At 34.5% G+C, this 144,179-nt stretch overlaps 6 protein-coding genes and 3 pseudogenes across 6 annotated transcripts; all 9 read right to left on the bottom strand.

Annotated features, from left to right (window-relative positions):
• Positions 1-5,191: 5,191 nt before the first annotated feature.
• On the bottom strand, positions 5,192-7,550 carry LOC120139284 (annotated as a pseudogene).
• A 21,876-nt stretch (positions 7,551-29,426) lies between these two features.
• Positions 29,427-35,683, bottom strand: LOC120139235. The gene is made up of 5 exons (XM_039154540.1): positions 35,612-35,683; positions 35,173-35,293; positions 34,331-34,713; positions 32,980-33,046; positions 29,427-29,701 (listed from the first exon to the last, which is right to left on the bottom strand). The coding sequence occupies exons 1-5, from the start codon at positions 35,681-35,683 to the stop codon at positions 29,427-29,429; spliced, it is 918 nt and encodes a 305-aa protein (XP_039010471.1).
• A 13,361-nt stretch (positions 35,684-49,044) lies between these two features.
• LOC120139234 (aspartyl protease family protein 1-like) lies at positions 49,045-50,291 on the bottom strand. Its single transcript, XM_039154539.1, has 5 exons — positions 50,277-50,291; positions 50,046-50,125; positions 49,859-49,958; positions 49,724-49,781; positions 49,045-49,486 (listed from the first exon to the last, which is right to left on the bottom strand). The coding sequence occupies exons 1-5, from the start codon at positions 50,289-50,291 to the stop codon at positions 49,407-49,409; spliced, it is 333 nt and encodes a 110-aa protein (XP_039010470.1). The 3' UTR covers positions 49,045-49,406.
• A 71-nt stretch (positions 50,292-50,362) lies between these two features.
• Positions 50,363-56,754, bottom strand: LOC120139233 (annotated as a pseudogene).
• Positions 56,755-62,170: 5,416 nt separating this feature from the next.
• On the bottom strand, positions 62,171-64,135 carry LOC120139232 (aspartyl protease family protein 1-like). Its single transcript, XM_039154537.1, has 6 exons — positions 64,131-64,135; positions 63,103-63,238; positions 62,958-63,031; positions 62,770-62,869; positions 62,619-62,676; positions 62,171-62,496 (listed from the first exon to the last, which is right to left on the bottom strand). Exons 1-6 carry the CDS (start codon positions 64,133-64,135, stop codon positions 62,417-62,419), a joined length of 453 nt encoding a protein of 150 aa, XP_039010468.1. The 3' UTR covers positions 62,171-62,416.
• A 19,197-nt stretch (positions 64,136-83,332) lies between these two features.
• On the bottom strand, positions 83,333-84,711 carry LOC120139231 (aspartyl protease family protein 1-like). The gene is made up of 4 exons (XM_039154536.1): positions 84,425-84,711; positions 84,201-84,336; positions 83,674-83,909; positions 83,333-83,561 (listed from the first exon to the last, which is right to left on the bottom strand). Exons 1-4 carry the CDS (start codon positions 84,709-84,711, stop codon positions 83,333-83,335), a joined length of 888 nt encoding a protein of 295 aa, XP_039010467.1.
• A 514-nt stretch (positions 84,712-85,225) lies between these two features.
• Positions 85,226-86,595, bottom strand: LOC120139300. Its single transcript, XM_039154575.1, has 3 exons — positions 85,945-86,595; positions 85,543-85,594; positions 85,226-85,445 (listed from the first exon to the last, which is right to left on the bottom strand). Exons 1-3 carry the CDS (start codon positions 86,109-86,111, stop codon positions 85,266-85,268), a joined length of 399 nt encoding a protein of 132 aa, XP_039010506.1. The 5' UTR covers positions 86,112-86,595; the 3' UTR covers positions 85,226-85,265.
• Positions 86,596-87,092: 497 nt separating this feature from the next.
• On the bottom strand, positions 87,093-89,625 carry LOC120139301 (annotated as a pseudogene).
• Positions 89,626-95,406: 5,781 nt separating this feature from the next.
• Positions 95,407-97,180, bottom strand: LOC120139224 (NEP1-interacting protein 1-like). The gene is made up of 5 exons (XM_039154533.1): positions 96,804-97,180; positions 96,197-96,375; positions 96,002-96,085; positions 95,742-95,909; positions 95,407-95,656 (listed from the first exon to the last, which is right to left on the bottom strand). Exons 1-5 carry the CDS (start codon positions 96,955-96,957, stop codon positions 95,534-95,536), a joined length of 708 nt encoding a protein of 235 aa, XP_039010464.1. The 5' UTR covers positions 96,958-97,180; the 3' UTR covers positions 95,407-95,533.
• Positions 97,181-144,179: the final 46,999 nt, after the last annotated feature.

Genomic DNA, 144,179 nt, shown 5'->3' with positions numbered 1-144,179 from the left:
AGATGGTCCCCATGTAGACTATTCGATCCAGGGTTCAGTTCCTCGAGATCTCAACTTTGAATTTTGTATTCTCTGTGTCGATGACAATTGAAAATATTTCTTTGAGATTCCTGGCAGTTAGTTTCAACCATACTATTGGAATTATAAAGCTGTTTTTCACAATAGTTTTCGCTTAATCGATGACATTGGAAAGGGAGACTCGACTCACTTATATTACGGTTATTCCCGTTGTTACTGGAGTTATCATTGCCAGCCAGGCTGAACTGAATTTTATCTATTTTGGGTTTTATCATGAGCGTTTCATCCCCAGCAGCAAGAATTCCATGGATATCTTTCTGTACATGGATCATATAGCTGAAGTATTTCTACTTTCTACAATGCTCATTATAGAAGAAAACGTGATCAGTATTACACTTGCCCTTGCCCAATATGATATCAAGATCAATTAGTGTCTCCTATTCAATTCGACACCAGCACATTTTGTGAATTTGACCAACTTTTTGGTCATACAAGTATTTCACTTGTATTCCCATTGAGTTTTGCTCTCAAGTGGTCTTGTGACATCATACAAAAACTTTGAACACCATGCAAAGAGCTTCATTGACCAATAATTCGAGTAGAAACCACAGGAAATGATGAATGTGTTGTCAAATATTTTACGAACCAGTTATTTCGATGCTAAACCAATGTTGTTATTATATGGTTTTCCTTTATTGATACAAGATGAAGTTTGTCTTCTTCAACCCCAAGATTAGAAATGAGATATAATGAAGATTTCTTTCCACAAAAGGAGAGCTAAAATTTTAAACAAAAAACTAGTGGAGCCAACTAAGGTTGAACTACAGGTTGTTGTTAAACATCTCGACATGATATGGTCCAAGTTGCCTTATTCGAGATCTGATTATATGTGGAGACATGAAAGAAATTGGAATAAATCTTCCTTGTGATGTGTTTCAAGAGTTAAATTAGAACAGACTCTACTCTCCTAATTAATCCCTGCTGAGTCAGGCATATCTACATCTACACTCTTCAAAGATGATAGATTCTCTTTTCAAAGATGAAAGCTTTATTGGATTTCTACACAAGTCCAGACAAAGAAAGCCGGTGTTACCAAAGACAAAATAGGGCATCAAAATCCTAGTTCTAATTACAGCAAGAGTTCCACAAATGAAACATTTCTTCTGAAACTTAAATGAAGAAAAGAAGGCACCAAGATACAAGTTGATCAAATGATTCTGCAGAAATGCAAGCTTGATAGCATGAATTTCTACACTGATATCCAGAGGTAACCCTGGCAATAAATGATGAAGTGAAAGAAGACCAAGTTCACCACTTTGAAGTCAAATGAAGATTGCATCAACATTCATGCATTCATAAGAATATCATTTACACAATAGACAATGCATTACATTGATACATCTGAGTGCATTCAAACATGAAGTTTTACAGATCTTTAGAAGAACAAGAAGATTCATGGAAAAAATACCTTACACGAAGAAGGTATTCAAAACCATAAATACAGGAATCACGCAAACATCTGAAGAAGAGATGGATGCAATCCACAAAAATGAACATTATCTTGAGATTGGGGCATGTTACCTAATCGACATGTTATTTCGAAAAATAATGAGAAAACGATTTCCATAGTTTCTCATTTTATCTTTTCTAAAATGAAATTGTTGAAAAGTAAGAAAACGATTTTCTTAGTTTTTTACTTAGTAAACTATTTCCAACAGCCTTATCTTGAGATTGGGGCATGTTACCCAATCAACATGTTATTTTGAAAAATAATGAGAAAACGATTTCCATAGTTTCTCATTCAATCTTTTCTAAAAATGAAATTGTTGAAAAGTAAGAAAACGATTTCCTTAGTTTTTTTACTTATTAAACTATTTCCTACATCTGTAAATCATGCAGTGCATGATGTTTCCAAAAAGCCTTCGGGAGCTTTTTGATGTTTTCAAAGCCTTAGGGTCATCTGTAAGTCCTGCAGTGCATGATGTTTCCAAAAAGCCTTAGGGAGCTTTTTGATGTTTTCAAAGCCTTAGGGTCATCTGTAAGTCCTGCAGTGCATGATGTTTCCAAAAAGCCTTCGGAAGCTTTTTGATGTTTTCAAAGCCTTAGGGTCATCTGTAAGTCCTACAGTGCATGATGTTTCCAAAAAGCCTTCGGGAGCTTTTTGATGTTGTTATTTTGAAAAATAATGAGAAAACGATTTCCATAGTTTCTCATTTTATCTTTTCTAAAATGAAATTGTTAAAAAGTAAGAAAACGATTTCCTTAGTTTTTTACTTAGTAAACTATTTCCTACATCTGTAAGTCCTACAGAGCATGATGTTTCCAAAAAGCCTTCGGGAGCTTTTTGATGTTTTCAAAGCCTTAGGGTCATCTGTAAGTCCTGCAGAGCATGATGTTTCCAAAAAGCCTTCGGGAGCTTTTTGATGTTTTCAAAGCCTTAGGGTCATCTGTAAGTCCTGCAGTGCATGATGTTTCCAAAAAGCCTTCGGGAGCTTTTTGATGTTCTCAAAGCCTTAGGGTCATCTGTAAGTCCTACAGTGCATGATGTTTCAAAAAAAAAGCCTTCGGGAGCTTTTTGATGTTTTCAAAGCCTTAGGGTCATCTGTAAGTCCTGTAGTGCATGATGTTTCCAAAAAGCCTTCGGGAGCTTTTTGATGTTTTCAAAGCCTTAGGGTCATATGTAAGTCCTACAGTGCATGATGTTTCGAAAAAGCCTTCGGGAGCTTTTTGATAATTTCAAAACCTTCGAGTCACCTGTAAGCCCTTCAGTGCATGATGTTTTCAACATTTCAAGAAGCCAAATGAAAAATTATTGTCTTTTTTCGTCTTTGCTTTATTCTTGTTAACACAAGAATGAGCAAAGAGGGGCAGCTGTAGACACTAATTTTTCAGTTTACTTTATTTTATTATTTAATTATTATTATTATAATATTATTATTATTGTTATATATTATTAATAAATAAATTAAAAATACACCAGAAGCCCATAACCCTAAACCCATTTACAAGGCCCATTTATAGTTGGCCCAAACTAGAGGGAAACCCTAAAACATTTAGGGTTTCAGCTAGGGTTTTCAAACCCTAGCTCTCAGCCGCTGCTTCCAGTGAGCCCCAGCTGCCTCCAAGATTCCAGAAGGCCAGCCGCCGCCTCTGCTCAGCCGCCACCTCCACGTTGACGCTTCAGCTGCTGCCACACCGCCGTCAGTACCACGCCACCCCATCGAAGCCTCCAGAAACGCCTCATCATCACCCCACGTCGAGCTCTATGGTGAGTCACCACCATAGCTATGGTGACTCACCGAGAAATCCTTCTGTGACCGGTCCGAGGAGTGTTTCGTCGAGGCTATAAAAGCCTCGACTCACCTGCAAAATAAAAAAAAGGAGGAAGAACAGGAGATAAAAGAAACAAGAGCAAGAGGACGGAGACAGCAACCAACAGACCAGAGAGAGCAACGAAGAGATATCGAATAGATAACAGAAAACAGAGAAAAAAATAACAACCCTCAGCAGCAAACAAAACAGAAAGAAAGAAAGGAGAAAGAACTTACCGAGGAAACCACGCGGTGACCGGAGACGCTATGTGCCGACGAAACATTCGAAATACCCGAAGGTATTTCTCTAGATCTGCTCCAATCAAGAGTTTTTTAGGGCAAACCAAGGCCAGATTTGGCCTTGGGAGGTTATAGGCTTTATTTTGGGGTCTTTATGTAAAATCCGACCACCGTATATGGTAGCCGGCGGTGGTGGTTACCACCGGAGCACGGTGGTCAGCATCTCTGAATTTCCCTCAGGCAAGGGAAGCCGGAGAGAAACGAGAGAGATGATATATCTCTCTCCAGAAGAGAGAGAAGAAGAAAAGAGAGAATGAGAGGCTTGGAGCCCTTCTCAGCCGATTTAGGGGTATATAAATCCCTCCCCAAACGACGCCGTTTTGGGGGAGGGACCCCTGTGTAATTTCTCACGTAGGTAAACCATGCCCGCTAACCTCCAAGTTTTGTAAACTTTCATTTTGGTCATTAAACTTAATTTTTATACGTTTTAATTATATATTTGAATTTTAGTTTATTGTAAATTAGTCAATGATATGTGTATTTATATATTTAGGATAAATAATGCATTTAGTCCCTAATAATTTTAATATTTCTATTTTAATCACCGATTAAATAATTAATGGCTAATTACACTACTAGCATTTATATTTTATGATAATTCTAACTATGTCTCTTAATTATTTATATTTTATAATTTGATCATTAAATTTTATATAATCTTAATTTTAACCATAAATTTTATTATTTTTACATTTTAAGTTAATATATTTATGAATACGATCCTATAGATTTTAATATTATTACTTTTAATTTCTTTCATTTTAATTATTATTATTTTATTTTATTATTACTTTTGATATATGTTTAAATTATTATTTTCATGATTATTTTATATATATAATATTTATTTATTTATTCTATTTGTTTATTAAATAAAAATCTTATTTATAAAATTAATTTTATATAAATTACTTTTAAGGAAAATAATCATATTTTGATATTTATTTATTTTTCAATATTAAGAAAGGGCAGTCTTAAAACAACTAGAAGTCATTTTCTGATATTTTTAAATAAATAAATATCCTATTTTTTTAATTATATATTATTATTATTATTAGAAAAATGTTTTAATTATTTATTTATTTTTTAATATCAAAGAAAAGAGCTGTCTTAAGGCACCTGGAAATCATTTTCTGATATTTCTAAATAAATAAATATTTTATTAATATATTTTTTCATTATTATAATTTTGAAATAATAGGATTATAAATTAAATATATTTTGAATTTTTAAATTTCTAATAATAGAGACAATTTATAATTAAAAAGTACCAATTTTGGGCGTTGTAGGGGTGCTAATCATTCCCTAAACGTAACCGACCACGAATCCCTTTTTATTTCTAAAAAAAATAAATTTTTGGTTAAACGCAGATCAGTTTATCTTTTAACTGATGTTTTCTTAAAAACTCTTTTAAAAGATAATTTTTTAGGTATTCGACCTACCTGACCCAAAAGGCCGATGGCGACTCCCAAATTATTTTAAAAACCATTTATTCACATCACGTTTTCCGCCAAGTAAAAAATTCGTGCCCGGACGAAAACCGGTTATGACACCATGCTTTCATAACATCCAAATAGCAATTACTTCATTCAAAAGCCCCACTGATTCTCCCGGCGAACTTCCTCCTCCTCGGGGGTGAAGTCATTCTTGATGTTAAATGTCTTCCTGATCTATTCAGGGGTCTTTCCCTCTATCATGTCAGCAAGCCTTTGATGTTCAAATAGTTTACCGCCTTCCAAAAAAAACTTACAAAAAGAGGATGTTTTCGACAACCTAATGAAAAAGGGATAAATATTGTTCAACTACAACCAGGGCCGGCCCTGAGCCCAGGCGAGGAGGGCGACCGCCTAGGGCCCAGGCGAGAAGGGGGCCCATTTTTTTCAAACATTTTTAACTTCAAGCACAAAATCACGTTAAAATATATATCCAGAAAAAACAGGGCCCATTTTTCTCACTTTCTATCTTGTTTTTCATTTTCTAACCCCAAATTAGAAACTTTCAATCCCTAACGGCTAACACACCACGACTCTCAATCTCAAGTCACGAGTCACCATTCACGCACAGTCTCGTCGGACCTCAGGCGACCAGTCAGGCGATCATTATTCACTGGTTCGGTGCTTCCATCTCATCCTCATCGTCCCTCACCATAACTCATCAAGAAGGCATTAACGAGACCTAAACCGGTATAAATCATTTTTCTTTTTAATTTCTGTAAATATTACATCCTGCTCGTCGGCAACTCCTGCCTTTCTTTTCTTTTTTCTCAACCAAAAGTTGTGCCTTTCGTATCTGCTTAGTGCTTACAATTTCATTGGAATTTGAAAACTACCATATTTGAAGGAGTAAGGTTTGGACAAAAATTACTTGCACAACAGCTTAATTAATGCGTGCACCAAATAATTGAGCTATTTTTTTCTTTTCTTTTCCCTTTCTATTGCTATTCGATAAGACGATAGTCGATAAGACAATGACTTAGGTTGATTTGGTTGTGGTGGGACAATGGGAATGGACGAATGGTGTGTGTGTATTTTACTACTGAAATAAGCAAAAGGGGTCAGGGTGGTTGGGATATAAAGTGGATGTTTGCACACTCTTTGTATTTGTGACAAATTAATATCATTCGAGTGAAATAGATAGAATGAATATATTCAGTTACTGCTCCCAGCAAGCTTTAACTTCTAGCCTTCTAGGGCTTCCTAATGACACCCATAACCATGAAAATAAATAATTGGTCGAATATTGTTGCTTAAATTATGGAACGATAGGATATGGCTTCCATCACAATGGGTTAGTCCATGTTATTAAATTCGAGTGCTCGCTGTGGCCCAATTAAAAAGTTGATGCTTTCAATTGCATAGTGATCAAAACCTATGTTATTTGGTAAAAGTTTGATGTATTCCTCAATTCTTTCAAAATATAAGATTTAATTTATTAATTTTTTTACTTTTATCAGAATTTAAAGGGTGAGACACCTGCTGGTTATCATTATGATAAGGAGATTTTATGTATCTGCTCACTTGCTCTCTTTTTGATGTTTTTATTTTGGTGTCCATGTTATAATTATTAATATTTATGTCAACAGTGTCAATTATCAAATTGGGAATTTGAGATTTTATCTTACTCCAAAGGAGTAAATTGAGTGAAAAATTGTGATGTCTCTTTATATATTTGGTAAAATAATGTTGGTTAATATAATAAAATCTACTCGTATAATTTTTAATGAAAAAATTTGTTTGGCGTCTACCGAAATTTATTCTTGAATTTTAAGTTATTTTTTTAAGGGCCCTTATCTCTTCTTTTGCCTAGGGCCCTTCAAATGTCAGGACCGGCCCTGACTACAACATTAATTCCACTAAGCAACAAGCAGGCCTTACCCAAACTGCTACTTGCACCGCAATGGCTTCTTCAAATTTATGAAAACTCTACGACATGTACACGATTAAAGATTCATCCAAGTATACTCCTTTCATTAGCCTTCAAAACTAAAACACCTATAGATCATTAAAGGCAAACGATTTAAACACAATAAAGAAAATGCCCAATTACGCGAAAACCCGATTCGCATCACATTTATCATATACCCAAAAACAGCTAAAAATTCAAATAGTATTTTTTGTTTCTCCTATATCCTCAATTCCAAAACCCTATCCTAGCCACCGATAAAAAAATTGAAATATCACCAAATAGAGAGAGACTAACCAGAATGAGATCGATGAGAGTAGCTTGATCGACCTTGACGAAGTCAGCGTCCCAAGTCTTAAGGTCTTCATCGGCTAATCGATCGTCGATCTTAGGCGCATCAACGTGCTTTTAGCAGTACTCAATGACCTCGGCGAGGATCTTACTGGTGACATTGGGCAAGGGGATTCCGTTATCAGCGCAGACGTCTTCGATCATATGTTTGACGGTCTGAGATTCCAAAGCCACCGATTAATTGCTGACGTGTGTTGTTGCGGATGGGAAGCATAATCAAACTTAAACTTGGGATTCCTTATTAGAACGAAAGGCCTCCGTTCCCAAATTTTTTTATATAAAAAAACCCCTTAAAAAAGTTGGTCTTATTAGTTACATTAGAAGCAATATTCTACGAATAAATCAAATCAAAAAAACAAAGAATGTTGTTAAATTATATTTTGATATAATAATTAAGTCAAATTATTTTTGGATTTGAATTGAATTTATTCAAAGTTTTTAAAAATAATTCAAAATCCATTTTACTTGGAATTGAGCACAAAATATTTTTTTGGACAAGAATTATTGATATTGTTCTTACAGTATCGATACATCATGAATAGTACTAATATTGTTCATATGATACCGATACCAAAGGTAAGAAAAATATCGATACTCACTAGGTAGTATCGATACTACCAGCTTTGCTCAAATTCTAGAATGCAAAAATAATATTGATACCAAAGGGATACTGATACTACTTTGTATAGTAGTATCGATACCATCAGACCCCAACGACTAGTTAATTTAAAAATAACAAAGGTATTACCGATACTCCCTTTAGGAGTACCGATACCTCTATATTGGGCAGTATTATTTTGTAGAGTTTTTCATCCCCAAACAGCTAAAAATCATCCCCAACGACTAGAAACGACCACAATTTTACTCCAACATATAAATACAAGTTCAAGACACTTGAAGAAGGGTTAGAACACCTATCCTAGCATTCAAACACAAGAGAAGAGTTTTTCAATCTTATTTTATCTCTCTTGTAAATATTTGTTCTTGCCTTTGATAGGTTTATTTGTTTACTTCTTTTTACCTTTTGTAAAAGGGATTGGTTTTATCTTAGCCAAGTAAAAAGATAGGGAGTGTAAAGGTTATCTCTTTATCATTGAAAAAGAAAGAAAAAATTAATGAATTTGTTATAAAATCCTAAGTGAGGAGCTTAGGTAGTGGAGATATACTTGGTTGATAAGTCGAGCCACTATAAATCCTTGTGCCAAATTTTCTCTATCTTTTACTCTCCTTACTCCCTAAAAAATTTATTATCAATTCACCCCCTTGCAACACTTTTGGTTGTTCAATTGAGCCTCTTCGATCCTAACAATTGGTATCAGAGCTTGACTCGTTAGAAGGTTTCACATCCTTGAGGCGATCCTCGAAGAAGCTCTACCGATTACTGACACAACCGATAAAGATGTGGCTTCAACCTCCGGTGCCTATTACATTGAAGATCTTGAAGGTTTCGCTGGTTCGAATGTCTGCCTACATGGTGGCACAGTGATTGGAAGCTATTTTTGGCGTAGGTTTAGCGAAGTTTGTCATGAAACACTGCTACAATACACTAGGCGGCGCTGTGAACATCGTGGCTCCCAGGAACTCGATGTGTGCCGTTTTGGGAGTGAAGATAATCGGCACCTTTAAACTTATCTACATTGTTTTCTCTGCCATCGATCCCAAAAGAAAGGCACGCGATTCCCATGTCCCTGTGAGTATCATATTAGTAGCATATATGCAAAGTTATTATTAGTTCAATCTTGTATATAATTGAAGTGTTTGGTGAGGGTTTAGGTGTTGGCTCTATTGCCAATATGATTTGTGTTGTGTGGTCCACCTTGCCATCATTCCGATCACCAGCACTGGCATTAACCTGACTAGGAGCCTCGGTGCTGCTGTGATGTATAACAGTGGAAAAGCGTGGGATGATCAGGTAAATTTCGTTTTTCAGCATGGTAGATTAATTTATTATGCACTTTATGGATTGAATACTAACTTAAAATTTGTGAAAATAATGTATATTTTCGGTTGGTCCTTTCATTGGAGCGGTGATCGCAACAGAATATCACGAGTACGCACTAAGATCTACGACCATCAAAGCCTTGAAATCCTTTCGCAACAGCTCTTCTAGTTAAAGGCATGCCCCTGTTGTCTCTACGCATGTTTCTTTTGGAAATTTATGCTCTTTTAGTCTAGTTTGTGTTATGTCTCGCTAATACATCAATTGTGAGTTATAATACTATGTTGTACTTAATAAAATAAGATGTTATTTTTCTTAAAATAATTGATTTTGAATAATTATATATACCAGACAAATAGGTTAAAAAATCTGGACAAATAATACATTATAATCAACTTCATATTATTGGAAAAAATTCTACTTAAAAAGTAATAATAATGAATATCAGTTGGATGCTTATGTAATTACAATGCAAGGGTGAACATTAAATTGTCATAAAACGTTTGCATGCAAAAATGTACTTTGGGTATATGGATCGAACGATCTCAGTAGTAAAAGAATTATTTTTATTTTTGAGGTCTCAAGTTCAAGCATCAATAATGTTAGAGATGTGAGCGTTCGATATTAAATGTTTGGAAATTATCTTCTTTTTTTGGTAAACAAAAGAGGACGAGCCTATCTGTTGTTGCCAAGCAAAATCAGCATGAAAATGGTGGGAGCTATGTAGAAGCACCTCCATGCTAAATGATCCTTCAGAACTAACTTTTTCGTATATTCAACAAGCTTGTTCGCTTCACATCTCACCTGGGAAAAAGAGATAGACTAATCTCTATTCAACAATTCATAAATATGAACTAGGGTAGCCGGAGATTTCCCCTTTCGAAACGGATTACGCAACACCTTGAAGACCTCTTCGTTATCAGTTTCAACAATTAAGGATCTAGTTCCAAGCATGCTTCAAGCCCCCAAAAACTCCCTAGGGTTTTGCTTCGAAGCTAGAACAAATCCCAACAGCTTTAGCCAATCCGAATTGGCACTCTCCCCTATTATCACGGATTACACCCCCACTCGAAGCATTTTCATACTTATCTCTGACCCTATCCACGTTTAGCTTCAGCCAATTTATCGAAGGAGCTGCCCATGTGTTTCTAAGAGTATTAGCCGACACCACCCAACAAAGACTATTAGTAGATTCCATAGCTCTCAAACTTTCTTCGTAAAGGCGAAAGCTTTGGTCCACGGCTGACATGTATCCCAACTTCTATCTGTCAAATACATAAAGGTTTCGATGCTTCCATAAATTCCATACAATCACCCCCAAACAACAAAATCCACTCTTTAAATCCCCTGCAAACTGATATGGGTTCGACAAATTAGCTTGCTTCCAAGAACAATAATCCATTGATAGAAACTTACTCAGCTTCGTGGGATGTATCATACGTTTCAACACCTCCAACACTGCCGGGAAAGTGCAGAACAAATGATCAATGGTTTTGAAGATACTAATTTTTTTTATCCATATTATTATTATTATTATTATTTTTATTATTATTATTATTATTTTTACTATTATTATTATTTTATTATTATTATTATTATTATTATTATTATCATTATTATTATTATTAATATATATTAAATAAATAATAAATTACAGACCAATTACAACTGGACCGGCCCAGTTACAAACCAACCAGAACCGGTCCAAATCCAACCAGAAACCCTAAATATTTGGGTTTCCAGTTAGGGTTTCCTAACCCTAATATGATCAGCCGCCTCAGCTCACAGCCGTTGGATCTGATAAGATCCAACGGTCCAGATGGTGCCAGAGGGAAACCCTAGGGTCTGATACCCTAGGGACACGCGGCCGCCGTTGGTATCTCGCCGCCTCCGCCGCTGCCACGTCCCCAACCGAAGACTCCAGAAGATCATATACCAGCCGTCCACGCCATGGCCACTCGGTGAGTCACCACTGGTAGTCCGTGACTCACCGAGAGCCCTTCTTCGGACCGGTCCGACAGCTACAACGGTGGTGGCTATAAAAGCCACCACCCCACCTGCGAAGAAAGAGACAGAGACAGAGACAGAACCGGAGAGAAAAAAAAAACAGAGAAAAGAAAAAAAAACACTAATACCAACGATCTCAGCAGCAAAGAACCAGAAGAGAAAAAAAAAAGAAAAAGGAAGAAGAGACTTACCGAGGAAGCTCCGACTACCAGATCTCACCGGAACCTTCGAAACAACGAAGGTACTTTTGTAGATTTGCTCCGATTGGGATCCTTTTAGGAAGAAATAACACCGGAACCGTCCTTAGGACGGTCCGATCTATATATTAGTGTAAAAATCTTTTTTTTCGGCCACCGGATGCGGTGGCCGGCGGTGATGGTCACGGCGGCAGACGGTTGCCGTCCGTGACCGGCTTCCCTCCGATGAGGGAAGCTAGAGAGAAGGCAGAGAGAAATTTGTTCTCTCTCAGTTAGAGAGAGAACAGAAATGATGAAATGAAATGGTTGGCCCTTCGGGCCAGCCGGTTTGGACCATTTATAGTCCTTCCCGAACGACGTCGTTTCGGGAAGGACTATGCGCGTAATTATGAAATAGTTAACCCCGTCCGCAGTCCTCCGAATTTGTAAAATTTACATTTTAGTCACTAAATTGAATTTATAATAATTTTAATTCAGTCTTTGAATTTTAATTTTATTCATTTTAGTCCTTTTTATTAAAATAATATATTTAGGATAAATAGCAGATTTAATCCCTTAATTTTAATAAATAAATTTTTTATCCCTAGTTCATATTTTTAATTATTTTATTATAAATTCGAATTTTAGATAATTTCATTTTGGTCACTAAATTATTAAATTAAAAAATAAAATATTTAATCCCTATAATTTCAATTAATTAGGAATTAGATTTAATTTTTTTTTATATAATTTAGTTATTTATTTATATGTTTTAATTTAACTGCTTAAATACATTGTTTTAGTGATATTTTTGTATTATATGGTTAAATATTTTATATATTCATAAATAATAATAATAATTGTTAAATATTTTTTTTAATATCGAAGAAAAAGACAGTCTTAATACAACTGGATGTCCTATTCTGATATTTAAAATTAAAAAGTAAACAATATTATTTAAATTAATATTTATCAATATCAAAGAAAAGAGTTGTCTTAAGGCACCTAGAAGTTCTTTTCGGATATTTTTAAATAAATATAATTTTGAAAATAATAGAATTATAAATTAAATATATTTTTGAATTTTTTAAAATTTTAATAATAGAGACAATTTATAATTGAAAAGTACCAATTTTGGGCGTTGTAGGGGTGCTAATCCTTCCCTAAACGTAACCGACCACGAATCCCTTTTTATTACTAAAAAAGAACGAATTTTTGGTTATAAACGCAGATCAGTTTAATTTTTTAATTGATGTTTTCTTTAAACTCTTTTAAAAGATATTTTTTAGGTATTCGACCTACCTGACCCAAAAGGTCGATGGCGACTCTCAAATTATTTGCAAAATTATTTATTCACATCAATTTCCCCGCCAAAATTTAATATTTCGTGCCCGGACGAAAACCGGTTACGACAGCTTGGCGACTCCGCTGGGGACTGGTCAAACTTTTAAAAATCAATTATAAATTGTCTCTATTAATTATTAATTAAAATTTATATATTTAATTTTTAATTCTCTCTTTTCAAATTTTTATTTATTATTTTTATAATATTTATATGTTTTATTTGCAAGTATTTTATTTCAGTATTTATTTTTATGTCAAAGGTTTGAACATTTCTCCTCACACACAACACTTGCATTGCATTACATAAAGCTTTATAATTGAGTTGTCCCTTTTAAGTGGGAGTGAAAGCGATGTCTTCGTGAGAATTTATTCTCCGTGTCAGACCTAGCAATTAACTTCCGGGGTTCATATGCTCTATGTCTTCGTGAGAATTTATTCTCCGTGTCAGGCATAGAGAAATGTATCCCCTCGAATTGAACTCAATCCACTTTAGTCTATGATGGACTAGGATTGAGGGTTAGCAGCCTAAGGGGGCACTAACATGGACAATTCGAGTACCTTTACTCCTAGATCTGAAACCCTGCATATAAAAAACCTTAGAAACTCTTCCAATCTGAAGTCATGCCGAAATTTTGTCCAAAATAGGTGTACACACAGGAGAAATGAATTTTGTCTTTTCTGTTAATTTATTTATTGTTTAAGTTACATGTTTATTTAAATTATTTAAAAGCATGTTTAAATAAAGAATATTTATGTAAATATTATTATTAACTTTCTTTATTATGTAAACTAATTGATTTTCTTTTTGTGTGTTCTTTATTTTCTGTTTGCATTGCATCATACAGGATAAAAGACATTTGATCCTGTGTTAATAGTCTCATTGGAAAGCCTTCATCTATGGATAAAAAGTGTTCAAGTCAAGTAATTTTAAACTCAGAAGTAAGGCAGTGGGCTGAAGACTTACAAAGACAAGAAGGAGACAGCCTGCAGGATGATTATGTATCTGACTTGGCCAGTTATGCTTCAGTTTCACTAAAAAGAAATGATATGCAAGATTTGCGAAGCATTTGGGAAAGTTGGGATTCAAACAAAAAATTGCAGTTTTATCAGACTTACGGAGACATCCCATATCTGCTCTATGTGGAAGTTGATGATGAATTACTCCGAGCCCTAATTCAATTCTGGAATCCAGGGTACAATTGCTTCACTCTCAATAAAGAGGATTTGGTCCCTACTATTGAAGAATACACAACTTTGCTACATATAGATGGGGCTTTGGAGAATCGAATATATTCAAAGTCAATTAAAACTCAACCCTTTCGAGTTAAATTAGCAAAGATTGCTGGGGTACGAGAAGAATGGGTAGCATCCCGTACAAACAAAAAGGCGAAAGCGAAGGCATTGCTTGGACCAACATCAGAGAGCTTATTCAGAGTCATCCAGATGCTAAAGTACGATTCGATCTATTTGCTCTGGGTATATACGGTATGGTTATCTTCCCAAAAGTATTGGGATATGTTGAAGCTGCAGTGGTAGACTTGTTTGAACAGTTACCGAAGAAGATTAATCCTGTTTCTGCAATCCTAGCAGAGACCTTCAGATCGTTAAATGCTTGCAGAAGGCTAGGAGGTGGACGATTCTCAGGGTGTACCCAGTTGTTATATGTTTGGATCCGTAGTCATTTCTGGAGAACAGAAAAGGTTTCATACCGACGCTTCAATACGGATTATTCACCATTAAAAGAATTTCTAGAGCAGGAATGGCCGAAAGAAATTAAGAAAGATATGTGGATTAATGCCTTTCGAAATCTGCAAAGCAATGACGTTGTTTGGCGCGCCCCATGGCAAATCCAAAGGGAATTCTTTTACAGGTGTGGTGATTACAACTGGATAATGCTGCTCGGATTATGGGGAGGAATTGGATATGCACCACTTCTGGTCATAAGACAGTATGAAGGTCGTCAATTTGTACCTGTCACTGCTGGATTACAGTCATCTGAGTTCGCATTCCACAGCAAAAATTATAAAAGAAACATCATGGAAGCCGTTACAGCTTGGAAAACAACTTTTTGCATCCGAGCTAAAGCAGCAAAAGAAATGTTAACTCCTGATTATGAAGAATGGAGATCTGTCAGGAAAAACGAAAATATTCCTCTACCAGATCAAAATGAGGATATTTCTATGGATGATCACATTAAGGTGGTTCCATCAGAGATTGAAATCTTGAGAGCCGAGTTTGAAGCAGAAAGAGAAGGCTGGTCAAAAGAGTTAGAGCAAATGAGACAAGATAAAGCTATGTTAGGGGTTGACATTGACTTTCATTCATCACAATGTGCAATGTTGAGAAAAGATAAAGAAAAAGGTGAGGAAGAGTACAGAGCCTTACAGAAAAATTACCAGGAGTTATATAAATCCCGAAAAGCATCAGGACCCAGCCAATCAACGGTACAGATAACCAGAGAATTGAACATTGAGAAAAGACGAGTTGAAGACCTTAAAGGAAAGAATAGCCGTCTACTCAAAAGCCTGGAAAAAGGAAAGCAAAAAATGGAAGATTTTGAGGTCGACAGACGAGAGCGAATTATAAAGCACAAGGCTGAGCATCGCGAGATCATGAATGAAATGCAAAGAGAAAGAGATCGAGCCAAAGATTTAGAAGAAATGAAGAATGATGTCGTTGATAAATTTGAAGGTGAGAAAAATAGCATGTTCAAGGGATTTGAATCTGAAATGAACCAGTTGATTGCTGAACTTGAAGTCAGAGGCCAAAAGATAGAAGAATCCAATGTTGAAAAGGAAAAATGGGAGCTGGAAAGGAAAAATTTCAACACCAGACTTGAGGTAGAGCAAGAAATGGCTAGCAATTGGATGCAAAGATGCAGAAACAAAGATGTTCAGATCCAGAAGCTTAATCAAAGAACGCAAGAAGCACGAACAAAACTGGAAGAAGATCTGGATCAGTCTAGAAACAAAAATTCAGAGTTTAATGTTTACATTTTGCAACTTGAGGAATCATTGTTTCAAGAAAAGGTTCGTCTAGGACCTAATGACCTCAAAGAAAGTAATGAAGAAAATGCTTCACTGCGAAGACGCATTAGAGATCTTGAAAAAATTCTGCACAATTGTCAAGTCAGGATCACTGAGTTAGAGCAGACTCTTGAAGGAACAAATGAACAATGGCAAAAGTCAACTGAGTTTTATGTTGAAAGAAGTGAAGAAAGAAGTAATATGGTGTTCGAGGCCATGGTACAAATGAGCGAAGTTGCCAGATATGTTGGGGAACTAGCTGTTGAAGCCAAAATAATTGAGCATCAAGTTGATCCAGTTTCTAGATGTGGAAAGAAGGTGTCATGGTTAATGAAGGAAATTATAGAGCTTAATAGGAAAGCTATGCCTTATCTGTAGTTATGAACTATTATAAAGAAACTTTTGTATGCCGATGAAAGTTGTTCTATGACAGTTAACTTTTTGGGATCAATGTGTTTTCATACATGCATTTTGCATACATTCATCATTCATTTCATAATTTTCGCTATGATTATTTTATTAAGTTAAAATTCATCAATTAAAATTTGAAAAAATAATATTAAAAGATTTTTCAATCGCAGTTACTCTGGCCAAAAGAGAAATACTACATCACTACGGTACTAGACAAGCCACTAAGAGAATTATGGAGGATAAAATACAGCGTATTGAGGAACAGCATCATAAAGAACAAGAAGAAATGAGAATGAAGCTGGAAAAAATTGAAGCCAGTATTGCAAATTCACAAGACAGTATGATGAAGAAAATAGAGGATATGTTTAAAAGGCAGGCTATTATTGGAAAAATGCCTGAAAATCCTGTATCTTTTGACCAAGAACCCATATATCCTCTAGGTTTTCCACCAGAATCAATTTATCTTTCTGGTACTACACCCATACAAATCAATGCTCGTACATCTGCATTACAAGAAGTCAAATCACATGAAGTTCAACAAGTGGATCCTGCATCTTCAAGCAAAAATCCGCTTATATCCGATGTGAAATTAGGGGATCTTAATACTGAGCATTTGATCCCAGATTTGAATGAGCTGAATGAGAAAGAAAAAGTAAATGAAGAACTGACCAGACAGATCAAGAGCTTAGAAGAACGAATGAAATCTGTGGAAATAACGGAATCGTTCTATGGATTTGATGCTAGTGAGTTGAGTTTGGTTCCAGACCTAATCCTCCCTATCAAGTTTAAAGCTCCCGAATTTGATAAATATAACGGTACTACATGCCCTTCATCCCACATTACTATGTTTTGTCGAAGAATGGCAGGATATGTGAAAGACGAGAAATTGTTAATTCACTGCTTCCAGGATAGTTTGACAGGACCGGCTTTAAAATGGTATACTCAATTGACCAAAGCCAACATTAGATCCTGGAAAGATTTGGCTAAAGCATTTTTAGAGCAGTATCGCCATGTGACAGACATGGTCCCTGATAGATGGACTCTCCAAAACTTGGAGAAAAAGAATAATGAAACATTCAGACAGTATGCCCAGAGATGGCGTGACACTGCGGCTCAAGTTCAACCACCTTTGTCAGAAAAAGAGGCCACAGTAATGTTTGTCCATACATTGAAGGCTCCTTATCTAAACCATCTAATGGGGAATGCAACCAGAAATTTTGCGGATTTGGTCATTTCTGGAGAATTAATTGAAAATGTCTTGAAAAGTGGCAAGATTGAATCGAATGATGGATCTAGTTCCAAAAGACCTACATACCGGAAAAAGGAGAATGAGGTCAACAATGCCAATTCTTACAGCAAAGATTCATCGAAAAGTGTTACAATAACCCAGCCAAGGGTTAAGAAAGAGGAAACAAACACTAATCGAGCAGAGTCCAGAGGATCTCGAAAGGAAAATGAAAGGTTGTCTTTTACACCTTTACCAGTACCATATGCAGAGATCTATGATTCGCTGTTAAAAGCAGATGTTATAAGGCCCTATCCTTTGGTTCCCATGCAACCACCATTCCCTCCTTGGTATGATACAAAGGCACACTGTGTTTACCATGAAGGAATTACAGGACATTCTATTGAAAACTGTCTAGCATTCAAAAGGGTGGTTCAAAATTTGATCAACACTGGGAAGTTGGAATTCAATACACCATCCACATCAAGTCATCCATTGCCAAATCATGGAGATAAAAACGTGAATGCAATTCAGGAAGAGAACAGAAAGAAAGCAAAGACTGACATTTCTGAAATTAAATCTCCGTTTGTTTGGGTATTCCAACAATTCTCTTTAGCCGGTATAATTCCACAACAATTCAGGCCAAAGCAAAATGAAGGCAAGAATTATTGTGAATATCATCAGGAGAAAGGGCATATAATTCAACTATGTCCTGAGTTTAAGGATTTGGTGCAGAAATTGATGAACAATAGAGAAATAGAATTCTTTGAAGAAGAACCAGGGAAAAAAGAAGATGATGTTTGTTCATCAGAGGATTCTAAACCAAGTCAAAGAATAAATGATCCTGTGGTCATTAATGTGAAATCATCCACGGTGATTCCTGCACCAATAAAGCCAAAAGTAGTTATTACCACTCCTCTACCATTTCCATACAAAGATACCCGCAGGGTACCTTGGAATTATACTACCAATGTTTCAATGGTAGGAGGACCTGTTTCTTTAGAAAAAACAGAAGAAAAAATACAGAGTTTGAGTACTACATTGACGTCTGAAGCAGTAAGCGAGGTCGGTTTCTTTACAAGAAGTGGGAGATGTTACTCTCCTGAAACATCCAATGCTTCAGAACAAGTGAAAGCAAAAGGAAAAGCTGTGGCAATACCTCAGAAGGTATTTGAAGATGAATCCCTTCCAGCATTCAATGAACCTGTGACAGAAAAGCAAGCTCAAGAATTTTTGAAATTCTTGAAACATAGTGAGTATAGTGTGGTTGAACAACTACACAAACAACAGGCGAGAATTTCTATTCTTGATCTTTTGATGAATTCAGAAGCGCATAGGAATGCTTTGATGAAAATCCTCAATCAGACATTTATCCCCGAAGATATATCCCTCAATAAACTTGACAGAATTGTGGGACATATAGCCGCTGACAATTACATAACGTTCACAGATGATGAAATACCGGAAGGCGGAATGGGGTCAGTAAAAGCTTTGAACATCACGACACATTGTCATGGTCATGTGTTGCCAGGAGTATTGATTGACAATGGGTCTGCTCTCAATTTGATGCCTCTAGTTACACTTCAAAGAATGCCTTTGGATCAATCACACATGAAGAGTTATCAGAATGTGGTACGAGCATTTGATGGTACTCAAAAAGAAGTGCTTGGGAAAATGGAAATACCGTTGTTAATCGGCCCAGTCGTGTACAATATTGACTTTGTGGTGATGGACATCCACCCCACATATAATTGTCTATTAGGGAGGCCATGGATTCATTCAGCAGGAGCCGTTCCTTCTTCATTACATCAGAAATTGAAATTTGTTGTTGATGGACAACTAATATGCGTCAGTGCTGAAGAAGAAATCATTGCGTCTGTAACAAGTGATGTTCCATATATCGACACCAATGATGAGGCTCTTGAATGCTCTTTTCGAGCTCTTGAATTTGTAAATGCAACCTATATTGCAGAAGGAAGCAAAATTCCATATCCCAGATTGTCTGATTGCACCAAGATGACGGTACAGCAAACTTTAGGCATCGGAGTTAAAGCTGGGAGAGGTCTAGGAAAGAATCTTCAAGGGATTTCAGTTCCTATCAGTATAAAGATGAAAAAAGACCGTTTTGGGCTGGGATTTAAGCCCAATCTTCAGCAGAAGAACAAAGAGATGAAAAAAAGATGTGAAGACAGAAAGGCAAAATTGAAAGGAGGAGAAATCCTTTGGAAACACATGTCTTTCCCACAGTTGAAAACCATATTCAGATCAGGGGGAACAATTAATGTGGAACAGCAGCTTGTTGAAGCCTTTAAAGAAGAGAAGTTGACGAAAGATCAAGACATAGTTGAAGAAGCTATGAATGGATTATTTATCAACATGATCATGAATGACAACAAGACTGGCAAGTACTTGGATAGGATTCGACCATGTCTTCCTGGAGAAACACTCACCAACTGGACCGCTGAAGATCTTCCTATAGTTTTTAATATTAACGCAGAGTAATATTCAGAACTAATCTTTATGTTTAGCTCAAAAATATGAAAAACTTTTTGTTATTTTGTAAAGGAAATTATGTTAAATATAAGAAATTTTCTTTAAAATTTCATTATGGCAATCATTCTTTACATTTTCTTACATTTTTACATTTATTTATTTTCATAAATTTACTATATTCTTTCGGAAATGTTCCGACTTAAATTTGCAGGTGTCACCGTGTTAATAGCATGTTTATTCCTAGATTTAATCCAGTGATAAATTTAGAGCAGCCTATATGTCTGGAAGAAATCAATGGTTGTGAAGATGAACTGGAATGTGATATTCCTACTGAACTATTAAGATTGGTAGAAAAAGAGGACAAACAAATTCTACCACACAAAGAAGAGGTTGAGACTGTGAATTTGGGAACAGATGAAGACAGAAAAGAGGTGAAAATTGGTACCACTCTGACAGTCCAGATAAAACAAGAATTGATAAATCTCCTTCAAGAGTTCAAAGATATCTTTGCATGGTCTTATCAAGATATGCCTGGTTTGAGCACAGATATAGTGATACATAAGCTTCCAATCAATCCAGAATATAAACCAGTCCAACAAAAGCTCAGAAGAATGAGGCCAGAAATGTTGTTGCAAATCAAAGAAGAAGTGATGAAACAGATCAATGCAGGTTTTCTACAGGCAGCTAAATACCCAGAATGGGTAGCCAACATTGTTCCCGTACCAAAGAAAAATGGAAAAGTTCGAATGTGTGTGGATTACAGAGATCTCAACAAAGCTAGCCCGAAAGATAGCTTTCCCTTACCCCACATAGACACATTGGTGGACAATACTGCAGGGCACGCATGGTTTTCATTTATGGATGGCTTTTCAGGATATAATCAGATAAAAATGAATCCTGAAGACATGGAGAAAACAACATTTATAACCATGTGGGGCACATTCTGTTATAAAGTGATGCCATTTGGATTGAAAAATGCAGGGGCAACATATCAAAGAGCCATGGTAACTTTGTTTCATGACATGATGCACAAGAGATTGAAGTATATGTAGATGACATGATTGCCAAATCCAGAACGGAAGAAGAACATATTCAAAATCTGAGGAAGCTTTTCCAGAGATTGAGGAAGTATCAATTAAAGCTTAACCCTGCTAAATGCACTTTTGGGGTAACTTCCGGGAAGCTTTTGGGATTTGTAGTCAGCAAAAAAGGAATCGAGATTGATCCAGATAAAGTCAAAGCAATTCAAGATCTTCCACCACCCAATACAAAAAAAGAAGTTCGAGGCTTTTTGGGGAGATTAAATTATATATCTCGGTTCATTTCTCAATTAACTGACAAATGTGATCCAGTGTTCAAATTACTTCGAAAGAACAATCCTGAAGTCTGGAATGAAGAATGTCAAGAAACTTTGGATATTATTAAGAAATATTTATCCAATGCCCCAATTTTAGTATCACCAATGCCTGATAGACCATTAATTCTCTACTTGACGGTCTTCGAAAATTCGATGGGATGTGTACTAAGACAACATGATGAATCAGGAAGGAAAGAAAAAGCTATTTATTATCTGAGCAAGAAATTTACTGATTGTGAAGTTCGATATCCACCAATACAAAAATTATGTTGTGCTTTGGTGTGGGCTACTCGAAGACTCAGACAATATATGTTATACCATACTACTTGGTTGATATCCAAACTTGATCCTTTAAAGTTCTTAATGGAATCACCAGCCTTGACAGGCAGAATGGCTAGATGGAAGATGTTATTATCTGAGTTTGACATTATATATGTCAACCAAAAAGCAATAAAAGGAAGTGTAATAGCTGATTTTCTGGCCAGTCGTGTATCAAATGATTATCAGCCTTTGAACTTTAATTTTCCCGATGAAGATCTGTTGTGCATATCCATGAATGAAGAAGTCAGAACAAATGATGAATTTGCAACTTGGAAGCTTTATTTTGATGGAGCATCTAATGCTTTGGGACGAGGAATCGGGGCAGTGTTAATTTCTCCTGAAAATGTTTATTATCCCTTTACAAGCAGACTGGAGTTCTTTTGTACCAATAATATGGCGGAATATGAAGCTTGTGTCATGGGGTTGAAAGCAGCTATAGAAAGAAAAATCAAATTTCTCAAGATATATGGAGATTCATCGTTAGTGGTGTATCAATTGCGAGGAGAATGGGAAACGAAAGATCCCAAATTATTGGAATACCGAAATTTTACACTCGAATTATTAAAAGAATTTGAGAGAGTTACCTTCAATTATCTCCCTCGAGAAGAAAATCAAATGGCAGATGCTTTGGCTACATTAGCTGCTATGTTTCAGGCAACTCAGAAGGTTGATATGATGCCAATCAAAATGCAAGTATATGAAATTCCTGCACATTGTTATAGTGTGGAAGAAGAGGTAGATGGTAAACCATGGTATCATGATATTCTGCAATATATCAAAAATCAAAGTTATCCACCAAATGCATCAGAAATTGATAAAAGAACTTTGAGAAGAATGGCTGCTGGATATTTTCTTGATGGAGAGATTATGTATAGAAGAAGCAGTGATCAAATGCTATTGAGATGTTTAAATACCAGCGAAGCTCGAAACGTCATTGAAGAAGTACACAGTGGAATATGTGGAACGCATGCAAATGGTCTTTCCATGGCCAGAAAAATAATGAGATATGGATACTATTGGGCTACTATGTACACAGACTGCATTGATTATGCAAGGAAATGTCATAAGTGCCAGATATATGCAGACAAGATTCATGTACCCCCATCTCCTTTACATGTAATGACAGCACCCTGGCCATTTTCTATGTGGGGAATAGATTTCATTGGAGCAATTACACCAAAAGCATCGAATGGACATTGCTTCATCCTTGTGGCAATTGATTATTTTACCAAATGGGTTGAAGCTGCTTCATATACCAATATTAAGAGGTCCACAGTCTGCAAATTCATAAAGAATGAGATAGTTTGCCGGTATGGCCTACCAGAAAGGATCATTACAGATAATGCTCTGAACCTGAACAACAAAATGATGACCGAACTTTATGCACAGTTCAAGATCAAACATGCAAACTCAGTGGCATATCGTCCAAAGATGAATGGGGCAGTTGAAGCAGCAAATAAGAACATCAAGAGAATCATTACAAAGACTACTGAAAATTACAAAGATTGGCACGAGAAGTTATCTTTTGCTCTATATGCATACCGAACTACTGTTCGAACATCTACTGGGGCAACGCCATTTTCTCTAGTCTACGAAATGGAAGCAGTCTTACCAATTGAAGTTGAGATTCTATCGCTCCGAATATTTAGAGAAATAAAATTGGATGAATCTGAATGGATCCAAGCTAGAGTTGATCAATTGAACCTTATTGAGGAGAAAAGATTGAAAGCTATTTGCCATGGACAGATGTATCAGAAACGGATGATGAAGTCTCATGATAAAAAAGTACATCCAAGAGAATTCCAAGAGGGTGATCTAGTACTAAAAAAGATCTTGCCTATACATAAAGACTTCCGTGGGAAATGGATGCCTAATTGGGAAGGGCCATACGTTGTGAAAAAGGCCTTTTCCGGAGGAGCATTGATCTTGGCAGAAATGGATGGAAAAATTCTGAGAAATCCAATAAACTCGGATTCTGTCAAGAAATATTATGCTTGAAGAAAAAAAGAGAAAAAAGAAAAAAATAATAATAATAGAAAATGAAAAAAGAGAAGAAAAAGAAAGGGGGTCAAGGTGAAAACCCGCAAAGGGCATCTTGTAACCAAAGGAAGGATTTGAGTTGAAAACCTGAAAAGGCGGCTCAAATACAGGTTGATATTAGGCATCCGGCAATTGAATTCTCTTAAGATTTTGATAGTTTGGAAGAAACTTCACATCTACAAGCATTTCAACAACGTTTGAGATCTTCCAGACAAAAGCTTACATCATTACTCTAAATTGTGTCAACTTGATTAATTTAGAAATACTTATGCTTATAATTTGTTGAGACATTTGAATTTTTGTTATTCTTATGCTTGCCATAACTTTGAATACAATTATATCTATTTCAAGTTCAATTTATTTGAGATTCAATTTATTTTTGGAAATTCAATTTATTCTTCTATGAATTAACATAATTTTGAAATGAGTTAAAGATTTCTGAATATCACTTTATGTTAATACTTTTAAATACATGGAATACAAAGTAAGCAAATCATCACCATCTTAAAGCCATGAACAATAAGGTTGTTATGCTGGATATAACCGACAACAAGGTCGAATCCGCCGAATCTACTCATCAATTGCTCCAACCGATCACCATTCAGTTCTTGCACATCTGTTTTCAAAGATATACTAAAACAGTAGAAGATGATCTTTGCAGTACTGATTCCAGCAAAAAGAAACAAGACATTGATATCACTGGGAAATATGTCTCTATACAGATCCTTGTGTATGGTCTTTAAGGAAATCTAGAAGCATTTCCACCTCATCAGGTTCAAGTGGAGCAACTTTATTCTTTCCAACCCATACTAGATTCCATTGTCAGCACTCATCAAGAACATACTTTTGGACACTCGATAGCATCTTCTGGAAGTGTTCTTTGAGTTATCTGATCTGGTTGGACAGAATCAATCATTGAATTTGGAAGATGAATTTGTTAATAGCATCTTCTGGAAGTGTTCTTTGAGTTATCTGATCTGGTTGGACAGAATCAATCATTGAATTTGGAGGATGCTCAATAGCATCTTCTGGAAGTGTTCTTTGAGTTATCTGATCTGGTTGGACAGAATCAATCATTGAATTTGGAGGATGCTCAATAGCATCTTCTGGAAGTGTTCTTTGAGTCATCTGATCTGGTTGGACAGAACCAATTATTGAATTTGGAAGATGAATGTGTTCATAGCATCTTCTGGAAGTGTTCTTTGAGTTATCTGATCTGGTTTGGCAGAACCAATCATTGAATTTGGAAGATAAATTTGTTCATAGCATCTTCTGGAAGTGTTCTTTGAGTATCTGATCTGGTTTGGCAGAACCAATCATTGAATTTGGAAGATAAATTTGTTCATAGCATCTTCTGGAAGTGTTCTTTGAGTTATCTGATCTGGTTTGGCAGAACCAATCATTGAATTTGGAAGATAAATTTGTTCATAGCATCTTCTGGAAGTGTTCTTTGAGTTATCTGATCTGGTTTGGCAGAACCAATCATTGAATTTGGAAGATAAATTTGTTCATAGCATCTTCTGGAAGTGTTCTTTGAGTTATCTGATCTGGTTTGGCAGAACCAATCATTGAATTTGGAAGATAAATTTGTTCATAGCATCTTCTGGAAGTGTTCTTTGAGTTATCTGATCTGGTTTGGCAGAACCAATCATTGAATTTGGAAGATAAATTTGTCAATAGCATCTTCTGGAAGTGTTCTTTGAGTTATCTGATCTGGTTTGACAGAACCAATCATTGAATTTAGAAGATGAATTTGTTAATAGCATCTTCTGGAAGTGTTCTTTGAGTTATCTGATCTGGTTTGGTAAGAACTACAGAACCAATCATTAGAATTAAAAGATGAACTGCATGATCGTCTTCATTAAGAAGTTTCTTTTCAAGCTTCTTTTGCTTATTCCTTTCCCAAAAATCATAGCACAAGTTTCGCCTTTGCTTGTAACTGGGATCATCACGTAATGGCTTCCCATCTTTTACCGGAAGAAAGCTATTTGAAGTTTCAGCCTCTGAGAATCACATTTTTTGTCAAGTATAACAGTTTATTCTCTTCATCAGAATCAGAAGTCAAGATTTCTCGGTATTAGAAGAACTATCGATATCTGTGAAATCATCTTGAAAGGTCACTTCATAATCAGATGAATTGTTATCAGAATCAACATGTTGCCTGAATACAAGCTTTTCAAGAGCCTATACTATTGAGTTTTATTCTCAAGAGGTTGTGTGACATTATATCTACATCTACATTTGTCAAAAATGATAGATTCTTTGTTTTGAAGAAGAAAGATATATTGGGTTTTTTACAATTGAAGAAATACTCAATTCACCAGTCTGAAATCAAACAACTTAATATTCATGCATCATATTTAGGCATTTGCAAAAATAGATGCATTTTCATTTATTTTTATTCTTGTTGAATTTCTAACAGGAATTTCAAAGATTTTAGCAAAGATTTGAATCCATCATTTGATGGAACAGCTTTTCCAGATAGAGTTCATAATGAGAAGAACTCGTCATCTGAAGAAGGAAGAAGAAATTCATAATGAGAAGAATTTGTTCAACCTTTTACTTGAATCCGTCATTGGATGGATCATCTTTTCCAGTTCGAGTTCATAATGAGAAGAACTCATCTGAAGAAGGAAGAAGAAGTTCATAATGAGAAGAACTTGTTCAACTTTTTGTTTAAATTCATCATTTGATGGATAAACATTGCCAGGTAGAGTTCATAATGAGAAGAACTCGTCATCTGAAGAAGGAAGAAGAAATTCATAATGAGAAGAATTTGTTCAACCTTTTACCTGAATTCATCACTTGATGGATTATTTCTGCCAGGTAGAGTTCATAATGAGAAGAACTCGTCATCTGAAGAAGGAAGAAGAAATTCATAATGAGAAGAATTTGTTCAACCTTATACCTGAATTCATCACTTGATGGATTATTTCTGCCAGATAGAGTTCATAATGAGAAGAGCTCGTCATCTGAAGAAGGAAGAAGAAATTCATAATAAGAAGAATTTGTTCAACCTTTTACCTGAATCCATCATTTGGTGGATCATCTTTTCCAGTTCGAGTTCATAATGAGAAGAACTCATCTGAAGAAGGAAGAAGAAGTTCATAATGAGAAGAATTTGTTCAACCTTTTATATGAATCCATCATTTAATGGATCAGCTTTTCCAGAGAAAGAACCATAATGAGAAGAACTCATCTGAAGAAGGAAGAAGAAGTTCATAATGAGAAGAACTCATCAAGAGTTTATTCAACCTTTTGAATGACTCTATCACAGAAATGAGGTCATCATTATCCCCAGCAGAAAGTTCATAATAAGAAGAACTTATTTGGAGAGAAAGAAGAATTTATTCAATATCTCCATTATGATCAAAGCAAAGTCAAATGGATAAAAAATTTTATTATCTTTTCATCTTTGCCCTATTCTTGTTAACACAAGAATGAGCAAAGAGGGGCAGCTGAAGATACTAATTTTTTTATCCATATTATTATTATTATTATTATTATTTTTATTATTATTATTATTATTATTTTTACTATTATTATTATTATTATTATTATTATTATTATTATTATTATTATTATTATCATTATTATTATTATTAAATATATATTAAATAAATAATAAATTACAGACCAATTACAACTGGACCGGCCCAGTTACAAACCAACCAGAACCGGTCCAAATCCAACCAGAAACCCTAAATATTTGGGTTTCCAGTTAGGGTTTCCTAACCCTAATATGATCAGCCGCCTCAGCTCACAGCCGTTGGATCTGATAAGATCCAACGGTCCAGATGGTGCCAGAGGGAAACCCTAGGGTCTGATACCCTAGGGACACGCGGCCGCCGTTGCTATCTCGCCGCCTCCGCCGCTGCCACGTCCCAACCGAAGACTCCAGAAGATCATATACCAGCCGTCCACGCCATGGCCACTCGGTGAGTCACCACTGGTAGTCCGGTGACTCACCGAGAGCCCTTCTTCGGACTGGTCCGACAGCTACAACGGTGGTGGCTATAAAAGCCACCACCCCACCTGCGAAAGAAGAGACAGAGACAGAGACAGAACCGGAGAGAAAAAAAAACAGAGAAAAGAAAAAAAAAACACTAATACCAACGATCTCAGCAGCAAAGAACCAGAAGAGAAAAAAAAAAAAAAAGGAAGAAGAGACTTACCGAGGAAGCTCCGACTACCAGATCTCACCGGAACCTTCGAAACAACGAAGGTACTTTTGTAGATTTGCTCCGATTGGGAGCCTTTTAGGAAGAAATAACACCGGAACCGTCCTTAGGACGGTCCGATCTATATATTAGTGTAAAAATCTTTTTTTCCGGCCACCGGATGCGGTGGCCGGCGGTGATGGTCACGGCGGCAGACGGTTGCCGTCCGGTGACCGGCTTCCCTCCGATGAGGGAAGCTAGAGAGAAGGCAGAGAGAAATTTGTTCTCTCTCAGTTAGAGAGAGAACAGAAATGATGAAATGAAATGGTTGGCCCTTCGGGCCAGCCGGTTTGGACCATTTATAGTCCTTCCCGAACGACGTCGTTTCGGGAAGGACTATGCGCGTAATTATGAAATAGTTAAACCCCGTCCGCAGTCCTCCGAATTTGTAAAATTTACATTTTAGTCACTAAATTGAATTTATAATAATTTTAATTCAGTCTTTGAATTTTAATTTTATTCATTTTAGTCCTTTTTATTAAAATAATATATTTAGGATAAATAGCAGATTTAATCCCTTAATTTTAATAAATAAATTTTTTATCCCTAGTTCATATTTTTAATTAATTTTATTATAAAATTCGAATTTTAGATAATTTCATTTTGGTCACTAAATTATTAAATTAGAAAAATAAAATATTTAATCCCTATAATTTCAATTAATTAGGAATTAGATTTAATTTTATTTTTATTATAATTTAGTTATTTATTTTATATGTTTTAATTTAACTGCTTAAAATACATTGTTTTAGTGATATTTTTTTATTATATGGTTAAATATTTTTATATATTCATAAATATATAATAAATAATAATTTTTAAATATTTATTTTTAATATCGAAGAAAAAGACAGTCTTAATACAACTGGATGTCCTATTCTGATATTTTAAAATTAAAAAGTAAACAATATTATTTAAATTAATATTTATCAATATCAAAGAAAAGAGCTGTCTTAAGGCACCTAGAAGTTCTTTTCGGATATTTTTAAATAAATATAATTTTGAAAATAATAGAATTATAAATTAAATATATTTTTGAATTTTTTAAAATTTTAATAATAGAGACAATTTATAATTGAAAAGTACCAATTTTGGGCGTTGTAGGGGTGCTAATCCTTCCCTAAACGTAACCGACCACGAATCCCTTTTTATTACTAAAAAAGAACGAATTTTTGGTTATAAACGCAGATCAGTTTAATTTTTTAATTGATGTTTTCTTTAAACTCTTTTAAAAGATATTTTTTAGGTATTCGACCTACCTGACCCAAAAGGTCGATGGCGACTCTCAAATTATTTGCAAAATTATTTATTCACATCAATTTCCCCGCCAAAATTTAATATTTCGTGCCCGGACGAAAACCGGTTACGACAGGTTTCATCCGAAGAATCACAGACCCCGTAACTTAAAGAGGGTTCTCATATATCGACAAACCCTCTTAGAGTTCGTGAGCAGTTTATCACAAGCCATCAGCCAAATAAATATTCTCACTCTTGGCAACCCTTTAAAATTAGCAATGTTATTCCAAATATTATATACTGAAACATGTTTCGGATACGCAGCTCATACGCCAACTTCATGGTGAATATCCGGTTCGATTTCCACTTCCACCCAAAACCATCGATCACATGAACTCTAGGCAGAGTCATAAGGGCCATCAATCTGTGAATAATTTCCTCAGAAAGAATATTATAAACCTTAGGCCAATCCCACTCTCCATGTTCGTCGATCATGTTCGCAACCATGGTTTCCGATAAAGCCGCTGTCACATTTAGAGCAAATATATAATCACGCAGTGGACCAACATCTCCTAACTTCGGATGTCATACCACCAACTCGTACCCGACCCGAATACAAGTATGAGGTGTCACATTGATTTTTTAAACTTTGACTCTTGACGAAAATCAAGGAAATTTTAAACTTTCATTAAAATAAAAGTTGTTACTTTACAGAAGTTGACCAAAACAATACAAAATCGATCCGAGCATTCGTAACTAACACATTTTTTACATGCCAACACGCTATACACAACAAAATACATACTTTATCAGTTACTTCTTATATGACCTTCTAGTAGTGACGATGTCCTTGCCACTCCTATTTCTGCTCTTCTTGATCCTTGGTACCTACGTGTAAATCACTTACACGCTAAGTCATAGACTTAGTGAGGCATAATAATAAACACATAACAATAATATCTTGAACATGTACTACTATCAATTCATTATGACATTGCAATGCACATGTAGATACTGCATTATGACATATATAAATATGATATGCATGAATGAATATTTATGTCTCATAAGAGTTTTCCTTTAATTTATCTTTGGATGCCCATATACATTATTGAGAACAGAAGGTACGTGAGTACACTGAGGTTGTGCACAATGTTGTCACCATAGCTCAAATAAAATCCCACTAGGGGCACTGAATATTTGTCCCGAAGGACCACTGATAATCCCTCGACTCTTGGCATGCCAATTATACATACAACTCTTATATTAAATAACATGAGCTTAAATATGAATACACTTCTCATTTTCATGTCTATTTTATCACTTTTCATATAAACACATAATTCACTTCATATGCACTCTTATGATCACTTTCATTATTTCACATACCTGGATTGATTCTCTTATCATGGTATTCATTTATACAATATCTTATTAAAGCATGGATGAATTATGCATGAAATCACTAACCGTAATATACATATATATGTATGTACATGAATATAAAATCATAAATTTAACTATAAGAGATAGACTTATCGCAAGTCTTATCTCCATACAATTCTACCTAGGGTATGCACTCACCTTAGCCTTGTTTGATTTGACTCGATCCTAATCCTTAGATTGTTCCGGAATAGGATTACATTCAATATCTACATAATGATATATGGATACATATCAGTATTCTAATTGGCATACTTTAATCTTTCATTTCTTATGCTAAAGGAAAGGTAATTTCATTTCTTATTTAAAGTAGGTATCGGTACCCTCTATAGGGTATCGATACATCCCTCAACTGAGGTATCGATACCCCTTATGTATCGATACCCTAATTGCATTATATAAAATTTTTGCTCAAAAATGGTATCGATACCTTCCTTAAAGTATCGGTACCCCTAGGTATCAATATTGTTCTTCAAGGTATCGGTACCCTTTGAATTCCTTCTTAAATTTTACTTTTGAGGTATCGATACCTGTTGAATGGGTACCGATACCCCTAGCCCAGAAATCACATTTTCAACACGAAAATTACTTCATTTCAGCTCAATTACTTCATATACCTTCCCCTTTAATATTCTTAACTAACATATACATGCTTAGCCTCATTAATATTCATTTATCCCATCTTTAACCTCAATATCCTCTCATCTTTATGAAATTCAAGAATCATACTCAAATTTCAACATGTTCTAAATTCAATTCTAGCACTTCTTATGTCTTAACTAGATTGATGACAAGTCAAATTTAACTTCCAATTTGAATTATGAACTCCATTCCATAATTCCATTTATGAACTCCTAATCTTTAATCCTTCCTACACCCTTAATCTTGTTGTTTTAAAACAAATTAAGCTTTCCTTAAGCTTAATTTCCATCTAATGATCATAAACCAACCTTAATTTCAGCTAAAAAAACTAATAAGAATCTTACCTTTGGCTTGGTTATCACGTAAGAAGGAAGATGAAGAAGAGGAGAACTCTGGAAACTTGTGTGTGTTTCCCTCTTCACTCCACGTGGGTTAATATAATCCATAACCAAATTTAATTATTTCCTTGTAAATGACCATTTTGTCCTTCAATTCTTCATTCTTTATAATTTGATCCTATACAACATTTCCCCATATAAGTCCTTAACTATTCAATTATTATACTTTAATCACCAAATTCTAAAACTTTGCAATTTAGTCACTAACCCGGTATTGAGGATGTTACACATCTCCCCCTTAAGAAAATTTGTCCTCGAATTTTCATTGTGCAAAGAGATGGGGGTATTGATTCTTCATGTCTTATTCACGCTCCCATGTTGCTTCCTCTACTTTGTGATTCCTCCATAAGACTTTAACCAATGGAATAGTCTTGTTCCTTAATTGTTTAACCTCGTGAGCTAAGATTTGAATCAGTTCTTCCTCATAAGTCAAATCCGGTTGAACCTCAATCTCTTCTATTGATACGATATGGGAGGGATGATATCGATACTTCTGAAGCATTGAAACATGAAAGACATCGTGAATCTTCTCCATTTTAGGTGGCAAAGCCAGTTGATATGACATTGGTCCAACTCTTTTAATGATCTCTTAAGGTCCAATGAATCTAGGACTATATTTTCCCTTACGTGCAAACCTCAAAACTTTTTTCCAATGAGATACTTTTAAAAACACTTTGTCTCCAACTTGATATTCTATCTCCTTCCTCTTTAAATCCGCATGTGATTTCTATCTATCAGATGTTGCTTTGAGGTTATTATGTATCACTTGGACCTTTTCTTCCACTTCCAGGATCAACTCAGGACCAAGAACTTATTTGTCTTTAAGCTCAAACCAATTCAGGGGCGTACGACATCTTCTTCTATAAAGAGCTTCATAAGGTGCCATTTTGATACTTGATTGATAACTATTATTGTATGCAAACTCGGCAAGTGGCAAATACCTTTCCCACGATCCCTTGAATTCTATTACACAGGCTCTTAGCATATCTTCCAGAATTTGGATAGTTCGCTCATACTGTCCATCTGTCTGAGGATGGAATATTGTATTGAAGTTCAGTCGAGTGCCTAATGCTCCATGCAAGGTCTTCCAGAATCTCGAAGTAAATCGAGGGTCCCAATCAGAAACTATGGAAACAGGCACTCCATGCAATCTAATGATCTCTCTAATATATAACTCAGCGTATTTATCCACTGAGAAATCAATCCGCACTGAAATGAATGAGCTGACTTAGTCAATCTATCTACGATCACCTAGATTGAATCTCTTTTGTTTGGAGTTAAAGGTAACCCCACTACAAAATCCATCGTTACATTCTCACATTTCCATTGAGGAATAGATATTGGTTGCAACAGTCCCGACGGAACCTGATGCTCAGCTTTGACTTGCTGACAAATCAAACACTTAGATAAATCAAACACTTAGATACATATTGCGTAATGTCCCTCTTCATTCCAGGCCACCAATATTGACTCTTGAGATACATATACATTTTTTTCCCTCCAGGATGCATAGTCAATGGACTACAATGAGCTTCCGTTAATAATTATTTCTTCAATTCATCGTTATCCGGAATTACCAATCTCCCTCGATAATACAAGTTCCCATCAAACTTGATCTCATAGTCTTTATCTCCTCATTCTTCACTTGTTGCAGCTTCTTCAAACACATTTCATCTTTACTTTGTAATTTCTTAATTCGATCTAGCTATGATGGCTTAAGAGTTAATTCTGCACAGATTGCACCATCTCCACTTAACGATAGTCTGGCATCCATAGCTCGTAAGGATGAGAACGTCTTTCGAATTAAGGCATCTGCTACCACATTTTCTTTCCCCGGATGGAAATCAATTACCACATCGTAATCCTTAAGAAATTCCACGCATCTTCTCTATCGTAAATTCAACTCCTTCTGAATCATTAAGTATTTCAAACTCTTATGATCTGTATACAAGTAGCATCTTTCACCATACAAATAGTGATGTTAGATCTTAAGAGCGAACACTACTGCATCCATTTGCAGATCATGCGTTGGATAGTTCATCTCATGCAGTTTTAATTGTCTCGACGCATAAGCTACCATTTTGCCCTCTTGCATCAATACACATCACAAACCATTATGGGCCATATCACTATACACTACAAAGTTCTTGCCAAATTCAGGTTGGACTAACACTGAAGATTTTGTCAAAATCTTCTTTAACTTTTCAAAACTTTCCTGGCATTCCAGAGTCCGAGCAAATTTAACGAACCTTCGGTAATAACCAACTAACCCCATAAAACTTTGAACTTGTGACACATTCTTTGGAACTTCCCACTCTAAAATGGCTTTAATTTTTTGAGGATCTACTCAAATTCCTGCTGCAGAAATTACATGTCCAAGGAACGTCACTTCATTCAACCAGAATTTACATTTAGATAGCTTCGCATAAAGCTTATTTTCTCGTAATACACTAGAATATCGTCAATGAACACCACTACGAATTGATCCAAATAGGGTTGGAATATTCTGTTCATGAGATCCATGAAAGCACCTGGTATATTCGTAACTCCGAATGGCATCACGATAAACTCATTGTGACCATATCTCGTTCTGAATGCCGTCTTTGGAATATTTTTATCTTGAATATTCAATTGATGATAACCAGAACGTAAATCAATCTTTGAGAACACTGAAGCTCCTTTTAATTGATCGAACAAATCATTAATTCGGCGAAGGGGATACTTGTTCTTGATGGTCACTTTATTGAGCTGCCTATATTCAATGTAAAGACGCATAGATCCATTATTCTTTTTGACGAACAAAACTGGAGCTCCCCATGGCGAGAAACTCGGTCTTATAAATCCTTTATCCAACAGCTCCTGTAATTGTATCTTTAACTCTTGCAACTCCTTTCGAGCCATTATGTATGGTGCCATTACAATGGGCGTTGTTCCTGGCATTATTTCGATCTGGAATTTTACTTCTCTATCCGGAGGCAAACCTGGTAACTCTGCAGGATATACATCGGGAAACACTCTAACTATGGGAATTTCCTCAATCCCCTTCTCTTTGGCTTTAACATCCAACACATTAGCAATAAACCCCTGACATCCTTGTAGTAGTAATTTTTTGCCGATATCACTGAGATTAAATTTGCCAATGGATTCTACCCTACACTAAATATCACGATTTCTACCCCTTCCGGACTTCTCAATGTTACTCTTTTTACTCTACAGTTGACATTAGCGTAATAAAAATATAACCAATCCCTTCCCAGTATTACCTCAAATTCATTGAAGAGTAATTACATCATATTAGCAGGGAATTCAATTCCCTAAATCCGTATGGGACACCCTCGACACACCCTATTGACCCGAGCACTGTGCTCTAAAAGGATTAGTCACTATCACTTCACTACTAGTAGCTTCTAACTGAATATTCAATTCTCTCACTAACTTATTATAAATGTAAGAATATATAGACCCTGAATCAATCACTACAAAAACATTCTTGTCATACAACTGAAAAATACCTGTTATAATCTCTGGGTCAACTCGATCCTCACTAGTTTTGAGATTATACACCCGAGCTGTAGAGCGTATCTCTTGTGGAGTCGAGGACTCTGACTGACCTTTTCCTCTACCTCTTCCCCTCTGAGTAGCAGAAATAGACCTCTCTGGCTGTGCAGATGCACTAGCTATCATAGGACAATCTCGAACAAAATGTCACGTGTCTCCACATTAAAAGCAGGCTCCAGAAATCATCATGTATATCCCCGAGTGATTCTTTCCACAATGTGGACATTGTCTGACTTGACTCGGGTTAGATCTCCCAGCTCCAGATCCCACTGACTTGTCTGTCATCCCCTCATCGGATTTGTTCCTCTCACGAAGGCCACTGACTCCGATCTAGCTGGAGGTCGAGAACCAATATCTCGACCCTTTTTTATGGTGCAAAACTCGAGGACGCACCTGTCCTTTTAGACATCTGAGCTCTTGAATCTCCAAGCCTCTCATTTTAAGCCCTTTCCAGAGCTTTGGCATGGTTCATTACTTCTTGAAACGAAGACAAATTCAATACAATCAACATTTCTTTCAATCTTGAATGCAGACCTTCTATGAACCACTCACAACCATCTTTCTCAGTTGGAACAAGCTTGGCAGTAAAGCGGCTCAACTTATTGAATTCAAACTCGTATTCATATACAGTGCGATTTCATTGCTTTAGATTCATAAAATCTTGCTTTATTTGTTGGATGAATTGATCTCCGATGTATTTATCCTTGAATTCTTCTAAAAATAATAACCAATTTAATTGCTCACCAAATATTCTCAATGTAACGTTAGTCCACCAAATCCTTGCTTGCCCTCTCAACAAGGAAACCACTCCATCGAGCTTCTCAGCATCAGAACAATAAAGTCCCTAAAGCATGATTTTCACGTCATTAAGCCAAAGGTCCGCAACAACAGGACCTTCTTCGACTTCACCTCTAAACTCTGGTTCTCCTAAACCCTTCAACTCCTTTGCAACATTCATTCTCAGAGTTGAAGTAACATAAGGTTGGAAGCGCGCCAATACCGCATCTAACGTCCTAAAGAACACACCATAGTCAGCTACAGGCACTCCAGAAGATGCATGTTCTTCACCTTACCTGGCCAGGACAGGTAAATTACTGCTCTCAGTGAGACTATCGTCTCCCGCTTCACTTCTAGAACTATCATGTCTGGACATCTATAAAAACATAACCATATCGATCTATTAGCAACATATCATACTTATTATTATATCAGATAAGAAGTTTTCACTATATTGTTAGCATGTATATATTTTAAGACACTCTAGATTTCGGTTTATGCCGAGAATCGATTAAACTGTAGCTCTGATACCATTAAATGTCACACCCCCAACCCATACCCGACCCGGATAGTAGTATGAGGTGTTACATTGACTTTTCAAACTTTGACTCTTGACGAAAATCAAGGAAATTTTAAACTTTCATTAAAATAAAAGTTGTTACTTTACAGAAGTTGACCAAAACAATACAAAATCGATCAGAGCATTCGTAACTAACACATTTCTTACATGCCAACACGCTATACACAACAAAATACATACTTTATCAGTTACTTCTTCTCTGATCTTCTAGTAGTAATGTTGTCCTTGCCACTCATATTTCTGCTCTTCTTGTTCCTTGGTACCTACGTGTAAATCACTTACACGCTAAGTCATAGACTTAGTGAGACATAATAATAAACAAATAACAATAATATCATGAACATGTACTACTATCAATTCATTATGACATTGCAATGCACATGTATATACTACATTATGACATATATAAATATGATATGCATAAATGAACATTTATGTCTCATAAGAGTTTTTCTTTAATTTATCTTTGGATGCCCATGTACATTATTGAGAACAGAAGGTACGTGAGTACACTGAGGTTGTGCACAATATTGTCACCACAGCTCGAATAAAATCCCACTAGGGGTACTGAATATTTGTCCCGAAGGACCACTATGTCCCGAAGGACCAATATGTCCCGAAGGACCACTGATAATCCATCGACTCTTGGCATGCCAATTATACCTACAACTCTCATATTAAATAACATGGGTTTAAATATGAATACACTTCTCATTTTCATGTCTATTTTATCACTTTTCATATAAACACATAATTCACTTCACATGCACTCTTATGATCACTTCCATTATTTCACATACCTGAATTGATTCTCTTATCATGGCATTCATTTATACAATATCTTATTAAAGCATGGATTAATTATGCATGAAATCACTATAACCGTAAATATATATATATATATATATATATATATATGCATGTACATGAATATAAAATCATAAATTTAACTATAAGAGATAGACTTATCACAAGTCTTATCTGCATACAATTCTACCTAGAGTATGCACTCACCTTAGCCTTGTTTGATTTGACTTGATCTTAATCCTTAGATTATTCCGAAACAGGATTACGTTCTATATCTATATAATAATAATACATGGATACATATCAGTATTCTAATTGGCATACTTTAATCTTTCATTTCTTATGCTAAAGGAAAGGTAATTTCATTGTTGATTTAAAGTAGGTATCGGTGCCCTCTATAGGGTATCGATACATCCCTCAACTGAGGTATGGTATTCTCTAGGTATCGATACCCTAATTACATTCTGCAAAATTTTCGCAAAAGATGGTATCGATACCTTCCTTCAGGTATTGGTACCCCTGGTTATCGATACTGTTCTTCAAGGTATCAGTACCCTTTGAATTCCTTCTTAAATTTTACTTTTGAGGTATCGGTACCTGTTGAATGGGTATCGATACCCCTAGCCCAGAAATCACATTTTCAGCACGAAAATTACTTCATTTCAGCTGAATTACTTCATATACCTTCCCTTTCATATTCTTAACTAACATACACATGCTTAGCCTCATTAATATTCATTTATCCAATCGCTAACCTCAATATCCTCTCCTCTTTATGAAATTCAAGAATCATACTCAAATTTCAACATGTTCTAAACTCAATTCTAGCACTTGTTATGTCTTAACTAGATTGATGACAAGTCAAATTTAACTTCCAATTCGAATTATGAACTCCATTCTAAAATTCTATTTTTGAACTTCTAATCTTTAATTCTTCCTACACCCTTAATCTTGTAGTTTTAAAACAAATTAAACTTTCCTTAAGCTTAATTTTCATCTAATGATCATAAATCAACCTTAATTTCAGCTAAAAAGCAACTAATATGAATTCTTACCTTTGGCTTGGTTATCACGTAGGAAGAAAGATGAAGAAGAGTAGAACTCTGGAAACTTGTGTGTGTTTCCCTCTTCACTCCATGTGGGTTAATATAATCCATAACCAAATTTAATTATTTCCTTGAAAATAACCATTTTGTCCTTCAATTCCTCATTCTTTATAATTTGATACTATACAACATTTCCCATATAAGTCCTTAACTATTCAATTATTATACTTTAATCACCAAATTTTGAAATTTTACAATTTAGTCACTAACCCGGTATTGAGGATATTACATGGGATCTCTCCAAAAGTCAATATGTAACCCATCTCCAACCGTCCATACAAGGCTTGACCGAACATCTTGCATACTAACCTCACTCCCTTCTAGAGACGGGAACAATTTCTCCGATTAATGTCAATAGGCCCCATTCCTTCCCACCTATACTTCGAATATAAAACTTGTGTCCATAACTGATTTGGTTTGGACACAATAATGAACGCAATTTTCACGATAAATTCATCATTTTGTTTCTCTAAGTGCTTGAAGCAAATACCACCCTCGAAAATAGGAGTGCAGACAGTATTCCAATTAACCAAGTTAATCCTATTGCCTAATTCAAACCTTCCCCAAATGAAGCCTATAATAATCTTTTCAATCTCTCCACAAACATCTTTCGGAATTGTAGCGGTTTGCATCGAATAGTAAGAAATTGCCATCAATACCAACTTTGCCAAGGTAATTATCCCAGCAATCGATAATTTTTTTGCCACCTAACCAGCAAGGCGATCCCGAACCTTTGGAACTAATATTGGTAAGTAGCTTTTGTGACCCGACCATAGATCCAAGATACTTTCCAAAATCATCTACTTCCAAGAAGTTACAATTTGATTTTACCTGCGCTCTGCAATGATGCTCCACGTTCTTGGAAAACAAAATGCTAGTTTTTGCAATAATTACTTTTTGACTCGATGCATCGCAAAACTCATCCAAAATCTTCATAATGTTCATAAATTGATCCTCTGACGCTTCGACAAATATCAGAAAAGATGTGGGATTTCTGGGCCTTTGCGAACAAGCTGAATTGGTTTCTGCTCGCCACTCACTACACTCTTTTGAATTGCTTGACCTAGTTTCTCAATACACAACACAAAGAGATATGGAGAAAGCGGGTCTCCCTGTCGGATGCCTCTTGTTGATTTAAAAGGTACTGACGCTACCCCATTCCAAAGATCCTGTGTGGATACAGTTGAAACACAACGCATAATCAAGCTACGTAAGGAATCCGGTAAACTAATGTCCTTGAGCGTGTCATCAATAAACCCCCATTCAAGCTGATCATAGGCTTTCTCTAAATCAATCTTGATCACCATAAAGCCTTTCTTCCCCTTTTTAGTTCGCATGGAATGCATCACCACCTGTGCTATAATTATATTCTCCATGATTGCTCTCCTAGGACAAAACTTGTTTGATTATGAGAAATCCAAGTAGAGAGATTGTTTCAAGCGATTGACAATAGTTTTTGTAATTATTTTGTATACCCCTGAACATAGGCTGATCGGACAGAATTGAACAAACGACTCAGGAGCTTTCACCTTTGGGATTAACACAAGTAATGTATGATTTAAAGCTTTGTCGATCGTAGCCCCAACAAACACTTTCTTCACCAAACAACAAACACTCTACTTTACAACCTCCCAATTATGTTGGTAAAGGAGAGCATGGAGGCCATCCGCTCCAGGGGCTTTCAAAGGACACATTTCAAAAAGTGCTTGTTTAATCTCCACATCAGTAACTGGTCAACTCATTGCCCGCAAAGATTCTGGTGGAATAATAGGAAAGTAGCCTCTGATATTGTATCCCGATCCATCCTTCCCAGAACTTGAGAATGTCTTTATAGAAGTCCACGGCTAAATTCCTCAACTATTCCTGGTCTGAACACCAACTACTATAATGAAGTTTAAGGGCCTGAACATAATTTGCTCTTCTTCGCTGCATAGTACTGGCATGAAAGTATTTAGTGTTTCTGTCCCCATAAAAAAGCCATTGTTGTCTCAATTTCTGAAAACACAAGCTTTCCCCCTGAGTAAGGACTTCCTCTAGCTCTTTTATTATTTTCGACTCCAAACCCACCAGCCTTTCCGAATAATTTTTTCGTAAGGCTCTATCAATGCCGCTAATACGAGCTAGAAGATTTTTTTTCCGTTGTCTAATATGACAAAATATGGAAGTGTTCCAATCCACCACTTCCGATTTAAACACCTCAATATTCATCAACACACACTTTGGTCTTTCCTCCAAGTACAGTTCACCAATTCGAGAAAGACATGATGGTCTTGCCTAAGAGTATAAACGAACCGAATCGAACTCGAGTATCGTCGAACTCGACTCAAACTCGAAAACTTTAAATGTAAGCTCGACTCGACTCGAAAATTCGCGAGTCTAAAATTTTCAAGCTCGACTCAAACTCGAAAGATAATATTGAAACTCGACTCAAACTCGAAAAGGCTCGAACTCAAAAAAAATTCAGAAGCTCAATTAAAACTCAAAACAGCTCAATTTTGAGCTCGATTCAAGCTCGAGCTCGATTCAAACTCGAATTCAAACTCAAATTTGAACCTACAAAAATCTTATATTACATTTAAAGTATATAGATAATTTTCCCTTTAATCAACCATCACCAATACATTATAATATGAATGTATGAACTATAAAAAATAAAAAATAAATAAAAATACAATTACAAGAAATTTATAAGCTTTGATGGCTAATTTTTCTCTTCCAAAACAATTCCAGCTGCAAAATGGAGAAGTCAATCTAGCTCACGGTAGAAAAAATAATCAAGTCAAAAAAATTGCAAAAAAAATGTTATGTTCAACAAAACTAGAAACAATGAGCAAAACTAAATGTTTTCAACGTGAATAGTCATATTATAATGAAAGGTGCCTCTTGCTGCTGCCTGTTCTTTTCGTCTCACTTCCTGCATGGAATAAGCTGGTCAGCGAAAATTATAGGGATCAAATGATTCATAGGGTGCCAAAGGGCAGAAAACAAATAATGTTCTTGCTATTTATTTATGAAACATATATCCATGAACAGAAATAAAATCGATGATTTCTATTTGCTCAAGAAATAAATTTGAGATCTCACAATGGTGAATGGACAGTAAAGATAAAAACAAACATCCTAAGCTACTCAATAGGGAAAGAGAATGACAAGAAGTTTCCTATATTTTCCTGTTAGTAAAAAGGACGAGAAAGGATTTCACCATCAATTCTTACAAGCACCTGGAAGCAATAAAAAAGTAAACATTGACAAGAATCAAGCATTATGCAGGAAAATAGTTCCAGCAGTGAATACAGTCCTGAAAATGTAGGTAGATTCAGTGTCAGTTTCTGCTTTCTTCCCATAATTTGAAGAACTATCGTTCAGCCTAAGATCCATCCAACCTGTCTGAACTGTTCGTTCACTAAGGAGGCCTTAGTGCAATTATTTTTTATCCTAGAGAAGCTCTTGACTCCCTTTGAAACTGTGATTGCAGAAGAGGCATGAAGACTTTTCTTTATACCTTACCCAGAGGCTACAACTTCAGTTATACATTAGCTTTTATTATGGTCTGAACATTGGAAGAAATAGATTTCAATTGTTTCAAGCACAACTTTTAATCCCCATACGTTTGGTGCACTACTTTCAAATCCATATCATATTCATAGGTCTGGACTCGAGATGCACTGTTTGACAATTTAAGTACATTAAAGTGTTCCTTGTAACTGATGAAAAAATTATGTTCTTCAGGCTGCTTGTGGGTTAACTAGCACCAGTGACAGTGTAACTATCAATTTACATCACATCCTTCTCATAAGTGTTGTAGAAGGAATTCAGTCGCTCCAAGCTCTAAGGTAGACTTTCTGACCATCAGCTTTAATGCCAATAATGCCTCAATCAAAGCAATAATTCAAACCATTAGCCTCATATAAGGAAACTTTTACAGTAGCTTCTTAAGCATAAACACAAAGATAAAAGTTTTTAAAATTTTTCAGCAGGTTCTTGCTTTTGTTTTTCTTTTGAACAGTCTTTTTGGATTCGAGGGTAAATGACAGGCATGGTAAAAGACAGAAACAACAGCAATTCACCATGAAGATCACAACATGAATGACACACGTAGAATGTACAGTTTAAACACAGATATGGAGGTACACTGATACTAGGTCCTACCTCAAATGGCAAAGATAAAGTAGCATTACTTTCTCCTCCTAGACATGAAACTATTTTCAAGATTCCAATTAGACCCATCTTTTTGTACTTCAGATCTGGATGACTGACCTGCCCAATTGAAGGTAATGCTAGTAAAAACAACCACTATTACTAAGATCCTTGAGTCAAATCTATAGTATAGAAATTTTAGAGATAACGTCTAAAAATTGCACAAAAAGTCAATATTCAAAGCACTCTATGGTTAAGAGTCATGCGAGCACAACATACCTGCTTCCAAACAATTATAAAAAGTTCATTTGCCATGGAAGAGCCCAAACAGTCAGCGTTAGAGCGAGCTAGTAATGTCATATGGCTAAAGACCTCATAAACCTGCACTAGATAGTGTAAATGGAACTGGCACATACAACTTTGTCCTTATAAAGCTTAGAGTGTAGAAAACAATGAAGCAACATAAACCGAAGCATTGAAGGTTGCTCGGGAAACCTTGCATAAGTGTTAGGGGTTAGTTCATCGGTTCAGATTCTAAAATAAAAACGAAATAGAAACGAGAGAGAGATCTATTTACCTTTGAGGCTCTCGGTTGTGGGAAGAAGAAGAAAAAAATAGAGGGAAGAGAGCAAAACGGCTGAAGAGGATAGTTTTAATTCATAATAGGTTTAGTTTATAATTAGGTTTTTATATATTAAATGTAGGGTAAATAACTCTCATACCCCTAAACTTAGCCGTATATTTATACTTTAGTCACTGGTAAGGACTTTTTTTAATTTATTCATTTATATTTGTCCCGATTTTATTATTTTCCCAATTTTAGTTTTAGTTGTAATTTTTGGGTTATTTAAGTTGAAGTCCCTTATATTTATGTGCTTTTTATTTTAAACATTGTTTTAATTCTTGATTTTTGTGTTTAATTTTCACTTTATTTAAATGTAGTCCTTAGTTAAATTTATGAACCCTAAACTCTAACCCCTAAAAGCCTAAACCATAAACTCTAATGTCTAAACCTTATCACATAATTAGAAGGAATGAGATGGCTTAATGAAAGGAGAGAGAATAGACTTGTTTTTCTTTTGCTAAGAACAAAAATCTAATAAGAAGCTTCAGTCTTTTTTATTTATGCTCCTCTTCTCTTCCTAGTCTTCTCTTTATTTACTGCTTTTATTTTTCAACTCTGCAATTATTACTTTCTTTTTTTTCAGAGTAGAATACTAGAATCTTGTAATGCATATATATTTGTCTTGTTTTACTTTATATGGTACATGTTAGTAGTAGGGATGATCATTTTCTCTCAAATATGATTTGACGCCATTAATTCTGTTAATTAAGATATTAATGGAAGTCTAAATGAGTTTTTTCATTCTTAATTCTTTATAAATTGGCTACACTCTATTTTTATATGTATTTTTAAATTATTAATATTTAAATTTAATAATATTTTTATTTTATTATTTTTATATATATTTATTGTCAAATAAAAAACTAGTTATGAGATAAGTACAATATAGTATTTTGATATTAAATGCTCAAACCCTTGATATTTATGATATTTGAATCCGGAACCTCAAAAAATAACAACAATTTAAAAATTTAGTTATTAAAAATATTATCATTATAAATATATTAAATATTTGTCATTAGATAAATAATTTTTTATTAATTTAAAATAAATATAAGAATATTTATTCAAAAATATTTTTAACCATTTTCAATTTTTTTATTGTTTGGCTGTTTTTTCTTTTTTTATTTTATTTTTCTACGTTATCAAGTACATGTGCAGTAAAAAGTTAAAAAAGAAAGAAAAAATCAACCAAACACGTGAAATCAAACATGTGCTTAATTAAATGGGCTTTATTTTTCTTTTAGTAATATACAATGTAACAATTGGACTTGGTCTGGTTAATTAAAAAAATTAAAATTTGAGGGTAGTTGTATTATAGAATTTTTAATATACTTTTAAAATTTTATAATTATCAATAATGTATTTTTAATAATGTAATTTTAAAAAATCTAAAATTATAATATAATATTTTTTTTCGAGCTGCTCACGAGCTTTTCGAGTCGAATATCGAGTAGCTCGTTTCGGCTCGTTTAGAACTCGAGTCGAGCTCGAGCTCGAGTCAAGTCCATTCGATCCGAGTATTTATCGAGCCTTAATCGAGTTAATCTCGAGTAGCTCGCGATCTGTCTGGTCTCATTTATAGCCCTAGTCTTACCATGCTACAATAAAATGAAAAGGACTAGCAGCTGAGGACCACTCAAATTCGGGGCATGCAATAACAGAGGACAATGATCGGAGCCAACACAATCAAGATGCGTGACAATTGTTTGGGGAAATAAATTGGCCTATTTATCATTCACTAGGCACCTATCGAACCTCTTCCAAAGATTTCCACGCTTCCAGGTAAACGAAGCACCCTTTATTTCCACCGTCAAGAGTTCCATTTCAAAAATAAAATCTTGAAACAGTCGACTAATGTCATTGCCACGGCCGACACTCCCTGTGTTCTCCTCTCGACGAATAGTAGAGTTGAAATCTCCTCCAAACACCCAAGCCTCCGTGCTACTAGGATTCAATTGAGCAAGAAGATCCCAAACACAATGTCGTTTTGAAATGTTTGGACTGGCATAAATAGCCGTAAAGAAAATCCACTGATTCAACCCTTCTTCCCCTGCGCAACCGTGAACAAATTGCTTGGAAATTTTCAAAATATCAACCTCCATGGAGTTCGACCACATAACCCAAATGCCTCCGCTAAAACCATCAGCCTCCACCTGAAAGGATCGATCATAACCCAAACTCGAAATGACTTGATCCGCCTTCGCACCACTAATACATGGCTCAAAAAGCGCCACCATTTTGGGTTAATGTTGCTTACAGAAATCGTGAAAATATCATTTGAACGTGAGGTAGCAGCCCCTTGACAGTTCCGAAAGAAGAAATTAATCATCTAAAAGTATGAGAAAAGCTAAAAACCTTATTGTTTCAAAGGGCCAGCAAGAGCATCATGTCCCCTTTTATTCACCAAATTCCCTAAGCTGACCTGGTTGATGATATCCTTCATGACCATGTCAACATTATTAGAAATAGCAACTGTGGCCCAATGATCACTATGAGGAGATGACGACCCTCCCGGATCCTGAGGCGCGGTAGAATTTCTACTCGTTTGATCAAGAGCGTTGAACCACTCCGACAGTAGTGGAGCAATAAGAGATCGTGATTCAGTCACTTTTCTGACTAACATTTGAAACGCCTTTGAGATTGCTCCCAAACTTCTATGTCCCTTGCTGATTATCTCCCCGAGTCTTAATTCCTCTATTTTCCACAATTTTAACTGTCGCATGATGCCCATTGCCAACTGATTTTTCGCTAGAGGTAGCCAAAATATTCTTAGTATTTTTCGAGAGAACAACAATAGTTTGGCTCTTAGTGTACCGTGGCTGGCTCCCTTCTACCGATTGAGGTACCTTAGAAGAGCTAGGAGAACTTGAGTTTCCTGTATACAAAGTAGGATAATTATTGAAAGTGTTCTTGTTAAAAACCTGCTCAGTCACAGTAACCGGGACTGCCGGCGTCGGTGCTTCCACACTTACTCCACTAGTTTCATTCTCAATTGTCTCTAACATTTGAAAACGAGATCCTGTCGTGGTACCTACCTTTTGTTTTTCTTTATCATGGGTTTCAAAAGTCTTCCGTGGCACATGATTTTTACTTGCTGCTACCATCCAGAGACCGTAAATCGATTCCCTTCTGTCCGAGTATCACGACCATCCTGAACTTCAGCATTCATCGGGACCTCCTTAGCTGACTCAGTCTCTGGGGGGCTGCAAATGTCCGAGCTTGTCCAAGTTCCACAATTACAGTAAATCTGTTGAAGAACCTCGTATTCAAGCTGTCTGACAATACCATCAATCCGAATACTCGGGATGAGAGGTTTGTTCAGGTTAACCATAACTGCTAACCTAGCGAACCTTCCACGATCACCTGCGTAAGTCTTATAATCGATCTTGACAACCTTCCCAATAAAATCAGTAATATACCAAAAGAGAGCCTTTGAATAATATAGATAGGGTAGTTTAGGAATACACACCCAGACAATTACTTGCGAAGGAAACCTCTCACCATGGAGAAAGTTCTACTCCACGGTTGAACTGATAAATAACTTCCATAATCCGTCCACAGACCATCTGTGAGGACCCTTGTATAGTCTTTTTCATTCACGAAAATCACAATATAGTAATCACTATCGAGATTCATTACCTGAAATTGTCACTTTGGTTTCCATAGTTGATTGATCCGATCCAGCAGGGTTCTATAACAAATCCTACGTCCAAGAAAATGGACAATAACCGACCTACGCATACTATGATCAATCCGCTCATGAACCTTCTTCGAAAAATCCACAGAAGGGATTGGTCCACTAGTATCAACTGTAACTTTGCCTTCTGCCAAGAAGACTTCATCCAAACTCGGAGTATCTTCCGAAACCCTAGTCTACGTAGATCCCCCCGATACCACGCCTGCGTACGACACTTTGTCCATACTAATCCCACCAGTAGTCTCGGCTACCATTAGATTATTAACAGCTTCCGTGACAGTAACACAATTGTCATTCCTTCCTTTCTTTAACACCCGAGCATTCTCAATTGGCGAACCAGGTCTCTCCAAAGCGTTAGGAATTTCTACAGTTATTCCTTCCATCTCAGAAGCATCAAAAACCATATTTGGTGTAGGTGTAGGGATGATAAACGGGCGAGTTGGAGTGCGGATATCCCTCCCCCATCCCCATATCTACTTAATATTTTCAAAACCATCACCTGCCCATCATTCATGATTGATAAAATTTTTCAAATCCACACCCACCCACGCAAGTACATTTTCAAATCCATCATCACACCCACTACTCAACTGGAGACATAATCGTCTAGACCCGCCTTACGACAACCTTAAGTTATACATAAGCAACAAACATAAAACAAACACGTCCATTAAAAAACATAATAAAATAAATCAAGGATTATCTGAGTTAAATGTTAACATCTTAAAGTACATAAAACACTATAATAAAAGACATAATTAAAACTTATAAACATAAATGACAAACACATAATATTTTTGTTCTTTGGCACACATAATTGACAAACTCTAAAATTATACCTAAATTTATAATGGTATAAAATTTAATAGGTATTTAGTGGGCGAGCGGATGCTGGGCGGGCGGATGCGGGGCGGGTAAGATAAGATTTCAAACTCATCACCCGCAACGGGTACCACTTTCTAAATCCACATCCGTCCACTATCCACTAAAATTATATACATCTCCGCTCCAATTGAAGTATGTACGGTACAGAATCCACGAAATTATACTCGTTTGTCATCCTTAATCTGGTGGTTCTCCCGGCGATACATGGGAGGGATCTGCCAGCGGTGGACCGTTATCGTTTTGCAGAGTTCGTTTGAGAAGCATTTATTAGCTTTGGGTAACTCAATTTTCTTCCAAATAAAGACCAACCGTATTAAGTGGCTAAAAGCCCCACAGATTCTCCATAATCTACGGATTTTAGTATTTGACGATGATATATAGCATGAATTTTCCTCTAAAGGCATCAACGAAATTAGCGGCGGAAATTTTTAACCCTCCAAAACATTATTCAATTCAAGTCCCGATTAAAATATAAATCTAACTTTTAGTTCTTTTTAATATATCGAAAGGTAGACAATTAGGACGGCATGTCTCTGGTTCTGCACCATTAGAGGTAACTGATGTGTCACAGGTCACAGGAAGAGGCACTTAATTTTCCATGATGTAAAGCGTTGTGCTTAGTTTGATGTCCATCTTCACATAGATAATGTATTTTTTAATATTTATATTTAATTTTCATATATTATAAAAATAATAAATAATATTCAATAAAATCCACAAAGGTCTGATCCAACGTTAATTGAGTGAAGTTCATATTTTAAATAGATATTTTAACAAGGTTCATGTACATAAATGAGACTTTTAACAGATGACCTTGGACAGGTACAATAATGAGCAACTTTAGTACATAAATTCACAAGTCATGGTAAACGTGCAACGCATTTTGGAAGAAATTGACCGGCAGCTCCAACAGAGTGGGTGCCATGTTTGTTAATTAGGGCCTTAAATTATTAGTCACATGAACGTAGCTACGTTCATGTGTAATCAATCCCCCGCAAATTATCCCTCCACAAAGCCTTTGTTCATTTCAAACTTCTTTCCCCCTTTTCTAAGAGGGCAGTTGAAAAGGATTCTCAACAAAGTTTTGTAAAACATGGACTCCAAGTTTTGTATTTAAAGAAATGTAAGAAATGCTGTAATATAATCAACTGTATCACAAAATCAATACATATATACAACCCTGTGTATGAAAGGGAAACAAAATAAAAGCCAAGCATGCTTCCCTTTGCTCTGTATACCTATAGAAGTACGTACGGTACAAGGTCCGGTATAAATAATTCGATCAAATCAAAGCAAAAAATGGAATGAGAGCAAGTGTGAAAGTGTAAAACAAGGTTTTGAGGCGGGTTGACGGATTTGTAATGGATGGTGGTGCCCCTGAATTGTTGGTACCGTTACTATTCCCTGCTGTGGCTTCCGGATTGACAGCAATGGCAGGAGGGAAGGCATTTGACGGCTTCACCGGTAATGTTTTTGAGGTCTCTTTATCATAACCTGTTGAAATCCATTGTCACGAATTTAAGAGATGGTCGACCGGACCAGCATAAAATGCAGAGGAAAACAAACATAAGTTACTCACAGTCTGATGGTATCCAGCCCAGTACCATCTTCTCGCGATCAAGAACTATACGATAACCGGTCATGAAATTTTCTGGTTTCCATGAAACAAAAGAAGAAAAAAAAGTGTAAGAAGTTATATTCTCTGATTATCAATTGTTCACTGTTATCAGAAGTTGTATCCCAGAGAGAGATGGAATTCATTATAACAAATTACAAATGCAGTGCTCTACTGGGCCATGCTGTATGTTGATATAATACTAGACTCTTAGTGCCAATGACCCAAATTTGTTATCGAGTAAGCACATAAGAACTGCCGGAAGATACTTACGCCCAATGATATCCACATTGTCACTTTTCACAACACCTAAACAGTATACATCTCCAGCCTGGAAACCGGAAAGAAAAGATTAACTTTCAAGCCAAGTCAAGTGCATCTAATAGAATCTAAACGTACATTCTTCACCTGCAAGGGAATCACTACAATTGGATCATTAACAAAGAAGTAATCTCCACCTCTCATAGTCAGATTCATTACAGGGTACTTAAAGCTGCTTTGATTTGCACTGCAAGGTGAAAGCTGAAGTCAGTGCCTTGGGCCTCAGGCATAAAACAAAAGTCCTTTTCTGTAGGTCTAAACAAATAGATTATACCTCAGGTCATAACAATATTCAAAGGGAAGGTCGGAAGAATTAGACAATGTATGCCGATTCTCTATGGCCAAATTGTTGAACTGTCACACAACACGATGAAAAATACTTACATGGGAAGAAAAGGGAACTGAGGAAGCAACATGGAATATGTGATTTAAACTACTTACACTCTCGGATATAAGTGTATAAGCTGGGGCTGAAAATGAATATCAAGAAGAGATCAGAGAAAACCAAAATCAGAATCATTTCTAAGGCTGAATGTTGCGCTAAAAAATCATTATCATCATCGACGCAATCAGAAAAAAAAAAGTAGCCACTCACTGTCGTTGCCGGAGATTAAACGGCATTTCTCCTTGATCTGAGCTTCCCCTATCACCAAAAGTGATTCTTCCAACGCCATCACGTCCGAAACACATAGAAAAAGATTTCGGAGCAATGTTTTCTTTTGCTAAGATGCTAGGAACTGATATATTGTCCAAACCAAGCCCGAAAAGACCATTAGGAGCAGCACCATTTAAGAATGACCCAGTCTGAACCTGCCCACAACTGCGATTGAGTACAACATCCAAATCAATCACAAGGGAAACAAGAAGTTATTTTCCAAGACAGCCAAGTAGAATTCCGGCATTTACAATTATGTTTCTAAATGGAAATGCATAAATGATCATTCTGCTCAGTTGATAGAGCACAAGGTTCTTAACCTTGGAGTCATGGGATCGAGTCTTACGGAGGGTATTTCATAATTTGGAGGTCGAAATTACTCTCAACTTGGTGTTGGGGGCAGCCTACTATTTTACCTCCTCTTACCCATTATATATGGGAATAACTAATTTATTTATTTTTTCTAAATGGAAAGGGAACTAAAATTTACAAACCCGAAAGTAATATTAGCTTGAACGGCTCTGGTTTTATCCTCATCAGTGGTTAAGTGCAAGACATCCTCCACCAAGACCCCGGTAGAAGAAGTGCCATTCGATATATAGAGAACTTGATAAGGGCAATCACTTTGAGGCGAAGAACATTGTCTTTGTTGTTACAGGGAACCTTGGAGCTTGTGGACGACATATTAGGGCTATAGATGCTAAATTCTATCATCTGAAACACAAAAATTATCAGAAGAGACCATTAAAAATTACTCGTTCGATACTGTTGACGAAAACGGGTAAAGAAAACAAAAGAACACGAGAATTTTACGAGGTTCGGCAATGTGCTTACGTCCTCGGTGCCTAGGCGGCGCTATAAGTTTTATTCAATGATGTTTTTAGGTCTAGGTTACATCTCTATTTATAATAGAAAACACTGGTACATAATTACAAAATCAACCATGTACCGTACCGCGGGGGCTGCGCCCCCACACCCCCAACCCACATAATTCGTAACCCCACAACGACACTTTCTTTGTAAGGACAGTTGATTCTGTCCTCTTTACTGGTATATTTTTGAGCCATACCTAACAAATCTCCACCTTGGCGAATATCCTGCCCCTTGGAAACTTCAATGTGGGTTGGGTTACCTTGCTTCTTTAACAACTCAAAACATTCAACAAGTCCAAGCAATGCTTGAACTTGTCTGTCGTAACTGGCTTGGTGAACATATCAATGGCATTCTCATCAGCATGTACCTTCTGAAACAAAACCTCTCCAAATGCAACCAACTCTCTGATCTTGTGAAACCTTACATCAATATGTTTAGTTCTAGCACGATACACCTGATTCTTAGCCAAGTGAATAGCACTTTGATTATCACAAAGCAACTGAACTCCACCTTGTTGAACACCCAACTCCTTCACTAAACCAGTAAGCCATAAAGCTTCTTTTGCAGCTTCAGCCACTGCCATGTACTCAGCTTTAGTTGTAGATAGAGCCACAACAGATTGAACAGTAGACTTCCAACAAATAGGCCCTCCACCAAGAGTAAAGACATACCCTGTCGTAGATCTTCTATTATACAAGTCACCTTCATAGTCTGAATCCACATATCCTACAACCAAAGGATTATCCCGCTGACTCCCAAAAATAATTCCATGTCCCACAGTACCCTTTAAGTACCGAAAGATCCACTTGACTGTTTCCCAATGTTGCTTACCAGGTTTAGACATGTACTTACAAACTTGACTAACAGCATGAGCTAAATCAGGACGAGTACATACCATCGCATACATCAAGCAGCCAACATCATTAGAATACGGAACCTTTGCCATATCTTCAGCTTCCTTATCTGTCTTAGGACACTGTTCTGATGAGAGCTTAAAGTGATTCACCAATGGAGTGCTAACTGGTTTCGCGCCGCTCATCACAAACCTTTCTAGCATTTTCTCAACATAACCCCGTTGAGATAGCCGCAGTTTCCTTGAGTCTCTGTCCCTGCAAATTTCCATTCCAAGAATTTTCTTTGCAGCACCTAAATCTTTCATATCAAATTCCTGACTCAATAAAGTTTTCAAACCGATAACATCATCCATGTTCTTCGCAGCAATCAATATATCATCAACATACAGTAATAGAAAAATAAAAGAACTATCATCAAGGCTCTTAACATAGACACAACAATCATACTCACATCGGTTGTAGCCAATCTTGATCATATAGGAGTCAAACCGTTTATACCACTGTCTCGGAGACTGTTTCAACCCGTTCAAAGATTTCTTCAATCTGCAAACTAAATGCTCGTTTCCAGGTTGAGTGAAACCTTCAGGTTGCCGCATGTAGATCTGCTCCTCTAAATCACCATGCAAAAAAGCAGTTTTAACATCCATCTGCTCTAAATGCAAATCCCAACTAGCCACCAATGCAAGTACTGCTCGGATTGAAGTGTGCCTGACCACAGGAGAAAAGATTTCATCATAATCAACTCCTTTCTACTGTGAAAAACCCTTCGCTACCAAACGAGCCTTGAACTTCTCCCCCTCTTTTTCTGTTACTGTTGGTTTCTTCTTATACACCCATTTGCAACCAATCGGCTTCTTACCCTCAGGAAGGGGAACTAACTCCCATGTGCGATTGTGATTCAAAGACTCCATCTCCTCAACCATGGCTGCCATCCACTTGTCGTTTTCCTGACTAATAACGGCATCATGAAAAGTAACCGGATCATCACTGCTAACAATAAGTGCAAAAGATACCAAGTCTTCAAAACCCAATCTGTTCGGAGGCTTTATATTCATCCATCTCACCCTGTCTCTGGCGAGACTATAATCCTGCAAATCATCCGTAGTGGAACCACCAGAAGTCGATTGAGAAGTTTATGGTTTCTCAACTGGAAACTGCTCGAAATCCACCACTGTCGTGTCTTGCTTCTGCTACAACATAGACTGTTCATCAAAAACAACATCTCTACTAATCACAACTTTCTTCGCAACTGGATCCCAGAACTTGAATCCTTTGACACCTTTCTTGTAACCCAGAAAAATGCACTCATTCGATTTTGCATCAAGTTTGGATCTCTCATCAGCAGGTACATGCACATAAGCAGGACAACCAAAAATCCGTAAGTTATCAAAACTAACATCATGACCAGTCCATACCTCTTCTGCAACTTTCCCAGCCATCGATGCCCTTGGCGATCTGTTGATAAGGTAACACGCCATGTTAACAGCCTCAACCCAGAAGTGTTTGGGAAGCCCCGCATTCAACCGCAAACATCTGGCTCTTTCATTCAACGACCTGTTCATTTCGTTCCGCAACACCATTCTGTTGTGGTGTCTTGTGCACTGTAAAATACCTCTGAATCCCATGCTCCTTACAGAATTGTAGGAACTGTGAATCTGTGTACTCTGTACCATTGTCAGACCGCAAACACTTAATTTTTCGTCCTGTTTGGTTTTCTACCTCAGCTTTCCACAGCTTGAACTTCTCAAAAACTTCAGATTTCTGTTTCAAAAAATACACCCAAACTTTCCGTGAAAAAATCATCAATAAAAGTAACATAATACCTAGATCCACCCAAAGACGATGTCGTGGAAGGCCCCCATACATCAGAATGCACATAATCAAGAATCCCTTGAGTTGTGTGCTTCGCAGTCTTAAAACGGACTTTAGTCTGTTTACCAAGAACACAATACTTGCAAAAATCGAGCTTATAGCTTTTGACACCATGCAACAAGTTTCTCTTGTGTAATTCTGCCATACCACGTTCACTAAGATGAGCAAGGTGCATATGCCACAATTTTGTCGTATCATCACAGGACTCAACAGAGTGAACTCCACCTGCAACGGTACTCCCTAACAATCTGTAGATATTCCCTGCAGTCATCTTGCCTTTCATCACAGTCAATGCTCCTTTAACAATCCGAATGGTTTCCCTATCCTCGTCAGCCTTAGGGATAAACCATTCTTGTGCAAAGTGCCCAAGGAAATCAAATTCTTCTTCAAGTCTGGGATATGTCGAACACCACTCAACGTCCGAACGGAGCCATCGTGCATCTTAATTCTGACATCACCAATCCCAACAATATTGAAACATCGATCATCACCCAAATAAACCGAACCAGAATTAACCGGCCTGTATGTCGAAAACCATTCCCTATTTGGCGTGATGTGATAAGAACATCCAGAATCAAGAATCCAAGCATCCGTCAATTGTGTCGTTGAAATAGAAAGCATATCACCCTCACTGCAATCAAAATTATCATCCTCGACCACGTTCACAGACTTGGATGAGCCATCACGCTTCTCATCAGTCTGATTTTTCAACTTCGGACAGTCTCGCTTCATATGTCCTGCCTCCTTGCACTTGTAACAGTGAATCGTCTTCTTATCCCTGGATTTGGATCTGGAATTCCGCTTCCCCGACCCTGCCTTCTCTGGCTTCCGTCCACGATCTCGATTACCCTTGACATATAAGCTATCAGCTTGAGAGCTTTCCCCTGCATTCTGCTTCCGCTGGTTGTGAGCCAACAAGGCTGCAGTAATCTCCTCAACGTTGATAGTCTCTTTCCCATATGTAAGAGTAGTCACCATGTGTTCGTAAGAGGGAGGCAACGAACACAACAGAATCATCGCTCTTTCTTCATCCTCAATTTTCACATCAAGCCGAGCCAGATCAGAAACGATTTGATTGAAGACATTCACGTGTTGCGCCAAATCATGATCGTCCTGCATCTTCATCCCATACAACCGCTGCTTCAGATACAGTTTTGTTGTTAAGGATTTGGACATAAACTGACTTTCCAACTTCCTCCAAATTTCGTCTGGAGACGATAGATGCATGACATGATACATGACCTCGTCCACCAAGCATAATCATATGGTTCCTGCCGCTCGCTGCTGTAATTCTTCTCAATCTTCCTCATCCATCGACGCCGCCTTTTAGGTCGCAAAGCCTTCAAGATCCCTTGCTGCGCCAATAGATCCTTCACCCTCGTTTTCCATAATCCGAAGTTACCCTGACCATCGAATTTCGCTACTTCAAATTTTGCTCCTGACATCTGATACCAATTGTTGACGAAAACGTGTAAAGAAAACAAAAGAACACGAGAATTTTACGAGGTTCGGCAATGTGCTTACGTCCTCGGTGCCTAGGCGGCGCTAGAACTTTTATTCAATGATGTTTTTAGGTCTAGGTTACATCTCTATTTATAATAGAAAACACGGGTACATAATTACAAAATCAACCCTGTACCGTACCGCGGGACTGCGCCCCCGCACCCCCAACCCACATAATTCGTAACCCCACAACGAGACTTTCTTTGTAAGGACAGTTGATCCTATCCTCTTTACTGGTATATTTATGAGCCATACCTAACAGATACATATTAGGGCATCAATACTACAAGTTGTTGAAACAGAAGTTATAACATTTGAAAGAAGAAAGGGGTTACCTGATTATCGGATGTCCGGAGGCCTTGCACGCAACGGGTGCAGTCACATGGCAACCAGAAGAGATCGCTGCCGGTGTCTAGTGCCACCAAAAATGACAAGGCAGGCGTCCCTACCTATACATTCGCGTAATGCAAACTGTAAAATTCCCAGAAATTGGAAATTAAGAATTCAATCCTTTTGCAAGAAGAAACTCAATTCCATGAAGGAAGCTGAAATATGTAAAACTGACACAATTTCTTCCCAATATAAATTCATAAACACAATTTGTTTTTTTCTTTTAATTTTCCACCTGCAAAACATGCTCCAAACCTAGTCTACTACATGATGAAGCAGAGTATTAAAACAAAAGGAAACAAGTCCAGTTTCTCTCAGGAAACAAACAGGGAAAAATATCAGCTTTTTCTACGACAAAAATAAAAACGAAACAAATCACCCCTCCCCCCTTAATCTCAGAATTCAGCTTCCAAGTTCCAAATAGTTTTGAACTATTACAAAAGCAAAAACCAATAATTATCCAAAAATAAAATAAATTATATAAATAAAAGGAGGAAAGAAATCATACAATCCCAAGTCATCCAATCGATAAGTCTCATTTCCATCGAGAAACGTAACAGGCGTCTGATCATTAGCCGTCGCCAATCTACGGCCCTTAATTATCTTATCACGGTGAACCATAGCAGTATAATACTCCGGACTTCCCTTCACCGACAACTCATCGACGGCCAGGATTTGCTTAACCGGATCCGAATAGCGATGATGGATATCAAAGCCGAAAGTCCCGAAGCCCCAACAAGTTCCCGCGCTCCATCCCAACACAACTAACAACAGCACACAACTGCAACTACTTAACTCCCTCATGTCTGAAACTCCCACCAAAAAAGAAAAACACAATTATGGTGGTTTTTAGCCTTTGGGAGCTTAACTTCATAAACCCGAAACTTTAAATTACGTTTTCAGGTTTGGTTGGAGCTTTCCAGGAATAGAAATCCCAAGTCAAATTACGATTTTTAGTTTTGAGCAATTTATTAAAACCGGATCGGACCGGTCGGTTGAACCGTGAATCGGTGGTCTATTCGGTCCGGTTAATTTCTAAAACCGGATTAGCATAGAATCGGTAAAGAACCGGAAGAATCGGCTGAAAATCGGGGTGAACCGGCTGAAAACCAGCAAAATCGGTTTGAACCGCCGATTCACTTTTTTTCTTTAAAAAAAATTAAACCAAACGACGTCGTTTGTTCAACGAGCCGAGTCAAATTAGAGTATTGCTGAGCTCGACTCGAACTCAAAAACTTTAAAAGTAAGCTCAACTCGACTAAAAAACTCACGAGCTAAAAATTATCAACTCGAAATATAATATTAAAACTTGAAATCAAAAAGGCTCGAACTCAAAAAAAAAATTAGAAGTTCGATTGAAGCTTAAAATTTGAACTCAATTGAAGCGAAAGAATAGTTCGCTTTGTGCTCACCAAAAGGCTTCATGATTTTGAATGTCAAATTATCTCTATTATTTATAGAAGTAGTTGGGATGCTCTTCTTTGTTTCTTAGTCATATGTGATTGTTTTGTTCTCATATTTTTACTCTTTAAACTTTTGGGATACTCTTCTATGTTTCTTAACCATGTGGGATTGTTTTTTTTTAAAACAATTAAACCAAATGACATCATTTGTTATAATTTTTTTAAGTCCCAATTTTTTTTATTATAGTTATATAATTATATTTATTATTTAATATGTTTTACCTTAAATATTATGTTGTAGTTGATTTGAATCATTTTGTTTCACTTGATTTTATGGTTTTTTATTTATACATGTTATGACTTATGATATTTTTATACTTTTTAATATTGTAAACTTAAAAAAAGTGTTATATATATTAATATTAATTTGAATATTATGTAAAATTAAAAAAAATTATTTTATATAAAATCCGGTTCAACCGTAGTTGAACTCGATTGAATCAGTGAACCAATACCTTCACCGTTCAATGTCTGATCCGGTTTTAAAAATATTGGTTTTGAGTTTGATGAACAGACGATACCGCTCGAGTTTGGTACCCAAACTCAAACGTGGGACCCTCACCATGTATTTAAATAATTTTTTTTACAAGCTCCTTGTGTTTTGTAGATTTTTCACTTATGCATCGGTTTAACTGTGACTTTACGAAAATGGAAATTTAGTCTTTTTACTTTAATTTGTTAGAATTTGGTTTTCTTATTTTATAAATTATTGCATGATTTTTATTAATTTCATATATTTAAACTATAGATTTTCAAATCATCGATTTAACAACAGATTTTAAAATTTTAATAAACTAGATTAATTTATTGGTTTTTGTAAAATGAAATAATCAAATTCTAATAAATTAAACTATTTTTATGAAGACCTCATTGTTTCTTATTTAAAGAAAATAGTAATGCAGAAAATCTTTTCTTTTTCTGGAAAGAAATTAAATGAGAATTGGAAGTACAGAGTTAAGGTGTTTGGTATTTATATATTGTAGGTAATTAGAGTAATTTTTTTTCCTTGTAAAAATCCACTGTTTTTAAACAAAAAAGTATTCAAACTCCAAAACCTATCATAAGTGACTTGGTCCTTTCAGATTATGCATTTTTACGCCGTATTACTAGGTGAGTTGTGTTTTTTTTTTCCTTTTATTGAATGAGATCCATATGTTTAAGGTGGTTAGATAATTACTATCGGCTAATTGTAATTAACAAAATTAGAAATAAACCATCTTTATATATTAACTTAAAATTTTATGATTGTAACTCAAGATGCGATTCCAACAAACAAAGGATGACAAGTTCCCTTTAAATGATCCAAGTTTGAACAATGTTGTCTACGTGAATTTATTCAAAGAGCAATTCTAATATGACTACGAGGCCATGAAATAATAAAACAATACACAATTGAGTTTTCTCACTCTAGATCTCTTGTTTTGGTCAGAACTGATAAACTTAATTGGTTGTTAATAGCGATGGTCTAAAAGATTAATCATCGATTCTTTTCATTCCTCTGTATTTCTTCTTACATCTTCATCTTTTTCCCCTTTTCCATCTTTTTAGTTTTGTTTTGCAGAATCGCTTTACGTATTTGAGCTTTCCATTTTATTTTGTTTAGTAATTTTTTTAAAGACGTTCAATAGATGATAGATGCATAGCTCCAGAGTAGGTGTGGTTGTATATCTACTTATAGAGTATTATTGTCAAGTTCATGGCTAGGTCTTCTAATCAAGAACTAGGGAAAACATGAAACTAATATTGTCGGGATAGGACTTTTAAGGAATAGGGATAATAGTTAGTAACTATTTTTTGATCATTTGGTTCGTGCATAATGATCAGATAAAAAGGGAATGAATTGTGGAAAGAACAGGTGAAAAAAGATGAAGGAAGCCGTGTTGGGAAAAAGAAACAAATGGTTTATTTACTGTTTAATTCTTTTATGTAATCAGGCATGGGAATTTACATTTTGGGGTTGAAGAAGGAAAACAAAAACCAAAAACCCCAATGGCAATAGAAAAAGAGAATGATCCATTCAACAACCTCAAGATGCATGCCATGGCAGCTTAACCATATAAATATTACAAGATTCAGCTCTACTTTTGGTTGGTGATCAGTCCAAACCATAAACGAAAGAGTCGATTATATAAAATTTAAGTCGCACGCAATCCTACATGTGTCATTCCAAACACCCAATCTCTTTTAATAATACTATTTTAACTTCGGAGGGAAGGCTCACAGCCAAAGCCAAAGGCAGAAGCGGTAACAGTTGGGGCCTTGCCTAGTTGATTCATTGATACCCTATCAAACTCTTGCATCTGTTTCCTAAATTATTTATACAAATTAGTTAAGGATTTAAATGTACTTTTTAAAGTTAATATATATATTAACAACATAATTTTATTAAATTATTAATAGTATCGTGGTAATTGATAAAATTTTAAGGTTAATATTATTACTAAAATATGTGATTAATAAAAAAATAAATTTTATAATAAACACGTATTCACATTCATAAAGTTATAGATCTACTGAGAAAATGATATGTTTTTTGTTATATAAAGTAAAATATGATACATCAGTTGCGTTTTTAAATATGTCTAATAGAATGCATCTTTATCTTATATGGCATGCTCATTTTAACATCAGAGGATATTTTAATCTGCACACATAAAAGAAGCGACTGAATTTATAAATTTTTCATGGATGTTTTTTCAAGGTATATATACAATGTATTTTTTAAAATAAATTTTAAGATTTTAGGAGTTATGATTTAGGTTAGGGTTTGATTAATTTCAAGTCTCTAAGTAATAAAAAATGATAATACTAGGGATAAGCGCTTGATTGGGTCGAGTAAAAAAAATTCAAGTTATTCGAGTTGATGAGTCATATTTTATAACTCGGAGTTAACTTGAAATTTTTTCGAGTTGAGGCAAGTCAAGTCAATTTTTTGAGTTTTTGTTTAAATTTAATTGTTAATATTTATAATATTACAATATTATTTGATTCAAATTTAAGTAAGTTTCTATAACCATATATACAATACAAATATATTTCTACATATTTTTTTCATATGTGATATACGTATATCATACAAGCTCCAAGGATTCGACTCAAACTTAAAAATAAATCCACTATTTACTAAAAATTTCTAGTTATTTGAGTTACATTTTACAACTCGATTTGAACTTGAAATTTTTTCGAGTTGAGTCGAGTTTATGAAATTGTAACTTGAAATCAATTCGAGTAAAAAAAAAATCAGTTTTTTAATCGGTTTTTGCTCATCTCTAGATAACACTATAGGCCTAGTGTCATCCATATTCTATTCTCTTTCATTTCACATCGATAATAACTCATGTTTATATACCTTGAAGATCCGTTAAACCCTATATAAGTCATTTGTGTATCTTTTGAAATCGATATGTAAATATATGAACATGTAGTTATGGGCATGGGAGGAGCACGGTTACTTGTTTGTTTGAAAGAACTTGTAATTGAACCATTAGTCTTATAGATTCCCGGCCCGATATGAACAGGTCATGAAACCTCTCAACGTTCACGTCATTTTTGTAACACAAAACTATGCTTTCTATATAAAGAAGAAACATTTAAACCAACAATGGTTTCGATCTCTGTCGTAAATCTCAAGGCAATAAAACAAGTGTGGTAGACATTGAATCTCTCCTTAGTTGTACAGATAACAATGTAGACAACTAATAATATGTTGCTTTCGTGAGTGTGCTTATGGGCGAATGACACGTTTCATGATCACTACTATTACAAAGTTTGTTTTTAAAGATTTCCACAATCTATCTCTAAAATGCACTTTCCATTTTTTTAGATAATTTTTGAATTAATCACTGGTATCTAAACTATTGACCGACTAATCCATATCGGGTTTTGTAGATGCCCATTATGGGAGCGACCTTCTCAACTCAATTTGCTCCATACGCAAACGTCAGGATTTCGAACCTCTGACCTTGCTTAAGAAATTTAATGCCTCATACTACTAGACCAACTAGTTGTAGGTTTTTTTTAAATAATATTTGTCGAGAAAATAAAATCATAATGCGTTTTCTAATTTAAAGGTTGAAAATTCACTTTATGTTTTCTTTAATCTCATAAAAATCGTATTGAGCCAGTTACATCTTCCATGTGTCAATTAAAGTATTTTTAGATGTTGAGTGAGCGTATCTTCTTAGATAAAAACGCGCCCTGACATATGTTACTTAACATGCTCGCTCAATAAAACAGTACTAATTTTGTACATAATCAATTGAAGATGTGATTTCTTTAAATAATTTAGGCTCTGAATTTTAAAAAAAATGGTCAGCTATCTACCCTAGCCGAATTATTATTATTATTTGTTCAAAGTTGTAATATTAAATTTAGTGGTTGCCTCCTGATGTGATACAATTCATTTGCTGAATGAAATCCATGCCCCTTGATAATAAGGTCAACTCTTTATCTGAGTCAGCATATGCATTGCTGGCCCCATACAAATACATGCTAGCTCAAAACAAAATTCAAACATCAATTTTCAGAGTCGAAACGTTCGGACGCAGTTAAAACATACTGGACATAACTGTTTCATTGTTTGCTTCCAACAAAACTGTGCTACATTTGTACATTTGATCCCTATTCTTTGCTAAATGATCAAAAGGGGATCAAAGGGCAACAACAAAGTAGACATCTAAACCATATATGCCATATGCTTGGATCTGTGTGAAGATGAAAGCAGGATATGTCCCAAAGCATGCCCTATGATAATTGGGGCAATATGGAGATGATGGCTCCGAAGAATGCCAGAAGAGAAATATGGAAATGGCAAGATCGCAAGCCAACGGAACTGCCGGAATGGGTATTATTGACATCTTTATTACTTGACTCTGGGTTTGAATAATTATGGATTCCGGCAGCAACGGCAGGAGGTTCAGAGGCAGCATACGTTTCTACTTCAGATTTATTAGTATCCTCAACGTCGAAACCTGCATAAAAGCCATTGAGTTTCGCAAGTAAACACGCTCGAATGAAAAACCATACAGGAAAAGCATCACTTACAATCAAACTTCTTCCATCCCAAGACATATCTTTCTCGGTCGAACACCACATGGTAACCGGTCATAAAGTTTTCTGTTTAGAGGAAAGAACAGCCCAATAAGCAAAAACATACAATAATGGAAATTTAAGTTGTATTACATAATTCTCTTGCAAGTTCAGCACTCAAATAACCACATGCTATACGCAAGACTTACGTCCAATAATATTCAGTTCCGTACTCTTGATGACAGCCAAGCAGTATACAAGTTTACTCTGCAAACCATTAGAGATCAAATTTGTTAATGAAATTTTCAGTCCGGAGTACGAAAGAAAATAAAAGAATAAGGTCCAGGAGCAGGATACTACCTGAGTAGAAATGATGATTATTGGGTCGTATACAGGAAAGTGATGTCCGCCTTTCATCGTTAAACTCATACTGGGTATTAAAGTGGCATTTGCATCAGGGCTGCATTCCACAAAGAAAAATAATAAATTGTGCAAAATTCAACCGTTGAGAAAAACAATACTATGTGAAACAAGACTAAATAACGGACCTCATATCATAACAGTATTCAAAAGGGATCCTTGAATCAGGTGGACGGCGCCTATCTTGTGCCTGAGAATGGAACTGTAGAAGAGCACAAAACTATGAAGTTGCAACACCAAGTTTTATAGGTTTTTAACATGCAAAATACTTACATTCTCTGCAAGGTTTGAATATGTTGGGTCAACCAAGTACGTAAATGAGCTCCCGGAATAAAAAAGAGCAGTAATATCACCAATGATTATAGTTGTCCCGACCCGAATTTGAGTTACCGTAATGTTATATGTTGGACTGCAGCATAAATCATGATTAGATATTAAGCAAATTAATCGATACACCTAGGGTTCTTATCAAGCGAGTCGATCGCGAGTTGGGCAGTGTTCAACTTGTGCTCGTTAAAAAATTTTGCTGCTCGACTCGACTCGTTGCTCATTAAGCTCGTTAAAATTTTGCTCGAATCGTGCTCATTAAGAAAATTTGTTGCTCGACTTGTTGCTCGTTAAAATTTTGTTCGACTCGTGCTCGTTAAAATTTTGCTCGACTCGTGTTCGTTAAGAAAATTTGTTGCTCAACCCGTCGCTCGTTAAACTCATTAAGTTCGTTGTTCACCTCGTTGCTCGCTAAGCTCACTAAAAAAATTATTTTATTTTTTTACTTACTAATACTATATAGAACTTAATATAAACATAAATTAATAAATTTAACTAAAAATTTATCAAGTGTGTGTTAAAATCAAACTTGTGTTTTAGTTGGCAGCACACTTGGCAAAAGGTGGCAAAAGTTAGAAGATTCTTGATTAATGAAGCATGATCTTGAATTACTTAAGAGTTAAGAATGAAAAATAAACATGTGACAATTGATGATGGAAGGGAATTTCATTAAGACAAGGAACTCTATGTGGCAATACAAGAAGAATTTGGAAAGGCCTAGATCTTTCATTAAGGAGGTTAATTACCCTTATAAATATATGTCTTTAGCATTAATATAAATGTATGCAAAGTGAAAGAGAAGGAATATGAAGATAGCTTAGAAAAGCCATAATGAAAAATAGCTTAGCAAAGCTATTAGAGAAAGAGGGTGAAGCTTAGCAAAGCTTAGAATAGCGAGGTTGTGTTTGTAAACTAGCCGCAGCTAGTGTTGTAGTGTTGTCATATTGGGGTAACATCGTTGTAACGTATTTTGCCTCATATTAATAATATTTTGAGTTATATAAATTACTGAGAGTCCACCTACGCTTCCAATAAATGGTATAAGAGCTTGGTTCGAGTTTAACGTGGTGGAGAAGATGGCCAACATGATTCAACCACAAATCATGAGATTGACAAAGACGAATTATGGCAATTGGAGCATTCAAATGAAGGTGTTACTAGGTTCCCAAGATTGTTGGGATATCATCGAGAATGGTTACACCGAGCCTGAAAATGCAAAAGCAGAAACAGTCCTAGCCAATGAAGAAAAGAAGGTATTGAAGTAATCCTGAAAAAAAGATAAAAGAGCATTGTTCTTTATTTTTCAAGGAGTAGACGATTCTACCTTTGAAAAAATTTCTGATGCGAAGACCGCAAAACAAGTGTGAGAGATTTTGCAAAAAATCTCTACAAGGTTCCGAAAAAGCAAAGAAGATACGTTTACAAACTCTTAGAGCTGAGTTTGAGATGTTAAAAATGAAAAATATGGAAAACCATCGATGATTATATTAGCCGTGTAAAAGTGGTTGTGAATGAAATGAAAATAAATGGTAAATCACTCGATGATGTTAGAGTGATGGAAAAAATTTTGCGGTCGTTGACAAGAAAATTCAATTATGTGGTTATGTCAATCGAAGAATCGAAAGATTTATCCCAAATATCGATCGATGAGCTTGTGGGTTCACTTCAACATGAGAAGAAAATGAAACAAAATGAAGATTCTGAAAATTTGTAGCAAGCTCTACAAAGCAAGATGAATGTCAACGAAGGAGAAGCTAGAAGCAGCTACACACAAGGCCGAGTAAATCGTGGTGGTTATCGTGGAAGATACAGAGGAGGACAAGGAACTCGTGGATGTGGTGGTCGATCATATAGCACCGATCAAATAAGTGAAAACAATCCAACATCAGGCCGTGGACGAGAATTCAAAGGCCGAGGTAGAGACAGATATTAACAAGAAAATAAATCCCAGGTACAATGTTATAATTGCAATAAGTATGGTCATTATAGTTATAAGTGTAGATTTGCTCCTAAACAAGAAGAAAGAAATAACGTAGCAGCAGCTGAAGAAGAAAAAATTAAAAAATCTCATCTATTCCTCACTTATAAAGGAAATGAAGAATTCAAGAAAAATATTTGGTATCTTGATAATTGTGCCAGTAACCATATGTGTGGTCAAAAGGAATTGTTTGTGAAATTAGATGAAACAGTCCATGTGCGAGTAACTTTCGGAGATAACTCGCACGCAGAACTAAAAGGAAAAGAAGAAGTCATGATTACTCAGAGAAATGGAGAAAAGAAGTACATTTCAGATGTTTATTATGTACCTACTTTAAAAAGCAATATCATCAGTCTTGGTCAACTCCTAGAAAAAGGATATGAAGTGCAGATGAAGAATCGCTCACTTGCCATCAAAAATAAAGAAGGAGAATTGATAGCCCAAGTTGATATGACTCGAAATCGTCTCTTTACAATTGATATCGAGTCAGGAGAAGTCAAGTGCATGAAGACCGTGATCAAAGATGATTCATGGCTGTGACACCTAAGATATGGACATCTTGGATTTTCTGGTTTGAAGTTGTTATCAAAAACAAGTATGGTGAAAGGACTACCAGAGATCAACCCTCCAAATCAATTATGTGAGGCTTGAATTAAAGGAAATCATCATAGACAAAGCTTTGAAGCTAGTAGATCTTGGCGTGCCCGAAGACCGCTGGAGATAATAACACAGATATAGCCGGTCCTTTTGTACTACCTAACTTTTATTGATGATTTTAGTAGAAAATGTTGGATTTATATCTTGAAAGAAAAGTCAGAAGCGCTGAAAAAATATAAAGAATTTAAAGAAATTGAGGAAAAGCAAAGTGGCCAATATTTGAAGATATTCAGATCAGATCGAGGAGGCGAATATACATCAAAGTTATTTGAAGAATCCTGCAAAGAGCATTGTCGTAACCGGTTTTCTCCCGGGTACGAATTTTCCTTGGCGGAAAAAGTAATGTGAATGAATAAATGTTTTTTAAGGAAATGTTTTGGAGTCGCCATCGACCTTTTTGGATAAAGTAGGTCGAATACCTAAAAATCATCTTTTAAAAGATTTTTTAAGAAAACATCAGTTAAAAGATAAACTGATCTACGTGTAACCAAAAATTTATTCTTTTTAGTAATAAAAAAGGGTTTCAAGGTCGGTTACGTTTGGGGAAGGATTAACACCCCCAAAACGCCCAAAATTGGTACTTGTCGATTATAAATTGTCTCTAATAATAGAATTTAAGAATTCAAATATAAATATAATTTATGATCCTCTTATTCCAGATTCAATCGAATAATTCTAAGAAAAATATATTTAAATATATATATTTTTATAGTTTTAAAGGGTATTTATTTATTTAAAAATATCAGAAAGGGATATCTAGTTGCTTTAAGACAACCCCTTTTAATATTAAAAAATAAATAAATATTAAATAAAACATTTTCCTAAAAATAATTTAAAAATAATAAAATTATATATATATATATATATATATAATTTATAAAAGTAGGATATTTATTTATTTAAAAATATCAGAAAATGACATCTAGTTACTTTAAGACAACCCCTTTCTTAATAATAATAAATAAATACTAATAAAATATGATTATTTTTCCTAAATTTATATTATATATATTTATGACTAAAATAAAAATAATAATAATTAAATTATTAAATTAAATACATTGAACATAAAAAGGTAATAATAAAAATAAATTACAATTGAATAATGACCAAAATAAAAGAAATTAAAATATATAGTATTAAATTACAAAAAATATAAAATTCATGGAATAAAATGAAAATTATAAAAAATAGTGATTAAAATGTAAAATATAAAACTTAAAGGCTCTAACTCTAAATATTATAAAATATTGATAAAAAAGTGTAATGTAACCATAATTAATTAAATCATATTAGAATATAAATCATTAAAATTATAAGGGACTAAATAGGGTATTTACCCTAAATATTTAAGCACCTATGGGCAGTGACTAAATTATAAATTAAACAAAATGAAAAGTACAAATTAAAAATGCCCAAAAATTTAATTCGGTGACTAAAATATAAATGTACAAAATATGGAGGATTTCAGAAAGGGTTTTCCTCTACGGGAAATTACACAAGCACCCCTCCCACAAAACGACGTCGTCGGGGAGGGGTATTTAAACCCTTTTAGTCAAACATTTTAAGCCAGTTTTCCTCATTTCCTAATTTTTTTCTCTCTCTAAGAGAGAGTCTCTCTTGCCTCTCTCTAGGTGGCCGAAAATTACAGATCTACACCAAATCGTAGATCTCTTCAACCTAAAATTGAATATGGTTTTTATTTCTCCTAAAAAGAACCCAAAATTAGTAGATCTAGAAAAAACGACAGTTTTACCTCGGTTTTCACACGGATTACGGCGACGTCTGGGCTTTCCGAGGGTAAGTTGCTTCTCTTCCTTCGTTTGTTGTATATATGGCTATTTGCTGTTGGGTTTTTGGTACCTTGCTTTCCTCGTTCGTATATGTTCTGTATTGCTTCTGTTGGTGGTCTATTGGTGGTTTTTCGTTCTGTTATTGTATTTCTTTTTTTCTTTTTCAGGTTTGGTGATGGCTTTATAGCCATCCCGGTTGCTTGCCTCGGACCGGTCCCATGGGTAACTTTCAGTGAGTCACCAAACTATAGTGGTGACTCACTCAATAGCTGCGACGTGTGCGGTTTAGTGGTGCTTCCTTTGGCGAGGCGTGGAACCAAATGGCAGCGTTGGACTTTCTAGAGTCTTCGACAGAAGCTTGGCGTGGCAGCGGTGTTAGAGAAGATAAACAATTGGCTGGGGCGGCTGGAATCTTCAGGAAACCCTAGAAGGGTTAGGGTTTCTAGGGCCTGATGGGTTGTTGTAAAATTGGGTCTCGATTTACTATTGGGCCTTTGTAGATGGGCTTGTAATATAAATTTTTATTTAATAATAATAATTATTATTATAATAATAATAATAATTTTAAAAATAAAATGAAAAAATTAGTGTTTACAAGTATAGCATCATCCATCAGCTCAGATACACGCCACAACAAAATGGAGTTGCAGAAAGAAAGAACCACACAATTCTTGACATGGCAAGAAACATGATAAAAGGTAAACATCTATCGAGAAATTTTTGGACAGAAGCAGCTCGATGTGCAGTTTACATATTGAACCGATATCCAACAAAAAGTGTGAAGTATATGACACCAAACGAAGCATGGAGTGGACAGAAACCAAGAGTTGGACACCTCAAGATTTTTGGATGCATCGCATGTGCCCATGTTCCTGAACAGACTAGAAAGAAGCTTGATGACAGAGGAGCAAAATGTATTTTCATTGGCTATGATGAAATAAGCAAAGCTTACAGATTATATAATCATATTACCAAGAAGGTAATAATTTCAAGAGATGTTGAGTTCGATAAGAAGACTATTGGAGATGGAGCAAAGAGGAAAAGAAAGTTGAAGGACTGTTTTTTAATAAAGATAAAGATGACGATCTTATCAATCAAGATGAACAAGCTGATGATCAAGGTCCTCAAAAAAATGTACCATCGTCGTCAAGTAACAACAACGATACTAGCAACATAATAGAAGATTCTGAAGCACCTCCCACAGAAGTTTGAAGATCTACATGAGAGAGAAGAATACCATAAAGGTACAACGATTCAGTCTATTGGAGATAATAAGAGGAGAAAAGCTCGGAATGAAAAATCAAGTTTGAGGGGGAGTGTTAAAATCAAACTTGTGTTTTAGTTGGCAACACATTTGGCAAAATGTGGCAAAAGTTAGAACTCTCTTGGTGGTTGTTCGTTCTATTGTTGTGTTTCTTTTTTTTTCTTTTTCAAGTTTGGTGATGGCTTTATAGCCATCCCGGTTGCTTGCCTCAGACTGGTCCCATGGGTAACTTTCGGTGAGTCACCAAACTATAGTGGTGACTCACTCAATAGCTGCGACGTGTGCAGTTTAGTAGTGCGTCCTTTGGCGAGGCGTGGCAGCAGGTGGCAGCGTTGGACCTTCTGGAGTCTTCGACGGAAGCTTGGCGTGGCAGCGGCACTGGAGAAGTTGAACAGTTGGCTGGGACGGCTAGAATCTTTAGGAAATCCTAGAAGGGTTAGGGTTTCTAGGGCTTGGTTGGTTGTTGTAAAATTGGGACTCGATTTACTATTAGGCCTTTGTAGATGGGCTTGTAATATAATTTTTTATTTAATAATGATAATAATATTTATAATAATAATAATAATAATTTTAAAAATAAAATGAAAAAGTTAGTGTCTACAGCTGCCCCTCTTTGCTCATTCTTGTGTTAGCAAGAATAGAACAAAGACGAAAAAGACAATAATTTTTTCATTTGGCTTCTTTTGAGTAGGATTGAAATGTTGAAAACATTCTACCTAGAGGTCTTATGAATGGATCGGATGACTTATCATCTTGCTCGAAAGGCTTACAGATGACCCGAAGGATTTAAGATTAATAAACCTTTGGAAATCAGTTTCTTAAAATCTCATTTGAAAACATCCTGCACTGGAGGTCTTATAGATGACCCGGAGGTCTTAAATATCAGAAAGCTCCCGAAGGCTTTTTTTTTTAAACATCATGCACTGTAGGTCTTATCATCTTGCACTATAGGTCTTACAGATGACCCGAAGGCTTTAAATATCAAATAGCTCCCGAATGCTTTTTGAAAACATCCTGCACTATAGGTCTTATGGATGGCCCTGAGGTCTTATCATCCTGAACTGTAGGTCTTACAGATGACCCGGAGGCTTTAAATATCAAAAAGCTCCTGAAGGCTTTTTGAAAACATCCTGCACTGTAGGTCTTATGGATGGCCCTGAGGTCTTATCATCTTGCACTGTAGGTCTTATAGATGACCCAGAGGCTTTAAATATCAAAAAGCTCCCGAAGGCTTTTTGAAAACAACCTGTATTATAGGTCTTATGGATGTCCCTAAGGTCTTATCACTTGCACTGTAGGCCTTACAGATGACCCGGAGGCTTTAAATATCAAAAATCTCCTGAAGGCTTTTTGAAAACATCCTGCACTGTAGGTCTTATGGATGGCCCTGAGGTCTTATCATCTTGCACTGTAGGTCTTACAGATGACCCGAAGGCTTTAAATATCAAAACGCTCCGGAAGGCTTTTTTTAAAAAACATCATGCACTATAGGTCTTATGGATGGCTCTGAGGTCTTATCATCTTGCACTATAGGTCTTATAGATGACCCGAAGGCTTTTTGAAAACATCATGCACTGTAGGTCTTATGGATGGCCTTGAGGTCTTATCATTTTGCACTGTAGGTCTTATAGATGACCCGAAGGCTTTAAATATCAAAAAGCTCCTGAAGGCTTTTTGAAAACTTCCTGCACTGTAGGTCTTATGGATGGCCCTGAGGTCTTATCATCTTGCATTGTAGGTCTTACAGATGACCCGGAGGCTTTAAATATCAAAATTCTTCTGAAGGCTTTTTGAAAACATCCTACACTGTAGGTCTTATGGATGGCCCTAAGGTCTTATCATCTTGCACTGTAGGTCTTACAGATGACCCGGAGGCTTTAAATATCAAAAAGATCCTGAAGGCTTTTTGAAAACATCCTACACTGTAGGTCTTATGGATGGCCCTGAGGTCTTATCATCTTGCACTGTAGGTCTTACAGATGACCTGAAGGCTTTAAATATCAAAAAAGCTCCTGAAGGCTTTTTGAAAACGTACTGCACTCTAGGTCTTATGGATAGCCCTACTGTAGGTCTTACAGATGACCCGGAGGCTTTAAATATCAAAAAGGTCCCGAAGGCTTTTTGAAAACATCCTGCAATGTAGGTCTTACAGATGTGGGAAACAGTTTACTAAGTAAGAAACTTTGGAAATCGTTTTCTTACTATTCAACAATTTCATTTTCGAAAAGATTAAATGAGAAACTCTGGAAATCGTTTTCTTATTTTTCAAAATAACTTGTTGCTTGGGTAACATGCCCCATTTCAAAATAATGCTTCTTCTGTAGATTGCGACAATATATTCTTCATATTTTTACGTGATTCCTGCATTTGAGGTTTTGAATTCTATCTTCTTCTTGTAAGGTATTTTGCATCATGAATCTTCTTTTTCATATGAAGATCTGTAAAAACCTTATGTTTGAATGCAATTAAATGTAGCAATGTAATGAATTTTCTATTATGCAAATAATGTTCTTATGAATGCCTGAATGTTGAGCCCTGCATTTGACTTCAAAGTGGCGAACTCGGTCTTCCTTCACTTAATAAAAATGTCATTCCAAGCTGGCATTCTGTTTTTTAGGAGAGCAATCTTTGTGTCTTCTTTGATTCATTTTCACTAAAGTCTCAGAAGAAAATGTTTCATTTATGGAACTCTTGCCGTAATCAGAATTATGACCTTGATGCCCTATTTTGTCTTGGATAAAACCAGCTTTCTTCACCTAGACTTGTGTAGAAATCCAATAAAACGTTCATCTTTGAATAAAGAATCTATCACCTTTGAAGAATGTAGATATAGATATGCTAAACTCAGCAGAGATTAATTAGGAGAGCAACGTATGTTCTAATTTGACTCTTGAAACACATCACAAGGAGGATTTATCCTAATTCCTTTCATGTCTCCACATCTAATAAGATCTCGAACAAAGCCATTCAAACCATATTATGTCGAGATGTTTAACATCCTATTGTTCAATCTTAGTTGGTTCCACTAGTTTCCTGTTGTTAAAATTCCAGCTCCCTTTTGTGGAAAGAAATCTTCATCATATATCACTTCAAACCTTGGGGTTGAAGAAGTTAAACTTCATCTTGGATCCATAAATGGAAACACCATATGATCACAACATTGGTTCAGCACCATAATCATTGGTTCATAAAACATTTGGCATCATATTCATCATTTCTTGTGGCTTCTGTACAGATGTTCGTAAAACATTTGACAACACATTCATCCTTTCATGTGGTTTCTGTACAGATGTTCGTAAAACATTTGACAACACATTCATCATTTCCTATGGCTTCTGCCTAGATTTCTTGTCAGTGAAGCTTTTTGCATAGTGTTTGGAGTTTTTGTAGGACGTCACTTAAGAAAAAAACTCAGTGAGACCATAAGTGGGATGCTTTGACTTGCCAGCATCGAATCACCAGAATAATGCAACTGTATAATGAACAAAGTAGTTATGTATAATCAGATCGACTGTCACTGTTTTACCATTTTCATTCTTCTTATCTTTCTATCTCTTTGGAAATATTTTCTCAATTCAATGATTTTTCCATAAGATGATATGGGCCCTCAGCATGCCCCAACAATTGTTGATACGAACATTCAAAATGCATCAACATTCCTGATTCTGATTGAAATGGGCTTTCAGCATGCCCAACATTTGCTGATACAGACGTTCAAAAACACATCAACATTCTTATTTCTGATTGAAATGAGCTTTCAGCATACCCCAATATTTACTGATACAAACGTTCAAAGTGCATCAACATTCCTATTTCTGATTGAAATAGGCTTTCAGCATGCCCCAACATTTGATGATACAAATGTTCAAAATGCGTCAACATTCCTATTTTTGATTGAAATGAGCTTTCACCATGCCCCAACATTTGTTGATAAAAACGTTCAAAACACATCAACATTCCTGATTCTGATTGAAATGGGCTTTCAGCATGCCCCAACATTTGCTGATATAAACATTCGAAATGCGTCAAGATTCTTATTTCTGATTGAAATGGGCTTTCAGCATGCCCCAGCATTTACTTCTTATTGATGTGAGCTTTCAAAATGCCCCAACATTTTTTCATACTAATGTGAGCCTTCAAAATGCCCCACATGGATCTATCTGAAGTGACTTTTAAAATGCCCCAACATTTTGTTTTTGATTTAAATGGGCATTCGAGATGTCCCACATGGATCTGTCTGAATTAGGCATTCAAAAGGCCCCAACATTCTAAACTGTAAGGCTTACTCTCAATGTTTTTTCGATTTGAATCTCATAATCCTCACGAGGTCCAATTTTGCTAATGCCCCACTGAGGGTACTCGTAGCTCTATTCGTGAACAAATCTGTTAATCTTGAATACTCTCATTCTGATGTCACTAAACAACAATGTTGTCAAGTAATTTGAGGAATTCTCTTCATGTTGTCACAAACTTAAGAAGTGATTAATCATTCTGACGGAAATGTATGAGATATTTGTCTCTTCTGAATGAGTGCCTATTTTTTGGATCTGGAGGGATCTAGTCGGATAGAGTGGTATAAATCGCTTGGTAATCCATTCCAGTTAGACACAATGACTTATCATCTTTCTCTCTTAAGACACATGTTCCACATGGGTATCAATGTCCTGTCTCTTTTCTCTGTGATCGGTAGTGCAGAGGTTTCCCTCTACCAGCTCGACATACCTTTGAAAGCAGATGTGCAAGAACTAAATGATGATCAGTTGGAGCAATTGAAGAGTAGATTTGGCAGATTCGACCTTGTTGTCAGTGGCATTCCGTGTAACAACCTTACCGGAAGAAATAAACATCATCGGGATGAACTTGAAGATTTTTATTGGTGTGTTTTCTTGCAATGGTTGCTACAGCGGCTGCCTTTTTTGTTTCTCCAAGATACACACTGTCATATCCCACTCTTCCCGAACCATTGAAATGTTTAGTTGATGATAAAACTGGTTATCTCTATTTTTGGAATCCTATAACCAATGTTACCCAATATGAAAGGTCTATAAGTGTAGAATCTGTTCCAATATCTTATTCTGTGCTTATAAGTTCTCAAGTTCAAGTTCAGCAATCTTCTGAAGGACATAATGGACATAATCCTGATAAAGAAAATGATCGGCATGGAAGAGGCAGCAATGATGTACCAAAACTTGAGCCAGTATCACAGTATAACCAGAGTGCATGTGATGGACTTGTTTATTCCTATAATACATCTAATGGGACTTATAGCTCTATGATTGGAGGATCTTTTAGGGGCCATGGATTGGTGGCTGAGGAAAGTAATTTGTCTAGTGATGCTTATCACCATCAGTATGAGATAAGTGTCCCTTTTAAATAGGATAATATTTCTTGATAAGTTGTTAATAATGTCACAGGAGATCATTACAAGTTTAATTCTCTAGACTTTCTGGCTTCTTGGACCACTTGCTTTCAAGAATGCTTCATCATTCTGGCATTGCTTATTCTTTTTCTACAATAGAGGTAGAATATGCAACAATTTTCTTCAAGGACCTTCCTCATTTGAGACTGTCCTGTTTGAAAATGTTTTTCTTCCTTTCTTTATCGAAGAATGAAAGAATTTTGTAAAGTATTACCCATTAAAGGTTCACAATAGAATCAAATCATAAGCATGAGTTCAAAGAATATCAAATACATTAATAACTCTTTAATGTTTGAGAAGTATAGTTCTTTGACAAGTATCAAGATTCGGTTTGGTTTCAGGATGGCTTTCCTATTTTCTATGGTTACATCTATTTAAGATGTCACTTCACTCTCTGTTTGTGAACTTTGCCATACATCTCACTTTAAGGACTTGGTATTTTAACCGGATGCGCAACTTGTATAACCAATTACTAGAATACTTCTATTTAAATTCTCTGAAATTTTCCATTTGTGTCAGCTTTGTAAACTCTAGTAGAAGAAGTGTGAAAATATCAATCTAAAAAGTGAAGTTTCTGATTTCTCGTGTGAGGTTAACTATAACAGGGTTTCCTTAACCTCCTTTGTCCATCCTTATATAGTAACCTTTTTTTTGCCATTTTGGCTAGCTGAATTCAGCTTTATTGTATATAATAATATAACCACCTTTATCACGCTAGTTGAAACTTATCCATAAAGCTGGGGTGATTAACCAATTGCTCTAGAGGGACAGTTTTATTGCATATAATAGTATAACAGGCTAGCTAAATATTATCCATAAAGTCAGGCGATTAACCAATTGCTTTAGGGGGACAACTCAAGCATAACAGGTTAGTTGAATATTATCCATAAAGCCGGGGCGATTAACCAATTTCTTTAGGGGGATAATTCAAGCTTTATTGTATATATAATATAATATGAGTATAAGTATAAGGCACCAGCTTGTTAAAGAGAACCTGTTATAGTTTAGGTGTTTTGGTGAAAATCAGAAAAAAAATCTCTTCGTTAGAGTTCAATTCCCAAGCAACTGACTTAAACTAGATTTACCTATTTGTAAAAAATATGTTCATCGAACCTCATCAATAGAAAAATACTCTAGTCAATTTTGTAATGTAATACACCAACGATGCCCCATGTTGTACGCTTTTATATAAATATCAAGCCTTTTTGTAATTCATTTCAATAGGAGAAGGCTATCTCATATTTGTAATAGGATAGTGTTTGGGTATATTTAATCTGAGGTAAGGTCAAGGGTCCTTGTTTTTCTGGTTTTCAATCGTGATATTTTGTCAAAGATTATAACTCTAATCATTTAAAGAGTTTTTTAATCCAGTTGATATTCAAAGAACTACAAGATTGCAAAATTGATTCAATGCTCATAACCTTACAAGCAACACAGATTTATTTATTGCACAAAAGGTGGAGAAAGGAACAAAAAACATGTGCAAACAAGATGCTAAAAATAGAAATGTACTACAATGGTATATAATAACTTCCACTTGTTTTGTTTAGCTTGCTCAATCATTCATTGAATGTTGGGTGTGTACGTGGCCCAGGATTTTCATCCTTATTTGCCCCCCATTTCTTGATCATTTATTTTGTGTCAACTCCTTTGGATAAACTTTCAGATAAATCTATTCTTCCTCCTGAGTAGTCTCCATCATCATCTTTTTCTTCCCCGACTGGAAATTGGGCTCGATTTTAGTTCCAGAACAACTTTCTTTGGTGATGACAGTTTTGTCTTGGTTTTGAATGCTCATTACAACTATGGTTGGTGTAGTATTTTTCAAACTCATTAAATTGCCCCCTGCCTCACTTGTTTTCAGAAAATCTTATATATGTATCTGAGGTGTCTTCTGGGTTACATCTGCCCCATTTTTTCTTAGACCTATGGGCCAATCACGAATTACCTTTCCTTTCATTTCTTCATTTCTCATCTCTTTCTTAATTTTTAGCACCAGAGAAGTATCGAGAGTTAAATCTGCCATACATACTTCACCTTCTTTAGTTTTGCCTTTTTTCTTTTCAATATCTTCTACTATATGATCTTCATTTGCCTTAACCTTATTAACTTCATTTTGGTGGTTGAATCCCAATTGTCTGACCAAAATGGACTGATTGTTAACATCTACTTCTATGATTCCATGAACCAAAAGATCTTGAACCCATCGTTTGAAGTTACCGCAATTCTCGATGGAGTGTCCTCGGATTCCAACATGATATTCACAAAAGACTTTCTCCTTATACCATCTCGAGTAAGGAGGCAATAAAGGCTTAGCCTGACATGGGGCAATAAGTTGGGTTTTGAGTATCTCAGGATATAACTTGATGCACGAAATTGAAGGAAACTTGGGTAGAATTTCCCTTTACATCACTGTCTCCTTACAATTGTTTACTTTGCTTTCTTGAAGACCTGATGACTGATGACCAAAATGTTTGCTTTGAATGTTTGATTCTTAACCAACATCATGAGACAGATAGTAATTAGAACATTTATCTTTCTCGACCAGTTCTGAGTTTTTGAGGAGCTTAGGTTTCCCATCTTCAAAACATATCAACCCTTATGTTATAAGATCTTGGACTTTTAATTTCAGAATTATACAATTTTCCGCAGAGTGACTGAAATCTCCATAATGATAATTGCATAAATCTTTGACATCTTGCCAATCTGGATGCCAAGAATAAGCTCTAGGAAGAATGGGTGTTACAAGACCACTTTCAAAGGAAAAGTTAACAAGTCTGAATATGAGATTGGAATTGGAATGATAGGTATCACTTTCTTTTTGCTTTTCTTAGCTTCCTTCAATGGCTTTTGAACCACTTCTATGCTTCGCTTCAACTTGATATCTGTCGCCTTTTCTAAGAGCCTTATTGGATTTCCACATTTCTTGACAAGTTCTTGGTCATTTGTTTCCATTGCATTGACTATACCACTAACATTCATAATTTCATTCAAATCTGTTACAACAAGATCCTCTAAGGGTTTCTCTCCATGGATCACAATATTCACCATATCCATTAATTTTGTCATTTGCTCTTTTGAATCATCTTGGAATTTTTTCGCTTGATCCATCATCTCTTGTTGAATCTTTATGAGTTGTTCTTGGAGTTTTTTTATTCTACCAACCCTTGCTAAAATCTCATTCATGGTTCTTATCTTTCTCTAGAAAGACCAAGTTAGATCCAATTTGATTTCAGAAATTCTGTCATGGAATCCTCCACAAATTATTCCCATATTTTCATGATTAAATGCATGTAATATAGTTTAAAACTAACAAAATTGCAAGTGCATGATGTAATATTGAAACTATAAATATAACTATGCAAAGATGCAAATGTAAATGCAATTATGTAAAAATATGGATGTAAAACGAAAATGTAAAGATGCAAATACAAAGATGCAAAGATGCAAAATGAAAATGCAAAAAATGTGAAAATGCAAAAATAAGAATGCAAATTGTGCAATGCAAAAGCAAACATAAAAGTACGAATGCAAAATGAAAATACAAAGATGCAAAATGCAAATGCATGTATGAAAAAAGTGTTACTCAAGAGTGATCATCTTAAAACAGCCTTCATTGAACACAAAAGTTTCGGTACATCAAATAAAACTTTACATATAGGGATAGCTTTTACTCCTAACTTCTCTAAAGCCAAGTTATTTTCCATTCATGCTCAAAAGTTAAGTTATCAATATGCTTCAATTCTTTGTAAAGTCAGCTAAGTCTATCAGCTTATGAGTCATATTGCTTATCTGGACAGCAGCTTCTTCCACGACATTGTCTTTTTCCTTCATCTTCTGTGTTAACTCTCGGATTTGTAGACAATGTTGTTTATTCTCCCTTGTGAGGGAATCTTCATGGTTACGGAGTTCTTGGACAAGATCTTCATGTATGTTGTAGCTCTTTTTCAGTTTGGTGACCCCTGTTATCCACTCTTCTGGGGTGTTTCCTATGCCAGCATTTTGAAAGGCTTGACTGATCTTTTGGAAATCCTCACACATGATGCTCATCTTTGTACTTAATTTCTTGTTTTCATCATTCCAAAAACGTGTTTAAGCTTCATAAAAACTTCATTCCTTCTGAATGCTTCTATTGATACTCTTACCATAAAATGCTTTTGGTATCAATATAACGGGATCTTTGTGGAATACTTTTGGCATTAATCTGACAGGATATTTGTGTGCATAGTTCTCCTTGATCCTCAGAGTTCCCTCATGATGCCATTCCTTGGTTGCGTCATATTTTGCCTGATCATAAAACTTTTTGTCCATTTATGAAAACTTTTCAATTTGATGAACACTCTTTCGAATTAACACCTTCTGGTTATGTCATGATCATGCAATGCAAAAGAAATCAATATAAACAAGTTAGAGCAAAATAAATGTAAAAATAAATAAATAAATAAAATAGTTAGTACCAATTAATGAAAAGAAAAGATTCTATCTATCATGGTATCCTAACCTCATGCTTTATAGTTCCATGCTTTGTTGGGAAAAAATAACATAACCGCATGATTACTAGTTCGCAGGCATTTAATTAGAAGAGAAAAAAATTAAATTAAATAAATGAAAAGCTAGAGCTTATTTCTTCTTTGTGTATACCTACGAACAGGGTTTTAGCATTGTCTTAGATCGTGTGAATTTCTAGGATTTATTATATGCAGGGATTCAGTTCTAGGAGTAAAGGTACTCGAATTGTCCTTGTTGGTGCCCCTTGGGCAGCCAAACCCTCAATCCTAATCTATTATAGACTTAAGCAGATCGAGTTAAATTTGAGGGGACACATTTCTCTATGCCTGACACGGAGAATAAATTCTCACGAAGACATAGAGTATATAAACCCTGAAAGCTACTAGCTAGGTCTAACACAGAGAATAAATTCTCACAAAAACATCGCTTTCACTCCCACTTAAAAGGGAAAAGAGCTCGAGTATAGAGCTTATGTTATGCAATGCAAGTGTTGTGTATGAGGAGAAATTTTTACACAAAAATTTATATCTAAAAAGTAATTAAATACAAAAAAATATACAAGGGTATAAAATAAATTGAAAGAAATCAAAAGAATTATAAATAAAATTGAATTCTTAATTAATTATATAAACAATATATAATCAACTTAGGTTTGACCAGGGTCGCCAAACTGCCGTAACCGGTTTTTGTCCGGGTACGAATTTTCCTTGGCGGAAAAAGTAATGTGAATGAATAAATGTTTTTTAAGGAAATGTTATGGAGTCGCCATTGACCTTTTTGGATAAGGTAGGTCGAACACCTAAAAATCATATTTTAAAAGAATTTTTATGAAAACATCAGTTAAAAGATAAATTAATTTGCGTGTAACAAAATTTCATTCTTTTTAGTAATAAAAAGGGATTCGTGGTCGGTTACGTTTGGGGAAGGATTAACACCCCCACAACGCCCAAAATTGGTACCTGTTGATTATAAATTGTCTCAAATAATAGAATTTAAGAATTCGAATATAAATTTAATTTATGATCATCTTATTCCAGATTCAATCGAATAATTCTAAGAAAAAATATATTAAAATATATTTTTATGGTTTTATAGGATATTTATTTATTTAAAAATATCAGAAAATGATATCTAGTTGCTTTAAGACAACCCCTTTTAATATTAAAAAATAAATAAATATTAAATAAAACATTTTCCTAAAAATTATTTAAAAATAATAAAATTATATATATATATATATATATAATTTATAAAAGTATGATATTTATTTATTTATTTAAAAATATCAGAAAACGACATCTAGTTACTTTAAGACATCCCCTTTCTTAATAAAAATAAATAAATACTAATAAAATATGATTATTTTTCCTAAATTTATATTCTATATATTTATGACTAAAATAAAAAATAATATTAAATTATTAAATTAAATACATTGAACATAAAAAGGTAATAATAAAAATAAATTACAATTGAATAATGACCAAAATAAAAGGCTCTCGCCTTTTATATTTTAATTTCTTTTATTTTGGTCATTATTCAATTGCAAAATATATAAAATTCATGGTCAAAAATGAAAATTATAAAAAACAGTGATTAAAATGTAAAATATAAAACTTAAAGGCTCTAACCCTAAATATTATAAAATATATATATATATAAGTGTAATTTAACCATAATTAATTAAATAATATTATAATATAAATGATTAAAATTATAAGGGACTAAATAGGGTATTTACCCTAAATATTTAAACACCTATGGGCAATGACTGAATTATAAATGAAACAAAATACAAAGTACAAATTAAAAATGCCCATAAATTCAATTTGGTGACTAAAATATAAATGTACAAAATATGGAGGATTTCAGAAAGGGTTTTCCCATGCGGGAAATCACAAAAGCACCCTTCCACCAAAACGACGTCGTCGGGGAGGGGTATTTAAACCCTTTTAGCCGATCATTTTAAGCTGGTTTTCCTCATTTCCTAATTTCTTTCTCTCTCTAAGAGAGAGTCTCTCTCGCCTCTCTCTAGGTTTCCCACGCCGGAGATTACAAATCTACACCAAATCCTAGATCTCTTCAACCCAAAATCGAATCCGATTTTTATTTCTCCTAAAAAACCCCAAAATTAGTAGATCTAGAAAAAACGGACGGTTTTACCTCGATTTTCACACGGATTACGGCGACGTTTGGGCTTTCTAAGGGTAAGTTGCTTCTCTTCCTTCGTTTGTTGTATATATGGTTGTTTGTTGTTGGGTTTTTGGTACCTTGCTTTCCTCGTTCGTATATGTTATGTATTGCTTTTGTTGGTGGTCTCTTGGTGGTTGTTCGTTCTGTTGTGTTTTTTTTTTCTTTTTCAGGTTTGGTGATGACTTTATAACCATCTCGGTTGCTTGCCTCGGACCGGCCCCATGGCTAACTTTTGGTGAGTCACCAAACTATAGTGGTGACTCACTCAATAGCTGGGACGTGTGCGGTTTAGTGGTGCTTTCTTCGGCGAGGCGTGGCAACAGGTGGCAGCGTTGGACCTTCTAGAGTCTTCGACGGAAGCTTGGCGTGGCAGGTGCGCTGGAGAAGATGAACAGTTGGCTGGGGCGGCTGGAATCTTTAGGAAACCCTAAAAGGGTTAGGGTTTCTAGGGCCTGGTGGGTTATTGTAAAATTGGGCCTCGATTTACTATTGGGCCTTTATAGATGGGCTTGTAATATAAATTTTTATTTAATAATAATAATAATATTTATAATAATAATAATAATAATAATAATAATTTTAAAAATAAAATGAAAAAATTAGTGTTTACAAGCATAGCATCATCCATCAGCTCAGATACATGCCACAACAAAATGGAGTTGCAGAAAGAAAGAACCACATAATTCTTGACATGGCAAGAAGCATGATAAAAGGTAAACATCTATCGAGAAATTTCTGGGCAGAAGCAGCTCGATGTGCAGTTTACCTATTGAACCGATGTCCAACAAAAAGTGTGAAGTAAATGACGCCAAACGAAGCATGGAGTGGACAGAAACCAAGAGTTGGACACCTCAAGATTTTTGGATGCATCGTATATGCCTACGTTCCTGAACATACTAGAAAGAAGCTTGATGACATAGGAGAAAAATGTATTTTCATTGGCTATGATGAAAGAAGCAAAGCTTACAGATTATATAATCATCTTACCAAGAAGGTAATAATTTTAAGAGATGTCGAGTTCGATGAAGCAGACTATTGGAGATGGAGCAAAGAGGAAAAGAAAATCGAAGGACTATTTTTTAATAAAGATAAAGATGACGATCTTATCAATCAAGATGAACAAGCTGATGATCAATGTCCTCAACAAAATGTACCATCGTCGTCAAGTAGCAGCAGCGATACTAGCAACATAATAGAAGATTCTGAAGCACCTCCCACTGAAGTTTGAAGATCTACAAGAGAGAGAAGAATACCAGAAAGGTACAACGATTATGAATTAAATAATGTTTTACTATTCAGTCTCTTTGCAAAGAGTGATCTCATAACAAATGAAGAATTGATTGGAGATAATAAGCGGAGAAAAGCTCGGAATGAAAAATCAAGTTTGAGGGGATTGTTAAAATCAAACTTGTGTTTTAGTTGGCAACACACTTGGCAAAAGGTGGCAAAAGTTAGAAAATTCTTGATTAATGAAGCATGATCTTGAATTACTTAAGAGTTAAGCATGGAAAATAAACATGTGACAATTGATGATGGAAGGGAATTTCATTAAGACAAGGAACTCCATGTGGCAATACAAGAAGAATTTGGAAATTCCTAGATCTTTCATTAAGTTGGTTAATTACCCTTATAAATATATGTCTTTAGCATTAATATAAATGTATGCAAAGTGAAAGAGAAGGAATATGAAGATAGCTTAGAAAAGGCAGAATGAAAAATAGCTTAGCAAAGCTATTAGAGAAAGAGGGTGAAGCTTAGCAAAGCTTAGAATAGCGAGGTTGTGTTTGTAAACTAACCGCAACTAGTGTTGTTGCGTTGTTATATTGGGGTAACGTCTTGTAACGTATTTTACCTCATATTAATAATATTTCGAGTTATATAAATTACTGAGAGTCCACCTACACTTCCAACTGTGTGTATGAAACAAATTCAAAGTCTAAACACTAAAATAAAAATCTATAAATACGTTAAAATAATAATTAGGGTTTGATATTTGTTTGTAGCAAAATAATAATAATTAATTTTTAATTTAATATTTTTAATTATTTATTAGAAAATTAATAGATTGGTAATTTGTCATCCTTTTTATTATTAATTAGTAAATTGTTGAATGAAATAATCTTTTAAGATAACTACTAAAAAGTTATAAAAAAATAACAAATTGCTCACAAACTTATCGAGTCGAGTTAGACTTTGTTCGACTCAACTCATTAAGGTTTCGAGTCGAGTAAACCCGAGTCGATCTTTTATCGAATTTTAACCAAGTCTAGTTTGAGCTGCTCACGAGTTGCTCAACTCATTAAGCACCCCTAGATACACCATTCTAAATTAACAGTTGATCAGCAAAATAAGAAAATTGTCATTTACTGTGATGGGTTGAGATTAAATGGGGTCTCTTGCTGGTCAGGACTACCTTTGTCACCAAAACTGATCCTTCCAATTCCGTCACTTCCGAAACACATGGAGAAGGAATTAGCTGTTAAACCTTCCTGTGATAAAATGCTAGGAACTGCTATCTTCTCCATGCCAAGCCCAAATAAACCATTGGGAGCTGCAACATCGAGGAATGAACCGCTCTGTACCTGCCCACAGCTGCACAATTCATATTGCATTTTCATCTGAACCTAGACGAGAGTCGGGAAACAAATATCGGCCTACACAAAAGGTATACTTAGTAGTTAAGCTGAATATTAAGAGAGCTTACCCAAACGTGACGTATGCCTCAACCAACTGTGGATGATCATCTCCGGTCATCAGGTGAAGAACATCCTCCAGTAGAACGCCAGATGTAGAAGTTTGAGCTGACATGTAAGACACTATGTATGGACAACTACTGAATGTTCCGAGACATTGGTTACGGTGTGCACACATGCTACTGTTGCAGGTGACTCTTTTGCTAGTGGATGATCCTTTCGGTTCATATATGCTAAGCTCGAAATCCTGCCACCCCAAAAACAAATGCGTAGTTTAATATGAATTCAAGGACAAGAACTCACTACACTAGCTGGATAAACTATAACCCCACTCATGCTCTTCCCAATAACCCAATGTAGCTAAATTAGAGCATATGAATTCTAGATTGAACAAAAAAGCATCCGAGTGCAGAATTTTGCTATAGAGCTGCTGCATTTGTGGAGACAATTGAAGTACATTCTCTGAGTTACAATTAGACACGTCAAGAAACACATGCAAATTCACAATATGAAGGATAACAAAAAGAAGAAAACATACAGAAGCATAAGTAGTTCCTTCAGTTGGAGCGCATTGGGTACAATCGCATGGCACCCAGAAAAGATCACTCCCTGTATCAAGTGCCACCATGAACTTCACACCAGGAGTCCCTAATTTCACTGTGGTATAATGTAAACTGTACCAAAAAAACAACAACTTTATAACAATGTCCTAAATCTAAACTTCAAAGAAAATACTAAAAAAGGTGCATAAAGATGGTTTACAATCCCAATGAGCTGATTCGGAAGGTGGAGTAGGCATCAGAAAAAGAAAGGGTTGCATTGTTATCAGAGAGTTTGCGGCCGCGGAGGAGGCGGTCCCGGTGAGCTAAAACGGCGTAGTACTCAAAAGAGCCCTTTGCAGGCCAATGAGAGAGTTTGCCAGTGGAGTTGGACCAGTTCTTGACGGGTTCAGAGAAAAGGTGGTGCATCTTGAAAGTGAAGATGCGGCCATAGCTGAGGTTGAAGCTGAAGACCAAGAGGAAAAATAGTCTCTTTATGGAAGAAAACATTTTCCTCTAACGATTGTTTCGGGAGAATCCAAGTCGATCATCCATAAAGAATTGCTTTTGGAAGAAACAAAAAAAGGATAAAAACTGAAGGGGAGAGAAAAAGATTGGATTTTGGATCTTGATTGATCTAGTATTTGGGATCTGTTGAGAGGGTACGAAGAAATGTTGCTTGCAGTTCTTCAGTCTTCTTGTTTGTTGTTACAGTGGAGGCGAAATGTGGACTGGGGTGGGGCCTACTTTCCTTCTACTATACCTGTGTGTGTGTGTGTGTGTGTGACAGTTAAGGAAGTTAAATTCAAGTGTAGAAATGAAACAAAATTTAGAAAAACGTAAGATGATGAAAAATTTTTATGTGCAAGAGACAATGAAGTCCATTTCAGCTCATAATATTTACAACAACAAAAAACAAAGACTAAAGACCCACCACCATATTATAGATTTTTGCATAGTGGTATACTAAAGAGGCTTAAAGCTACAAAAAAAAAAATATCCCAGAAAAGGGTAGTTCGTTCCATCCAGTGCAAGAGATACCCATGAAAAAGGGTGGTGCAATATCAAGCAGGAGAGGCGGAGTGGATGCCAAATTTGTCTGAAAGATTGGTTCTGGTGAAGGGCGAGAGAAGCTCCATTTGATGAACGAAGTGGACGTCGTGAACCAACGGATTGCCTGTTCTTCCCGGCGGTGACCCTGCGTAACAGCTCGGCCAACACCCCGCGCATGCTCCATCGTTTTTCTGATTTCATATGTTGGTATTAGAAGAATGAAATCCTTTTGATTTATGTATCTCTAAACACAAAGACATGTTATGATTTGAGGAATGAAATACTAACCTTGTCATCAATCATGTTCAGAACTCCACTTCTCACATCGGTATTCTGTAGGCTGTTCATCACATAGGACACCAAATTAGTTAGTCCAGATAATTAATGGTGTAAACTATTACAATTAAAATACTGACATGATTTCTTTTTTAACTGTTTGGACTAATTAGAAACGTGATAGAAGTAGGCGAATCAAATTATAACCGATTAAAAGATTAAATACCAAATTTGAGCATTATAGAGGGACCAACATAAAAACTTTTACCCCGTTTTAGGATGAACAAAGGAAAAGGAGAAAGGAAAAAAAATAGAGGAACCCGGCAAGAAGGAACTAGCATCTTCAAATTAGGAAGGTGAAAAAAAGAAGGAAAGAGTGAGAAAAACATGGGAATGAGAGTGAAGCGACGCTACCTGTGCTTGGTACATTTGAGGGGCTTGAGAAACTCGGGAATGGGAGGTCCAACGCGGCGAGGTTTAGGGCAAAGGGGCTGCTGCTGCTCATAGCTTCCAAACCCCAACTTAGTCGTGTCTGAATCTGAATCCACAAGCTTGCATTTAACTGGTAAATGCTGCTTCATGATTCTCTCTCTCTCCTTCCAGGTCACAGGAAAAGATACACAGTGACTTTTGTCTTCTTTTTGTGATTTTATTTATATTAATTGGTATAGGGAATGGAAAATAAATGGAGGAAGAAAACGTGGTTTGATTTAAAGACGAGAGAGTGAAGAAGGCATTTGTTAGAGTAGTTGGCATTTTGATCTCCTGGTTTTCCTCCCTCGGTTTCTAATTTATGCCTACAAATAATTTCGTCCATGTTTCCTCACCCCTGGAACTTTTCTTCCCTCCCATTTCAGGATTGTTTCACATATTTCATACCCTCTTTGCTTTTTATAGAATTATTATCCCAAACAAACCCCTGTGGAACCCATCCATACTCACCTTTTCTGCATAAAGAGATTGGATTACCACCTTGCTTCCGATCTTACAATTTATTCCTTTGTTCCGACAAGAATATCTCACTGTTTTGTAAAATCTTACAAAGTAATCGAACCCACATGATCCCTGTACCTTGAAAAATAAACAAATCAAGAAAACTATATCAACATTTGACTAAGTTGTATTCTTCAAATGGACATCAAATGTTTGATTGACATGGAGAACGTCCTTGAAAACACAAGTCAAATTACACAATGTAAAATTAAAAAGTTTTACATTGATTTAAAATTATTAACATAAATGAAAATAGACAATTGATGTTAACACTAATAGATGAGAAAAATATTCATTGAAGAAAAAACAAGATAATTTCAGTCATCATTTTTACTCATCCAAAATCTTAAATTAATGTAAAACTAAAATTCTTTTACATTGTATAATTGAATTTTAACCCCTCTTTTTATATAATAATAATAATAATAATAATAATAATACTTTATATTGTGGGATGGGGGTTGTGGAGCACTAATAATAATAATAATAGTAATAAGCTTATGCATTACTAGCTCCTAAAAAATACTTGATTAGAAAAGACCATCGTGGTACACTAGACAAATGTTGAAATAATTAATTGAACCGTCAATGTCTTAAATCATAAGTTATATGTATCCCAATCGAATCTAGGTTGTGAGAAAAGCTCATAATTAATCGGTCCATCTATAATGCTGTCTATATTTTGCATGCCTTCCAACAGGGCTGGTTGAAAACTATCATTCTCAGAAGGCAACAGTTCGTAAATTACTAGCAATCCCAGAGTAAATATGGCTTGCATCTTTGTGGAGTCTCCTTTCACTGAAAAGAACAGAAGCATCGAGAGGAACAAGTCGAGGCAAAAACCGCATGATACACAATACCGTATCCATAAGCCTTCCATCATTCCCAGCAGGAAATCCACGGACTCCATACACAAACAGAAAGTTGTACTTATCAACCACATACCTATATCCAAAATAGACTGCACCCACTGGTACTACGATCAGAGCAAAGCATGAATATATTAAGGTCGGGGAAAATATTGTCAAATTAAATGCATAATACTGCACAAAGTCGAATGTCTGCTTGGGTATAGGCAACGTCTGGCTTCTGATAGGATAGACTGAAAGATCCTGTCCCTGAATGTCAATTCCACCCATCGTAGGAGAGTCGAATAAACTCTCTGGAAACAGTGGTCTACGCAAATTATTCAGGTTCTGATATTCTAACGGCTACTCCTCACTATTATCTGGGACCAACTGGAGCATGTCATTCTTTCGAAACTTCTGAAGCTTCTTCTTTATCCAAGGAACTGGAGCCAGCAGATCATATGATATTCCCAAGAATGTACTTGTGATTAGAAATGCAAGAGAAGAAAGGCAATACCTTGAAAGGAATGATGCACTCATGTATTGTTCAATTCTCTTGCAGTCCTCTCCATCCAAATAGCATCGACCCATCAGAAGGATTGCACTCTCCAATGATGACTCAACAAGAGCCTTAAGTAGGATCAAATTGACAAGGAAGAAGCAAACCATCTTTAATAATGCTGCTCTCTGCTCACCGGATACCGTGAGATGCCGTTCAAACTTGGAAAGATGGGAAAGAACTGAAGGGCCAATTATATACATGCTAACAAATATAATTACATTAGGCAAAAACTGAAAGATTAGAGATGCCATCCAGCTTGAACTTTGCACCCAAGCCAACCATGACTGTGCATGATCAATTGCTTCTGCGGTAATAATCCAAGCAGCACTCTGCACAGCAGTGATTACTGCAAGCGGCGAACTGAGAAACAAAAGCATCAACAACAAACACATGTTCAAAAACACTCTTCGCAGTTTCAGTGACAATTTTGTTGATCCCAAATGGTTCCAGTAAATATCAGCGGCCAATGGGGCTCTTTCAACTTTCCATTGGTTCCTCTGCAACTTTAGTTCCATGACAGAAAAAAAACTCCCCAAACCGCCTCTTTTTCTCATTCTGAAAATCTTGAACTGCCTTATTTGCAGTATATATATCCTTAAACATCACAAAAGCAACCCCAGCACCCTGCGCATGTCCTTCCGTATAAGCCGCTTATTTGGTCTCCAACTTGGCTCTAAATTCTTGCAGCTTTCTTAATTTTTCTTCATCTGTAAACCCAAAGTTACTCATAATCTGATCGAAAACACGTTGGATTGTCCTCCACAACCAACGGATCCAGCCCAAAAAAACTTCATCTCCATTCACATCATCTTCACTTTCTTCTGGCAGAAGAGGTGAATCAATTTTCGTTATCAACCCAGTAATTTCATCCCTGACCTTAACTACTTCAGTGGCTAAATCATCCAATGCACATAAATCCATAGGCATAATTACCCTGTATCTTTCCCTGGATATCTATACTGAAAATACTCGAGCAAAATACCTTTGTCAACCACTATATTCTTTGGTAAACCCTGAGCCATGATCGTAATAATCTCATTTGAATTGGAATTGGGATCACTTAAATTTCCATTCCCATCCCTAAAACTAATAATTCTTAATCTTTCTTCAATGACAAATTCCATAATGGAAAATAATAACAACAAGAAGGACGAAAATGAAATGTACCCAAAGTAACACCGAACCCTTACTAATATGACTTACAGTGGTTTTGGAGAACTCAACCCCTAATAAAGCAGCGCCGCCGAAAAATTTACAGGGAGTGATACGAAAACAGCCAAAACGGCAACAGATAAGAGAACGGAGAAGCTGCCACCTTCGATTAAGAGGTATTGGGAGGCATCAGCTCCGCAGTGGCGAGCAATCTCACGGCCGGTAGCGTGCCAGACGCCAAGGAGCTTAGAGAATAGAGCGGAGGGTCCGGGGATACGGCGATGATCGCTGCGGAGCTTGAGGAAGAGGAAGATGAGGACGCAACAAAGGAGGCCGACTGTTGAAATGTTGAGGAGATACGGGATGTTGCCATAACACGCTCCGTCGATGGGGAAGTCTTCGTCAGATGAAGGGGATGGCGGAGGAGGAAGCGTGTCGTTCATCGGAGATTCGTCGATGGAAGAAAAATTAGGGATTTGGTTATGGGAATTTGGGACTTCGATTGGATGAAGGTAGACTTTTGAGGTTTTGTTGCTTCGATTCCTCTAAATAGTTATGGGTGTGGAATTTGGTTATTAGGGCAATTATAACTAAAATATATTTGTACTCTCTAATTCAACAGTTGTAATGGGACATAACATATTATAACTAGGGTAAACTACATAAATAACCATATAATTATGAGTCAAGTATATAAATAATCATCATTTTTAAATTTGTGACAATAATATTATTGTACTATTTAAATGAGTTCAAAAATAACCACACGCCGTTAACATTTAATAGAGTTGTTTACGTGTTAGCTAAAAAATTGATATAATTAAAGTGTGATTCATTGTGAAGTTACGTGGCAGTTGAAATAAATCTAAGTGACTAATTAAGAATATGACAACACTTAAATCATTAAAATAAATCTAATAATTTATTTACAATTGATTTAAGTATTGTCATATTTATAATTGATCTATTATTTTACATTTTAATAAGTTATGAATAAATAGGATCATTCATTTAGAATTGATAATATCTTGAAGTCACCTCAGTTTAATTAAAAAAAAGGTAAAAAGATATCAGACGTCCTTATATTTTAGAAAAAAAATCAATGTGACACTCGTATTATTTTTTTTCTTAATATGACCCTCCAACTCATAAAACAAACCCAATGTAGCCTTTTGACCAATATTTTCTGTCGTTTGACCGTTATGATGCTGACGTAGTAGTTCATGGTGTTGACATGACATGTATGAGTATTGAGCATGAATGATTGCATGTTGTTTGTTATCTCATGTTTGTTGAAAATGTGTTATGATGGACATGTTTTAAACTTAAATATTTTTTTTATCAATTTCTAGTTCATCGTAATGTTTTTCTGGGTCAAATTGTCTTTTTATGTTTTTAAATGATTCTTTTAAAATACTTTGACATTAATTTGTTCTTTTATTGAAAACCATTTTCAAAACAAGTGATATCCTTAATTCATTGAATTAAATGATGCATATATAAGAAAATTTTAAATATTTTTCTTAACTTGCATATGCCTTCTTTGACATCCTCCATACCTAAAATTGATATTATATTTTTTTCAAATATCATTTGGTATCAATTTTTGTTTACATAATTATATTCGATGAGTTTTATCTTTAAAAGTTTTCTTGGGATATCTAAGTAATGGAGAGTCATAAAAGATGATTTGAATAGATTTGCATAAATGCAAATCTAAATTATGCAAAATGTGATTTATGAAATATATCTTTTCTATTGCATGATTATATAGTAATTAGTTCGAATACTCATCAATAGATTTTAAATTTTTGGATCTTGATATTTTGATGAAATTCATTTTTTAATTTTTGCATATTTGCATATATATATATATATGCTTTTTCATCTTTAATATGAAAATGCAAATTATTAAATGTTCATGTGTATTCTTTCATTAACAATTGGTATACATATTAAATACATGACATTATGTAGTGCTTTATGCATATGATATTCAATATGTCATTTTTAATTATTTCATAAAATATAACAAGTCTTGGATTTATTGAATTTCATGTGTTACTTACATACTTTCTCTTCTTATTGAAATTCAATATTCTTCATAAGTGCATAAGTGTTTTTGTGCCAAAACGTTTCATGGAATCCTTTTATTAAGGGGGGGCTTTGTTTTTAAATGATTTATATGCCTGAATCTTTTATTTTTATTTTTATTTTTACTTATTCTCCATTGTTGAATTACCATTGTTGAATTATTTTTTATATAACAAAAAGGGGAAGAAGTAAGTGAAAAATTAAATTTCTCAAAGAAAAAGGGGGAGCTTAATATTTGTTTTTATTAAATTCTCTTTTCAAAATATATTTTTCTAAAGGTAGCTTTTGTCAAAAGCAATTTTTCAAAGAATTTTTGTTATATCAAAAAGGGGGAGATTGTTGAACTTATATTTTGATATAACACATATTTGTAAAATTGATTTTGGACTCAATCAAATTTTTCAAAAATAATTCAAAGTCCAAAATAACTTGAAAAATATGTGTTCTTAATTTCTTTATATATATATGAAATATTTTGAGTTAATTAAAATATGTTTAAAGTGTTTAAAATGTGTTTAAAGCTTTTTACATATAAAAAATACTATTCAATCACTATTTGACATTGTTCATGACACTTTTAATACACTCGTACTGTTCATTGTTTGGAAACTTTGTAAGAGTTTTGAGACTTTTATTAAGAGTTTTAAACTTTACAAAAGTTCCGAAACTTTGCACCCATAAACTGTTTTAACGACTCAATTTTCTTTAACGAACATATTTTTAAGTAAGAGTTTCGAAACTTTCATCAATGTTTCAAAACTTTCAAGAACAGTGTGTTAAAATTTTCGATACTTTCTCAAAAGTTTCGAAACTGCATGTGCAGCTGGCCTTTATTACATGTTTTTAAAATTTCCCAACGACTATAACTCATCTCGAACGGTCATAGATGGCTAGCAACTCATTCCACACAATAAAAATACTCCAAGGACACTTGAAGAAGGTTACTACACCTCTCTTAGAGATCATGAGAAAAGGGTTTTCATTCCTATTTCCTTCATTTTTCTCTTCTACATAAGTGTATAGAGCTTAATTGAACATCTTTTGTTTTTATTATTGATTACAAAATTTTGTTGTGGGTTTTAATTTTACTAAATTTCCACTGTTTAACAGAAATTACTCAATTGTCAGAATTTAGTTTCTTACTAAAACTCCTCTCGATTAATATGGTACCAAAATAAAATTGTGATATGTTGTGAACAGAAATTGAGCCTATAATTTTGTTTCATGATTGAATCCTACCGGCTCAACAAAATTTCAAGGCATCATGATAGGAAATGTTGTTTTATTTGACCATGTTAAATCTGACAAAATAGAGGACGATTCTCCCATTATTAGAGAGGATGAGACAGCGTTGTCACCACATTCACTACTATTGAAATTTGAGAAAGATTTTTACTCCTGATGCTGGAACTACATCTGAATGGATGTCCAATACTCTGTATTAAGTGTATAGTATTTGTAATACTACTAGAGAATTATGAGTGGCATTTGACCATGAATACAAAATAAAAGATGTTGGCACTAAAAAACCTTTGCCATAAATTTTTGGGTTGTCACATAACATGTACGAGAAACAATTTTTGTAACACCCCAAATTCCAGGCTAGTAGTTTTGAGTTTATCCGAGAGACTTATGGACCCCATGGATTTGGTAATTTAAGCACAAAATAAAAGATGATGGCACTAAAAAAATTTGCCATAAATTTCTGGGTTGTCACATAACATGTACGAGAAACTATTTTTGTAACACCCCAAATTCCAGACTAGTAGTTTTGAGTTTATCCGAGAGACTTGTGGACCCCATGAATTTGGTAATTTAAGTCGTTGGGCTTAATTGGGTTGGAATTTGCCTAACTAATCATAAAAAGGAGATTTTTTAATTGTGGAAAGATGAGAAATGACCAAAAGCAGAAATACCCCATTTTAGAGGATGATAACTTTTATATCTCTCATATCATTTTCCTCATTTCATTTCCATTTTCTTCCTCCTTTCTCTCCAAGCTCCATAAACCAAGGGTAAGTCTTTTGAGTCATTCCTTACTTCTTTTCAAGCTTCATTTTCATTCTTAATCCCTTCAACAAAATCAATTTAATGTTTCAAGTCTTAGATTCTTTGGTTGCAAGAAATTTTTTTCATCCAAGTCATGGTGGAGGATGATTGCTAGCTAAAGGGACTTCATTTTGGAATTCAAACATCATTGCAATGTATTTCTAATCCTTTGAAGTATTAAGCTTTCATAAATTTCAAGAATTTGTTAAGATTTGTGTATATGACCATTTTAGAGTTCAAACTTGATTCATAACATAGATGATGTTTTAAATGTAAAGAAAGCGTTTTTATGACACTTTAAGACCCTAAATAACTACCCACAACATTAGTACATGATTTAGAATCAAACCAAGGCTTTTGGAGTGAATTTAGGCATTTTCTCGAGCCTAAATTAACCATTTTAGGGTTTGAGTATCGATACTGGGATGGACAATATCGATATTGGATGAATTTAGGTAAAAATTAGGGATTTTAGGTAGAGATTATCGATACTGCCAAGGGAGTATTGATATTTCCCCTACAGTATCGATACTCAAGGTGACAATATTGATACTAAGCCCCCATTTCAGCAACATAATGTTTTTGGTACCGATACTCATAGGAGTATTAATACTTGACCCTAGATATCGTACTGACCCTAGAGAAATATACAGTTTAGATATACCCACATAGAGATAGATCAACCGGTTAGGGTCTAAGAGCTAATAACGTAGGATGATATCGATACTGGGATGGACAATATCGATATTGGATGAATTTAGGTAAAAATTAGGGATTTTAGGTAGAGATTATCGATACTGCCAAGGGAGTATTGATATTTCCCCTACAGTATCGATACTCAAGGTGACAATATTGATACTAAGCCCCCATTTCAGCAACATAATGTACTTTTGGTACCGATACTCATAGGAGTATTAATACTTGACCCTAGAGTATCGATACTTGACCCTAGAGTATCAATACTACAAGTAGTGTATCGATACTACCCACATCAGATGATCAGATTCAACTCGGTTAGGGTCCGTAAGAGCTAGGGATGATACGTAAGGATAGAACTTAGTCCGCGAGGGACGTAAATGGCCAAAGTGGCCCAGCGACACTTGTACGAGTGGGTTACAACCAGTGTAACCATAGCAGACGTAACGCGTCCAAGTATCATTAGTTGAATTTGTTTGATATATTATTAAATTTTTGTAATGGGTGTAATTTACTCTAATATTTAATATAAATGTTGCATTTATTTTGTTATTTACTCTAATATTTAATTTCTCCAAGGAACTTGTAGAATGCAATCCCAAACAAAATTTCACCTTGCTTCCAGAGTAAACTTTCTCCTTGTTCCATGCAGGTCTGTTTTGAAGGTTCAAAGGAACCAGCTTAATCTTGTCTTGCAAACCCTGCAACTCAACAAATTCACAACTATTATTTACTTGAAAAACTGGGGAAAAGGAAAACTAATCCACAAATCAGGAAGAAAAAACATGAAAGAATAGTGTAAACCAAAAACCAGGGAGTTAGACAACCTCATAATTCCTGGCGATCTACACACGCCGTGCAAAAGGGCATGTATAAGTCATGTACAACCTTCAAAAGAAGAAGAAAAGAGTCAACTTTATTATGTAGCATTAAACACAAGCAAAAATAAATAGTTGTTTAAAAAAACCAGAGGAAGACAATTGTAAAAGCACCGAGAGAACAAAGAGTGAAATCTGGTGGTTCCATCAAAGAGATCTGGTGGCTCTGCGGTAGCATCCAATGGAGGAGGCAAACACTCAGCAGCCATTGCCACCGGTGAAAGTTACATTTAATCGAATTAAAATAATGACTAATTTGATCAAACATGTAAATATTGAGAATCAAATATATAATTGTTGAAGATTCACGAGTTGTCCGGCGTGGATGAGATTCTAACATCAAAGTCAACCCAGTAAGGTCATGTCGGAAAGTGGAAGATAATAGAACTGAAACCCTTTTCTTTGTATGAATAAAAGCATAGTGTACACAATCATGTGAAACTGATCACATGGTTAAAAGCTCAACTACACTCCGTACTGGATTCAATATGAAGATGGGCAATTACATGTTCGAAAAAGCTTTTATACAATGGGCTAATTGAGTACAATGTTTGAGATCGCAGCTCCGACCTGACCCATGGTCATCCCTATCTGCGATATATAATTTACGTAGACAGAATAGGCAAACATTCGATTTGATGAATAAATACAAGCAGCAGCCCAGTCAAGTAACAGCAGTATAAATAAAAACATAAACACCTCATCTAATTGTATAGTTTACAAAAATATCATTACAGATCCCTTCTGCATAATGGACAAGAAGCATGATTAAGAAGCCACTTATCTATGCAAGGAAGGTGGAACATGTGATGGCACTGTGGCAAGCTCCTAACCGTTTCTCTGAGCTGAAAGTCCTGCATTAAGATGAAACAGAACTCCGATTAGCTTCTTATATGTTACTAGTTTTAAAATCGAATCTATACGAACTTGGACTTGGACCTGAAGGCAAACTGAACAGGAAACTTTCTCCCCAGAAGCATCACCAATGTTGTTTTTAGTGATTGTGGTCTTTGGGATTTTTTCAACCAAATCTCCTGCCAATCCTTTAACATCCCCGGTGTCGAAGATGTTCTGGACCTCCTCAAAAGCTATTTCAGTAGCTCCCATCTGATAACAGAAACTGAATATCATAAGGAAATTGCCATTTGATGGAACCATCACTTTTTTTCCAAACAAACCACTATGCTTTGCATATTTACCTGACTCTGGACGGCACTCAGCATCGCGGGACCAATTCGTTCCCGGACAAGTCTCCCACTTAGAAGGCTTGCAATGACATCAATCTGCACAAGTTGCAGGGAAAATAAGTTAGCAATATCCCTGTTTTCATTGACATAGAAACTAGCAACCAAATCAAACCAGTGATATCAGTATACACAAACAAAACTGCTCACCAAATAAAGCAAACATCCTATCCTGGATTCATCAGATTGCCAAAGAACAAGAGAAGATTCAAAAACTTCGATAGAAAAAACCGCTCCAGAAATAGCCCCCACTGCAGCACCTCGGAGGAATCCGCTCTCCGTCTCTTGTCCTATCAAAGCCCCAGTCATGGCCCCTAATAGTGTGCCCACTGCACACATAAAATGTCAATCTCTTCACCAATATTTGACTACATAAAGCTTATTCTCGGTCTCAAGCATTAATTGTAAGAAACTAGACAACACTGCCATTAACTCTAGGTGTATTTTGGAAATAAAAGAACAAATTCATTCAAAATTGCTTTGTCTGCAAGCAAAATACTTCCATAGTACATAATCCAACAAAACAACTATAACAGCAACATAATTAGATTTATCTCCTATCCCATAATAATATTTGCTTTATAATAAATATCATACTCGGAGCAAAACAGCAATATGAGAAATCAAATTCAGTTTATTGCAACATGGATGCTTTGAATGAAAACAAAATTATAAAAAATAGATCCGCAACGAGAATCCAAAAAGCTTTAATAGAAACAATGAAGCAAAACAGAGAAGAGGAGAGAAAGAAACGAACCTAATGCAAAGAAGAAGGTTAAGATCGCAGAGAAAATGTTCCCAACAATGGCAGAAAGGCCGAAACTGCAAAAATCTTTAAGCTTTTCAATGAAATCTCCAAACAAAGAAGGCGAGGAGCGAGGTAAACGAGATGGGTATTCGTGAAATTCCATTCCTTTTTCACTTTCTTTCAATGAAATCCCCAAATAGAGGTTGTGATGATCTACAGCTCGAGGGATTTGAGAACCAAGGAAAAGCTTATATATACGAGAAAAAAAGTAGAAGAAGAGGAAAGCTTAGTGGTGAAGAGATGCAAAATGAGAGTTAAATCAACCAACTCGCATTTAAAGCTTGATTATCTTTGTTGGAGGGCTCTCTCTTTCTCTCTCTCTCCCACTCCTCTTTGTTAACATGAAATTGTCTTGACCCACCCCCCAATTTAATACACCAACAAAGGGTTTTAAATACATACATAAAACAAGTAATTAAACACTACTGATACTGTTCATTGTCAACTCATAATAATAATAATAATAATAATAAGCCCCGATATATATTTTTACTCTTTTCTATAAATTCCAAAAAAAAAATTATTTTCTTGAAATAAAATTAAGGGTAAATTACACAATCATAGTAGGTTTCGTTATCTAATAATCCAGCTGATTTTTTTAAAAGAAAAAAAAATCTAAAAGTGATTGAGAATTAATTTGAGGTTTAAACAAGTTGCTATAGTGTGCGTAGAATTTATTAGGAGGGGATGAGTTTTATAAAAAATAATAAAAAATAAGAATTTGACACGAGAGAGTGATGAATTTCATACAATTTTGTTCTAATTCATATGACAAGTTTTATTTTTTAAATATATTTTATGAAACTCCCCATTCTAGTAGCAAGTTTCACGTGCATTGTAACAAATGATCTAGGTCTTAAAATAATTCTCAAACACCCTATTTTTCAAAAAAAAAATCCACCCATAATATTCTCAAAATTTAAACAAGTATAGTTTGTCATTTTTAATCAAATTATTTTTTTGATCATAACTAATATTATATTTTTTATTTTGGATATTTATTAAAATGTAGTTGTTAATTTAACGAAAATAAGAATATTAAATGATATAATAATAGTTTAGTCCCAAAACTTTATACGTTCAACATGTTTATTTTAATTTCAATTAATTCAATAAATCTTTATTATTTAAAATATTATCGATTTAGTCTTTATTTTAATACTTAATAATATAATAAATTTAATCCTCTAATAATATTATAACATATACCATTGTCTTATTAAAACAAAAATATAATGGATAAATTACAATTTTGGTAACAAAACTTTACACTCTATCATATTTCACTCTCTGTATTTAAATCTTTTCAATTTCCTCACTAAACTTAATATATTATTTTTTTATCACTCGGTCGTTAAATAGTTAACAAAGTTAAAATGAGCAGTTATATAGATGCAAAACGATATCTTTTTGGTGATTTTTTTAAAACGATGTCTTTTTTTATGCCGTTAATTTTATAACATCGGAGTAACCAGAATAGGAGAGAGAGTAAAGCTCAATGACAAAAAAATCTAATGCATTAGGTTTAGTGAAAAATTAAAATCTTTTTAAAGTTCGATAAACAAAATAAGAAAAAAAAGAATAAAATTCAGTGATAAAATTTATAAGTTACCCAAATATAGTCGAAAGAAGCTGCTACCAAGATTCAAACCCGGGACTAAGTTGATTTATGTTATTTTTTGAAAAAGAAATATTATTTAGATAATACTCGACCGTGCAAAAGACGCTCGTAGGGTTAATTTTAAGATTTTTTGAGGAATTGTTCCGTGCTATCTATGAGCGACGACGAAATACGCAATATTAGATATTGGTCAATGAATTAAAAGTTTATACGTTTAATCATTTTATTAGAATATTAAATTTATTAAATAATTAAAATGATGTCTGAATTGATAAAACTTTAAATATTGATGATTGATTAGGTTATTTTGAATTATGATAAATTAATATAACATATAAATTTTAGAGATTAAAAATTATTATTGTATCATATTATAATTTATATTAAATCAACGGTCAAATAATAGGAGATCAAAATAGAAAACTAACATTATCTAGTCAAGCAAAACTCAACTGAATTGCTTTACTTTTGCTTTCATCTTTTTTTTTTCTTTTCTGTAATTGTTTGTTTGTTCTTTCCTGTCAACATGATTTCCACGAAAGTAAGATGCTTGTTTGTTTCCTTTTAACTTTCATAAACTCGCTCTAATTGGGTTTTTTTTATTGGTAAACTATATTGGTGGTTCCTTTTATTTTCAGTCTGTTTTATTTAAATCACTAATTCAAAGAAGCAATATTTTGGTGAGTTATATTATCGGTTTATTTTTTCACCCTCTTCGATCAAAAAAACCCAAAGTTTATTTTTCTTCTAAAATTTCTCTCCTCTAACCCTAACCCACATCCTTGCCCTCGTTGTCACCACCGCATGTGCACTCTCACTGTTGTGTCAGCAACTACGCCTTTGTATTGAACCTAAGCTCTCGCCTTCACGTTCGTCTAAACTTCAAGCCCCAACAATTATCGAACTTTCACTTCTTCCCATGGCCTCAACATCTCAAGATGACTTTGTTTATACTCATCGACATGATGTTGCAATACATTGGCTCTGGAAATTAGCCAAAGCTCATGTTTATGAAAATAATGTTAGTGTCCATCAACTTGTAAATCACTACAAACAATACAGTTTCAAAATCTGAGTCTAGTTTAGATCATATTAGATTGATTCAGATTTTGCTACATTCTCATCAGATTCAATTTTTAATTAATGGAAGTGGGATAATTGAGGCTTTTTCTAGAACTAAAAAAAATGCCATGGAACTAAAAAGGTTGAGTTGTATTTCAGTTGTTGATACACTTGAAGGGTTCCTTTTCGTCGGAGCTAACACGAACCACAGCCGAAGGTGGTGGTAAAGGCAACTATGATGAGGGTTAGGGTTCAAGTTAGATGAAATAAACTTTGGGAGAAAAATGGATTTTTTTAAGATAGTAGAAAATAAGTTTTTTGAACGTCCATGTGTTGAATTTGAAATTAACTATTTTTTAACCTGCAACATTATTGGAGAGTTAATGACTTATTTATTCATTAATTATTAATTGATACTAGTGTGCCTTTGGCTTTTTTTTTTAATAATCGTCGGTATCCGATCTATTGATTGATTAATCCAAATCGAATATTTCAAAGACAAGAGTGTACCTTTAGCTTTAATTAATTTAATTATGAATTCAGTGAGTTTGGTATCCACATAAGTTTTATGAAATGGTGATTTAACACGATATTTTAAGCCAACAAGAGGTATAAGGTAAGGAAATCCTTTTTCTAACTATTTTTTTATGTTGTACAATGAGAAGTTGTCACATTTGATTAGCAGCCTTATACGATCATATAAGATCATTTTTCTAATTGATAAAAATGTAATATATTAGAATTAATATAAAAAATTAAATAAATATAATTGAATATTTTTATCATATTCGTTATATGAGATGAAATGTGATTTTCATCCAATCATAACATGCCTTTTTATTTTTCTAACTGCACACATTTTAAAAAAACAGTAACTAAAATTAAGTAAATTTTTTAAATATTTATTAAAAGAATAAAAAAAATTTGTATCTTAAACCTTAATCGAACTTTCTGAATCCAACAAAAAAATTAGAGAAAAAGTAGATTATATATTTTTAAGAGGGGGAGGGACTTATATAGGGGGTTGGGGGAGGGGGAAAGGCGGGAAGGGAGAGAGAAAGACCAGGGACGGGGTGGGAACCTAGGGGGCTAGAAAAGATCCAACAAAATCGCGTTTTGTAGGAAGTATCTTTGCCAGGTGAGCATAAAGTGCGTTCCACATGCAGCACTTCCCATGTGGCAGGTTAGATCAGCTAATACACACTCTGTACAAAGCATCTTTGTTGAGTGGGATTAACACGTAGCCAAAACACATTCTATATAACGCGTCTTATTTTCATATTGCACGAAAGAGTGATATTTCGATAAATATTTGTAAAAGGGTACTATTTTAATATTTTTTTTATTTTTCTAACTGCACACATTTTAAAAAAACAGTAACTAAAATTAAGTAAATTTTTTAAATATTTATTAAAAGAATAAAAAAAATTTGTATCTTAAACCTTAAATCGAACTTTCTGAATCCAACAGAAAAAAATTAGAGAAAAAGTAGATTATATGATTTTTAAGAGGGGGAGGGGACTTATATAGGGGGTTGGGGGAGGGGGAAAGGCGGGAAAGGGAGAGAGAAAGACCAGGGACGGGGTGGGAACCTAGGGGGCTAGAAAAGATCCAACAAAATCGCGTTTTGTAGGAAGTATCTTTGCCAGGTGAGCATAAAGTGCGTTCCACATGCAGCACTTCCCATGTGGCAGGTTAGATCAGCTAATACACACTCTGTACAAAGCATCTTTGTTGAGTGGGATTAACACGTAGCCAAAACACATTCTATATAACGCGTCTTATTTTCATATTGCACGAAAGAGTGATATTTCGATAAATATTTGTAAAAGGGTACTATTTTAATATTTTTTTTATTTTTGAGTGAACTTTAAGTAAAAATGTTTTAGATCAATCCAGATAGATGTAATTCAATTTTTAAATTTTGTACAATTCATTCCAATGATAATAAGCTAGGTTGCTTCTTAGTCTTCTTTAATCTCAATATAATGATAAAAATAATATATTATTCTTTATTTATTTATTATTTAAAACCAAGAGCCATATTATACCCACATTTAATTAATTAATTTATTCTTTTAGTTGTATTTATTTTTTTAAAACTTTTTGGTACAAATTTATTAATAAAACAATTAAAATAATATTTAAAGAATTTAATTAATTTTTAAAATTTATTTATATAATATTAAATTAATTATTCAAATTAAATAAATCATGTAAAATTTCATAGGCGAAAATCAAAAGAAACCAACTAAAATATTGCATGCCTTTCAAGTTAAGATGATGGTGCCATTGATGGGGGAATGATGCAACCTTTGCACTTGCATCACCATTGCCACATTATTGATGTTATAAGTTCATCCATCTAAGTTTCAATATACCACACTCCAAAATTGCATCATCACCTTTGAATTTTAGGTATATATTGAAATGATTGCTTGCATCTAAATTTTATACTATTTCTTTTATTCCCATTATCATCGCCATCATACACACATTTCTTAATTGCATGCTTCCTCATTGAATAAATTCATTAAAACACCAATAAATGTGTATTAATTGTTCAAATATTTAATTGCTAGTAAAAATTTGAAATTGCTGCCGAAGCAACGAGAAAGAGGAGGTTGAGGTGCTGCTTTCAGTATGTGACCGACAATAGATAAATGAATGTCAAATCCCGACCCTGTTATTATGATGGTAATTTTTCTAATTATTTAGTTTTTTTTTACAACACTAAACTCAAATATATGACCTTATTTTAAAAAAAATTAATATTTTATTTCATTAAAGTAACTTGTTATTGTTGGGTTTAGTGTTTTTAATTTATTTTAGTTTTAGCTAAATAGATTCAAGGCAAGCAAGTGCTTTCATGTATAATCTTTTTCTTACCCTATAAGGTAGGGAACCAATATATGTCCTCATCAAAGAGATTATACACACGTTTTTAGTGAAGACTTGAGAGTTGCTATATCTTTGATAAAATTTTGTCAAAAACAAAATCCGAAATTTCTCGAACAAAATAGAATAATTAATGGTGCTATTTTAATTCCCCACCCCTTTAATGAAGATGTTAATATCAAAGAAATGACTGGTTTTACCTGTGGCTGCTGGGATTTTTTTGTTTTGTGGAACGTAAAAAGATTTGCTGATGTAATGCTTTATGATTTTCTTTTTGTTTCTTCTGCAAGAGAGAGAGGACTGGAAGAAAAATCTCCGGCCTATGCATTTGTCCGTGAACAAGATTTCAATATGTTTTGCAATCAAAATTCAAATCTTTTTAATTTAACAATAAATTCCTTAATCCAAATTTACTGCTGTTGAGTGGACAAGATTGGTGTCCCCTTAAGAAAAGTGGCCCCAAGATTGCAGCTATGTCTATATTAGTGAATGTGAGCAGTGCACTAAACATAAAATAGTTACTTGTACGGAATGCTAGAGGTATAATTGTTCAATGTACCCCAAACTAAAAAAAAACTATGCTAAACAGCAACATGAAGTTAGGAATATCGAGATGCAAAACATGATGATTTCACCAAATTATCATTTTCAATAGTTTAAAAAATAAATTCTTACTACTATATAGATATATTAATAATAATGATAAAAAAAATTCATTTTCGATCTTTCCAAACTTAGATCATTCAATAGAATCAATTATCATAATTGGTCTCAAAAGATAATTATATTTAACGAACAACTTGACGACGACTAGATCCCCTTTAATCCCCATATCATCGAAGAAGCCTTAGGTTCTATAGCAGACTTCAACGTTGATAATGTCATCAAAGCCAAGTATGGAAAGAACAATAAAATAGTAAAAGGTCATTTGTTAAACCATATTGCTAACATGTATCAAAAAGGTATCCCTTTTCAGTCAAGAAACTTTGATCGTCGTTTGACTTCCAACTGTTGCTCCGTGATCGACACCGCCCATACCATGGTGTTCATTACATAATCCTAATTCTAACGGTGGTAGCCTCATTGTCGTCATCGCCAGAATGTGGAGGGGTGAGAGAAAGAAAATTCCCGATGTTATCGAATCGAGCTCTCCGCCGTTCACCGTTATGAACCGAGGCTGGTAAGTACCTTAAAATGCTTAAAATAATTATTAGATTTTTTCCACAATTTTTCCAACCCTCAACAGCCCTGCACACGCCTCCACTGCGCGTGGGGAAGTCCCAGAGAAATGTATTCTCTCAAATTGAACTCGATCCATTTGAGTCTATAATGGGTGAGGATCGAGGGTCTGACAGCCCAAGGGGGCACATACAATAATGACAATTCGAGTACCTTTCCCTGTATAGTCGAAACCATGCATATAGTGAACCATAGAATTATTACCCAATGTAGAGCCATATCGAACCTCAGTCCGTCAGTAGGTACTGAAATAAGTGTACACAAAGAATGAACTTACTTTAACCTTTTCTCCTTACTTTAATTTTGTAGGATATATTTACTCTTTTCAAATAAAATCATGTGAATTAGAAAAGTATGTGGTTAAATTTTAATTGCCAAACAATGCATGTGGGTAGATAACAAGCACTTCTTTAAAGGTTCTAGTGTCCATCATCGTTGGTTTTTTCATCCTTCTTACATGGGGTTGGGACTTATCCTTTGAGGGAGTGTTTTGCTTAACAGTAGTTGGGGTCACTTTTATTTGGTTACCATACACCTTCCTTTCGTTTCCTTTTTTCCACATCACAACTCGCCTCTGATGATCGTTTGAATCTCACAAAACATAAATTCGTTTTATTAAGTCTCCTTTTCTTATTCCAGTACGCAACGTATACATCCAAAACTTCTCCATAGACTTCGAAGGCTTCCTTCAACGCATCCTGGTGAACCCTTTGGTGGGTTTATAGAAAGTGACCCGCCTGCCCGACCTGACCCACATTTCCGACCCGATCCAACTCAACCCAGTCCAACCAGAGTCAAACTAGTCAACCGTTGACCGACCATTGACCAATCGTTGACCTTTGGTCGTTGATCGTTGACCTTTGGCCGTTGATCGTTGACCGACTGTTCACCGTTGACTGTTGACCGGTGTAGGCTTTCTTTTGAAAACTTCCATCCAAACATTTTTCGATGTCCTAAGTCTGATTTTCCGATCTATTTTGTCCAATTTTAACCTGAAAGCCTTGAATCGAGCCCGTTAATCTAAAAATGCTTAGTATTTTAAGCAATTTGCTTATTTATTTGAGATTTGGTAATGAAATTGATACGAGTATATATATTTTTATGAAGGTGCTCGTGTTTCTCCCGACCGTGTGTCGATTAGATCCGATGTTTCCCATCCTTTAGATCTGCTCGATCCGCATTCTCCAAGAGTTACTCGTAGGTTTCTGTAAATTGTTTAAATATAGGTTTTATTATTCATATTAGGGTTTCGATATAGATTTTATGATTCGTAGGATCTAGCGTTGTCGCTGATCGTGATCAACAGACTCGATAGTAGGTTTCCTTATCAGACTACTCAGACCGATACAAGTGTTTTTCATGATGATGTTACATTACTATTTTAAATTATTTATCTGAATTGCTTTAGATTTATGATAATATTGAATATTTTTATGAGTCGATATCTGATTTTCTGAATATCAGTTATCTGATATCTGATTTACCGTATATTTATGAACTGATCTCTAGTTACTACATTTCTGTATATGATTTTTGAGTATGAAATATTTTCATGTTTTAATGGATTAAACTATTATTTTCACTCGAATACATACATGTTTATTACTGTCATTGGGTGTATTATTGGAGGAAGTATCTCAGGCCTAGTCCATGACTTGTAAGACTTTATCACAAGCTCTCTGCTTTATGCTCAGGGTAAGTCCTTACAGCAAGTCCTTATGTTATATATAGAAGGCCCTTACCAGCTGTACAAGTGAGTGTATGGTTCTCGGGAACCTACACATTTTGTTGATTGGATGGGGGTAGTGTTCATATTTTTAAAATATGTTTGATGAACTAATTTTTACTGAAGTATTTTATCTATATATATATATATATATATATATTTATTGTATGAACCTTTCTTATGACTAATTTAATATTATACTGTTATATGGATTTTAATGTTTTAAATATGAAAAAAATTCTTGAATACGATTTGTAACCACCTAGATTTGGACATAATGTTCAGGCTGGGTCTAGGGGTTACACTTGGTGGCATCAGATCCATTGGTTTTAAACAATCAGATTGTGGATGAATTCTAAACTCTGGAATTTTAGACATTTTTAAAAAATCGTGTACCATATTTTATGAGTTTTAAATATATTCGAGATTCTTAATATTAATCCAACTTAGGTTCAAATTCTTTCTGTAGAGCATTGTAGATTTATCTGATGAGTGCTGCTAGAGGTCGTAGGCCATGTCGTGGCCGTGGTTGAGGGTGAGTGACTCGATTATATGTTACGATAGATGATCTGATGTCACCTCGATATCCACATGTTTCACATGTAGATCCGTCTATTTCTCATGATGATCCGGTTACACCTGCGAGAGACACTCCCGTCACTGAGGACAAGGACATTGATATGGATGAGGATGACATTAATAGAGTTGTTTTCTGCATGTTCTGGAGAGCTGCTAGAGTCCCTGGTAATATGTCTGCGGTCAAGATTTTGAAGTGTTTGGTAAATGCTGGTGTAGTTTCGATTGAGGGCATTATTGGTGGACCTTCGACTGACACTGAGTATTGGTTGGAGGATTATAGATGAGATGGATTTGAGGCCTGAGAAAAAGTTAAAGGGGGCCTAGCTATGTTGAAGAAAGAGAGTTTTATATGGTGGTAATCGATTTTTGATAGTATTCTAGGGAATGAGTTGAATTGAGATCATTTCAAGGCACATTTTTGGAGTCGCTATATGAGAGAGAGATACCTGTAGGAGCGACGATATGAGTTTCAGAATTTGGAGTAGGGTGATATGTCTTATATGGATTATGAGATTGTATTTATCAGATTGAGTCTCTATGCTATTGGACTTGTTGACACTGAATTTGATCGGTGCTTAAGATTCAAGAATGGACTCATGTATGAGATCAAGAGTCGAATTGCTACCCACCGGGAGAGAAAATTTGATGCCTTGGTTGAGATATCAAAGACCACTGAGGAGATATAACGAGTGGGTATGAAACAAAGAAAAGATAGAGACCGAGACTAATACCAATTTAGGAGGCCTTCTGGTTTTATAGACTCTTCTGCACACCCTAACAAGAGAGACTAGGGCGAGTATCCTCAGAGAGGCGGTGCGAGTATCAGGCCTAAGGTGTTAGGTTTATCAGGTGTGACGCCTTCTAGTCAGGGTGGTTCCTCTAGCTTGCAGTCTTTATCGTCATGTGAGCACTATAGGAGACGCCATTTTGGTGAATGAAGAAAAATCTGGGTGTCTATTTTAGATGTGGTTATGGTGACCATTTCCTAAGGGATTGTCTAAAGTCAGCTCCTACAGTTCAGACACCAACTCGTACTCCCGCTCATACTAAGAGTAAAGTTCAGACTCCAGAAGGGGGTCGTAGTCAGGAGAGAGCATGGAGATCAGCTAGTAGAGATTGAGTTTCTTAGAGTAGTGGTCTAACCAGATCTGAGGCCAGACAACCTGTGTTGGTTTATGCTGCTAGATGTCGACAGGACCACGATGAGCCTAATGTGATTGCAGGTACTGTTACTCTTCATTTAGTTTCATACTTTGCATTGTTTGATAATGGTCTACCCATTCCTATGCGTCGCAATCCATTTCTCGGAGCCTTAATATCCCAATTGAGAATACTGAGAATTCGATGATAGTTTAGAGTCCCGTAGTTCAGTCCTTAGAGTTAGGTCGATGGAGGCTTAATTTTCACATCTGTTTACATCAGGTAAATTTTGAGGACGAAATTTCTTTTAAGGGGAAAGTTGTCACACCTCAAATTAGGGCTTATTTTTTTTTAAAAAAAATTCGATGACTAAATTGAAATTTTAATTAAATTTGGGGACCAAAATGAAATTTTAGTTAAATTTATACTCAAATTAGAAATTAACCAAAACCTTATAACCTATAGTGTAATTTACCCATTTTCCTTTTTGGTTGAGTTTAAAACCCCAAAATTCAACAGTTTCCATTTTTAGAAACTCATTTTCTCTCTCTTAAAACCTTTCCTTTTTAGCCAAGAAACTTTTATCGTCGTTTTACTTTCGACTGTTACTCCATGATTGACACTGCTCATACCATGGTATTTCTTACATCGTTCTGAGTCTAACGGTGATAGCCTTGTTGTCGTCGTTGCCAGCGTGTGGAGGGGTGATTGAAAGCAAATTCTCAACGTTATTGAATCAAGCTCTCCATAGTTCATTGTTGTGAAATGAGGCTGATAAGTACCTTAAAATGCTTGAAAATAACTTTTAGAATTTTTCTGCAAGTTTTTCCAACCCCCGTTGGCCCTGCACGTGACCCCACGCGTCACGACTGCGCAAGGCGAAGTCCCACCGCCTTGTGGGTTTCTACAAAGTGGGCCAACTCGACCCACCTGCCTGACCCGAACTGATCTGACCTAGTCCAACCCAATCCGAACTGATCAACCGTTGATTGAATATTGACCATTGACTAACCATTGATTGTTGACCGTTGACAGTTGATCGTTGACCGACGTTAACATTTTTGAAAACTATCATCTTGACATTTTTTGACGTCCTGAGTCCAATTTTGCGATCTGTTTTGCAAAATTTTGACCTAAAAGCGCTGAATCGATCCCGTTAATCTGAAAATACTTAGTATTTTTAGCATTTTTGCTTATTTATTTGAGATTTGTTATGGAATTGATGCGAGTATATATATTTTTATGAAGGTGCTCGTGTTTCTCACGACCGAGGGTTGATTAGATCCGGTGCTTCCCATCCGCTAGATCCGCTTGATCCGCGTTCTCTGAGAGTTACTCGTAGGTTTCTAGAAATTATTTAAATAGAGGTTTTATTATTCATATTAGGATTATGATATAGATTTTTCAATTCGTAGGATCTAGCACTGCCGCTGATCGTGATCAGTAGACTCGGTAGCAGGTTTCCTTATCAGACTACTTAGACCGATACAAGTGTGTTTCCTGATGGTGTTACATAATTGTTTTAAACTATTTATCTGAACTGTTTTAGATTTATGATAATACCGAATATATTTATGAGACGATATCTGATTTTCTAAATATCAGTTATATGATATCTGATTTACCATTTATTTCTGAAATGATCTTTGGTTACTATATTTTTGTATTTGATTTTTGAGTATGAAATATTTTCATGTTTTAATGGATTAAATTACTATTTTCACTCGAATACATACATGTTTATTAATGTCATTGGGGATATTATTGTATGAAGTATCTCAGGCCTAGTCCATGTCTTGTAAGACCTTACCGCAGGCTCCTCTGCTTTGTGCTCAGGGTAAGTATTTACCGCGGGCCCTTATGCTATATGTATAAGGTCCTTACCGGGTGTACGGGTGAGTGTATGGTTCTGGAGAACCTACACATTTGGTGATCATATGGGGGTAGTGTTCATATTTTTAAAACATGTTTGATGAACTGATATTTACTGAAGTATTTTATTTGTATGTTTTTATACACCGTAAGGAGCTCACTGTGCTTTTTAGCTGATTCTGTAAATTTTAAGTTTTTCAGATAGTAGTAAATCGTAGGCTAGCAAACTTTGCATTAGGAGGGCCGACTACTCTTATCTTTGTATCATTGTATATCTCTGTATGTCTTTTTGTTATTCTTTGGTGCCATGTGTTTTTTGTTACCGTCTCGATATATTTGTATTACCGGTATTTTATTATGTGTATATTTTATACTATTTTATGATATATATATATGTTTATCGTATGAATCTTTCTTATGACTCATTATATTGTTATATGGATTTTCACGTTGTTTTAAATTTGAAAAAGAATTTCTGAATAGGATATGTAACCGTCTCGATTTGGGCATAACGTCCAGGCCAGGTCTAGGGGTTACAGTTCAATAAAAGAATAATAATTTAATTATGGATTCAAATTTTCAATTTCCATTATCACAAAAATGTATAAGTTATTGACGGGCTGGCTCTCTAACCAGTCCCCAACAAAATCGCCAATATATCAAAATGTTTTTCCTTAAAAGTTCTAATTTTAAAAGAAAAACTCATTACGACTTATTTTTTTTTATAAATTTTGAATTTTGGTTGAGTTGAATTGGAATCTCCATCGACCTTTGCGTTAGGTTGGTCGAATATCTAAAAATATCTTTTAAAAGAATTTTAGAAAAATTATTTAAAATACAAAAAGTAGTCTTTATTTTCCAAAGATTCCTTTTTTTAGTAATGCATTTTCCAAATATTCATTTTTAATGGTTCGTAAATCGATTACGCGTCGGGAATGGTAAACACCCTCACAACGCCTAAAATTGGTACCTAATCGCTTTTACGTTATCGTGATAGTGAAAACTATAAATTCATGTCAAAAATTAAAGTAAGATCCTTTTTATTGAACATTGATTAAAGATGAAACAACGAGATTTGCACATCTACTATTAAGAAGTCTATCCCATCAATTTTTCTCTTTAAAAGAACGTCCCCTTTTATTTATGAAAACAAAATTACACAAATTGGATATGAATACAATAAAATATCGAATAAATTATGAGACATGCCAATAAAGAATTAATATGCATTGTCGTTATTTAAATTAAAATAAAAAAGAATAATTAATTATCATCTCATTCGAATAATCCTATGAAATTTGTTTGCACTAATTGTCTAATCAAAGATGGTGAGGAAATAAAATCAAATTTTATTTAAAGAAAATATAATAATTTGTCCTCTTTAAAGGAAAGATCGTCTTATAAAATAATATACTAATACATCATTTTTACTCAAACTAGACTCGATTTATTTTTAGTTAACTTTTCGTTCGAATGGTCATATTGTATTGCACAATAGCTATTAAGTAGGCTTTTCACTGTCATTCTACAATAAGTGTTCTAAAAAATATACGAGTAAAAAAACCTTGACAAAAAATTGTATCAAATATAAAGGTGTTTTACAATTTTAATAGAAGATTTTAAAAGAACAAGGGTTATACCTTAATATGTAAATGTTACTAAATTTGAAGATCAAATAAATTAAAATAGAAGATGTAAACCAATATTTAAAAAAAAAGAACCAAAGAACTAAAAAAATGTTACAAAAGCTAAAATCAGGATTAAATCAAGACAAAAGGAAAATTCCTGGTGCTATCATGCAATAAACCCATAGCATTTTATGTGAGAACTAAACAGGTAGTGACCAAATATATTCAAAGACAAATGGTTCCTAAAACGTAAGTAGAACATTTCCTAATATGTAATAAACACGAAGGACCAAAATAAAATAATCACAAAATAACAGTCAAAATCTGAAATTTAACCAAAACATGTTAATGGGCAAACAATGTCTAAAATGTAAGTATAACAATGTTTAGAGCTTGAAATCAGAAAAATGTAGAGTTCCATTTAGTGGCTAAAATGGAAGTGTTATAAAAGGCAAGGAACCTCTCCTGAGAATAAACCCAAGCAAATACGCTGCTTATCTCCCTTAAATGACGTCATTTCAAATGCCATGTAAACCCTAAACTAAAGTCAAAAACAGCTAAAAAGCTTCATTTTAAACTCCTCTTATCTCTAAAAATGGGAAACCTTTAGATCTCTCAACTTGGGGTTGTCTCATAAAAGGCAGACTAATATACGGCTAATTACTAGAAACATAATAAGATACTTAACAAAGTCGGTTTAGCGCTACCAGAAATGTTGAGTAATAATAATATTGTTGGTGGAAATCATGAAGAAATATTAAAAAATTTGGCAACCAGCAAACTTAACTTGCCGGTACGTATCGATATCATTAAAATATTTATCGATACATAACACTATATCAAGTAAAAATATGACAAAATCGGGTTCAATATGAAAAAACCGGTAAAGCGCTACCAGATATGTTGAAGGTATCGATTTTATTCAAATAAGTATTGACATTTTTGGAATTTAAAAGAAAAGCAGTAATAGCGCCTATAAAGTATCGATACTTTATAAACATGTATCGATACGTAACAATATAACAAGTAAAAATATGACAAAACCGGTTTCATTATGACAAAACCGGTAAAGCGATACCGGATATGTTGAAAGTATCGATTCCATTCAAATAAGTATCGATACTTTTTAAATTTAAAAGAAAAGCAATAATAGCGCCTATAAAGTATCAATACTTTATAAAATGTATCGATACATAATAATATAATAGACAAAAATATGACAAAACCGGTTTCATTATGACAAAATCGGTAAAGAGATATCGATTCCATTCAAATAAGTATCGATTCCATTCAAATAAGTATCGATACCATTCAAATAAGTATCGATACTTTTGGAATTTAAAAGAAAAGCAATAATAGCGCCTATAAAGTATTGATACTTTATAAACATGTATCGATACATAACAATATAACAGGTAAAAAATATGACAAAATTGGTTTCTTAATGACAAAACCGGTAAAGCGCTACCGGATATGTTGAATGTATCAATACTTTAATAAGTACACGTAAGAAATTATCGATAATTTTAAAAGAAATAGGTAAATAACCTATCGAAAGTATCGAGACCTGACATAAAAGTATTGAGACTTGGGTAATTGTATCGATTAAATATAAATAACATATCCGGTTAAAATATAAAAGGCATAGCTAAATTTCCTCTGAAAATAGATAGAACACGGTTGAGTTTTTGAAATCGAAGCGTAATTATTGCTACATTTCATAAGGCGTTTTTAAAGCGAAATTTGTTTATTTGTTGTTGCAGTCCAATCGAAAAGTACGTTGTCGAAACCCTAGTTATTTATTATTACAGTAATCGAAAATAGGGGTTTTATGTGTTTGGGGTTTTCAAAGTAAAGAAGTATTTGAGACCGATTACATGTAGAAAGTGATATTCTAGGTAGATGATAAATATCGATACTTTTATAAAATATTATAGGTAGAAAATGATATTGTAGGTTGTATAAATGTACCGATACTTGAAGTATTGAGTGTTCTCATTAGTTTGAAGGAAATATGGATTAGGGTTTTTGGGTTTGGTTTAGGGATTTCGAAGCCAAGAAGGATTTGAGACTGATAATATAATATTTATAGGTAGAAAATGATATTGTAGGTTGTATAAATGTACTGATACTTGTAGTAGTGGCCATTCAAATTCTTTTGAATGAAATCGTTTTACTACAAGAGTAGTTATCGTCTTATCAATATTTGTATATTGAATAAAGTGTATGTAACCAGTATTTGATTTTGATTTGCGTAAACTGATATATGAAGGAAAAATGAAGTCAACTGATCTTGCAATTGTTGTTGTAGAAGATGACTTTGAAATTGAGGCTGAGAGTCGAAAGCAACCAAAGAGTGGATATATGTACTTCTAGTATGTATCAATGTATTTTTGTTATTATTGTTGAAATTGTAATTGGATTAAAGTATTTAAAAACTTTAAATTGATTACAAATTTTAAATGTTGACAGTATGATCGAATGCCAAAGGATAGGAAGCTGGAAATCACATCGGTTTGATATGTAAAATGGAATTGACATTGAGTATTATTTACCACTAATGTATTGATTAAGAAACATTTATGCTTAATATTAGGTGAAAAATGATGTGCTGGAGAAATGGAAGTCGATGACTGATGCTGAGAAGGAACCTTATGTGACACGGTCAAAGATGGATAGACAAGAATAAAAAGCTTGGAGGAAAGCACATGAAAAGAAGGTATTCATTAAACTTGTAAATACTTTGATAAAATATATATAAGAAAAATAACATTATATATTTTTAAAAAATGTAGGAAGTGTAAACAAGGTGCAACATAAAAAAGTGAACTCATTAATTGAACATCTTAAGGAGAAGAATAAAGTTAATGTGCTAGAAGAAATGAGGTTTGGATCTTTGATCAGATTAAGGGATTAATCGATTCGGAGGGAATTGTGTCGATCCTTGGTGGAGTAATTCGATGTTCAACAATGTATGGTTAAATATGGTGGTTATTCATTTCCTATGGGGGTCCCATGTGCTGTAGCGGTCTTGGGGTAGAAAATAAAGGCAAAAGTGTTGTAGAAGTCAGTAAGACTAAGAACTGGAAAACACTTGCCTCCAAATATGATTTGAATCACAAGGTGACATATGTTGAACTTGAAGAGAAAATCAAAAGCGGATCTTACGAGGGGATGACCTGAAGGCCCGAGTTCTATTGTACCTTGTCGGGATCTTTCTTTGTCCAACGAGTGATACATCCATGAGCAAGGACAATATGAAGCTGATTTGCGATGAAGGCTTGAAAGATTAATTCAATTGGGCTGAATATGTCCATTCGAGATTGATTGAATCAATAATCATCTTCCAAAAGGGCCGCCAGAGATACCTCAAAGGGTGCAGAGCAATCTTAGAGGTAAATAAGTTGAAGGACTTTTTTTAATATAAAATGATAGTAAAGTTATTATATAAAATGATAAATTTAATTATAAATACATGTTGTACTATTCAATTTTTGGTCGGACTGTAATAGTGTGCCGGCATATGAAAGAACCGGAGTGGCACGCATCCGTGTATGGGGGAAGGAAGAGGTAGTTAGAGTGATGGTGAAGTTGAAGTTAGAAAGACCGACGAAGCAAGAAAGGGTAATAAATGTAATTAAATAATATTAAGAATATAATTAATGTATTAATATTGTAATTTAATTTTGAAGGTTATTGGCAAGGAGGTAGAGGAGGCAGAGGAGAAGGAAGAAGATATTGTAGTAGGGGTATGATGGTGAGGGAAAACAGAGTAAATTTGACATTTTGATGTCTGAATTGGCAGATGTAAAAAAAATTCATTTTTGATATTTTGCAAAGACAATCAAGAGTCGAAGACACAATTTAGAGGCTTAAGGGGGAAGTTGGTGGAAAAATAGATGGAGTGGTGAAAGAAGTTGTGGAGTTGAGGGGTGAAGTTAAGATGGTGATGGGTGGAAAAATTGATGGAGTGGTGAAGGAAGATGTGGAATTGAGGGGTGAACTTACAGGGTGAAAGGAGTGGTTGAGAAAAAGTTAGATGAAGGGGAAAAAATGAAGGGTGAAATAAAAGAGATGAAGAGTTATGTAGAGGAAAAATACGATGAATTGAAAAAATATGAAGAAGAAAATATGGAGGAAGTGAGGAGAAAGGATTTGGATGTGATTTATACACCAGAGAGTGTTATAGATGTAAATTTGGATTCAGAATGTCTTGCACCCAAGAAGAAGCAGAAGATAAGCTGAATAAAAGAAAACTTAATTTGGTTTATATTATTTTGTTGTGACAAAAATTTGTATGCAAAATTATAGGTTGAAAAAGCGGAAATTCCAAGCGGAATTGGTGATTATGAAGCTGCAATGTGTGATTATTTATGGAATAGTGGGTTACAATCGACGTAAGTGAAATATATTGATTTGTGAGGGATATTTAAATGTTTCATGACAAAATATTAATCCTATTGCTTCATACAGATATATTGTAATCGAAATGGAAAATTAATTCGCTTCAGTATCCGACGTTGAAACGTTGAAGCCTATGGAATGGGTTGGCAGTGTGGTAAGTAGAAAGTAAAAAATGTTAAAACCTAGTGAATATGTTCTGATTGTGTAATTAATTTTGTTAGGTTATTGATTTGATTGGCTGGACATTATGTTACGAATCGAAAAAGTTACCGCTGCATGGGAAAATTGGCTACCTTCCATACAACTTTGCGGTGAGTTAAATTAATAAATGTTGAAAAGTAGTGTTATAGATGGTCAATTTGTAACATCCCGAAATTCAGGGTCAGTGACTAAATTGCAAAATTTGAAAACTATGTGCTTGATTTCGAAATAAATTAAAAGTTCATGGATTTAGTAGTAAAGCTGGAAAATAAGAAGGGTATTATGGTCTTTTCTAAGAGAAGATTTTTATTTTCCCTTTTTAAGGAAACCACGTGGGAAATGAGAGAATTATCCAGAGTCTTCTTCTCCATCTTCTTCTTCTCCCCGTAAGCCTCTTTTAAAGGTGAGTTTAATTTCAGCTGTTTAATTCTTGGATTTATAAGTTGATTTTGATTCTTGGAGTATTATATAAGCTTAAGGAAAGCTTATATAAGCTTTAAACATCAAGAATAGAGAATTAGAAAGGAAATGATATGAAGGGTGTAGAAATGAAATTTTGTTATAGAAAGGTTTTTGAAGTTCTAAAGATGGATTTGACTTGTCAAGGGTATAATTAAGAAGCTAGAAGCAATAGAATTGAATTTGGAGCATGTTGAAAATTTAGTGTAATTCTTGAATTACATATGGAGAATATGATTTTGATGTTAAAGAGGTGATTAATGAATAGGAATGAGTTTGAATATGAGTATGTAAGTTAAAAATAAGAAAGGGGATGATATATGAAGTATTAAGCTGAAAAGAGTGGATTTTCGGGCATAAAAGAGGATTCTGGGCAGAGTGCATTGATGCACATTCATAGTGCATCGATGCATCAAGGTTAAAACCCAGAAATTGTTTGAAGGTGTATCGATGCATTGGTAATGCATCGATGCACTCTTTTAAAATAGAAACATCGAATGCAATTAGTGCATCGATGCATAAGTCATGCATCGATGCATCCCTATAATAATACAACATCGAATGCATTTTATGCACCGATGCATCAGTAGTGCATCGATGCATACCTTCATTAAAAGATGAAATTGGCTTTTCTCTGAGCCTAAGGAGTGATAGTTTCGAATATATATCAATCATTATACTGATAAGTATTAATGTATTATTATGTAGATATAGAATGAAAGCTTGTTCCGGAACAAACTAAGGATTAGGATTGATTCAAAACAACGAGGCCCAGGTGAGTGCAATTTAAATTGTACTTATGTACCAAATAAACATTGGCTTGCGATGAGCCAGTGATGGAGTCACTATGGTAAGAAGGGACTCCTAAAAATGTTATTTGAATTGTGATTCTTATGTTTGCATGAGTGCATGAAAATGGGTACATATGTTATATGTATTGCATATGTTACATGAATTGAATGAATATATGTTAGTGTGATAAGCTATGTGAACTGGTTTAAATAGTATATGTGATTATATAAGTTTATAATATAAATATGTGATATAAGACATAAGTAAAGAACTATATGATATTAGATAAGATAAACATATGCTATTATAATTGACTATAGGATCGCGAACTATGTAAAATAGAAAGGACTTATGTGATAGCAAGAGAAAATGATATAAAATAGATGATATAGATATAAATGATAAGTTAAACGACACAGACATATGTGATTATATGAAAAAGAATATAAGTTATGTGATTATGAACATGTGGATATAGGTCTAGTTGAGGATATAATAACAAGATATAAATTACACGAGTTAAATATATGAGAATTAGTATAACCAACTTATGAGATGAAATGAAAAGTGAGACAAGTTAAATAACATTGACCTATAGGACAATATGAAAATAATATATAAATTAGGAGACATTGACAGAAGTGATTATATGAACATGTAAGATAAGCTATATGGGAAGAGTTATGGGCTTAAATGAACATATAATATATGAGTCATATAGTAAAGATCTATGAAGCTATAGGAAGATGTTATGGGAGTTATGTGATGATAAGTTATAAGAATATATATAGGTAACAAGTTATGTGAAATTGAATTAAGTAAATATATGAAATTAGGATATAAATAATGTGAGATAAGTTATAGGGCATTGATATACGAACTATATGAAAGTATGTACATGAATATATGTATAAGTTTATATGTTATTCTATGTGATATATGATGTATATATGAACATATGTGAATAAGATATGACATGTGTGTTTACATGAAAAATGAGAAATGATATAATCCATATGAAATGATCTACGTGATTACATGTAATACGTGATTACATGCACTTGAGATAAAGGTTATATGATATGAGATGTATGTTCACACATACATATGGTATGTGACAGAAGAAAAGGAACAAGTGATATGAAACATAAGAATAATGCCCATAGTATATGATATGAGAACTATAGGTATAGTTGGCATGCCAAGAGTCGAGGGTTCTACGTGGTCCTTCGGGACATGTATGTAATTATGTGGAACCTATATGTAGTACTTCGGTACACTTATTGGAGCCATTGTATTATGTATGTGGTTCTTAAGGAGTAGTCCTTCGGGACATAGTGGTCCTACGGGACATATACAGTGGTCCTTCGGGACATAGTAGTCCTACGGGATGAATACTGAACTAAGGTTCGGTGCCCCATGAGGGAATTGATACGAGCTGTGGTGACAGCATTAGTGCACAACCTCAATGTACTCACATACCTCTATTCTCAATAATAATATACATGGGCAATTGAAATACAAACTTTAAAGTGAAAGTGGTACAAGAAGGTAAGTTTCGTATGTGCATGATATGATTATATATGTTATCGTGTAATAGATACATGCATATTGAAATGTCATGATCAAATGTTTAGAATACATATTCATCGGATGAAATGGGTATTGATTGGAAAAAATGTATGATATTATATGATAGATATGTTAATGATAATGATAGTATTTGTACAGGTATGTGTTTTGTTATATGAAATGTTCGATGGTTTTTATTATATGTTTATATGCCTCACTAAGTCAACGACTTAGCGTGTGATTGTTTCACACGTAGGTTTCGAGAAGAGTAAAGAGCAATATGGAGCAAGACAGGTCAGTTACTTCTTACCGAAGATCAGATCAGAAAAGATGTTTTGAATTAGATGTATTCTGTACATTGAAAATGGTTGGCATGTAAATAAATGTCTGAATTGTATATGCACTGAACGGTTTTGCAAAAACATTTAAGCTCTGAATAGTTCTGGAAATCTCTTGAATAAGCTATATGTATAAAATTTTTAAATTACTCACTATTTTATACAAGTAAATGTTTTGAAAAAGTCAATGTGACACCTCAGACTCGAATCCAGGTCGGGTACGGGTGGGGGTGTTACACAATTAATAATGATTGTCATGTAAATGCAGACACAAGCGTTGGAGGGTAAAGCAACTCTTGATGGTGTTGCAAGCTTTTGGGAGATGGTATTGAATGACTATTCGAAATTCACTGATTGTGACTAGGTAAGACACCATACGAATTGCAAATGATGTTTTGGGATATATAATGTTGATTTTTTTCAAATTGGGTGTGAAATTTATTGCAGATCCTGATCACAATAAATGAAGGTGGTACCCATTGGTATCTGTTGGTGTTGGATATGATTTCTTGTGTTGCAACGGTTTGTGATAGTCTATTTTTATCTCCAGCGACTAAAAACAGAGTGAAAGATGCTAAGAAATTGGTATGTATGAAAGGAAATTATGTAAATTATAATGCATGATTTGTTTGGATCATAACTTTATATTTTTTAATGCAAATGACAATATTAGATAGATATAATAAGGAACGTATTTTTGTAAAAGCTTGTGGGTATCTAAAGGTCCCATTAAAACATTTCAAATTTGTGGAGCATAGGATGAAGGAGCAATTGAATGGGTATGAGATGTTATCGTAAATAGAAAGAGAATTTATGCATGTTTCATAATTGACATGTGTGGTATTCAAATTTTGTAACAGATATGATTGCGGCATTTATGTGATTATACGGATGGAAGCGATCGGTTCTAGAGGGTCAACAAATGATTTTGTAAGTGGAATGAAAAATTAGTTTGTGGTTAAATTGTTAAAAGTCATAGATTGAATGTTGTCGTTTACAATACTTAACGTACTGACAATTTGAATATAGGTTGTTAGAGAATGGGATCGTATGTGAATATTAAACGATCTCGTAAGCCACGATCAAAATAAACGGAGAGAGGAGATGACAAAAGCTTTCATCAGACACATGATTAACGAAAAGGCACGATGATGTAAATGTAAGGGAAATTTTGTATACGATTTATAATTTTGTATCTGAATGTAATTATATATTAGATGAGAAAAGTTAGCAATAGGTTGTTGTACATGTTTCTTATACATAGTAGGAGTTATGCTGATACTTACGATATATGGAGATCATTGTATGCATTATTCCAAATGTCACTAATATAATTGTCATCATGTGAGGGACTGATGGTCCATTCCATTCCGTCTTCGAAAAAATCAGTTGATGTAGGGTGTGTGCTTGTTTCCAAACTGAATCTCTTCCTAAAGCCGGTACAATATCTCCCGTTGAAGTTCTTCTTGGAACAAACGAAAAGATTCGTGCGTATAAATCTCAGCAGCATGGCTTTCAAGGTCAATCAATTTTCTGATCTTGAAAGGTTTCATCTGGGAACTTAAGTAATCCGCTTTCAACTCGTTCATACGCATTCTACTAATTCCTTCTTTAATTGCACGAACAACATCTAAATATGTTTTCTTGTTTTATAGTGCAATCGGGAGTGAAACATTCATAGACTCGCACCTTTGTGTTGAGCGAATATTGACAAAGAAATGACCAATTAGATATGCTTGTGCCCATAAGTGCCAAGTATTTCCCTTCTCAATCACCCATGAATGCTTTTTGACATTGAATTCCGAAATAATTGAACGCCATTGAGTATCAAATTCCTCGGTTGTTCACCAGGAAGCCATGCATTTTGAGAATGTTACTGTAAAATTTGGGTCACCAATGTTAGCTTGTGCATTGCGAGAAAGATGCAAAGAACATAATCTGTACTTAGCAGAAAGGATAACGGATTTGATAACCCTCTGAATTGCCCTATCCCCATCGGTCACAACTGAAATAGGCGATTTATTCATCATGGCTTCTATAAAATTCTTTAACACCCACTCGAAAGATTGAGACACCTCGTCAGCGATTATGACAGTAGCAAACACAATTATGTTATGGTGATGATTGACACCGACAATAGGCATAATTAGTCGACCATACAAATTATCTTTGTATGTGGAGTCGAACGCAATTACATCACCGAAGCATGTGTAATCTGATCTCGATGTAGAATCTGACCAAATATGATTATTCAATGCCCCTGATTCGTTTACCGAGTATGTCATAAAAAACCCGGGATTATGTTTCTTAAAATCAAAGTAAGCAATAAGCGCATTCACATCCCCATTAAAGATTTCATTTTCTTTACCTCTTTGAAGTGCATTGTAGAGGTCGTTATGTGTAAATCCAATATTATATCAGATTCATCAACAATATGTACTTCATGGCATTCCTCGGTTGGCTTAACATTTTCTGATGCAGTATGATCCATAACTAATGATTCCTACATATGAAAAAAATTTGCTTGTGCAAGTTCAGTGGTCCCAACAGGAGTTGATGGAGATGTAAGTAAAGGTTCATAGAACAACATGTTTCAGTGGTGCATTCAATAGGATGTGGTAGTTGAATGGTGGGTACAACATTAATTTCTTAGGACATATTTAGGTATGTACAATTAATAAATACAAAATTCAACATTTATTACTTTAAAGTAATAGGTAAATTTACAATGTAAGTGGTAAAAATAGATTTTTTTAATGATAAAATTAGTACACATAAAGTTTCAAACATTTTTGTCCAGTATGCTTCTCAAACTTGAGGTATCGATACATGTATTAGAAGTATTGTTCACAAAAATATCGAAACCGATAATTATAAAGTAATAGGTAAATTTACAATGTCGGTAAAAATATATAGTTTAATGAGAGAATATGTAAATATAATGTATCGATACTTTTTGTCTAGAATGAATGCCAAACGAGATGCACACATAAAGTGTCGATACATTTATTATAAGTATCGATCCTCAAAACATCGAAACCGATAATTATAGAGTAATAGGTAAATTTACAATGTAACCAGTAAAAATATACCGGTTTAAAGAGAGAATAGGTAAACATAATGTATCGATACTTTTGGAAATTGTATCGATACTTTTTGTTCAGAATGAATGCCAGACGAGATGTACACATAAAGTGTCGATACATTTATTATAAGTATCGATCCTCAAAACATCAAAACCGATAATTATAAAGTAATAGGTATATTTACAATGTAACCAGTAAAAATATACCGGTTTAATGAGAGAATAGGTAAACATAATGTATCGATACTTTTGGAAATTGTATCGATACTTTTTGTCCATTATGAATGCCAGACGAGATGCACACATAAAGTGTCGATACATTTATTATAAGTATCGATCCTCAAAACATCGAAACCGATTATTATAAATTAATAGGTAAATTTATAATGTAATCAGTAAAAATATACCGGTTTAAGGAGAAAATAAGTAAACATAATGTATCGCTATTTTTTAAATTATATCGATACATTTTGTCCAGAATGAATGCCAAACGAGATGCACACATAAAGTGTCGATACATTTATTATAAGTATCGATCCTCAAAACATCGAAACTGGTTATTATAAATTAATAGGTAAATTTACAATGTAACGGGTAAAAATATACATGTTTAATGAGAGAATAGGTAAACATAATGTATCGATACTTTTTTAAATTGTATCGATACGTTTTTTAAATTACGCGTGTTTTTTTATTCATTATTTAAGAGATAAAAGAATCAATACTCCCATCCAAATCGAAAACCCTAAACTTAAAAGGCAAAAGAGAACTCTTCCACTCCGACGAATACCAACGTTCATAACAATTACGATAAGATCTTCAGGTAAATTTATCGATATTTTGCCATAAATTAGGGTTTGATTGATTTACGGATTGGACTCTTTTTTTCTTAATGTCTTTGTGTTTCAATGTAACAACATTCACACCCAAATGACTCCAAAACGTCAGAGGCACGAGTCTTCTAAATGACAACCTTATTCTCAACCAAGCTTTTCTTTTGACCAAATCAGGTCGTTCGATACTCACAACTTTAAAACTGATGAGGAGAGAGAAAATTGAAATCAGAGTTTCAAAGTAAGGAAGATTCGTCTCGAACGTGTTATTGACATGTATTTCATGTTCGATGAGAAATATGATTTTAGTTTTAAATCTACATTTACATCTTGGGGTTGGCTTGAATTCCTTGGCACAGAACCAAAATATTTCCCCAACCTAGTTAGATTCTTCTACAAAAATAATTCCTTCGAGCGTGAGCCTAATAAGAATAATACAACAGAAATTAATACGCATGTCATGGGGTAGAATATATATATATATATCTCTGGATTCTATTGCTGCTGGTATAGATGTCGAGAGTAAAGGGGATTTGGATCAAATGATTTAGATACTACAATACAATTTGTTGAGAGAAATAACCCAATTCACCTAGATATAGAGTCGAGAGTGTTTCACAAAATGCTCACTTGGTTTATTCGGCCTTCTTGGGGAAATTTTCAATGATTCGAGACTGCAATTATTGGTGGTTAGCAAAGTATAGATCCAAAATGGCTCTAAAAATTGCTTAACTGATATTTAAGACAATTGTTTATATAGTCACAAAGGGAGCATCAATTTCAACTTCGCTACCATATGGATGTGTCATCACCCATCTGTTGAAGAAACATGAAGTTCATTTTTCGCTTGACTCCCCTGTTCGATTAACCTGCAAGATTGACATGTTATCGATGACTAGAGTGGGATATGATTTTGTTGAAAATGTCGGTTGGAAGCTTGTCAAGGTTGTCATTGGATTAGAACAAGAGAATGAGCAAATGGACCCCTTTGGCCATGAAGACGACCAACCGATTAGAGACGCAACGATGAAAGATGCTCCAGGTGGAGAGGATGTCACAATTAAGACAGTGATAGAATACATGGTCAATTTTCGGGAGCATATTAATTCTCTTGTGAGCGAAATGCGAGCCGATATTGCATCATTGCGAGATGAAGTCTCCATCTTGTGCAACAAATTACGTTAATGACATCAAACGAGTTAAGTATTTAATTATTTATATTTCTAAACATTTACACATTGTAAAATGTATTTGATTTTCTTTTAACAGCGGTGGACAACCTAGAGCTCAATGAAGATGACGACATTATAGATGATGATGATGAAGATGAAGATCCAAACAAGTATATCGTTTCTGCAACATTGCCGACAAGAAAACTTGTAATATTTGATGTCAATGGTGTCCTTGCCTACTTCTCAAGAAATCCAAAAGGTTTTAATTCTGTTCATTTGTATCCATTATTTTATCATATAAGCGTACAACTTTAATCTTATTTTCTTCATGTTATAGATGATATCATGAGACCAGGAGTATATGAATTTCTACATTTTTGTTTAGAAAATTTTATTGTTTCCATTTGGTCTTCCAATATGACGTTAGTACTTTTAAGCAATTGAATTACTGTAGACAAAATCGTTAATATACAATTAGATGTTAATATTCGAACTTGATTACAATCTCAGGCATATCATCGACCGTGTACTTCAGAAACTACCTTTGTTGTCATGCCAGTTTCTATTCATTTGGGTAAGATGAATGTCATTAAACTTTGCTGACTTTTATTTGTTTATGATTCATTCATATTTATGTTTGACTGTCTGTAAACAGGATCAAGGAAAGTGCAAAAAAAAATATACTGTTATACTATAAAGATCTCCATGATGTTTGGAATGCGTATCCTCATTTTAACGCTCAAAATACACTGTTGGTCGATGATTCAGCGGGAAAAATGATTTATAATTCGGTAAGTTACATTTATGCCATATGTTTTCTAGTTAAACAGGTGTTCATACATTGGTTGATTAACAATTTATGTTTTTATATAGCAATACAATTACATATGTCCACATCCCTTTGATGATTCCTATTCGGAGGACAATGCTTTAGGTATGACACAAATTTATTCATGCTTATACGAATTTAGTTTCACTTTTAAAAATTGAACCTGATTAGTTTGATAATTGAAATATTTATATATGTCCTCAGGAAAAGGCGGTAATATACGAGAGTATTTGGAAAATTTATGGAAGGCGCCGAATGTTCCGGACTTCATTATAAATAACCCTTTTTCATCAGATTAATTTGTTTATGGGTAGATTATTTGAACATTGTTATGTATAAAATTATTTTGTATATTTTCATTCGATTCACATAATACACGTAATGCATTATTTTCAATTTAAATATACTAAAACATATAACACAGTAACTGTGTATTTTAATATTCCACAGTATAACATGTGACTTACACAGTAAATATTCCATTCGGATGGGCTGTGCAAAGATAACAATTTATCTATCTCATATTCTCTTCTCTTCATCTTTTCCATGTGAGTACTTTATTCCCATGTGACAAGAGTGATAACCCCATCAACTCACAAATCAGCTTTGAACTGAATCAATATTGTTTTTTACCGGCTTGATGGTTCATAACGCATGTTACATAAACGATATGAATCAATTATGCAATTTCCATATTCAATATTACATTGCATTTCATGTTCATTTCATTTTTAATTGGAGTTTGAATTTAAATTTCAATTTGAGTTTGAATTTCAATATAAATTTTGGCTCCACTATAAATATGAGTCGGAGCCTTTGTTCCATCCAAACAACAACTTACTCAATGGATGCATCGGGAGGTAACATCAAATTCCATTTCTAAGGTAACAACAACCTTTTTCAATACTTATTAACTTAGATAATTTGCATGTTATCATTGATTATTCCTAATTTCCATTGTTTTTTCCCAACTTGAAATGCGAGGGAAATCCCGACCATCATAATTTTGAGTAACAAGCAGAAAGATTGGATATCCGAAGAATTCCTTTCGGATATTATCCATTTCAACCACCTCATTGAGATAGGTTAACCCTAAACCAAGACCATCAGAGTGAAACATACTTGATGTAGTTGCAAATGCAGATTTAAAATCTCAACGGTGAAGCATTTGGTTCTCAAACAATTAAAGCGCCAGAAACTGTTCAGACGTATGATCTGGGTGGTTTACGAGAAATGAAACAAAGGGCAACTAAAAATTCTGATAATTGAGGGTTACAACTTGTAATAATAATAAAAATAATTGAAGGGTACACATGTATAAAGTATTGATACTTAGCTAAATTAACAATGTAAAATGTAAAATTCCACCGATGCAATGATAATAGGCGTACATGACAAGCATCTCAACTTGTCGTTTACGACTATTTTCATTAAACTGGAGCACTTTTATCCAACTTGACATTGTTAATTTACCTATTACTTTAAAGTAATAGGTTTTAAAATTCCAAGTACCGATACTTATGATTTACACGGGTATCTTCCATTATTTAACATTATTATTAAAAGATCTAGCATTTAATTCTCGAGAATTTTTGGATGCATTTTGTTGCATTTCCCGTGTAGCACCCAAATCATAAGTCCGAAATGCTTCCGATGCATTAAATAATTGAGAACCAAATGGTCCGCCTTTGAGATTTTAAATATGCAACGCAGCTGCTTCTACATCAGCTATGTTTCTCTCAGACAGTTTCGGTTTACGCTTCTCCTATCTTCATGAGCTGGATGAAATGGATAATATCTGGAAGGCATTCTTCGCATATTCAATCTTCCTCCTTGTTAATCAAAATTATTATGGTTGGGATTTCCCTCGCGTTTCATTTAGGTTGCTTTCTTCGAATATATAACGAAATTTGATCTCCAAATCATTGTTGGTTGATTGGTCGGGCTTTTATATCCATATTTGCGTCTCTGTATATCGATACATTTGAGGATTGTTGAAATATCAATACTAGTTATTAATGTATTTTATATCTGCGTGCAAATGTATCGATACATATTAGAAAAGTATCGTTTTCTATAATCTCCACAACAACACAACATAGTTTCCATTCTTAGAATTTCTATATCGGTTAAAATTTGAGAAAACGGTAAAAATTTTAAACAATCGATTAAATATAACAGATTGAAAATGGATACAACCGGTTTCTATAATTTTGCCTATAAAGAGTCTATACATGACAATAAAACAGGTTGAAAATTGACAAAACCGGTTTCAATATAAATAACTTAACAGGTAAAAAATTGACAAAACAGGTTTCCATAACTAAGCTTATAAAGTATCGATACACAATATCGAGTCTTTTAACTTCGAAACTGATTACTTTAAATTAGTAGTTAAATATACAATGTAAGCTATAAAAATATACCGATTTAATGGTAAAATACGTTTATATAAAGTATCACTTCTTTTTGTATATGTATCGATACTTTTTTGTCTAGTATGCTTCACAAACAATATGCACATAGGAAGTATCGATACCAATGACACATGTATTGTTACATGACAATATAACATGTTAAAAATTGATAAAATCGGTTTCAATATAACAAAAATGGTAAATTGCTACCAGTTTTGAAAAAAAGAAATGTCTCGAAAGTATCGATATCGTACATAAAAGTTTTGATACTTATGTAATAGTATTGGTATTAGTTTTAAAATAACATAACAAGTTCATCTTTTTTGACAAAACCGATTTCCATAATTGCACCTATAAAGTATCGATACACGTATGAAAAGTATTGATTCTTAAAATTTCGAAACCGATTACTTTAAAGTAATAGGTGAATAAATAATGTAAGCTATAAAAATATACCGGTTTAATGGTAACATAAGTTTATATAAAGTATCGCAACTTTTTGCATATGATCGATATTTTTTGTCTAGTATGCTTCTCAAAACTACATGAACGTAAGAAATATCGATATCTATTAAAAATGTATTGATACATAATGATATAAAAGGTTAAAAATTGATCAAACCAGTTTCAATATACAATGTAACCGGTCAATAGATACCGGTTTTGAAAAAAACGAAACATCAATAAAGTATCGTTACCATACACAATAGTATCGATACTTTTGTAAGAGTATTCAATATAAATATCGGGTTACAAAGGAAACCCTAATTCAGACAACTCGTATAGAAGACAACCATAGTTTTATCAGGAAGTTAGTTGATGTAAATAGTGGTAGAGCATTTTTTGAAGCGTAGTTGTTTGCTTGTTGATGCAATCGAATCGAAAGGTATGTTATTGAAACCCTAATTTTTTAGTATCATAGTCTTTGAAGATAGGGGTTAGGTTTTTGAGTTTGGTGTTTTCGAATTAAATAAGTGTTTCTTCGCGAAGATGATGACCTTAAAATTGACCTATTATAGGTTGAAAGTTCAATCTTTGTCAACGTATCAACATTGAAGAAAATCGAAAGTAACCAGTAAGTATCAATGTATTCATGTAATTGTTCTTGAAATGGTTATTGGATTAAAGTATTTAAGAACTTTTAATTGATTACAAATTTTTAATCTATAAAGTCTGACTGAATGCCAAAGGATAAAGGAAGCTGATAATCATGTTGACTGCATAGCTAATAAAACCCCCTTACAGGGTCCAAATGGTAAAATAGAAATTGGTAAGAGAAGCTTCCTTTGAGGTTTAAGGGACTGAACCCCTCCCACATAATGAGTGTGTGATTCAACATCACATATAATAGTTGTATTCAGTTCTTGAAGAATTGTTCTTCATTGTATACAAGGATAGTTGTAATGATATTCATTCACGTTTCGAAACCAATTAGTTAGATGCATGCAATACCCTATATCCTCGAGGCAGATGACAAGAAATTTGGCACTTTTAAAGATTTACCAAGAGTGGTAACTTCTGATCTACATGAAGATCGAACCTAGAATCAAATTTGCCATTATCCATTATGCCTATGCTGCCTGCTGAATGATAGGATTTGAACACAACTACGAGTATTTTATTGGAAACCCTAACTATTATACTAAAATTCTACAACATATATGTCCCGGTAACCCATACTTAGGGTTTCCCATAAAATGCTCGCGGTTGTGTGCAAATCCCTTCATTCAGCAGGTTCAATTTAAAGTAATAGGCATAATGGATAATGGCGATGTTGATTCTAGGTTCGGTCTACATTCAGAGCAGAAGCTACCGTTCTTAGTAAATCTTTAAAAGTGTCAGATTTCTTTTCCTCTGCCTCGAGGATATAGGGTACATGCATATAACTAATTGGTTTTGAAACTTAAACAGATATCATTGCAACTATCCTTATATACAATGAAGAAAAAATCTTCAAGAACTGAATACAACTATTATACGTAATGTTGAATCATGCACTCCTTATGTGAGAGGGGTTTAATCCTTTAACCCTCAAATGAAGCTTCTCTTACCAATTCCTAGCTTACCATTTGGACCCTACAAGGGGGTTTTATTGGCTATATAGTCAACGTGATTAACCTGGATAATCCTAACTACAAATCTGATTCCAACCACGATTTACAAAAGACTCTATTCTATAGATTGTTTGGCAAGGTTCAAGTACACGATACAGTGGAACATATGGAAAGGTCCAAGTATCGATACTCCAAATACCGATTAAAAGTAAGCAATTAGTGCATTGACACCCCATTGACAATTTCCTTTGCTTTACATCTTTCAAGTGCATTTTATATGATCTTTATGTGTAAATCCAACTTTATTATAACCCATATATAAAGAGCTTTGTATAAGAAATAGTTAAATTTACAAGGTACATGGTAACATTTTACCGGTATAATGATAATATCGTAAACTTTTATATATGTATCAATACTTTGTTATATCAGTCTCTATACTCAACATGAAGGCTCAAACAATCTGCATGCAAAATGTATCGATATATACTTTAATTCCACCTAATATGTTGATAATACAAATAAAAAATTAAGTACCGGTACTTATGATTTACATGTGTATCTTCTATTTTTAACATTATTATTAAAAGATCTAGCGTTTAATTCTCGAGAATTTTTTGTTGCATTTCCTTTGTAGCACCCAAATCATAAATCCGATATGCTTCTGATTCTTTAAATGTTTGAGAACAAAATGGACCACCTTCGAGATTTTAAATATACAGATACTTTTATATCAGCTATGTTTCTCTTACACAGTTTCGGTTTACGTTTCTCCTATCTTCATGAGCTGGATGAAATGGATACTATCCAGAAGATATTCTTCACATATCCAAGCATATCTTGGTTGATTATTTTTATCCATATTTACGTCTCTTTATCGATACACATACTAAAGGTAACTATATTTTATATTTGAGGAGTGTTGAAATATCAATACTATTTTTTAATGTATTTTATATCTGTTGTCGAAACTGGTTAAAATTTGAGAAAACGGTAAAAAAATTAAACAATCGATGAAATATAACAGATTGAAAATGGACACAACCGGTTTCTATAATTCCGCCAATAAAGTATCAATATCTAAGAAACATGTATCGAAACATAACAATATAACAGGTTGAAAATTGACAAAACCGATTTCAATATAAATAAATTAACAGGTAAAAAATTGACAAAATCGGTTTCCATAACTGCGCCTATAAAGTATCGATACACGTATGAAAAGTATCGATTCTTAAAACTTCAAAACCAATTACTTTAAAGTAATAGGTAAATAAATCATGTAAGCTGTAAAAATATACCGGTTTCATGGTAAAATATGTTTACATAAAGTATCGATATAGTTTGTATATGTATCGATACTTTTTGTCCAGTATGATTCCCAAACTAGATGAACCTAGGAAGTATCGATACCTATGAAACATGTATCGATACAAGACAATATAACTGGTTTCAATATGACAAATCCAGTAATTAACCTATTTTGTTATTGTGGAATTTCCAAAGCCCCATCAGCTTAAAAAACGCTACCTATTACGTTATATAAGCGCTACCTAATATGTTATTATGCTTGATAATGTTTCCAGTAATTAACTGGTTATGTTATCGTCGGATTTCCAAAGCTCCATCAGATTTAACAAGGCACTACTTATTACGTTATATAAGCGCTACCTAATATGTTGTTGTGCTTGATAATATTTCCAATAATTAACCGGTTATGTTATCGTCTATATATTTTTGGCGCATTTTACATTGGACGATAACATAACCGGTTATTATCGTTTTTATTACCAACTCAAATAATATTTCCGGTATAGATTTTAACCAGTCACACCTTTTTTTAGTCATTTTTTAACCGCCTCACATCAAAACTCCCATCTCAACTTTCCCTTCTCTTTTCCCTGTGAAGTCGAATCGTCGCCTTCCGGCCACTGTAAGCCGACGGACACATAATGAAAAATTAGACCCATAAACCGTCCGAAGCTTACACTAGCCTAACCTAGCTCTAAAATTCCCCCTAAATAGACTCTTCGAAGCTCTCAAACCAAAAAAATAAATTTTAAAAATTACCCAAATGCTCAAATCTAGCGCTAGATCTAAAAAAGGAAAGATATACATTTGATTGTTTGAAGGATCTTTGATTACGATGAGTTATTTAGGTGTTTGCAAGGTAAATGTCTTTTTTTCTCTTTTATTTTCTTTATTTTTCCTTTTCGATTCAATTCACATTCTCTCTTTGTTGGGTCTGAAGAATATCAAAAAAGGCCCACTTTGATTTCTTTTTATTTTTTTTCTATGCATGCATGTTGTGAGATGTACTAAATGAAGGGAGCTTTGCCTTCGATTCATCCCACATGACAATATTTAAAGGCTCAAATCCTTTCCCCAATGGGTTTTGACATTCGTACAAAGAGGGGCGTTATTCTTTACTGTGACACTAGTAGGGGAGGCTTTGGTAGAGGGCACACGGGCGCATTATCGCTGGAAATGTCAGCATTAGTGCGTTAGGGCGCTTGAGGGATCGTACAATCTGATCGACGGTGGAGCTTCGTTGGAGGTGACGGCGGCTAAGGTTTCTTAAACCTTGGCTCTTGCTTGTTTTATCTGAACTGTAGATCGAAGGACAACCAGACGGTTCCTGATGGGCTGTATGAGGAAACGTTACGAAACCCTTGATTTCTTTCGATCTAGATCGTTAGAGGGGTCCAGATCTGATGATGTATGCTTGAAGGTGTTGGTAGGATTTGCTAAAACCTAGTTGGTTCTCGAGTTTGGACTGTTATATCTCGAATAGATCCAACGGTTAAGGATGAGCGGCGTGAGAAACTTTCAATTAAAACCCTAATGGATTTAGGGTTTCCACATATAGATATGCACAACATTGGGTTACTCCTAAATTTAGATTGATGGATGAACATTGTAATTACCCTTGGGCTTTCCTCTAGTTAATTTTGTAATATATTTTGGGCACGTAAGATAAAATGTAAATATAATTAGTATATGTATTATACATTTTAAGTATTATACGCATGTTTAATTAGAGGTGTCCAAAATCTCGTTTCTTCGAGTAGTATATGTGTAGTATATGTCGGTCTGTGTCCCATCCTGTTAAGTCTGTATACCTCTTAGTCGGGTACCCGCATTTTCGGGTCATGGATACCTGATTCATATATATATATATATATATATATATATATATTAAAGTTTCTTTCCAAAACAAAACATTCAAAATATTAATATCGATTATTATTTTTTCCCTTTGGATTTCATATAGACAAATTAGTAAAAAAAAATTAGAAAATTTTAAAACTTAAAAAGTACATAATAGAAACTTAAAAAGAATTTAGGAATTTATATTTAATTTCAAGGTAAAATATTTAGCAACCTCAAATAAAAGTATAATTTAAAACTAATATGTATGTGCATAAATACTATCAGGTTAGGTCGAGTACCTAGTTATAAAAAATTTCGACCGAGAGCCGACTCAATTACCCGGGAAAAATCATGAGTCGGTAATCGATCTGTTCGGGGTACCCAACTTGTTCGGTTAATTTTGTTACACCCCTAACCTGTACTCGACCTGGATAAGAATCCGAGGTGTCACAAAAAAATTTCAAAATTTTGCTCTTGAATTGCATATAAAATTAAAACTCTAAATTATAATTTAGTGTTGCAACCCTTATAATAAAATTTCTATTAAAAATTCAAACTGAAAATGCATCATTCGATAATTTACATAAATGTAAAAGTGTATGATTACTAAACAGATCAGAGCATTACAATTTAAAACTTGTAATACATGCCAACAATTCAAAAAATAATAAGAACATACGATTTAAATTGTTTTGATATGATCTTTTGCGGGAGTATGTTGTCCTCGTCTAGCTTTAACCCTATGCTTTCTTTGAACCTACGTGTGAAACAATCACACGCTAAGTCGTTGACTTAGTGAGGCAAGTACGAGTAAACTAAAACATTATAAAATAATTTTTTATTCATTTCATAGAAAACATTTCTTAAGGAATTCAAGTTACTTTTCATAACAAAAATGTATACTTTAATCAATTGTTCGGTTTATATCACTTTATTTTTAATAGCCCAACACATACTACTGAGAACTCTAGGTATTTGAGTACATTGAGGTTGTGCACTAATGCAGTCACCACTACTCATATAATTTACACCGAAGTGCAACATATTTGTCCCAAAAGACTATATAGGTTTGTCCCGAATGACCACATAGTTTTATACCGAAGGACCACATAGAACTCTCGACACTTGGCATGTCAACTATACCTCTAATTCCCATACATATACCTTGGGCTTTAACTTTATCATTAATTTTTTCATTTCACTATTTAAAGTGTGTCATATTCTCATAAAATACATTCAAATATGGTTCACTTTCACGTCTATCACCTTTGCGGACCATATAGATTATTTTCATATAGAACATTTTCGTATAAGTATTTTCGCATCACATGTTCACAATCATGTACATATAACAATCAAAACATAGCTTTAGAAATATAACATGAATTAAGAATTATAAAAAATATTGCATAAAATAAATAAAATGATTTTCGATCGAAAACTCTGAGGTTGACTTATCGCAAGCCGCCCTCAAATCTAATATAAAACAATTGAATTGCACTCACATTTGCCTCACTGAAGTCCTAAACGAGATTCTTTTTACCTTTTGTTCAGTCTCTTACTATATCGCTTCTATCAATACGCTTTCGCTCCAAATCTACACATTAATATGTCTAAGATCAAAACCAACTTCCCAATAACTAATCACCAAATTGCCTAAACATAACTGGAAATGAAACACCTAATTCAACATTTCAGTCAGAATAGTATCGATACCCCTCCTACAGTACCGATACTTCTCTCTTATGGTACCGATACCCACTTCAAAATCGATACCATTTTGGCATTCTAGAATTTCATTTTAATTATAGTATTGATACCTTCCTCTTGGTATCGATACCTCCATATCAGTATCAATACCTCTTAAATCAGTATCGATATTGTTCATCAGATTTATACATTTTTCCTTCAATTTACCCTTGTAGTATCGATATTGTAAATCCAGTACTGATACCCTTACCCATATTTCATCTTTTCTACTTTGAATTTTACACATCCCTCACCTAAATTTTAAACTTTCAGCTCCATTCATACCCTCAAACTTGTCAACACTTATCATAATCAACATTTATCCAATAATCCCCTTATTACATCCAATTTCTTTATGGAATTTTTAAAACTAAAAATTATACCATATTTTCAAACATGTTCTTAATCATTTCTAATATTTCAAACACCTAAATTTGACATTTGACAAGTCAAATATGCAATTAGAATCCAATTACTAACCATATTTCATAAATTCACTTAAAACCCCACTTTACTATTTCACCATTGATTCCTTATTCACTTAGTTTCTCTTCAACTTATAGCTTCCTTAATATTATATACCACTCAAAGCTTCAAAACTAACCCACAATTTAAAGAAACAACCAACTTGAAAGAACTCACCTTGGAAAATGAAGGTTCACGACAAGAGGGATAAGAAGAAGAGAAGATAACCCTGAGATCCAGATTTTTCCTTTTTCATTCTTTTCCCTTATTCCACGTGTTTTATATCTCTTAAAAAAGAATATAAAATTCATTTCCTTTAAGAACACCAAAATTCCCTTCCAATATCTCATCTTTGATAACAAGTTGTATACAAAATTTCTAAAGTTAGTCCTTGAACTTTTCAATTTATTCAAATTAATCCACTAAATTTTAAATTCTTACATTTTAGTCATTAACTCGATGTTTGGGATTCCTCCACAAAACTTTGACTAACGAAATTTTCTTGTTCCTAAGTTCCTTAACTCCATGACCTAAAATTTTCACATGTTTTTCTTCATAAGTCAAATCTGGTTGAATTTCAATCTCTTTTGTTGTAATAATACGAGAAGGATCAGATCAATATCTTCTAAGCATGGAAAAATGAAAAACATTATGAATCATCTCCACTTCCGGTGGCAAAGCTAACTGATATGCTATTAGTCCGCTCAGACTGTCCATCTGTCCGAGGGTGAAAGGTTGTACTAATGCTTAATTGACTCCCTAAAGCTCCATGTAAAGTTTTCCAAAATCTTGAAGTGAATCGTGGATTTCGGTCGGATACTATCGAAGCAGGCACACCATGAAGTCGAACAATAATTTTCATGTACAATTCAACATATTTATCCATAGAGAAATCAGTTCGGACATGAATAAAATGTGATGTCTTTGTCAATCGATCAACTATCACCCAAATTGAGTCTCTTTCGTTCGGAGTTAAGGGTAACCCCATTACGAAATCCATCGTAACATTCTCCCATTTCCACTGAGGAATGGAGATTGGTTGCAGTAATCCTGAAGGAACCTGATGTTCAGCTTTTACTTGCTGACACGTCAAACACTTGGACAAATTCCGAAATCCTTCTTTTCATTCCTGGCCACTAATAATGACTTTTAAGATCCATCTACATCTTGCTTCTTCTTGGGTGCATAGTCAACAGACTATAATGAGCTTATGATAACAAGTCATTCTTCAACTCTTCATCATCTGAAATAACAAGCCTCCCACGATAATACAGATTGCCATCGAGATTAACTTCAAAATCCTTGTGAAGATACTCATTTTTTTCATTTGAATATTATTTATATTATTATTATTATTATATAATTATAATTATTATTATTATTTTATTATTAATAAATATTTTTACAGGCCCATTTACAAATCCTGAAGCCCAAAGAAATGCCAGCCGCCATTGGGAAGATGAGACGCCAATTTATCCACTGCCAGGTGCTTCAACTACAACGCCGCCGTCCTCAACAGCTGCCACGATGCCCGTCGAAGCCCCTAGAAGAGTCATTCCAGCCGTCTACGCGTCCCATTATTCCGTGAGTCACCACAAGTTCGGTGACTCACCAAAGTTTACTCCTTTAACCAGTCTAAAGCCATCACCGTGGTGGCCTATAAAAATGGCCACCATACCTGCGAAAAAAAAAGAAGAGGAAGGACAACAGCCAGAGAGATACAGAGAGCAACCAAAACAACCAGTAGACAACAGAAATCAAAAGAAGAGAGAATAGAGAAACTTACCAAGGAAACCATAGTCATCGGAGCCTCCTCGCGTCATCGGAAAGCCGAAAGCCGAAGGTAAAAAAACTTAGATCTAGGTCGATCTAAGGGCATTTAGGGTAAAAGAAGGCTAGATTTGGCCTTTAGGAGTTGAGATCTTTAATTTGGTGTAGTTTGGTAATCTCTGGCCACCGGAGACGGCGGCCGGCGGCCGCGATCGTCGCTGGAAACGGAGGCCGGTTTTCTCTTCCGACGAGAGAAAACGAGAGCTTCTCTCTCTAAAGAGAGAGAAGCAAAACCAGAAATGAAATAATGGCCCTTAAAGGCCGGCTTAAATGGGTATAAATACCCTCATCAAAACGATGCCGTTTTGGTGAGGGTATCTGTGTAATTTCACATATGGGTAAACCCCATCCGCAGTCCATCATTTTTGTAACTTTACAATTTAGTCACTGAATCAAATTTATGATCATTTTAATTTGGTCTCTAAATTTTATTTATTTATATTTTAGCCCTTAACCGTAATTATAAATATTTTAGATAAAATACGTATTTAGTCCTTTAGTTTTAATAATTAACATTTTAATCCCGAGCACATATTTTTAATTTATTTTAATTTGATTTTCGAATTTTATATAATTTTAGTTTAGTCACTAAATTAATAAATAAGGAGAAATAGCAAGTTTAATCCCTGTAATTTCAAATAATTAATTATGAATTAGATATTAAATTTTATTAGATTATAATTTAGTCACTAATATTTTCATTTATTATAAAGTTTTTATTGCTTTTAAATATATAGTTCTAGTTTTATTTTTATTATTGTTTATTTATGTTCTAATTTTACTTGTTTATATTTAAATATTATTTTTATATATAGTCATATAAATATATATAATAAAAAATAATTTATATTTTGATTTTACATAAATTATGTTTTTATCATGTTTTAATATTTATTTATTTTTCAATATTAAGAAATGGCAGTCTTAAAACAATTGGATGTCCATTTTTTGATATTTTTAAATAAATAAATATTTTATTTTATAAATTATATATTAATTGTTTTAATTATTTTTTTAATATCAAAGAAAAGAGCTGTCTTAAGGCAACTAGAAGTCCTTTTCTGATATTTCTAAATAAATAAATATTTTATTTATAAATATATATAAATTAATATATATTTTTCATAATTATAATCTTAAAATAATAGTATTATAAATTAAATATATTTTGAATTTCTAATAATAGAGACAATTTATAATTAAAAAGTACCAATTTTGGGCGTTGTAGGGGTGCTAATCCTTCCCTAAACGTAACCGACCACGAATCCCTTTTTATCATTAAAAAGAATGAATTTTTGGTTAAAACGCAGATCAGTTTATCTTTTAACTGATGTTTTCTTAAATACTCTTTTAAAAGATATTTTTTTAGGTATTCGACCTACCTGACCCAAAAGGCAGATGGAGACTCCCAAATTATTTTAAAAAAACCATTTATTCACATCACTTTTCCCGCCAAGTAAAAAAATTCGTGCCCGGACGAAAACCGGTTACGACAGCTTGGCGAATCCGCTGGGGACCTGTCAAACTTTAAAATTAATTATAAATTGTCTCTATTAATTAGAAATTAAAAATTCATTTATTTAATTTTTAATTCTTTTCTTTCAAATTTTTTATTACTTATTATTTTTATATTATTTTATTAATATTTTTTTGAAGGTATTAATTATTTTATTTATCTGTTAGAGGTTTGAACATTTCTCCTCACACACAACACTTGCATTGCATAACATAAAGCTCTATAATTGAGTTTGTCCCTTTTAAGTGGGAGTGAAAGCGACGTCTTCGTGAGAATTTATTCTCCGTGTCAGACCTAGCAAGTAACTTTCGGGGTTCATATGCTCTATGTCTTCGTGAGAATTTATTATCCGTGTCAGGCATAGAGAAGTGTATCCCATCGAATTGAACTCGATCCATTTTAGTCTGTGATGGACTAGGATTGAGGGTTTGGCAGCCCAAGGGGGCACCGACAAGGACAGTTCGAGTACCTTTACCCTTAGAACCAAAACCCTGCATATAATGAACCCTAGAAATTCTCCTGATCTAAGACAGTACTGAACCTCTGTCCGTAAGTATACACAAAGGAGAAATAAGCTTTACCTTTTAATTTATTATTTTTCTCTCTGAATTAATGCATGTGAACTAGTAATCATGCAGTTAGGTTATTTTTTTAAAACAAAGCATGGAACTAAAAAGCATGAGGTTAGGATATATTATATACCTTGATAAATATAATCTTTCTTGGTACTAACCAATTTATTTTTTCCTTACCATTTTTATTTTTCATGCATATTGTTTGCTCTAAACTTGTTTATATTTAATTTGTTTTGTTTAAATTGCATGATCATGGCATAATCAAAAGGTGTTTATTTGAAAGTCTGTTCATCATATTGGAAAGAAATCGTAAATGGACAAAAAGTTTTATGATCAAACAAAATATGATGCGGCCGAGGAAAGACATCCTGAGGAAACCCTGAGGATAGAAGCAAGCAATGCACACAGAGATCCTGTTATATTAATACCAAAAGTACTCCACAAAGATCCTGCCAGATTGATACCAAAAGCAGTCTATGGTAAGAGTATCAGTCGGGACACACAGAATAGAGGAGGTTTTTATGAAGTTCAAGCGTGTTATTTGAAGGACCAAAACAAGAAATTGAGCACAGAAATGGAAGCCATGCATGAAGATTTCCATAAGATTAGTCAAGCCTTTCAAAATGCTGGCATAGGAAACACCCCAGAAGAATGGATCACAGGGGTCATCAAGCTGAAAAAGAACTGCAACATATATGAAGATCTTGTTCAAGAACTTCTTGGACAGAAAGGTTCTCTTACAAGGGAAAATGAGCAACTCCGAGAAGTGACACAGAAGATGAAAGAGAATGTCATAGAAGAAGTTACAGTCCAGACAAGCAATATGGTTCTTAAATGATAGATTTAGCTGATTTTACAAGGAGATGAAGCAGACTGAAGACTCAACTTTTTGAGCATGAATGGAAACTAATTGGGCTTTGGAAAAGTTAGGAGTAAAAGATATCCTTATATGTAAAGTTTTGTTTGATGTACCGAAACTTTTGTGTTCAATGAAATCTGTTCTAAGATGATCACTCTTGAGTAAACACCTTTTCATACATGCATTTGCATTTTGCATCTTTGCATTTTTCATTGTGCATTTATACTCTTATATTTGCTTTTGTACTATACAATTTGCATTGTTACATTCACATTTACATTTGCATTTTTTTACATTTGCATATTTCCATAATTACATTTTATTTCAAACTATTTTACATACATTCAATCATGACAACGTGAAATAATTCGTGGAGAATTCCATGAAAGAATCAAAGTGGAGTTAACTTGGTCTTCCTAAAGAATGATAATAGCCATGAATGAGATTTTAGCAAGGGTTGGTAGAATTGAGAAACTACCAGAGCAATTTATCGAGACACAACAAAAGATGACTGATCAAGTGAAAAAATTACAAATGATTCAAAGGAACAATTGACCAAATTGATGGACCTGATGAATATTGTAATCCATGGAGAGAAACCCTTAGAGGATCTTGTTGTGAAAGATTTGAATGGGATTATGAATGATGTAGCTGATACAATGGAAACAAATGACCAAGACATTGTCGGGGAATGTGGAAATTCGATAAATCTCCAAAAATTAGGTATGACCCCAGATAATGCGACAAAGATCAAGTTGAAGAGAAGCATAGAAGAAATTTCAGTACCATTGAAGAAAGCTAAACCAAGCAAACAGTCACAAGGTCTTCAAGAAAGCAGAGTAAACAATTATAATTTGACAGTGATGTCAGGGGAAATTCTACCCAAGTTTCCTCCAGTTTCATTCAACAAGTTATATCTTGAGTTACTCAAAGCCCAGATTATTACTCCATGTCGAGCTAAGCCTTTGTTGTTTCCATACCCGAGTTGGTATAATGAGAAACTCTCTTGTGATTATCACGCTGGAGCCCAAGGACACTCCATTGAAAAGTGTGGTCGCTTCAAACAACGAGTTCAAGACCTTTTGGTACAGGGAATCATAGAATTGGATGACCAGTCTGTTTTGGTCAAACAATCGAGAATTAAACATCAAAATGGAGTTGGTAGTATCAAAACAAATAAAGTACATGCCGCAGAAAATGAAGAAAACAAAGTACTTGAGCCAAAGATAAAACGTTCAATTCTCAATACTTCTCTGATTTTAAATGATAAAAAAGTAAAAGGAGAGGTAATTCGAGACTGGCCAACAGGTTTAAGAATGAATATGAAAGATGAAACTCTGAAGAAACCTCAAACGCATGTATCAAATTTTCTGAAGACCAGTGAAAAGAGTCTGGATACAAAGAGTCTGGTGAATATTACTCCAATTACAGCCACAATATGTATTCAGAATCAGGACAAGGCTGTCATCCTTAGTAAAAGTTGTTCTGAATCCAAAAATGAGCTCAATTACCAGCCATAGAAGAAAAAGATGATGATGGAAACTGCTCAGAATAAAGTAAAGAGTTATGTATCTGAAGGCTTACCTAAAGAAGTTGACACAAAAGATAATCAAGAAATGGGGGGAAAATGAGGAAAATCTTAGGCCAATTACACACCCAACATTATTGGAATGATGGGGTAGGCTAAATAAACAAGTGGAAGTTGTTATCTACCACTATAGTACTTTTCTATTTTTAGCATCCTGTTTAAACTTGTTTTTTGTTCTTTTCTCTGCCTTTTGTGCAATAAATAAATTTGTGTTGCTTATTAAGGTTATGAGCATTCAGTCAATTTTGCAATCTTGTAGTTCTTTGAATATCAACTATTAAAATGCTCTTCATGATTAGAGTTATAATCTTTGACAGAATATCAGGATTGAAAACCAGAAAAACAAGAACCATTGACCTTACCTCAGAAGAAATACACCCAAACACTATCCTATTACAAATATGAGATAGCCTACTCCTATTGAAAGGAATTACAAAAAGGCTTGGTATTTATATATAGGAGCGTACAACATGGGCATCATTGGTGTATTACATTACAAAATTTACTAGAGTATTTTTCTATTAATGACATCGGATGATGAACATAATTTTTACAAATAGATAAATCTAGTTTAAGTCAGTTGCTTGAGAATTGAACTCTAACAAAGAGATTTTCTGAATTCCACCAAAACACTTAGACTATAACAGGTTCTTCTTAACAAGCTTAAGAAATTGGATTTGGATAGCCATGTTATATTATTATATACAATAAAGCTTGAGTTGTCCCACTAGAGCAAATGGTTAATCGCCCCGGCTTTATGGATAATATTCAGCCAACCCATTATATTATTATATATAATAAAGTTGTCCCTCTAGAGCAATTGGTTAATAGCCCCGGCTTTATGGATAAGTTTCAATTAACCTGATAAAGGTAATTATATTATTCTATACAATAAAGCTGAATTCAACTAGCCAAAGTGGCAAATGTGTTAACAAATGGACTAAGGGAGTTACGAAACACCTGTTATAGTCAACTTCACACAAGCACTCAGAAATTTCATTTTTAGACCGATATTTTTGCACTACTTTGATTAGATGAGTGTAAATGAAAGATTCCAGAGAATTGAAATAGAAGGATTCTAGAAGGTCTAGTGATTGGCAATCCTAGTTGCGTCATTTTGTACGCATCCGGTTAAAATACCAAGTCCTTAAAGTGAGGCATGTGACAAAGTTCACAAAGAGTTAGAGAAGAGTGATATCTTAAATAGATGTAAACATAGAAAATAGGAAAGCCATTCTGAAATCAAACCAAATCTTGATACTTGTCAAAGAATTATAATTCTCAAACATTACAGAGTTGTTGATTCTTTTGATATTCTTTGAATTCATGCTATGATTTGATTTTATTGTGAACCTATGATAGACAACATTACTTTTCAAAATTCTTTCATTCTTCAATAAAGAAAGGATAAAAAACATTTTTAAACAGGACAATCTCAAATGAGGAAGGTCCTTGAAACAACTGTTGCTTATTCTACCTCTGTTGTAGAAAAAGAATGAACGAGGCCAGAATAATGAAGCACTTCACATTTTTAAAGGCAAGTGATCCAAGAAGCCAGAAAGTCTGGAGAATTGAACTTGTGACACTCTCCTATGACATTATTAGTAGCTCATCAAGAAAGATTATCGTTTATCCCATGCTGAGGACGATAAGCATCACCAGACAAATTATTTTTCCCAGCCATCAATTCATGTTCTCTAGAAGATTACATCATAGAACCATGAACAAGTCACTACCTGCACTCTAGTTATACCGTGATGTTGGCTCAAGTCTTGATACATCATTGCTACTTCTTCTATGCCGATCACTTTCTTTGTCAAGATGATATCCATTTTGTCCTTCAGAAGATTGCTGAATTTGAATTTAAGGACTTATGGCACAAAATAAGACATTGGAACAAATTCTACATTTATATGCCGTACAGGATTCCAAAAGTTGAGATAACCAGTTTTACCATCAACTAAACCTTTCCATGGTTAGGAAAGAGTATGATATGGTAGTGTGTATTTTGGAGCAGCAGAAGAGATAGTTGTCGTAGCAGTCATTGCAAGAAAATGCACCAACAAAAATCTTCTATTTCATCTTGATGATGTTTATTTCTTCCAGTAAGGTTGTTACGCTGGATGCCACCAACAACAAGGTTGAATTCGATAAATCTACTCATCAATTGCTCCAACTGATCATCATTCAGTTCTTACATATCTGTTTTCAAAGATATGCCAAGACAATAGAAGGCAATCTCTGCATCACTGATTCCAGAGAAAAGAGACAGGACATTGATATCCTAGGGGAACATGTTTCTAACAGATCTTCCTCCTCGTGTATGGTTTTTAGGGAAACCTATAAGCATTTCCACCTCATCAGATTCAAGTGGAACAATTTTATTCTTTTCAACCCATACCAGATTCCATTTTCAGCACTCATCAAGAACATACTTCTGGACACTCGAAGGTGGCTCATTGTCATAAGCTTCAAGAGCCTTACAGGTCCTTTCTGTCAATTTGGCACTTCCTGTACATGTTTATAAACAGTTCAACTTTGTTCTTGGATCCCAGGAAGGCCATCATTTCTTTGTCAATGGAAAAACATCAGCACATGGAGGAAGCAGAATAAGAGAAAATATGTTCTCAATTGGCAGAATTATGAATATAGCCCTTTTCAGTGTAGTAGCATGAAAATGCTTCGAATCTACAAATTCTGGCTCTACATCGAATAAGTACTATGGTATTCCAGTCCAAACATTAATTGGAGCAAGTTCCATGTGCTCATAGTAGAAATAAGAAGACCCAATAGCATCTTCTGGAAGTGTTATTTGAGTTATCTGATCTGGTTTGGTATGAACCCCAAAAACCAATCATTGGATTTGAAAGATGAATGTGCTCATAGTAGAAATAAGAAGACCCAATAGCATCTTCTGGAAGTGTTCTTTGAGTTATATGATCTGGTTTGGTATGAACCCCAAAAACCAATCATTGGATTTAAAAGATGAATGTGCTCATAGTAGAAATAAGAAGACCCAATAGCATCTTCTGGAAGTGTTCTTTGAGTTATCTGATCTGGTTTGGTATAAACCCCAAAAACCAATCATTGGATTTGAAAGATGAATGTGCTCATAGTAGAAATAAGAATACCCAATAGCATCTTCTGGAAGTGTTCTTTGAGTTATCTGATCTGGTTCGATAGGAACCCCAGAACCAATCATTAGAATTGAAAGATGAACTGCATGATCATCTTCATTAAGAAGCTTCTTTTTAAGCTTCCTCTGCTTCTTCCTTTTCAAAAATCATAGCCCATGTTTTGCCTTTTCTTGTAATTGGGCTAATTGCATAATGGCTTCCTATCTTCTCCTGAAAGAAGTGCGTCAGCAGCCTTAGCCATTTGAGAAGCACATATAAAATCTGTCAACTCTACAATTGATGAATTCAGAATCTGTCAACTCTGTAATTGATGAATCTGGACCACATCTCTCCATAGTTATTGAAGCCTCAGCCTCTTAGAATCCCATTTTTGTCAAGAATAACAGATTATTCTCCTCATCAGAATCAGAATTCAGGATTTCCTCGGTATCAGAAAGAACTATCAATATCTGTGAAATCATCCTGAAAGATCGCTTCATAATCAGATGAGTTGTTATCAAAATCAACATGTTGCATGGGTGCAGATTTTTCA

The sequence above is a fragment of the Hibiscus syriacus genome, unplaced genomic scaffold, assembly GCF_006381635.1.
Source record: "Hibiscus syriacus cultivar Baekdansim isolate YM2019G1 unplaced genomic scaffold, ASM638163v2 tig00110733_pilon, whole genome shotgun sequence".
NCBI lineage: Eukaryota > Viridiplantae > Streptophyta > Magnoliopsida > Malvales > Malvaceae > Hibiscus > Hibiscus syriacus.
This window is presented reverse-complemented; position numbering and strand designations above follow the sequence as displayed.

Bases quoted from the DNA above. Each gene is read 5' to 3' on its own strand.
- LOC120139235 (XM_039154540.1), bottom strand. From the start codon at position 35,683: ATGCCAAAGCTCTGGAAAGGGCTTAAAATGAGAGGCTTGGAGATTCAA. The intron at 35,294-35,611 runs GTGCGTCCTCGA...TCTGCTACTCAG, and splicing joins TCAGATGTCTAAAAGGACAG to AGGGGAAGAGGTAGAGGAAA. The intron at 33,047-34,330 runs GTGTTCTCAAAG...TTGATTTGTCAG, and splicing joins ATCAATTAAAAGGAGCTTCA to CAAGTCAAAGCTGAGCATCA.
- LOC120139234 (XM_039154539.1), bottom strand. The intron at 49,959-50,045 runs GTATAATCTATT...TTCACCTTGCAG, and splicing joins GAATATTGTTATGACCTGAG to TGCAAATCAAAGCAGCTTTA. The intron at 49,782-49,858 runs GTGAAGAATGTA...TCCGGTTTCCAG, and splicing joins TTGTAGTGATTCCCTTGCAG to GCTGGAGATGTATACTGTTT.
- LOC120139232 (XM_039154537.1), bottom strand. The intron at 63,032-63,102 runs GTAAGTATTTTG...GCTCTTCTACAG, and splicing joins ATTCAAACCTTGCAGAGAAT to TTCCATTCTCAGGCACAAGA. The intron at 62,677-62,769 runs GTAGTATCCTGC...AATGGTTTGCAG, and splicing joins TAATCATCATTTCTACTCAG to AGTAAACTTGTATACTGCTT.
- LOC120139231 (XM_039154536.1), bottom strand. From the start codon at position 84,711: ATGTTTTCTTCCATAAAGAGACTATTTTTCCTCTTGGTCTTCAGCTTC. The intron at 83,910-84,200 runs GTATGTTTTCTT...TTGGGGTGGCAG, and splicing joins AAGGAACTACTTATGCTTCT to GATTTCGAGCTTAGCATATA. The intron at 83,562-83,673 runs GTAAGCTCTCTT...TGAATTGTGCAG, and splicing joins GAGGCATACGTCACGTTTGG to CTGTGGGCAGGTACAGAGCG.
- LOC120139300 (XM_039154575.1), bottom strand. From the start codon at position 86,111: ATGAAGCAGCATTTACCAGTTAAATGCAAGCTTGTGGATTCAGATTCA. The intron at 85,595-85,944 runs GTAGCGTCGCTT...TGTGATGAACAG, and splicing joins CTCAAATGTACCAAGCACAG to CCTACAGAATACCGATGTGA. The intron at 85,446-85,542 runs GTTAGTATTTCA...ATATGAAATCAG, and splicing joins TGAACATGATTGATGACAAG to AAAAACGATGGAGCATGCGC.
- LOC120139224 (XM_039154533.1), bottom strand. From the start codon at position 96,957: ATGGAATTTCACGAATACCCATCTCGTTTACCTCGCTCCTCGCCTTCT. The intron at 96,376-96,803 runs GTTCGTTTCTTT...TTATGTGTGCAG, and splicing joins AACCTTCTTCTTTGCATTAG to TGGGCACACTATTAGGGGCC. The intron at 96,086-96,196 runs GTGAGCAGTTTT...CAACTTGTGCAG, and splicing joins TAGGATGTTTGCTTTATTTG to ATTGATGTCATTGCAAGCCT.